Source organism: Rattus norvegicus, chromosome 6, assembly GCF_036323735.1.
Source record: "Rattus norvegicus strain BN/NHsdMcwi chromosome 6, GRCr8, whole genome shotgun sequence".
Lineage (NCBI taxonomy): Eukaryota > Metazoa > Chordata > Mammalia > Rodentia > Muridae > Rattus > Rattus norvegicus.
The window spans coordinates 146995830-147134052 of record NC_086024.1 but is presented as its reverse complement, the minus strand read 5'-3'; the positions used below and the strand labels follow the sequence as shown (position 1 = coordinate 147134052).

Below are 138223 nucleotides of genomic sequence, written 5' to 3'. Positions count from 1 at the left end.
CCCTAACCCTAACCCTAACCCTAACCCTAACCCTAACCCTAACCCTAACCCTAACCCTAACCCTAACCCTAACCCTAACCCTAACCCTAACCCTAACCCTAACCCTAACCCTAACCCTAACCCTAACCCTAACCCTAACCCTAACCCTAACCCTAACCCTAACCCTAACCCTAACCCTAACCCTAACCCTAACCCTAACCCTAACCCTAACCCTAACCCTAACCCTAACCCTAACCCTAACCCTAACCCTAACCCTAACCCTAACCCTAACCCTAACCCTAACCCTAACCCTAACCCAACCCTAACCCTAACCCTAACCCTAACCCTAACCCTAACCCTAACCCTAACCCAACCCTAACCCTAACCCTAACCCTAACCCTAACCCTAACCCAACCCTAACCCTAACCCTAACCCTAACCCTAACCCTAACCCTAACCCTAACCCTAACCCTAACCCTAACCCTAACCCTAACCCTAACCCTAACCCTAACCCCTAACCCTAACCCCTAACCCTAACCCTAACCCTAACCCTAAAACCCTAACCCTAACCCTAACCCTAACCCTAACCCTAACCCTAACCCTAACCCTAAAACCCTAACCCTAACCCTAACCCTAACCCTAACCCTAACCCTAACCCTAACCCTAACCCTAAACCCTAACCCTAACCCTAACCCTAACCCTAACCCTAACCCTAACCCTAACCCTAACCCTAACCCTAACCCTAACCCTAACCCTAACCCTAATCCTAACATCATTCTTCGTAATTTTATCTTCTGAGTTCTACTTGGTCCAGCATTAGTATAGCGACTTCAGAATTCTATTGGTTAAGGTATTCACCATAAATATTCTTGTAGACAGTACAAAGTTTAATATTGCTTTTTAACCAGTTGAATACTCGCTGTCTTTTATTCGGTGTGTTTAAACAATTCATGATTAATATATTTTATGTATTTAATATTAAAATCTGTGGCATTTCTAGTTATAAATTGAACATTTTTATTATTCACTTCATGCCAATGTTGAATTACTACTCATTCCTTTTTATTCTCTTTGAAAAGCATTTGTTAACATTTAATGAATTTCCCTACATTAGACTTCAAGCCACCAAGAACCACTGCCTTAGTTAGGGTTTCATTGCTGTGAAGAGATCCATGACCAAGACGATTCTCATAAAGGTGAACATTTAATTGGAGCTGAATGTTCAGTCCATCATCATCTTAGCAGGAAGCCTGCAGCCTGCAGGCAGACACGGTGCTGGAGGAGCTAAGAGTTCTTGATCTGAAGGCATCCAGGAAGGGACGTCTTCTGCCCTGGGCAGAGCTTAAACATAAGACATCAAAGGCCACCTCTACAGTGACACACGTCTTACAACAAGGCTGTAAGTACGTCCTGAGGCAGCTCTGCTCTGACTTCCCAGGAGACTCCAGTGCTTCCTTGATCTGGAAGGCGTGTTGTATTCAATATGATAGAGCATCACAATTATTTTTCATACTTGTAGTTATCCCGGTGTTTACAGTGTACACTTTTAATGAATCAGAATCTACATTCAAATTACATGCACTGTGAAGACCTCAGCATAATAAATTAATATTTTCCTTCCTAACTTTGTGGTGCTGTTATTAGCATTAGCACATATTTTACCTCTGTGTGTTCTGTAAACACATGGACTATTGATACTATTTTTACCACTGCCAATTTTCCTTCGGTAAATTGGAATGGTAAAATAAAAATTATTTAAACTTTCATTTACTTGATTCTTAGTATTTTTTTGCACAGTGTAGATCCCAGTTTCTCTCTGGTATCATAGTCTTTCCTGCTTGAAAAACATTTTATCATGAAGTAGATCCACTGATAGAATTGAGTACACAGATGATGTGTACTCAGCATTTGTTTGCCTGCAAAGTCTTTATTCTCTTTACTTTACTTTGTATGTACAATTATGGATTAGTAGTCTCTTTCTTCATGTAGGCCATGTTAAAGACACCTTCAAGCTACTACAAGTTCTGATATGACAATGACTATACTTTTTATTTCACTTTCTGCAGTACTGCTGTTATTGTGTCTCTGGTTGCCTTCAAAATCTTTTCTTCTCAGAAATTCAACTATGGCACACCTATGTGTGTAGGTTTTTGACAGGCTTGTTGTTTTGGGTAGAGATGTAGCTGGTTGCATTTCAGATTTATAGGGCTTTATATTTTTAATTTCTAGAACTATTTATCTTTTTAATACCTTATAATTTTTAAGTTATGTAGCTGGTATTAATCTTGATTTTTAAAATCTATCAGCAATTGCTTCTTCAAATATTTCTTTTTATATTAAACACAGGTTTATTATGAAGATGCTTTCTGGTGGGCAGGTTCACTGGCCCCAAGGACCAAGGACAGGGAAGTTGCCATGGGGAAAGGGGATGGGGTAGGGGGGAGAGAGGGGCGTGGGGGCGTGGGCACTGAGAAAGGAGAGGAGAAAAAGAGCTCTTGTTTCCAAATCTTTCTTCTGTTCCTTTCTAGTCATATTGTGACTTGTGTTATTTTAAAACATCTTCATCTAACCCAAGGAGCTTACTGTGTGTTTTCAGGGCCTATGGGATGTTAACAAGTCACCCCAGGTTAGTTCCTATGTCTTTTTAAAGTGTGGCTTTTCCTGTCTCTGTACGTATGTATGTATGTATGTATGTATGTATGTATGTATGTATGTACATACGTATTATTTTTAAGTTTTTATATAACCTATATTCTATAAGAATATAAACTGAAAACACTTTTGATAAATTAATTAACCAATCTCTCTCTCTATTTGAGGAGGCCAAAGAAGGGACAGACTGACATTGGCCTCACCTCTGTACTGCAGATCTATGAGGAAGCAGCTCAACTCTCAAATAGGAGACCCAAGCAACTTGTAATTCACTCTCATCACCATGAACTCCTTATGCCTGATTCTACCTTTATAATATCCCAACATCATCTTTAGTCTTACACACAGCCTTGCATGTAAAACAACTGTTAGATGTAGACCATGTCACCTGTACTTTGGTGATAGGATAAACCATACATTATGCATATTAAGCTGCCTTTAACTCTCAAAAACATTAATTTCATGTGACTCAGTGTAACACTAAACTACTAAAAGATATTATAAATCCCTTCTTGAGAGATTCCCAGGCAAAGGTCCAAGAATACTGAATTAGAAATGAAAATTTTAGTATTTAAGATTGGAAGTTAAGAAATCAGGCTTTCATTATCAGTTTATTCTTCAGAATTTTTTGGGGGGGTCAACATTCATGTTCTGGCTAGTTTTGTGCCAATTTGATACAAACTGGAGTCATTTCAGAGGAGAGAACCACAATTCAAAAATGTTCCATAAGACTGGGCTGCAGGCAAACCTGTAAGGCATTTTCTTCATCAGCCGTTGATGTTTGAGGGCCCAAACCATTTTGGATGGGGCCATAGCTGGGCTGGGGGCCCTTTGTGCTATAGAAAAGCAGCCTGAGCAGGCCACAGTGAACAAGGCAGTAAGCAGCGCCCTTATATTAGCATTTTGGAGACTTGGTCAGCTTCATTTTCTTTACCAATTAAAGAATTAAAAAGCTGGAAAAATCTTGACAGCCTGCTGGTGGAAGAATGCGTTTGTTATGCAAAACCTTTGTTTTAAGTTGCCAGGCTTTTGTCTCAGGTCAACAACTTAGAGGGACAGAAGAGATGGCTCAGTGGTGAAACGATTTTTGTGCAAGCGTGAGGACCCCAGAACCCACCTGAAAACTAGGCACGGTGCCAGTGTGTTTGTAACCTCAGTACTGTGGAGTATGAGGGAGACAGACAGATCTTAGAGCTGGTTGGACACCAGTCTCACAGAATCAAGAAAGTGTATACACTTGTGAGTGTGCATGAGTTTCTGTGAGAGCATATATAAATTAGTTTGTGAGTGTCTGTGTGAGTGTGTATGAGTGTGTGTGAGTACGTGTGTGTGTGTGTGTGTGTGTGTGTGTGTGTGTGTGTTACGTAGAGTGAATTTGGGTATAGAAGCAAATGGGTATGACCTGTCTGGAGTTGATGAGGAAAACAGTAGTCATTCTGCACATTCCAAGTTTTAAACATCTAAGATAAAATCAGAAGCTCTGTGACTTTTACAAGAGCAGGGAGCACAGTTGCCAGGAGCAGAGAGCACAGTGGTCAGAACACCTGCCTGAAAGGCCAAATGAGCTGACAGTAGGGAGCACTAGATTTCTGCGGTGTCTACAAAATGAGAGCTACTAGAAAAGCTTTATGGCTTCTGTGTACCTGCAGCCAGCAATGTGGGACGACTTGTATACACATCTGAGCCACAACATTCAGGACAATGGCATAGTTTGACAACCCAGGCATAGTTTGGACATTTTTATGAGACAGACCTTGAGTTGATTCAAATGTGAGTGCATAGCACCCCCCCCCCCCATTAAGTCATCTGACCCCTACTTAGCCATAGAGGTCATATAGTCTTCCACATCAAACATTCACTTACTATAAAATGCTTCTAGCACAAGTGCTGAAAAGATGACCATGTTTTCTGTCAGTTACGTTCTATTTTTATCTTTTATTTTTTTGAAACAGAAATGAATTTCAAGAAGTTGGTGGGAATCTAATAAAATGAATTACTAAAGCTGCAGTGGACTACGTGCAGAGAGGGGATGGTTAAGTGCCTGACTCAGTAATTCACAAGAAAAGGCTTTGTTATTTTTATTCAAAATAAACAATGCACCAGGGGGTTGCCTTCAGGGCCATTTGCCTTATGTGTTCTTTTGTAACACAGCTCTTGGGGCAGCCTAAAAGCCACGACCCTGAGATAGCTACGTTCACTGTCTAGATGGCCACTCTCCTCTTGTCAAAACCCCAAGTGTGATTGAGACTCAGGTAAACGATGCTTGGATCTCACTAAACTTGACAATCCATTACCAAAAGCTGGAGTAAGCTTGGCCAATGGAGCCTGGAAGGGATGGATATCTGCAGAAGATACTGTAGGGATGGTTTTATTCACTTAGGTGCATTAAAAAGTCCACGACAGAAAACAGCTTGTCTAAGGCCACCCTTGTCAAGCTTGGTCGCTGTCCTCTTGGTGCACAGCCCTGGACAAAACCCATCCAGAGCCAAGCACAGCTAGAAGACTCCTGGTTTATAATAAAATCAGGGAGATCAGGGAGCTGCTGCTGGGCCTTGCCCTTCTCAGGACTCCTAGGGATTTTGACACACATTGTCCTTTACAGTCATTCAATTAGGGTTATTCTCATTTCACCTGATAACAGAACTCCTCACCTATGGCCCTCAGTGTCCTTGGTAATCAAGTGAACAATAGTAATGATGGTAGGAGAACTATTCTATACCAAATGTTAATCCTGAAATTGGCCAGAAAAAAACAGCTGCAACATTTTGAGCCAAATTTAAGGAAATCTTTAAATATTAAATATTGACCAAGGGATAGACATTACTGAGGACTGTCAATGCCCACATCGACACAGCACCGAGAACCAGGCGTAAGCCTGCAGGATTAAAAAACACATACACGAGGTAAAGATGCAGAACGCCCATTCTGTAGCTTTATTTTCCGAATATATATCCCAAGTTGACCAGGTGGAAAAATCTAGGAAGAACAGTAGGAAACCCCGGCTCAAGACTTCAGTAACAAAAGACCGAATACGTGCCCCCAATTTACTGGGGAGAAATCCAGGAAGACCAGTCTAAATCTCAAAAACAAAAGACAGGGAAGACCAAAGACAGGAACGAATGGACCATCGCTCCTTAGTTAGGAACAAAAGGCTTCCACATGCATCAGCAGGGCTCCATAGGGGTCAAACCCTGCGTGGGACCCAGGAGGTTCTGACAGAGGACCATTTCCTGGAATTTTCCAGTTAAGAATGGCCTCGAGCCATGTGTTGCAGTAGTTTATAAGGACAAACCTATAGGACAGGTATTTTCCTATGGGACTTTGTTGTTTTCTAAGAACTACAACTTCCAGCTTTTCAGGAAGTTACCTGGTCCCTGGTCAGGTGAGGCATACAGGTTAATTTTGGGCATTTACACTACCTTGATCTGTTGTCATCATAATCTCTTCACCTCTATTCACTGCTCCTCTAGTAAGCAGTGTGTATTATAAATGAGGTATTGCAAGTTAGACCGCAGGGAAACAAATAACCCTATTAAAAAATGGGGTTCAGAGCTAAACAAAGAATTCACAGCTGAGGAATGCCGAATGGCTGAGAAACACCTAAAGAAATGTTCAACATCTTTAGTCATAAGGGAAATGCAAATCAAAACAACCCTGAGATTTCACCTCACACCAGTGAGAATGGCTAAGATCAAAAACTCAGGTGACAGCAGATGCTGGCGAGGATGTGGAGAAAGAGGAACACTCCTCCATTGTTGGTGGGATTGCAGACTGGTAAAACCATTCTGGAAATCAGTCTGGAGGTTCCTCAGAAAATTGGACATTGAACTGCCTGAGGATCCAGCTATACCTCTCTTGGGCATATACCCAAAAGATGCCTCAACATATAAAAGAGACACGTGCTCCACTATGTTCATCGCAGCCTTATTTATAATAGCCAGAAACTGGAAAGAACCCAGATGCCCTTCAACAGAGGAATGGATACAGAAAATGTGGTACATCTACACAATGGAATATTACTCAGCTATCAAAAACAACGAGTTTATGAAATTCGTAGGCAAATGGTTGGAACTGGAAAATATCATCCTGAGTGAGCTAACCCAATCACAGAAAGACATACATGGTATGCACTCATTGATAAGTGGCTATTAGCCCAAATGCTTGAATTACCCTAGATCCCTAGAACAAACGAAACTCAAGACGGATGATCAAAATGTGAATGCTTCACTCCTTCTTTAAATGAGGAAAAAGAATACCCTTGGCAGGGAAGGGAGAGGCAAAGATTAAAACAGAGACTGAAGGAACACCCATTCAGAGCCTGCCCCACATGTGGCCCATACATATACAGCCACCCAATTAGACAAGATGGATGAAGCAAAGAAGTGCAGACCGACAGGAGCCGGATGTAGATCGCTCCTGAGAGACACAGCCAGAATACAGCAAATACAGAGGCGAATGCCAGCAGCAAACCACTGAACTGAGAATAGGTCCCCTGTTGAAGGAATCAGAGAAAGAACTGGAAGAGCTTGAAGGGGCTCGAGACCCCAAAAGTACAACAATGCCAAGCAACCAGAGCTTCCAGGGACTAAGCCACTACCTAAATACTATACATGGACTGACCCTGGACTCTGACCTCATAGGTAGCAATGAATATCCTAGTAAGAGCACCAGTGGAAGGAGAAGCCCTGGGTCCTGCTAAGACTGAACCCCCAGTGAACTAGTCTATGGGGGGAGGGCGGCAATGGGGGGAGGGTTGGGAGGGGAACACCCATAAGGAAGGGGAGGGGGGAGGGGGATGTTTGCCCGGAAACCGGGAAAGGGAATAACACTCGAAATGTATATAAGAAATACTCAAGTTAATAAAAAATAAAAAAAAAATAAGTGAGGTATTGCATATAAGTAATGGGTATAAACAAAATTTCTACTGCTATGATCCATTACTAGCTTGAGTCCATTCTCAATGTATTTAAATGAAAGCTCTCTCTATCTCTGTCTCTCTCTCCATATATATATATACTATACATATATATTATGCATACATATTGTATATTTTATACATGATCTATATATGGTATTAAGCTCTTATATTAAACTGACAAGATGATTTTATTTGAATAGATAGGCATGTTCTATTTGGAAAACACTGGATTTTCCCATATTTGTAGGATTCTACACTAATAGGCTAGTTCAGGAATACATATGTGAACCATTCTGTTTAGGAAAAAAATGAGATCAGGCTGATTTATTATGGCAGCCTATTTTGGTAGGCTCAACTTCTCATTCTTACAAGGCTCTGTGACCTGAGTTGGGGCCTGGTTCTCTCAACCATAACGCTTGCTCGATCTAGCAAAAATGTTTTAAATATCTATGACTTACACAGCAACAAGGGGGAATGGAAGTAGGGGGCACTGCCTTTTAGGAAGAACCAACAATCCTCTGAGGAAGATAAAAGAAAGGACATCTAGAACTTGAGATGGGCAGTGTTGCTGGAATTTCCAACCCCAATAAGCCCATATAAAAAATACAATCCAATTATTAGAAGCTCTATGTCTAGATTGGGCAAATACAACAGGACACTAACTTACTCCCCAGCTATAAGACCCCTTTCCTACTTGCAGTTTCTCCTGGTTACACAGTTCTGGTCCATTGTGCTTCCTCCTCCGGCGTCCTCTCTCCTTCCCCTCTCGTCTGTGCTCTTTTCCTTCTCTCCTGCCCCCAGTATTGAACCTACAGTCCCACCTTTCCCCTCCACTGCCCAACCACAGACTCTAGCCTTTATTATCCAGTTAAAATGGGGAGAAGGCTCACCTGAGATCACCCGAGTACCTGCAGCCCTCGGGAGGAAGCAGAACTAACATCAGAGTGCAAACAGCTTCAGGCCAACCCACAACAGGACTGAACCAGAGAGTTGGAAAAGAGAGTGCAGTGAATGGGCAATTACTAGATGCAAGAGAGGATGGGAGACTTCACAGGACATCCTGGGGCTGAGAGGACAGAGAGTCCACATGGAGAAGAAAGAAGGAATGAGCCAGTGAAGAATGTCAGCTCCTGAGGGCTCCTTGTGGGCACTCAAGGAGGAAGCCCCGTGTGGGTGGAAAACATAACAGGAAGCAGAAAAGCCCCTTCCAGATGGCTTGAAGGGCCTTGAACGCCACAGCAAACACTTGGGATTTCTATCTGTAAGTCATTCTGAGTCTGGGAGCGCCATGGTTTGTTCTGTCTTTCCTAGGAGAGGTCCTGGGAATAGAAGGAAATTGTAAAAATAGTTAATTAAATTAAAAATTTACAAATAATTGGAGAGGGGAAAAGTTAAGTTTAGCCTATTATATAAAGGAAAAGCCATCACGATTACGTAAAAGAGAATCTATTTGAATGAAAAGGTTGTCACACATGCGTGCGGTATGGCAAGCCTAAATATCTAGAGCTTGGGAGGCTAAGGCAGAAGAGTGGAGAGTTTGAGACCAGCCTGAGCTACATACGGAGGCCTTGTCTCAAAAATAAAAAAGAAAGAGCAGAAAAGAGGAGACAAGAGAGGGAAGAAAAAAGACTGGAGGGAAGGGGGCTGCTTTCAAGTGGGGGTAGCTCGAATGAATTAATGGTTGAAATTAGTTGTAAACAGTGCCAAAGTTGACAGAAAGGGTAACAAGTGAAAGCTAAGTAAAGACTGGGGATTCAAACGTAAAAAAGCAATTTGGCTTGTGTTTGATCTCACATACCTCTTGTAACAGGCTGGTTCTGCTGTATTTTACAAGTACCGGTAACTACTGCTTGTAAAGTACAGAGTATGTTTTGGAAAGCAAATGCTTTTCTTTAATGCTTCCGACTCATAAGCGTAATTCTGGGGAACACATACTTTGACTGTTTTATTAGTTTCTTGTTGGGGGAGATGCTCTTTGTAATAAAAAGGCATTTGTCTCATATCTTAAGTTTATTTTTCTTTTTGAGTTCAGAATATATGGTTTGATTTGAAAATTGAAGATAGAGGACGTGAATGCCCTTTTAATTTAAAGAAAAAATAGCTGATGGAAGATAACAGAAATATAGTTACAGAGAAATAGCACCTTCTACTTTAGCAGGACAGCTGCTAGAAGGAGTAGAGCTAGAAATAAGAAATTGGGGACAAAGGGTATTGCCCCACTTCCACAGGAGCATGTGGGCATTGGTGTCTGCTCTCATAAAGCTGCCACCTACACATCATTACAGACTGCTTTGTAGATGGTGCATGGCACATGCATATTTGCCCCGTCCTATAGGGCAGTTGACCAGAGTCTGGGGTTCACCTAGGAGAAAATGGGGGACAAGAGACGCAAAGAATGGACAGCAAGACAGAAAGTCTGATCAAGCTGACAATTTTTAATTTTTCTCAGGCTGAAGTTATACTGGTAGAAGGATGTGGGGTGGGGTTAGGTAACCACAAAGGAATGCACTTGGTTCAATGACCAGGATATTGACTGGGTAAATTGGTCAGCAGGAGGAATAGTACAGGGAGGGTTGCTAAGTGACCTGACAACAAGATTTATATCTATCTTTTAAGTTCAAGCAGAACTGCAGGTGCAGGCTTAAGTAAGTATGGTTGCTTTGATCTATCATGAGGCTGCTCCCGATACATATTTCCACTTCAGGAACCCAACATACATTGTCTGTCATTATAAAAGGTCACATAAGTTTCCAGCACAGAAAGACTGGAAATACTAAGTCACAATGCCAATGTCTTTCTGTGTTCCCATGGCAGAAAGAGTGCTGGAGCTCTCAGGGTCTCTTTTCTAAGGACAGAACCACACTCATGAGTACTCCATGACGGTGAAAGACCCCCAGAGCGGGGAGGCCCTCACTCAAGTCTCAGGATGATGCGATCCCCCAAGAACTCATGTTAGATCGTCCTTGCTGTAATCAAATGAGTTTTATAGATAGGAACAGTGCACTGGGGTCGAGACCCGTATCCCACGCAGGGGCAGAGGAGTTCGACCACGAACTCAATTTTGGGGTTCATTTCATAGAGAAAATCACTCAGGAGGGAAGCAGTAGGCGCGTAACAATTTCATTGGCTCGTTCAAATCGGCACACTCTGTCTATAACACAAGTTTAGTCAACTTATCTAAGCAAACCATTTCCCTGCTCTTGTCTTTCTCAGAATTATTGAACCAGCCATAATCCGGACCAGATGGACTTGTGGTTAGCCTATTTCTTGGAACAGGAGTTCATGTCCCCAGGCTGGGTAAGAGTAGGTCTCTGACTGTTTGTAGTGGAGTTAACTAAAAATTTTTTATTCTTACAAGGGATACGTACTTGTGACTTGGTAATCTGCCACAGACACAATCACATCACTCTGTGGTCCCAGTTACCATACACATATTTCAGGAGGAACTAAACATTCACTGAACAGCACAGATCCCCTAGTACTTCAGTGGCTCAATCATTGAGAAAGAAATCTGAGTGTCTAGGTCTTTGGAGAAGGCTGGCTTAGGAGTAATGATGACAATGCAGAAGCAGCAGATGGGTCCCTGGTCAAGGCTTAGGCTGTACAGATTGTTCCTTGTTTATTCCTAATAATAAACTTCTAGAAAGCTGTGTGAGGGCTGGCAACATGGCTCAGAGAGGATATAAAAGCTCTTACCACATAAACCTAAAGACCTGAGTGCAAGTCCCAGAGCTCATGCAAAGGTAAACAGAACCAATTCCACAAAGTTATCCTGATCATCACACATGTGCCATACTAAGTATGTGTCCACACATTCACAATACACTATACACACATAAAAATTAATAATTTTGTCAAAAACTTTAAAAATAAATGTGATATGAATTCCATATTCTAGAACATTGGATCTTATACAAATTGTACCAACGATAATTAACATTAGTGTAACAATCTCTTTGCATGTTATGTAGAGTAATGCACAATATGATGTGAGTAATATAATCCCCATTGTTCATATGAGAAAAGTGAAGCTCTCTGACCCTGACCCTAACCCTAAGCCCTAACCACTAACCCCCAACCCTAAATCCTAACCCTAACACCCCTAACCCTAACCCCTAACCCTAACCACCTAAGCCCTAACCCTAACCCCTAACCCCCTAACCCTAAACCCTAACCCTAACCCTCTAATCCTTAACCCTGACCCTGACCCTAACCCTAAACCCTCACCCTCATGCCAGTCAAGGTGGCGACGGCCTCTGAAGGAATGAGGAGGGGCAGGGGTAATGGCTGGTGTCCCGTCTTCTCCTCTGGCATGCAGCAGTGCATGGAGGGTTGGAGTGCAACCCATGGTTGGATGTGATACACAATGGCAGTAACAATGACTGCAGCGATGCCAAAATCTCTGTGATGACACAAGGTGAGGGTGAATCCTCCATCTTCATCCAAGGGCACAGGAATGACTCCAGGGACCCGAACCACAAGAGATGAATCTTCATGCTCCCAGCATCATCATGTCTGATCAGCCACTCTGGCAACTAGCACACTCCTGCAATATCCTGCAGAAAAAACAGAAATATGCCCTCTTCCCCATATGAAATACCTGAACTGGATCATGCCATATGACAATATGTGGATGCTTCCGTTTCCCCTAGGCCTAGTTGGAGGGTGCCATAAACGCTCAGAGAGTTCCTTGGCATCCAAATTATAAAATTTAAAGTAAAAAGAGCATTATTTAAATAATTATATGGCATACAGGGATATAACTCCCTCTTTTTTATTTATTATTATATTATTTTAAAGTTTTATAACACCTGTTTTATAAGGTATAAGTCCTCGAGGATTATGTGATACAGGAAGAAATTGAGGACACTGAGGACTTGTATTTATAATTTGACTTATATACCAAATTATTGTCTCCAGCATTATTGTTCTGGTGATATAAAGAATGAGATTGTTTGGCTAATTGTTGCTATGTAAGGCCTAAAATCTGCCTGGTATCATTGCCTTCCCTGGCTAAGGGGTCCAGGCAATCTAGACTGAGTTCTTAAATGGCCAATAAAGGAACAGTACAGTCTGGAAAAGCAGTTAGTGCTCTTAACGTCTGAACCATCTCTCGAGCCCTACACAAGCTTTATTTACCTAAACATTAAACATTACTTAGAAATGCCAAATCCTGCAAATATTGTCCAAATTCAGCCTTAGGAATCCTGAGCTGGCAGGGTGAGGCCGGGAGTTGAGTGTGAGCAAAGGGAGTCTTCCTCTTTCCTATCAACTCCACTGCCATTTCCAAAGAGCTGGGTGTGAGTCTGTGGTTTTGTTCAATTGCCAGAGCCAGAGCTCAGGAAGGACAGTGAGTAGTCAGACATTCACACTAAATTCGTCACTCACTGATTTCGTGCAGAAAACTTGCCTCCAATCAGTTGTATAACATAAATAATTGTAAAATTTGAGGGTTAGCACTATCTTAAAAGGGAAAAAGTTTGATCATTTGCAAACCATAAGCCACACATTGGCTATCAGTCTATGAATTGAAAGCTTGATTTTTCAACGTTTTAAAAACAGTGGCTACAGCACATAATTCAATAATCTGTGCTGAAGCAAGGGGAAACTCAAGAGAATAAATGTGATCCAATTATATATGTTGCCTGTTCATTAGATGAACCATCTATAAATACAGTAAGCACATTTTCTATGGGCTGCATGCACAAATTTACAGAAAATACAAAAGCATGCATAGAGTAAAATTATCAATTTTGCCTGAAAAATTTGTATATGTAGTCAGCCAAATATCAGTATTTTGTAATAACCAATTTAATTACTGTTTGGAATAAGGTATGTTTCACCAGCTTACTTTTTAAAATACTTTCAAAACTCTATCTTACAATTCTGTATTAACACAACGACAGCTTTATCTTCCCTGAGGATATCAAGCAAAGGCTTAAGTCCTCTGGTGGCAAGCTTAAGGTGAGATACATAGTCAATTAACATATCTTTAGAAGCTTTAAAAATATTTTGAATGTTGAAAAGGAAAATTGCATCTTTTCTGGAGCAACAACTACTTCCCAAAATTTAAAGCTCATTGTGAGAGTAAAGGTTTGTAGTAAAATTCCTTCAGAAGGATCAGCTAATAAAATGTCTATATAATGAATAATATACACTGAAGGATTCAAAGTCCTAACTTCTTGTATTGAAGTGGCAACAAAATTACATAATACAGGGCTATTAGCCATTCTTTTGTAAAATTTTTATTTTTTTTATTTTATTTTTTTTGCTATATATTGAAAAGCACACTCATACAAGCATGTCCCATTGGGAACTCACTGAATTCGCCTAGAAAATTTTTTTTTTTATTAACTTGAGTATTTCTTATATACATTTCGAGTGTTATTCCCTTTCCCAGTTTCCGGGCAAACATCCCCCTCCCCCCTCCCCTTCCTTATGGGTGTTCCCCTCCCAACCCTCCCCCGATTGCCGCCCTCCCCCCCACAGCCTAGTTCACTGGGGGTTCAGTCTTAGCAGGACCCAGGGCTTCCCCTTCCACTGGTGCTCTTACTAGGATATTCATTGCTACCTATGAGGTCAGAGTCCAGGGTCAGTCCATGTATAGTCTTTAGGTAGTGGCTTAGTCCCTGGAAGCTCTGGTTGTTTGGCATTGTTGTACTTTTGGGGTCTCGAGCCCCTTCAAGCTCTTCCAGTTCTTTCTCTGATTCCTTCAACGGGGGACCTATTCTCAGTTCAGTGGTTTGCTGCTGGCATTCACCTCTGTATTTGCTGTATTCTGGCTGTGTCTCTCAGGAGCGATCTACATCCGGCTCCTGTCAGTCTGCACTTCTTTGCTTCATCCATCTTGTCTAATTGGGTGGCTGTATATGTATGGGCCAAATGTGGGGCAGGCTCTGAATGGGTGTTCCTTCAGTCTCTGTTTTAATCTTTGCCTCTCCCTTCCCTGCCAAGGGTATTCTTTTTCCTCATTTAAAGAAGGAGTGAAGCATTTGATCATCCGTCTTGAGTTTCGTTTGTTCTAGGGATCTAGGGTAATTCAAGCATTTGGGCTAATAGCCACTGATCAATGAGTGCATACCATGTATGTCTTTCTGTGATTGGGTTAGCTCACTCAGGATGATATTTTCCAGTTCCAACCATTTGCCTACGAATTTCATAAAGTCATTGTTTTTGATAGCTGAGTAATATTCCATTGTGTAGATGTACCACATTTTCTGTATCCATTCCTCTGTTGAAGGGCATCTGGGTTCTTTCCAGTTTCTGGCTATTATAAATAAGGCTGCCTATGAACATAGTGGAGCACGTGTCTCTTTTATATGTTGAGGCATCTTTTGGGTATATGCCCAAGAGAGGTATAGCTGGATCCTCAGGCAGTTCAATGTCCAATTTTCTGAGGAACCTCCAGACTGATTTCCAGAATGGTTTTACCAGTCTGCAATCCCACCAACAATGGAGGAGTGTTCCTCTTTCTCCACATCCTCGCCAGCATCTGCTGTCACCTGAGTTTTTGATCTTAGCCATTCTCACTGGTGTGAGGTGAAATCTCAGGGTTGTTTTGATTTGCATTTCCCTTATCACTAAAGATGTTGAACATTTCTTTAGGTGTTTCTCAGCCATTCGGCATTCCTCAGCTGTGAATTCTTTGTTTAGCTCTGAACCCCATTTTTTAATAGGGTTATTTGTCTCCCTGCGGTCTAACTTCTTGAGTTTTTTGTATATTTTGGATATAAGGCCTCTATCTGTTGTAGGATTGGTAAAGATCTATTCCCAATCTGTTGGTTGCCGTTTTGTCCTAACCACAGTGTCCTTTGCCTTACAGAACCTTTGCAGTTTTATGAGATTCCATTTGTCGATTCTTGATCTTAGAGCGTAAGCCATTGGTGTTTTGTTCAGGAAATTTTTTCCAGTGCCCATGTGTTCCAGATGCTTCCCTAGTTTTTCTTCTATTAGTTTGAGTGTGTCTGGTTTGATGTGGAGGTCCTTGATCCACTTGGACTTAAGCTTTGTACAGGGTGATAAGCATGGATCAATCTGCAGTCTTCTACATGTTGACCTCCAGTTGAACCAGCACCATTTGCTGAAAATGCTATCTTTTTTCCATTGGATGGTTTTGGCTCCTTTGTCAAAAATCAAGTGACCATAGGTGTGTGGGTTCATTTCTGGGTCTTCAATTCTATTCCATTGGTCTATCTGTCTGTCTCTGTACCAATACCATGCAGTTTTTCTCACTATTGCTCTGTAATACTGCTTGAGTTCAGGGATAGTGATTCCCCATGAAGTCCTTTTATTGTTGAGGATAGCTTTAGCTATCCTGGGTTTTTTGTTATTCCAGATGAATTTGCAAATTGTTCTGTCTAACTCTTTGAAGAATTGGATTGGTATTTTGATGGGGATTGCATTGAATCTGTAGATTGCTTTTGGTAAAATGGCCATTTTTACTATATTAATCCTGCCAATCCATGAGCATGGGAGATCTTTCCATCTTCTGAGGTCTTCTTCAATTTCTTTCCTCAGTGTCTTGAAGTTCTTATTGTACAGATCTTTTACTTGCTTGGTTAAAGTCACACCGAGGTACTTTATATTATTTGGGTCTATTATGAAGGGTGTCGTTTCCCTAATTTCTTTCTCGGCTTGTTTCTCTTTTGTATAGAGGAAGGCAACTGATTTATTTGAGTTAATTTTATACCCAGCCACTTTGCTGAAGTTGTTTATCAGCTTTAGTAGTTCTCTGGTGGAACTTTTGGGATCACTTAAATATACTATCATATCATCTGCAAATAGTGATATTTTGACCTCTTCTTTTCCGATCTGTATCCCCTTGATCTCCTTTTGTTCTCTGATTGCTCTGGCTAGAACTTCAAGAACTATATTGAATAAGTAGGGAGAGAGTGGGCAGCCTTGTCTAGTCCCTGATTTTAGTGGGATTGCTTCGAGTTTCTCTCCATTTAGTTTAATGTTAGCAACTGGTTTGCTGTATATGGCTTTTACTATGTTCAGGTATGGGCCTTGAATTCCTATTCTTTCCAGGACTTTTATCATGAAGGGGTGTTGAATTTTGTCAAATGCTTTCTCAGCATCTAATGAAATGATCATGTGGTTTTGTTCTTTCAGTTTGTTTATATAATGGATCACGTTGATGGTTTTCCGTATATTAAACCATCCCTGCATGCCTGGGATGAAGCCTACTTGATCATGGTGGATGATTGTTTTGATGTGCTCTTGAATTCGGTTTGCCAGAATTTTATTGAGTATTTTTGCGTCGAAATTCATAAGGGAAATTGGTCTGAAGTTCTCTTTCTTTGTTGGGTCTTTGTGTGGTTTAGGTATAAGAGTAATTGTGGCTTCGTAGAAGGTATTCGGTAGTGATCCATCTGTTTCAATTTTGTGGAATAGTTTGGATAATATTGGTATGAGGTCTTCTATGAAGGTTTGATAGAATTCTGCACTAAACCCGTCTGGACCTGGGCTCTTTTTGGTTGGGAGACCTTTAATGACTGCTTCTATTTCCTTAGGAGTTATGGGGTTGTTTAACTGGTTTATCTGTTCCTGATTTAACTTCGGTACCTGGTATCTGTCTAGGAAATTGTCCATTTCCTGAAGATTTTCAAATTTTGTTGAATATAGGTTTTTATAGTAAGATCTGATGATTTTTTGAATTTCCTCTGAATCTGTAGTTATGTCTCCCTTTTCATTTCTGATTTTGTTAATTTGGACGCACTCTCTGTGTCCTCTCGTTAGTCTGGCTAAGGGTTTATCTATCTTGTTGATTTTCTCAAAGAACCAACTTTTGGTTCTGTTGATTCTTTCTATGGTCCTTTTTGTTTCTACTTGGTTGATTTCAGCTCTGAGTTTGATTATTTCCTGCCTTCTACTCCTCCTGGGTGTATTTGCTTCTTTTTGTTCTAGAGCTTTTAGGTGTGCTATCAAGCTGCTGACATATGCTCTTTCCTGTTTCTTTCTGCAGGCACTCAGCGCTATGAGTTTTCCTCTTAGCACAGTTTTCATTGTGTCCCATAAGTTTGAGTATGTTGTATCTTCATTTTCATTAAATTCTAAAAAGTTTTTAATTTCTTTCTTTATTTCTTCCTTGACCAGGTTATCATTGAGTAGAGCATTGTTCAATTTCCACGTATATGTGGGCATTCTTCCCTTATTGTTATTGAAGACCAGTTTTAGGCCGTGGTGGTCTGATAGCAGGCATGGGATTATTTCTATCTTTCTGTACCTGTTGAGGCCCGTTTTTTGACCAATTATATGGTCAATTTTGGAGAAAGTACCATGAGGAGCTGAGAAGAAGGTATATCCTTTTGCTTTAGGATAGAATGTTGTATAAATATCCGTTAAGTCCATTTGGCTCATGACTTCTCTTAGTCTGTCTACATCTCTGTTTAATTTCTGTTTCCATGATCTGTCCATTGATGAGAGTGGGGTGTTGAAATCTCCCACTATTATTGTGTGAGGTGCAATGTGTGTTTTGAGCTTTAGTAAGGTTTCTTTTACGTATGTAGGTGCCCTTGTATTTGGGGCATAGATATTTAGGATTGAGAGTTCATCTTGGTGGATTTTTCCTTTGATGAATATGAAGTGTCCTTCCTTATCTTTTTTGATGACTTTTAGTTGAAAATTGAATTTATTTGATATTAGAATGGCTACTCCAGCTTGCTTCTTCTGACCATTTGCTTGGAAAGTTGTTTTCCAGCCTTTCACTCTGAGGTAGTGTCTGTCTTTGTCTCTGAGGTGTGTTTCCTGTAGGCAGCAGAATGCAGGGTCCTCGTTGCATATCCAGTTTGTTAATCTATTTCTTTTTATTGGGGAGTTGAGGCCATTGATGTTGAGAGATATTAAGGAATAGTGATTATTGCTTCCCGTTATATTCATATTTGGATGTGAGGTTATGTTTGTATGCTTTCATTCTCTTTGTTTTTTTTGCCAAGACGATTAGTTTCTTGCTTCTTCTAGGGTATAGCTTGCCTCCTTATGTTGGGCTTTACCATTTATTATCATTTGTAGTGCTGGATTTGTAGAAAGATATTGTGTAAATTTGGTTTTGTCATGGAATATCTTGGTTTCTCCATCTATGTTAATTGAGAGTTTTGCAGGATACAGTAACCTGGGCTGGCATTTGTGTTCTCTTAGGGTCTGTATGACATCAGTCCAGGATCTTCTGGCCTTCATAGTTTCTGGCGAGAAGTCTGGTGTGATTCTGATAGGTCTGCCTTTATATGTTACTCGACCTTTTTCCCTTACTGCTTTTAATATTCTTTTTTTATTTTGTGCGTTTGGTGTTTTGACAATTATGTGACGGGAGGTGTTTCTTTTCTGGTCCAATCTGTTTGGAGTTCTGTAGGCTTCTTGTATGCTTATGGGTATCTCTTTTTTTAGGTTAGGGAAGTTTTCTTCTATGATTTTGTTGAAGATATTTACTGGTCCTTTGAGCTGGGAGTCTTCACTCTCTTCTATACCTATTATCCTTAGGTTTGATCTTCTCATTGAGTCCTGGATTTCCTGTATGTTTTGGACCAGTAGCTTTTTCTGCTTTACATTATCTTTGACAGTTGAGTCAATGATTTCTATGGAATCTTCTGCTCCTGAGATTCTCTCTTCCATCTCTTGTATTCTGTTGAAGTTTGTATCTACAGCTCCTTGTCTCTTCTTTTGGTTTTCTATATCCAGGGTTGTTTCCATGTGTTCTTTCTTGATTGCTTCCATTTCCATTTTTAATTCCTTCAACTGTTTGATTGTGTTTTCCTGGAATTCTTTCAGGGATTTTTGTGTCTCCTCTCTATGGGCTTCTACTTGTTTATTTATGTTTTCCTGGAATTCTTTCAGGGATTTTTGCGATTCCTTTCTGTAGGCTTCTACTTGTTTATTAATGTTTTCTTGTGTTTCTCTAAGGGAGTTCTTCATGTCTTTCTTGAAGTCCTCCAGCATCATGATCAAATATGATTTTGTAACTAGATCTTGCTTTTCTGGTGTGTTTGGATATTCCATGTTTGTTTTGGTGGGAGAATTGGGCTCCGATGATGCCATGTAGTCTTGGTTTCTGTTGCTTGGGTTCCTGCGCTTGCCTCTTGCCATCAGATTATCTCTAGTGTTACTTTGTTCTGCTATTTCTGACAGTGGCTAGACTGTCCTATAAGCCTGTGTGTCAGGAGTGCTGTAGACCTGTTTTCCTCTCTTTCAGTCAGTTATGGGGACAGAGTGTTCTGCTTTCGGGCGTGTAGTTTTTCCTCTGTACAGGTCTTCAGCTGTTCCTGTGGGCCTGTGTCTTGAGTTCACCAGGTAGGTCACTTGCAGTAGAAAAGTTGGTCTTACCTGTGGTCCTGAGGCTCAAGTTCACTCGTGGGGTGCTGCCCTCGGGCTCTCTGTGGCGGCAGCAACCAGGAAGACCTGCGCCGCCCTTTCAGGGAGCTTCAGTGCATCAGGGTTCCAGATGGCCTTTGGTGTTTTCCTCTGGCGTCCGAGATGTATGTGCAGAGAGCAGTCTCTTCTGGTTTCCCAGGCTTGTCTGCCTCTCTGAAGGTTTAGCTCTCCCTCCCACGGGATTTGGGTGCAGAGAACTGTTTATCCGGTCTGTTTCCTTCTGGTTCTGGTGGTGTCTCAGGCAGGTGTCCTGCCGCTCCTGGGCCCTCCCCCACGGGAGTCCAGAGGCCTTATACAGTTTCCTCTTGGGCCAGGGATGTGGGCAGGGGTGGGCAGTGTTGGTGGTCTCTTCCGCTCTGCAGCCTCAGGAGTGCCCACCTGACCAGGCGGTGAGGTCTCTCTCTCTCACGGGGTCTGGGAGCAGAGAGCTGGTGCAGGCCGGGATCCGTAAAATTTTTTAATGATAACATTTCATGGCCTCTCTGAAATTGTAAGCAAGCTCACTAAATGAAAAGCTTTCACAATCTCCAGGATGTAAAGAAATGGCATAAAAATGGTCCTCTAACTCTGTCTTGAAATGGCAGTCGGAGTAAGCAAGCAGGCTGTAGTGCTCTCACAAGTTCCATAACAATCTCTATGTGTTTGATTTTTTTCTTAATTAAGATAAGTGTGAGTTAGCCATTGTAACACTGGCAATCCTTAACCACAGTCTTTAGTTCTCCTTGTAACACCAGAGCAGAACCTCAACTTTGGAAAGCAAAACTCAACTCCAACAAACAATCTGGTCTCTAAATCCAGTCTCCAAAACACCGCGTCTATCCCTCATGCCATAAAGTTTGACTGCCAGTTCCTGCATATGAACGCACAATGGTGCGGCCTTCCATACTTCATCAAAGAGATTTTGCCCTAAATTCTTTTATGAGCCTGGTTTCTAGGATAAAAATTGCATAAAAATATTATCCCAATTTAGACCTGTTTCCCTGGGTTGGCTCATGCCACATGTTGTCTAGAATGGCTCCATTACCAGTTTTAAGTCAACTTTCTGTTACCAATGTTACAATTTTTTAACCATATTCGATAACTTAAAAGCCAATAATCTATAAGCAAGACATGTAGAGAGTATTTATACATTAAAACCAACCAGAAACAAAAATGAAGTGGCTGCACATCTTTAATATTTAGACCAAACACCATTTTTACTTTTTCTAGCTGTAATTTTAAGAGAAGCACCTTGTCACCGCTAAGTCTAATAGTCAGTCAGGGATTTTTCTAAGAGAAACAGCCATCAGCTCCCGTACCATAGAAGCTGAGGAGCTGCTAGCGCCTTTAAGATTGGCTCCTGCAGACGCTCAGCTGGGGCAGCTTCTCCTGCTGTCCTAGGCTCCTAGCTACAGGTGCAGGGCTCCAAGGGCTGATTGAAACTGCTTTTTTATTTATTTGTTCCATTTTGAAATGAGTTAAAACCAAATCAAGACGTGAACGACTGGCAGATAAAGTTTTTTACCATTTTTTTCTTTTGAACATGAAACATAAAACATTTAAGTAACGAGAAACAAAGACCACAGACATGAACTGACAGACATGGACAGCTTAGTGCACAAAGAACAGACAATAGACATAGAGGGAACAAACTAGATGGTGTCCCACCAAAGGGACTCAGATATCCAACCTATGGAACCCAGGACCAGAAATAAGCATCTCCAATAGGAGCCAGCAGAGAGGTGGGACGTCTCCTGCCTTCCTTCTGTCCCTAGGAGAGCACTGGAAAAGTTTAAGCTCATTTTCCTTCTCTTTCTCCAAAGCATACGGGGAGAGTCCGGGAGGACTGTTTTTCCCAAACCCATTCTCTCTATGGCTAGGTTGTAAATTATCTCTAGTCAGGGTCCAAAGACTAAAACATAACTCTAAAAGAACACATACGCAAAAATACTTTACCATTACCTTGTCTTTTTTTTTTTTTTACAAGTTTTACTCACACTCACCCCAATATGTCCCTCCTTCTGCGCCAACCAGCTTCCCGGGACGACCCATCAGAAAACCTTCTCTTTCCCAATCTAGGTGGGACCTCCATTTGTCAATGCCTGCACCAACAGGGCACCAAGAACTGGACGTAAACCTGAAGGATTAAGAAACACACATATTTGGGTCATTCGTATCATAAGAATGCCAAATCTGTAGCTTTATTCACTGAATATATACCCCAAGTTCACCGGGTGGAAAATCCCAGGAAGCACAGTGGGAAAACCTGACTTAAGGCTTCAGGAGCAAAAGACTAAACACGTGCCCCAAATTTATTGGGGAGAAATCCAGGAAGCCCAGCCTAAGTCCCAGGAACAAAGACTGAGAACAAAAGACAGGAGCGAATGGACCATCGCCCAGGTATACGCCCAGGTCTATGCCCCATGTGTCGCTATCCGGCCAGAGGGTACCTTGGTTAGGAATAAAAGGCTTCTACCTGCATCAGCAGGGCTCAGCAGGGATCAAACGCTGCAGGGGACCCAGGAGGGTCCGACATATTTTAACAAATATTCCAGCTAATTATAACACTTTTGAAGTTAACAAACCTGTGACTTTAAAGAATATGTTACCATCTTTATTCCACTGTAGTGATTGGAATTGTAGAAGTAAATAGTTGATGGTTTCATTCTATTTGCTGTGTAAACCCATTAAAGTTTGCTAAACTGTGAAAACAAAAATCTATGAAACTTACGTAAGTTCAGAAAAGTAGGAGAGCATTATTAAATCATTACATGTTATTAGATAGAACAAGGAACTTTAGTTTATGTTACTCTTGCATTATACAATGGGCATTATGTCCCATTTGTTATTAAAATGTTATTAATGACACAAATCATAGTTAACTGAAAATTTAATCTTTAATTTTTATTTGAATATCCAAAATATACATTTTAACAAAAAATTAGTGTAAACATCAACAAAGGAAAACCCTTATCTCTCTAAAACATGTGCCATTCTTATATTAGCACATGTATATTCCATTTTCACCTATGCAAACCATCCTATAATTTGCTGAGAAATCACACACAGCTCTTCCAATGTACAAAATACATTCAAGCTAATTTTCATTTGTAAATAAAAATTTGTCCAATGTTTTTTATAAATAAAGAGACATAAAGCAAAGACTCAAACTCAAACCAGTTGCATTTTAGTTGATGCTAATCTCATGTAATTCACAAATGTATCAGCAGATGGCAAACACGAACTCTACATTTGTTGTGTTTGGCTTTAGCCTAATGCAGTAATTGGCAAAATTCATGATAATTGTTTATTGATGGCTTGGTTTTGCACAGAGTTCTTCTGAACAAGCAATTTAGTAGTAGTTTAGGACAAGATTATATGTCTAAAACTGGCTTTGACAGTCAGGAAAACCGAGGCGGGCGGGGTGTAGAGTCTGGGGTTGATCACCCAGCAGACTTTTCTCTGAAGGAAGAAAACTTGATTCTCTGGGGCTGGCATTTTCTGAGCCAGAGAGAAACTCTCTGAGGCTGGAGAAAAGGGGTGGAAAATCTCATTCTGTCTCTGTCTCTGTCTCTGTCTCTCTGTCTCTCTCTGTCTCTGTCTGTCTCTGTGTCTCTCTCAAACACAGGCAGTGCATGAAGGAAGCTCCAATAATTTTACATATATACATTTAAACACACACCTCACACACACAAAACATTTGGTGAATGAGGTAAAACTCAAACAATCCCCCCACAGCTTAGCTATAGCAGCAAAATCTTTCAAGTAGTACAAAAATTACAGTTTGATTACATTCTCATGAACGATTACAAAAACCAGTATATTACCCAATACTTTACATGAATAAACATTTTATGTATTATAGGTGAAAAAATTACTTCCAAGAACCCACGTACATTGGTAACTAAGCAACTTGTTATAGGTTAACAAAGTGTGAGCAAGTAAGGCAATTTTCTCAGTCAGTTTTTCTTACTGGCAGGCTGCAATTTGGGCTACAAAGAAAGAATACATTATTTTATTATTTAATCTTAAAAAAATCTCTAAAATCAATTATTTTATTATTTATCTCTAAAAATCTTAAAAGAATCACAAATATAGAAACACCCATTTCTACCTTAAATCCCCAGGGCACATCTACTCATTAACAAATTTTTTATTAAATCATATCAGCAAGCTGAGTGCAAAAATGAGTCTAAGAAATTAACAACCACCTTGGTCACCAGGCCAGCCTTCGCAAGAAAGGCACCCCAGCTCGTGCCAGTCAGGCGGCCACGTTCTTTCTAAGTTGTTCCCCATGATTTTCTACAGCAGAGCCACTAACAAAAATATCTTGACCTAACTTTCCTAACAACCCACATCTCTAAGTTCTTTTCAAGGGTGGTGGTTGAGTCATTGATCTGCTCCAGCAGCGATGTTTGAAAAAGATCATAGTTATTGCCGTAAGTGCCAACGACACTGCCTAGGGAGGGCCTTGGAGCCTGCAGATTAGGAGGGACATGAAGACTTCAAGAGCAACCGGCAGAGCAATGCTCCACAGCAGCATGGAGTCCTCAGGACACAGCCATTGTGACTGTGCTAACCAATGGGCCACGTTCCATCAGTTCCAAAGCTTTTTGCCGTTTCTCTTGCATGGCCTCCAACAATTATATGTCTAAGTGACCATTTTATCCTAAATGCTACTTTACCCTAAATTTCCTTTTATTGTTGTTTTTATTATACGTCTGGGTGTGGATGTGTGAACAAAGTGCAGCTTTCTGAGGAGGTCGGACATAGAATCCCCCTGGAAACAAATTTACAGGAGGTCATGAACCCCACATGTGGGGGCTGAACTCAGGTCCTCTGATTCCTGTTTATGATCTCAGCCTCCGAACGATCTCTCTCCATCAGGCCCCACATTTCTGAACGTCTGATCTTTATACTGTATCCTTGTCTCTAACACACAAATGCAATTTAAGGAATTCTTTAAAATGAACTCTTATGAATCTTATTAGGCCCTTAGGAGAGAGAATAATATGTCTAATAAGAACACAAATGGGGGCAGAGGGAGGGAAGGGGAGGGAGGGAGAGAAGGAAGGAGAGGGGAGGGGAGGAGGGGGAGAGGGGAGAGAGGGGAAGGGAGAGGGGAGAGTAGGAAGGAGACGGGAGGGGAGAGGGGAAAGGGAAGAGGGGAGGAGAGGGGAGGGGGGAGGGGAGGAGAGGGAAGGAGAGGGGTAGTTTAAAGTGACATTAGATTGAAAAGCCAGGACAACATGGAGATCCAGATATTTGCATGATTTGTGAGTAGTTCTGTCAGTCACTATGAGGGAGGCTGGAAAGATGAGAGAGAATAGAAATAAAATAATTGATGTAAACTATATGAATATCAGTGTGCATGAAAGCAACTGTGGCCATTTTCTTTCTTTCTTTCTTTCTTTCTTTCTTTCTTTCTTTCTTTCTTTCTTTCTTTCTTTCTGTTTCTCTCCCCATCCCTTCTTTCTTTTTTATGTTTGGGAAACATTAAAGAAGATGCATCAAAGGGGTGTGGCTACACTGAAAGATCGGATATATCTTGTTAAAATTTGCCATCTTTTAATAAAAATTATGCTTACTTGATATGCCTTCTAAGGCCTCATTTCCTTTGTAATCTACCCTTACTAGAAGTGAGTTGCCAATCCTTTGTTCAGCTTTTAAAATCCAAGTATATGTATATAAAAATGCCCTAGCACTGACACAGGTGCTGTGGAAATCTCATTCTCCTCCATCTGTCTTCAGCTCCCTGCAGAACAAAAATAGGATATCATTTTAACATTTTTTTGAAGATGGCTTTATGGCTACAGTTTAATGAGCTATTTGCTGACTGCAGATTCTGTGTGGGTGTAAATTCAAAGGCCTTTGACATTAAATATTCCAAAGAAGATGAACTGGAAAGTCTTAAGAAGAAAGTAGATAAAAATGGAATTTAGACAGGATGCATTTTATACACAGCTTTTTTCCGATGTTACCAGCAAAGCTCCAAACTAATGGTTTAAAATACCCTTTATACAGGCACAAGATGCTTTCATTCCAGTTGCTCAGTAACCAAAAAGGTGGCCTGCTGAAATTCAAAAGACAGCAAATAACCTAAAGATCACATTTGTTATTACATTATCTTGAATGCTGGGATTCATGGCCTATTTTGAGTTAGGTAGACCAGTGGCTGAAAGAGAGTAGCCGCGCCCCTTTGTATCACTTTTTCTTCATACTTCTCGTGATTCCTCTCACCTTGATCATATAGGCTGTAGTGCTACACTGACGCTTAGTTCTGGTTTGAAGAAAACCTTTCTTTTGGCCGTTAAATAGGCTAAACCAGGGCTCTAAAGGGGCACAGAAATTAATATATCTGATATATAAAAGAATAGTTTTATCATAAAAATGAGTTATTGCTAATAGTTTGTTGTTGTAAAAATATAAAAAATAAAAAAGTATGGTTGTCTTTTATCCCCCACTAGGTCTGGCACCTCAGTGCCCCAAGATATCTGCTGGATCTTAATTCTCAGTCACCAAAGCCTCTCACCTGCTTTGCTCCATTCCATATCGCACTGCCGAAGGCCTCTCTCTGAGCTGTCAGCAATCTCTCTACCTGTTTAGTTCCCAAGGCAGGTTTCCATGCCAGAAACACACATCCCAACTCTGTGGCGGCTCAGACCAGCCCCTCAGCTCCTTCTCCAGCAGATGTATGCATGAACACTGCCACACTTGCAGCCATAATGACCAAGAGGTGCAGCTCACACACGCTGGCGCCGAGACAGCTCAGATCACCTTTATTTATACAACTAATTTTTTCATAGCTTAGGAGGTTTTGCACTTATTTGCTCATGTACAATGTCTTTTAAGAACTACCTAAGTTTAACAGTAAAGTACGTCCTGTACTTTCCTCCTTCCTTATTATCCTCAATCTCTGTGGTTTCCTCATGAACTGTATCAAGAAAGAGGAAACAGCTTCAGCGAGCAGTTAATACCTAACCCAGCACATTGGTACACAACCAAGAGACCATGGTTGGCAGCAATTGCAGTTGCAGTATAGAGAAGTAAGAGACTACATACCTGGGAATTCTAATTTATCTATTGGCACCTAGCATCTCCCCATATCCTAATCAAGAGATCTAATTTCTCGAACACCCAGGGCTCTCAGCACAGTTGATCATCCTTGCTTGTCTCACCACTGAACGTTCCAGTTAAGTCTTGGTATCAATGATACAGCAAGGTTTCTAATCTTTTGATAATTATCTAGCTGTTGTTTGGCACAGGTTTCTGGGCACATTTTTGTCAGAACTAAGTTCCCATCGGAAGAGAACATCCAGACCAGGCCCTTGTGTTGACTTAGCCACATCACCACTGTTAACAGAGGAGTAGTGATTTATTCCACTCCTACGATTCTCAGAGACAAACAAGAATGAACCACAGCCCGAGTTTTCTTTTTCTGGTTCTGGGGAAATGCCTGTCATAGACAAAGTGAAAGTCAAAACTTCCAGTAGCGAAGCCAAGAATGCAAACGCAAGGCAAAAGTGAGCTGAGCATTCTCTCAGGAAAGGCCAGAGATTCTGCACGAGTATCCCCATGTCCTCAGGCTGCTGAGGGCGTCCCCGCCTTACAGAACGGTACTGGGCAGGGTCCAACAGCATTGGGTAAAGGCCAAAGGACTGATAATCTCTGCCCTGTTAACTATCTCTGGACGCTAGAAGCTCATGGCTTCTAGAAATTTAACATTTTCTTGCTTATTCTATGGCAAAAAAACCACTGGCTTCTTTTCTCTTTAACTCTGTGTTTTATTAAACTTTATAACTCTCTGTGCTTTTTTTAATGATGGTTAAATAAGCACTTGGGAAACTTAACTCTTTCTTACTGTTCTGTATTTTATTAATTGCTGGGGAAACTTAACTCTTTATTAACTCTGTATTACTTGTGTTTTAATAAGTGTTAATATCTGGCCATTAACATATGTTGTTTAGCAGCAGGGAATTAAATAAAAGGATTTATTGCTAGTGCTCCCTTCTCTGCTGACTAGGGGGCTTATTGATTCTGTTTGAATCAGAGAGAAAAAGGAAAAGAAAGATGTCACTCACGCAGACACACACACACCAGGTGAAGTGGAAAATGGATGCACCCACACATTTGGATGGATGGATAGATGAAAAGGGCAGAGCCCCCCAAGCTATGACCTTACTTCTTTTCTCTGTCCTTTTTATAGGTACGAGTTATTAGAAAACTATCGCACAGATAAAATGTTACAAAAAGGGGAGTTTACTGAAGGATGTGGATAGTGAATCCAAAGCAGAGTAATTGTGAAAGCTCACATTATTCCTTATCATGCAGCCTTTACTCAATATTTTGTGAGGAGTGGGCACATTCTATTCTTGACTTTAACCTTATTATATCTTTCTGGCAAAACAACTAAAACCATCTCTTAAAACTTTCTTCCTAAAATTTTTTGAGAGAAATCAGGAATTCTATAAAGCCATTCATTCATCTATGCAGTATTAATTCATGAAAGTTCATCTTTATGTTCATCTGCAGAAAATTGGCTCAGTTGGGTGGGTGAATGTCCAGGTATCTGTAGGTTATGTAATAATGACAGGAAAGGCACATCATCTTCAAGAAACAACCCTGAAATGAAGTCTCTTTGGGAACCTTGCTTCTCAGAGCATCATAGGTCATGCAAAATGGTGGGCCACCTCCAGGAAGGCCACCTGCCAGCCTTAACCTTTCCAAGAGGGCTTCTGACATCAGGCCTTGCCAAAAGAAGTGCAGTCTACATTATTCTCATGCACCTTTCCCAGTAATGGCTTAGTTACTTCCAATGAACTAAACTTCTGAAAGTATAAGCCAGCCCCAGTTAAATGTTTTTCTTTATAAGAATTGCCATGGTGATGGTGTTTCTTTACAGCAATAAAACTCAAACTAAGATGGGGTGGAGAGATAACTATCAAAATATCACGTTGGCAAAGGTAAATTCAAAGGTTCAAATGCAGGTACTATAACCAAATATCAAGGCAGTACCACAAAGTCAGAAATTTGGGTGTGAAATAAGAAGAGTAGAACATTAAGGAGAAAGGTTTGCATTGTAAACCTATAATAGATACATACTGCATGATTTGATTGGATTTATTGGTAAAAATTACCTCACCAATGGGTGAAATAACAGTGTCTATTTACTTTTCTTACTTCATGTTAAGTAGATGATGTCATTAGAACACTATGATTTGTATTTATGGATAACACTCATTTGAATGATGCTTAAAGTGGCTAATTTTCACCAGTTGCAGGACCATCCTTTTGCTGTTGGAAAATAGCAGCAAACTAAAATTATTATTACTCACTATATTATGAGTTATAAACTTGACATCACCTCCACTAACTCACTTTATTATAGGACGACATGGAGCCTTAGTTTTATTTTATGAGATTTATGTGAGAGGACCTATTAATGTACTCTGCAAACAGAAAAGATTGGCTGATGAGAACTCTCTGAACAGCAATGTGGGCTCTGGACATCTAGACATCTTTCTAAACAGGGCTTACAGAAGTCCGTGCGTGCGTGTGTGTGTGTGTGTGTGTGTGTGTGTGTGTGTGTGTGTGTGTGCGTTTGTGCGTGTTTGTGTGTGTGTGTGTGCGTTTGTGCGTGTTTGTGTGTGTGTGTGTTGTATTATATTAGGTTTCTATTGATGTGATAAAAACACTATGGCAAAAATAAACATGAGGAGGACAGGGTTAATTTGACTTACAGTTGCAATCCATCATCAGGGTAAGTCCAAGCAGGAATTAAAGGCAGGAACCTGGAGGCAGGAACTGAAACAAAGACTGCCAAAGAGTGCTGCTTCCTGGTTTGCTCCCTGTGTCTTGCTCAGCTTGCGTCTTTAAATACCATTTAAGACCACCTGTGAAGGGGTGATTCCACTCCCAGTTAGGTGGATCTTTTCACGGCAATCATTTATCAAGAAAAATGCCTTGCAGACTTACCTGAAGGCAACTGGATGGAGGCATTTCCTCAATTGCAGTTCCTCCTCCCACAAAGTGTCCAGTGGACAAATTCTAAACAAGGCAGGTGCTTTGTCATTCCCGGACTTATTTACAGTCCAGAGTGAGGGCAAGTGTTTGCCAGTAAAGCTGTGCAAGATGGAGTTGGCTGCTTTCTTTCTTGGACACAATTGGAAAACAAGCTTGAAACCTTTCATTCAACAATTCCTGGGATGGCATGGAGTGGTGTTTGAAAACCAGTTCTTGTATGTTGAAGAGAACCAAGAGCAAGGAGTAGTCATAAGTGCTGATCTCTGGTAGTTATCCAAATATATTGATGATATTTTAGATTTTTCTGTTAAGTTCTAGAGATGTTTTAGAAATTATCAGTAGCAAAATGTTGCTGAATTTGGGTAAAGGCTTGAAATACACTGGGTGAATAGGAAGTGAGTCCTTTAACTACAAATGAAGCACGACTTTAAAATCAGTGATTTTTTTTGTATTTGTTTTTGTTTTTTTTTTCCGGAGCTGAGGACCGAACCCAGGGCCTTGCGCTTGCTAGGTAAGTGCTCTACCACTGAGCTAAATCCCCAACCCCGAAATCAGTGATTTTTAACTGATGTAAAAAAGAATAAAATAGGCCCTTCATCTTTTAAGAATTCCATCTTTTAAGAATTTGGAGGCTTAAAATGAATGTGTCTACTTTTACTATAATAAGCATAATATTAAACTACCATAATCTTGAAACAATTTTCATCTTTTTAACAACACAATGAAAAATAAATTTATAGAACAGACATGTATTCAATGTGTAGTTCTGGCAAAGGGAGTGAAAACGTTCCTCTGTATACTTTCATTAGGCATACAATCTGAATTGCTTTCCTCTGTGATGAGTAAATTGACCACTTGTGGTTTATGGACTTCGAGTAATTTAATTTCTTGGAAGTCATACAAGCAAAAATACTACATATGTTTTCAGGAAGATGATTACTTAAAGAAAAAAAGAGTGAGTGATGCCAAGTTTGGAAATTCTGTTTGAAAACAGTGTTCTAACAAAATGAAACTCAAGATGGTCTCCCTAAGTTTCTAAAATATGTTTGCTAAATAATCTTTGAAAACTAAGGATATAAGGTTTAAAATATGCCATTTTTGAGTTGTTGAGGACACAAGTGAAAAGCAGAGTAGCGTTATTTTCACCTGCCCAAGCACAGAAATGCAGTACCAAGCACAGGAGAAACGGGAAATTTCTTCAGAAACAGGAGCTCAGCCACAGCTCATATTATTGTCAAAGGTTGAATGTTAGTGAGTTAGTATAATCTTTATGCAAGTAGCAAATTAAAAGAAAAAAAATGCATCCTCCAAAGTAAGCTTTACCACAGCAGCTGCACACTACATTTACCAGGTTTTTTTCTCAGTCTGTGAATGAGTTTGTTTCCTGTAGAAGTTCTACTGACTGATTGTTGGTTGACTGTGAAAAGACTGGGGAAGCCACTTATTATCATTTTTCTATACCTTTAATGTCTTCAACTTCTCTGCATTAGAATATTTTCTAGTCTTTCCTATGTCAAATAATCACCTTTCTGAGTTTCATAATTCTCTGCCTCTGACTCCTTTCTTAAACATTGGCAGGAATCTGCCTCTTTGTCAGTGTCAGAATAAGTTTCTTTGCACATTTATTGAAAGAAACCATTTTTCTGTACCATAAAAAGAACAAGACTCAGGCTTCAAAGCATATGGTTTTATTACATAAACATCAAGAGTCATCATACAATGCTCCACTTCAAAACAGATGTGTGTATATAACACATATATACACATACAAATATATTTTAAAATTTCCTAGAAGTGACAGCTTTTCCTTTTTGCACTTAAAGCATACTCCACACCAAGCTTCACATATATTTTCCTAATTTAATATCAGATCAGATTTCTTCAATGGTAGATGTATACAGAAACTATGATGGAGGCACTCATGTTTTTTTTTATTCTTTGTCAGTTTGTTGTCAAAATTAAAATTTTAATTACTTGAATAATGTCTTCTAACTCCCCCCACTTATCTCAGAATACCCTTATACCCTAAGTAAACACTCCAATTTGAGCTAAGAAAGCACAAGTTTGAAATAATCACATTTAAAGATGTGTCTAAAATTGATTACACACACACACTGTGAACTATTTAGATAACCGCAGTGATTGAATCTCTTTTAACTGTTTTCAAAGAAATGATAGCCTACTTTGATTTTTAATATGTGTTTTTATAAATAAATTTAAAAGTCATTAAATGTGTTGATGTACTCTGTATTTTACATGCCTACAGAGAAATGCTAACAAAATTAAAGTTACTGGTTTCTTCCTTAAAGATTAAGCCACCCCCAGCGTAAATTTAGTATAACCATGTATGTGTGAGATTTCTACGAGTTTACAGTTTGCGTATTTAGAGGCAAGTATCATGCTTACGTGTAGCAGGAAATGAGTAGTGATGATCATGATTCATTACTTGAGATCAAATCTATGGAGACGATTTGTAATATACCAGACAATGAAGGATCCAAACGAGTGAGGAAGAGTTCAAAACTATAACCAAAATGAAGCAGAGGCCATTTATTTCTGTTCAGCCAGAATTTTCTAAGGAGTTCATCACAAGGTTTAATGATGACGTTGTCAAAGGCTCATGGAACCTTAGACCCAATTATTGCTGTTTTGTTAGCACAATGAAAACTCATGTTTTGCTTGTGATTATACGGTGTTCTCAAACCAAGCATGAAATGTATCAATTTAACTGTGATTAGTAACTCAGAAAATTGAACTGAAATTTGCTTAGATTTGGGAATTAATAAAAATATACAGTGCAATGTTACTTATTTAAAAATAGTAGGGGGTGATTGGGGAGGGGAACACCCTTACAGAAGGGGAGGTGTATGGGAGGGGGGCTTATGTCTGGAAAACTGAGAAAGGGAATAGCATTTGAAATGTAAATAAAAAAATCCAATGAAAAATAAAATAATATTAATTTGTACGTTGTCAGAGATTAATTTTCATAAATATCTCCAGAGTCCATGATGTTTGATCTTTTATACATATTGTTGGTTGGTATTTTAATATTCCATTGTGGAAGAGAAGAATTGGCTCTAGCCACATGAATGTCAGTTTATCTTTCATATTTATTATACTGAGAACTCCTTCAGACATTTCGAATATATATTTTCCAATACATGACCTTCATGTTAATCACCAAAGGAGATAAAACACCTAAAGTATAACAAAGGGAGTGTTAACTTCCCTTGGGTTACCATTTCTCAATTACAGAGCTTAATTTGGCTGAAAGTTCTATGAAATAAGCATATTAGGAATAATCTTAGAGAAAAAAATGATTGAAGTTATGCTTATAAATCAATTTTAACAATTACTTTTACATAAACATCATAGTCACAGCAAAATACCAACAACTAAGTAGTTTACATTCATGCTTCAACATTCAAGTCACTCAGCTCCATATGTATCAGCTACAATGCTTATCTACCACACAATTGGTTTAAGAAAAAGTAGAAAATGGTCAGATAGAGTAGGAATTAAATATGTGACCTTGCGGGTTTAGAGAGCTTTGAGTGCTGGCCTTCTCAGAGCCAGTGGAATAATCTCATACTGCCACAATTTCTTCCCTATTACCTAGTTACATTCATGTAGCTATAAATATATGCTGTATGTATTTTCTGTATTTACAGTATATATACACCTACGTATACACAATGCTTTATTCTCAGAATTATTCATGAACATGAAGACCAATTTGCACAGCATAATGAAAACATTTATTTTTCTTACATAATATTAACTTGTTCAAAAGTGCAAAAATATCATACAGATTAATATTCTTTCTCTCACTAAAAAATCATCTTTTAAGCTTTAGTTTTTTTATAATTTACAAATAAATTATGAAATACAGTTCATTCACAAATTGAAATTAATTACAATGTTGTTGCAACAAGGCATTGCTGAGGTCTTGATTTTAGCATACTTGAAGTCATTTGTCTTTCAAAACAAAGACATCAATAAGTTATTGTTAGTTCTTGATGTGTTTACTTTTGAATTATTCATAAAATATGCAATTACAATTCTAAAGCTCATGCTAGTCAAATGATGTTTGTGTACAGTATTAATCACTTTGCCACTTTTTTTTGGAATAATCTTCTTCAGAATAATTGGTCATTCTGCTGAGATGACTAAGCTACATTTCTGGAAAGTTTATACCCTCTAGAAAGGGATAAAGGGTGAGTGAGACCAAATTGAGTGGACGCCCAGGAGAAATAACAGCAAATCCAGGAACCATTTCAACTGCTGCTCCCAGGTCTTCAGCCTCTCCTGCCTCACGGTCAACCTGAAAAATGGTCAGTTCTTTAAAACATTGATTGTACTCTTCCATTAAATATCAGTTGTGGTGCTCCATTGCTCATGTTGTCTGTCACTTCCTGTTATCAAAATAACATGAATTAATTAAAACTCACTTTTAGAATAAGACATTGATATGCTTGATAGAAACACAAAAATTACAGGCCATTGAAAACCATTTTTTTGGGGGGGAGGACAAGAATAGATACTGTTGTTGTGATTTAGGAAATGAAATTTCATGGCATCTTGTAGCACATGAAAATGTTTAAGCGACAGTCTAGGTTTATATACACAAATTAGTTCACTTTATCCACATACCCACCCCCACCCCCTTTCTTCGATTCTTTTCTGGAAGGAACTAACCTAGAAAAAATACGCCTAAGTGACCAGGTTTTCCCAATACCCAAGCTCCTCTGACAAGCACATCAACACTGCGCCAGCACATTCTACAGGTGTTCATAGAAAACCAGGGGCCTCTATGTTTGCAGTGAGGAAGATGTTGTTGTGTTTAGACTTTATTATGTTTTAAACAGGTTCTCGAGATGTAGCCCAGTCTGGCATTAAACCTGAGTAGCTCAGAGTTGGTTCAAACTTGAAATCCTTCTGCTTCAGACTCGTGGGTGTTGAGATTCTAGGTGTAAACCATCATGGCTAGCCAGGAAAATAGTTTATAATGACACTGTCACTTGCACAGTGAAAGAGCAACAATGAAAACTTGGGGCACGTTTTTAAAGGATTCAGAGAAATTGCTTGGTAAGACATGTATATACAGATACAAAAAATAACGTAAAATTAAAAGTTCACTTGTAACTATAGAAAATACTGAAATCTTAGTTTATTTGAATTCATAGAGTTTATTGACTGTTTTTTGTTTGTTTGGTTGACTTTGGGAGGTTTTATGCAGCCCAGGCTTGTTAGACACATACTATGTTATCTGGGGATGGCTTTGAATTTCTGATCCCCTTGTTTCCACATTCTGAGTTTTAGAAACCCAGGAATGTGGCACTATGCCTGGTTCACAAGATGCTCAAGATACTAGGCAACAACGCTACCATCTAGGTTACATTCCCAGGTCCTGTATTTGTGCTATTAAGCTTTTCATTACACAGTGAGATGTCTTGAGTTCAGAGGCCAATTCACATTTGTCATAGTACATGCATTATAGTTTATTAGCAAATTTGTCTATTATGCAAGACTGACAATTCTACATTTCAAGAAGCCGACTTTCAAAAGGGTGGCAAAAACATTATAAGTTAAGCTGTTTTCTTAGTCTTTTGCTTGCTACCCATTACTACCTTGTTTCTGTTGGGGAGGCTTCTAAGGATGAACACAGTGAAAACAAGACTGAAAATGTGGAGTAATTGGGTTGTTGTTAAGCTTATATGATAAAAAGCAATTGACAGAAAGTTAACCACTCAATTCCCCAAATTATTAAAAAATTTAACAAAGCACATTTTATTTATCCTGCTAGAAGAGAAAGAAAACTTCTTAGTAAGTACATAGAAATAAGACTCTCAGTTGGCCTTTCCTTTCCCTAAAAATACTTCAAATTATAAAAGCCTAAGACTCATAAAACTAAAGTATCAATCTTTTTTGTAAGATTTTAAGAAAAATAATTTCTAAAATCTTATAAATTCAAAGAATATTCTTAATGAGATTCATTCAATCACAGACAGAGTAAAATTACCATTAGAAAATAATAGTGAAAGTTAGTTTTAAATGGATGAGTCTCATTTGCAAATTGGCATTTCCAATTTAATAAGACTATACTCCTAATTTGGGCAAGAACGTACTTGAATATTTATAAATAAATATATTTCCTTTAAATGGACTGCAAATGTAACTTTCTTCATTTCCAGTTATTTTCTTTGGCTAAACTGAGAGCCTTGAATATTTATTGTTAACAACTGGAAATAGGTGAAATGAATTGGAAATGTATATCAGATAATTTTACCAGAAGAAAAATTCCAGGCAGATATTTTACTATAGTAATGTTGAACTTTGCCTATCTATTCATGCAATTTTGGCATGATAGAAATACAGTTTGTCTTTATCCAGACTCATCTATTATTAAACGCAAAAGTCTCATCTGTGAATGATGATACTGAGTCAGAATTGTGATGAAGCAGAGGGAAGAGTGACTCATCCAAGCAGAACTGTGCTTGGATGTTTAGAGGAAGGCTGAATATTTGAAATACTCAACCAACTTTGAAGCTATAAAATTTTGCCATGTAGGTTTACGTCTGCTCCTCAGAGTAGCCCTTCTAAAACTGATACTTTGAGGAGCACACATCAGTCCAGACTGATCCGTGGACACCATGGCTTTCTAATAGAGGCAGTGCTTCCTGTAGCAACATTACAACATGGTAACTCCCTGGAAGTCAGCGTACCTTGTAGGTAACTCTGGTGTCGGGGGCACCACCGGGCAGCTGGGCAAGTCGGTTATTTCAATAGCCCTCAATCTCTAATGTAAATATAACAATTATACAATAAATATTGAAGAAACATATGCAAAGAAAAGCTAAATAACACCAGCATAAAAACAGAATATAAAGGAGCTACTATCACAATATGCAACAATCTTCTATTTTAATGACCTACTTTAAAACTAGTAAGTCCTTCTATTTATAATGTCAATTGTTTTATTTTGAATGACACAAATATGACCACAATTGCTCCCTTGGAGTAATTAATGAGAATCTCTTCTCTTTATGTATAGATAGTATAAAAAACAAAGACAGATGAACTATAAAACAAGAATTTCTTAACTTTAAAAGATGATAGAGAAATGTATCTCTTGCTACTATTTCTTTTTTGCTATGATTGTATGATTGCTATGATTTCAAGAAATAAATCAAAGTGTAGTTTGCCCATTATCTTAGTGAGTTAGTTTTACAGATGTTTATCTCTTCCTGAGTAGATGAAGTAATAGGAACTGAATTTAAAAATGTGTATCAGATGTTAGTAGGAACATATACAGATCTTTCTATACTGTTTGCTGCTTAATGCAGCTGATATAACTTCCTGTTTTGATAGGTTTCACGAAACAATTATGCAAGCAGCATTTTGTAAAAACCAGGGAAAGCTATCCAAAGATGCATGGAGTTTAGATGAGAATTCAGTGAAGCTTTATATGGGTTGTAATAGCCGCACGGATAGACAAGGCTTTCTATCGTCTTACTAAAGAGTCTCTTTTATACTTGAGGATCCAATTTACATAATCAAATGCATCTACTTATAAGCACAAAGGATGTACTAGAAAAGAGAATTCATGTGATTTCTAAAGCTGGCATTATTGAGTGGAGACTGAATTTAGTTTATGTTTTTCCTCAGTATAATACATAAAAATCCATATTTATAAGGTGCTTAATATTTTATAAAATGCTATTTTAGGAGCTTGGTTTCAAATAGACAGAGGCTACAAAATTCTGTTGAAAATAGCTGTGTTTATGAATTACAGAGAAAACTAATTAAATTTTCCTGTTCTTAATATAATAGGGTCAAAACTACTAAATGTGATCCCACAAATTGCCATGTAAGCTTGCAAATTGATTCACCTAGATTATAGTGTTTATTGTATGGCAACAGTGTGAGGCAAAATGAAAAAAAAAACTCACTTTCTCAGCCATTTCATGAGAGTGATGCAGGGAATGTTCCCTTTCTGAGAACATCCTCCTTTGCTCATAGCTGGCTAGACGACAAGTGAGCCAAGAAGAGACAGTGCAGCCGCCAATGCCGATACATGCCAAAGACATGGAGGCGAGATGCAGTGGGTACAGGGATGAGGTCTTTTTTGTGACTGCCCGAAGAAACTGAAAATTCAGGATGCCTCCGATGAGTCCACAGATGCAGCAGGCTGAAAAGAGGATCATCTGAGAAAAAGAAGAAAAGGGAGTTAAAGTTGATGAGGCTGAGAGGTTCAGAACACAGAGCCTCATGTTGCTGCAGGCCAAGGATGCTGAACCTGCAATGAAAAGATTATGTTTTCTTTCTTTATAAGAACAGGTGTGCCTGTCAGTATGGACTCCATTCAGCCTGACATAGGGTTGATGAAGTACATCATAGAACTCCCAAAATGGAAGCAATGGTATATCTTATGAAACTCTTAAGGAAACCAAATCTAGCTTTTGTCTAGATTCAGATGAAAATAACACCCATGTCCTATATACATGCTTGTTGTTTGAGGAACAGATATCAACTGTGTGATGCCTAATATAACATAATTGTATTATACATTTATGCAATATTTATACAATATATTGTATAATACAACAATAATAATAATATTAGTGCAAGAAGCACTAATAAGATTTGGAAGAATGAATGGTGATCAGGTCAGATTCTCTGACTTAAATTCAATTTCATTCTGTTGTCTTCTCTAAGTATCCCAGTGTCTATAACTTTCTCCCTAGGTGACCTTCAGGAATTTATCTCAATCTTCTTTTTTCCCCTCATTACTCTCATCTTAGGGACTTTCTATTACCTGGTTCAGCATCGTTCAAATATTTTTCTTGCTCTCTGGCACCACTGTGAACTATTACAGTGTTGTTTGATTGACTTTGGTTTTTATTGTTGATCTTACTATTGGCTTAACACGAGTCTCTGTTCATAAAGACAAGAAGTTAACTCAACCTAAGGAGGATCCTTGGCAGCATGTGATTTCTGTTTAGTAAACATTCTTTGAGTACTTAGTACATTTAGTTGACTATTTAAAGAACTTCATAATAACTTTTGAGCATCGGGCAACTCTAAATTACCTTATGGGATTTAATAGATCTTTATAAGGCCATACTAACTTATTACCCATCCGTATTTCTATTTTCTGGAATATAGTAGCCTATTACACTTCTCTCCCTAGTCCTTGAGACAAAACATCAGACCCCTTTTATGGTAGGCATGGACTAACTTGTACAGTTGCACTATCCCCACCCAAGCCTTGTCCATTGGTTCACCATTTTATCTCAAGGACACATTTTCCTGAGAGTAATTTTGCTTTTTCTTTGGACCCCTAACAGAAAAAAGTTGTAACTTTTTCAGAAGGCCTTCCTGGACAGTATTGATCTCACCTGTTGTGTTAATTCTTTAGGGCAAACAGTTTTATAACTTACTTTAGTGTTTATTTTTACATTATAAGATACTGTTTGTTGTCAGTGGCTAGTTGAGTTCAACAATTATTTTTTGAGTATCTAGTACCTACTGGCCTTAAGTGAGACAGCTTCCATATAATGAGGAATTCTGTGTTAATATTCTTTTTTTTATGATTTGTGAAGTGTTTCTTGTGTTTTAAGCCACAGTGAGTTTGTTTTTTTTTTTTTTTTTTTTTTTTTTGGTTCTTTTTTTTGGAGCTGGGGACCGAACCCAGGGCCTTGCGCTTCCCAGGGCAAGCGCTCTACCACTGAGCTAAATCCCCAACCCCCTGTGTTAATATTCTTGAGTGTAGTGAAGTTTAACATACAAGCATGACATGGCCAATGGGGGTGGAGAGGGTGGGGGGAAGGTAGGCTGATTTAGGAGTAGAGAGAGGAATAAATTTATCCAAACAGTGTTGTAAGCAATTTTCTTGAATGAAGTTCCAAGTGAGGGCCAGGCAATGAATGTATGAAGCAGCACTAAATAAAGTTTGGCAGGCACAGTTTTCTATTAGTCCAGTTATTTGTTTTATTTCTCCAACTTAATTCTCCCTTACTTATGGTGGTTCTGCTAGTGTACTGTCAGCAGGGCTGAAGAACTTATGATGGAGAAATAGAATCTTTGTATACCTGATTTAATATAGCATTGAAAATTGATTACCAAATCAAAAATTCATTCAATTTAGTAGCAATATGTATTTCAAAATTTAAGTAGAATCAACCAGTTACATCCTATTTTAAATAATACTCATTTGCCTTGCAGCTTCTTGAGGCATTTACTAATTCACAGACAATACTGAATGATTGTACATTCTAGAATTCAACTAGGGAATGAATGTTATTGTAAAAGCAGATGAAATATTTATTTTAAAATAAACATGTCTCTTGTTAATGTTAGTCTCAATATCTCTAATGACACTGCATTTTATGTGTTGGTAGAATATTGTCACCTATGAATTAAAATGTTAGAATTAGTGTTCAGGTTCTCAATCATATACTGTTTTAAATACCATTAGACAAGAGATTCTGGACTGAAGAGATATAGTAAAGAAGAAATGTAAAACATTTAATGTACAGCATAAAATCCTTGGGGCTACCTATCTAGTGAACTTCATAAAATACAGAAAGATAATGGATGGTCTAATGGTAACTACGTCTACCATTTGCATAGTGATTTCCAATTAGAAGGACAGTGAAGACACAAGTGTCTTAAAACTTAAATCATACCCCTTTCTTCTCCCATCACTTCCATTAATTTTTGCCTTCTTTTAATTTCTCCTTCCAATAAGCTGTTTCAATACAATCATAACAAGTATCGAGAGTTAAAAGGTATAGAAAGAATAAAGGCCCCTCCTAAAGAGTTAGGGAAGAATCATAGATGCCAACTACAAATACAAATATATTTCCCAAAGAATTCCCATTTCATTTAAAAGTTTAACAATTATATTACACATGAATGTCACAGTGGATGCTTTTTCTGTCTTTCCTCAGTAGATATGATCACGAAGAAATTCGAGAAAGATGGAAGATTTGGATGGCTGGGCGGGTCCCATTCTCCTATAAAATGTTAAGATGTCTACTTTTCAGCAGGTAGTTAACAGGGAGTCTGTTGCCTACCCCGGAGTCCTATGGTGGTACAATAAACATCTGAAAAAGGTTAAATGAATACTCACAGTAATTAATGAATTAAATAAATCATGAATTAAAGACATGAATTAAATAAATCTTAAAGAATTAACTGTAACCATAGCATCACATCTGTCTTGGTGCTTTACAAAACTAGCTTCTCAGTTAAAAAAATCCTTAGACCCAGATCTATATTTAACAAGTTTAATTCCCCAGAAAGTAAGGTTTACCTTTATTTGCTTCTGGAAGGACCCAGGTGATTGCCTGCAAGTCTCTAAGTGGAAAACTGCACACAATCCCCTATATGGCCCCTATACGGCAAATATTCAAGTTGGAATATTCATGTACTAAAGGAGCGTACCAGAGATTTTCAGGGACTTTGGTGTTTTTTCTTATCTCTTATACTCTTGGTATTTCTTTAAAATGATATGTCTAGGATTTGATTCACAGTTTTCCTTTAATTCTAAATTAGCTGCACTACTAATAGTCATCATTTTTTTCTTGAATGCTTGAATTTCAACTTCAATGTATTATATAAACAATGCAATAACTTACGACAAGTCCTGACTTTTTCTTGGCGCACAGTATTCCACATATGCCGCAAAGAAGAAACTGCAAAAGAAAGGAAGAATTATTGCATTAACATAGAGAGGAGAACCCTGGAGTTTTATCTTATTATAATCCATTCATGACATTTGCTCCCAGGGAGTTTACATGTTTCAGATTCCCCTCAAAACCAAAAAGTTCCTTGTTGTAGGGTACTAAAGACTAAAAAAGGGCTAAAACATATTTATTGTTCTTAAAAAGGTAATTGTGCAGCAAGCAAAATCAGTTTATCAGCAGGAAAAAATGTAAAGGATAGGAACTAGAATTTTGCTCCTTTTGATTCATTTTACTGTCATTTCCTTTTCTACTCTCTCAGAGACAACCATGTTATACTACGTATATTCATAGTAAGCACTTAGGACTCAATAAGTTATTTTATGGATAGGGAAGATAACCAAGATAAAAAGATCAGTCATCAAACAAAGAGATCATCCTCCATATAGACATTATTTGTACCTTTCACTTTGAGACGACAACTACATCATTTTGAATAAAAGATTGTCTTTGTGGACATTCCAAAGAACCCAAACAGATGAAGGTGTTGATAGCTTACGATTTCATATAAATACAAAATAGTCGCAGAGTTGCTTTGCAGAACTATCGTCCACCCATGTTAAAAATACTTTATAACATAAAATAGTCAAGAGTTTAATCTGGAAAGAAATGTTTATGGATATTTGAATGCAAATTTATTGATACTTAACTTGGTGTAACCGTGTAGCTAAACTAATTAATTCATCAATAAATAAAAAGAAGGGGCTGGAGAGATGGCTCAGAGGTTAAGAGCACTGACTCCTCTTCTAGAGGTCCTGAGTTCAATTCTCAGCAACCACGTGGTGGCTCACAGCCATCTGTAAGGGGATTGGATGCCCACTTCTGGTGTGTCTGAAGACAGCTATTGTGTACACATACATCAAATAAATTAATTAAAAATAAATAATAAGGAAGAGCTGATGGCAGTGCCAATCCCCAGTGCACAGGTTTTTAGAACTTCAGCTATCAAAATGGGCAGAATCTTTCTTTATCATGTCGGTGGTACCCATCTATTTTCTTGTGCAAACTGTGACACAATCCTGACCAACCGCTCAGAACTCATCTCTACTCAGTTCACAGGCACCACTGGTAGAGCATTTCTTTTTCACAAGGTAGTTAACTTGCAGTACAATGAAGTTCAAGATTGGGTCATGCTCACTGGCTGCCACATGGTTCGAGATGTTAGCTACAAAAACTGCAATAGCAAACTGGGACGCATCTATGAGTTCGCCACTGAAGACAGCCAGCATTGTAGGTAAGGCCGTGTGATCTTGGAGCGTGCACTAGTTCGAGAGAGTGAAGACTTTAGGAGCATGAGCCATCTGATAACTCTTGAATAAAAAAGATAAATTCATCTTTTCCCACTGAAAACAAAACGCTCCTTACATACACTGTCACCTTAGCATCAGAATCAGACTCAGGAGCTGAGGAACAAGAGGTTGTGAAAATCTAAGATGGAACCTTTTTTTTTTCCTTTCTTTCTTTTTATTTTAGTTTTGTATTTTCCATCCAACAGCAGTTTGTAGAGAGAATTTAATGCATGTGTCATTATTTTCCCCTGTGTTTACACCTTGAGGCAGAAGAGTTTGCAGTTACTTGGTTGGCTTTGTAAGGAAAAAATTGGGGTCCTTAGAGTGAAAAGGAGTGTTTTGTGTACATTCTGAATGGAGAATATGCCAAGATCATGGTTTTAAAATTTATCTTAGCTTCATTTAAAAATTGTTTTTAACCCAATTACTTCACTTAATTTGTTAGCTGCAAGAAGAGATCCAAAGGCAAATGGAAAGAACTAGAAAATAACATCCTGAGTGAGGTAACCCAATCACAGAAAAACACACTTGGTATGCACTCATTGATGAGTGGATATTAGCCAAAAAGCTCGAATTACCCAAGATACAATCCGCAGACCACAGGAAGCTCAAGAAGAAGAAAGACCAAAATGCAGATGCTCCCGCTACTTCTTAAAAGGGGGGGAAAATACTCATAGGAGGGGATATGGAGGCAAAGTTTAGAGCAGCGACTGAAGGAATGGCCATTGAGAGCCTGCCCTACATGTGGCCCATACATATATACAGCCACCAAAACTAGATAAGATGGATGAAGCTAGAAAATGCATGTGGAAAGGGACCGGATATAGATCTCTCCTGAGAGACACTTCCAGAGCATGTCCAATACAGAGGTCAATGCTAGCAGCAAACCACTGAACTGAGAACACAACCCCGTTTAGGGGAATTAGAGGAAGGATTGAAAGAGCTGAAGGAGCTTGCCAACCCCGTAAGAGCAACAATGCCAACCAACCAGAGCTTCCAGGGACTAAGCCACTACCAATAATTTGATAGAAGGACTGTTTTGTGTTCCTTGGTTTGTCTGGAAAGCTATACATACCACCATTATTTATTTACAATAAAGTTCAAAAGGCCTGAACAGCATAAGCAGCATTCTCTATTACAGGTTGGTACATCTAGATGTGAGAAAATTGCTTATTCCCATTGAATCACTGAAAGGACTTCTGGAGTGAGAATGTGTAGTAGGAGAGATGTTAGGTAGCGTTTTCTATTGCCTTTAGTTGAGTGTTTTTGAAACATTCTCTAAAGGTTATTTATTTAGGGTATATAAAATAACAAAAATCTGAAGTACAATTGTAGAAATCTTGGCTTAAATTTAGCCATGTTAATTTATAGAGAAGAATATTCCCCAACAAAGTAGCAACCCTTTTATTCTATTGTCTGTCTTTATTTATAGCAGGTTGTGGCACTGGAAAGGAAATTCACAGATGATCTAATCTAGTTAGTCTTATTAGTTTACAAATCTTAAAAGGCCTGAAGAACTACAAGCCCAGGAAAGTGTAATAACTAAAGGTTACACGTGGAAATTATCCATCATGTGGATACCAAGTGCATGCAATTTGAAGTCTTTATTGTGTCTGTTAATTTGTTTATAATTCTATAGTGGAGGTGGTTTTCAAAGGGAGTTTTTAGTTTTTAGATTTTAGTGTGAGCATAGTATGCATTACACTAACAAAACACCTGTTCACCTACGAGGACATTCTTTAACCTTATTATTGCTAACATTTGTTGTAATTAAATGAGTAGAAAGTTAGTAATTGCACTTTAATATTCATCATTTTATAAGGGCATTTTCTAATTTGAGGTATTTAAGTACTTCATTCAAGATGCAAAACTCACTATAAAATTTAAATAAAAAATAAATTCACTAATGTAAGCTACTGATGGCTCTTCTCTCTCTCTCTCTCTCTCTCTCTCTCTCTCTCTCTCGCTCTGTGTGTGTGTGTGTGTGCATGTGTGTGTGTGTTTGTAACCAACCCCATTCCTTTCTTAGCCCTTCCCTTTTAAGAAACAATAACCATAAATACTAGAAGGCAGCTAGCAAAGCCTTTCTATTTCCAGGACATGTGTAAGAATATATGCCAAGTCTAACTATAAAAAAACTATAAAAAATGTTGTCACTCACATGGCTCCAGCTGCATATGTAGCAGAGGATGGCCTTGTTGGGCATCAATGGGAAGAGAAGCCCTTTGTCCTGCCAAGGCTCGATGCCCCAGTGTAGGGGGATGTTGGGGCGGGGAGGTGGGAAGGGGTGGGTGGGTGGGGGAACCCTCATAGAAGCAGGGGGAGGAAGGATGGGATGGGGGTTTATGGATGGCAAACTGCGAAAGGGGATAACATTTGAAATGTAAATAAAAAATTCAATAAAAAATGTCACTCACAGAAGGCAGGAATTCAAATTAGATTGAACACACTATGCCTAAACTGAGTGAAGGCCATCAACTATTGGAAAAGAGAAGATTTTACTCTTAACCAGTTGTTTATATGAGGCAGACTTTGGCTGTCACAAGAGGGAGGCTACAGAATCTTGAAAAATTATCAACCCTGAGGCCTATGGGCAGGCACTGTCTAAACCGAGATGGGCCCGTAACAACAAAGAACCCTCAGCATTAGTCACCTGACTGTCACCGTAAGCCTGGACAGTGGGAATAACAAGTAATACAATTCTGAAGAACAGAGGGTGACATAGAAAAAGGAGACGTATGTGGAGGAGGATAGTTCTGAAGCAGAGGATGGCCACCGATGCTGGAGAATAGTCATAGAACTGGGAAACTATTTGGAGTATGAGCCAACCACAGGTCATGAGGAACAGAATTTAAAGACTGGCATCTCAAAGATAATCATAAGAACAAAATGTCATTCCTCAGTAGAATGATTCTCCTCATATTGATAATTTAAATTAGTATATTAAATAAAATAAACAATTCTTAATATGGTCTGGAATTTTGAGACAAAGCATCCAGCCAAATGTGAGATTTTGTGAATACTATGTCACACTTGGCCAGGGCATTGTAGTAGGTCAAATTATAGAGGTGACGGACTACTCTTATCTTAAGAGCCCATTAAAATTATTTTTCATATTACATTAATTGTATCAGATGAAATAATTTGAACCAATGTTTAAAAGATTGCCTGTCCAGAAAGCATTAAAAATGCCCCACTTTTCTTTCCAAAATTTGCTGAACTGAAAACTGAACGAAATACTTTAATAACTGTCATACGATCACACAATTTTATAAGGATTGGTTAATTTAAAGAATCACAGAAAGATTATCATGAAAATCACAAAGGTTAAAAGTAGAAACAGCATCTGAGTGGCACTGTAATGTTTCTTCTGTAGCTGGGTTGTGTAAACCAACCACTGTCGGCTCTTTACATTTTTTTCTTTTTCTTTTTTTTTTTTTTTTTTTTCGGAGCTGGGGACCGAACCCAGGGCCTTGTGCTTGCTAGGCAAGCGCTCTACCACTGAGCTAAATCCCCAACCCCTTCTTTTTCTTTTAATTGGATATTTTCTTTGCTTACATTTCAATGTTATCCCCTTTCCCCATTTCCCCTCTGGAATCTCCCTATCCCTTTCCCCTCCCCCTGCCACCACGAGGGTGTTCCCCACTCACCCACCCACCCACTCCCTCTCTTCTCCCTGCCTTTGCTTTCTCCTCTCGGGGCCATTGAGTCTTCACAGGGTCAAGGCCTCTCCTTTCATTGATGCCAAATAAGGCCCATCCTCTGATACATATGTGGCTGGAGTCATCGGCCCCCTCCATGTGTACTCTTTGCTTGGTGGTTTAGTCTCTGGAAGCTCTGGGTGGGTGGGGTCTGGTTGGTGGTTATTGTTGTTCTTCCTGTGGGGTTGAAAACCTCTTCAGCTCCTTCAGTCCTTTCTCTAACTCTTCCATTGGGGTTCCCGTTCTCAGTTCAGTGGTTGGCTGTGAGCACCTTCCTCTGTATTTGTCAGACTCTGGCTCTCAGGAGACAGCTATATCAGACTCCTGTCAGCAAGCACTTCTTGGCATCCACAATTTTCTGGCTTTGGTGGCTGCATACTGGATGGATCCCTGGGTGGGGCTGTCTCTGGATGACTTTCCCTCAGTCTCTGCTCCACACTTTGTCTCTGTATTTTCTCCTGTGAATATTTTGTTCTCCCATTTAAGAAGGACTGAAGCATCTACTCTTTGGTCTTCCAACTTCTTGAGCTTCATGTGGTCTGTGGACTGCATCTTGGGTAATTTGAGATTTTGGGCTAATAGCCACTTATCAGTGAATGCATACCATGTGTGTTCTTTTGTGATTGGGTTACCTCACTCAGGATGGTATTTCCTAGTTCATTCCATTTGCATATGAATTTCATGAAGTCATTGTTTTTGATAGCTGAGTAATATTCCATTGTGTAGATGTACCACATTTTCTGTATCCATTCCTCTGTTGAAGGGCATCTGGGTTCTTTCCAGCTTCTGAGTACTATAAATAAAGCTGCTATGAACTTAGTGGAGCACGTGTCTTTGTTATATGTTGGAGTATCTTTTGGGTATATGCCCAGGAGAGGTATAGCTGGATCCTCAGGTGGTTCAATGTCCAATTTTCTGAGGAACCTCCAGACTGATTTCCAGAATGGTTGTACCAGTCTGCAATCCCACCAAAAATGGAGGAGTGTTCCTCTTTCTCCACATCCTTGCCAGCATCTGCTGTCACCTGAGTTTTTGATCTTAGCCATTCTGACTGGTGTGAGGTAGAATCTCAGGGTTGTTTTGATTTGCATTTCCCTGATGACTAAGGATGTTGATCATTTCTTTAGGTGCTTTTTGGCCATTCGATATTCCTCAGCTGAGAAAGTTTTGTTTAGCTCCATATCCCATTTTTTTAATAGGGTTATTTGGCTCTCTGGAGTCTAACTTCTTGAGTTCTTTGTATATTTTGCATATAAAGCCCTCTATCAGATGTAGGATTGGTAAAGATCTTTTCCCAATCTGTTGGTCGCCATTTTGTCCTAACCACAGTGTCCTTTGCCTTACAGAAGCTTTGCAGTTTCATGAGGTCCCATTTGTCGATTCTTGATCTTAGAGCATAAGCCATTGGTGTTTTGTTCAGGCAATTTTCTCCAGTGCCCATGTGTTCAAGGCTCTTCCCCACTTTCTCTTCTATTACTTTCAGTGATCGGGTTTTATGTGGAGGTCCTTGATCTACTTAGACTTGAGCTTTGTACAGGGCAATAAGAATGGGTCAATTTTCATTCTTCTACATGCTGACCTCCAGTTGAACCAGCACCATTTGCTGAAAATGCTATCTTTTCCCCCACTGAATGGTTTTAGCTCCATTGTCAAAGATCAAGTGACCATAGGTGTGTGGGTTCATTTCTGGGTCTTCAATTCTATTCCATTGGTCTATCTGTCTGTCTCTGTACCAATACCATACAGTTTTTATCACTATTGCTCTGTAATACTGCTTGATGTCAGGGACAGTGATTCCCCCAGAAGTTCTTTGTTGAGTATAGTTTTCACTATCATGGGTCTTTTGTTATTCCAAATGAATTTGTAAATTCCTCTTTCTAACTCTATGAAGAATTGAGCTGGAATTTTGATGGGGATTGCATTGAATCTGTAGATCACTTTTGGTAAAATGGCCATTTTTACTATATTAATCCTGCCAATCCATGAGCATGGGAGATCTTTCCATCTTCTGAGATCTTCTTCAATTTTTTTCTTCAGAGACTTGAAGTTCTTGTCATACAGATCTTTCACTTGCTTGGTTAAAGTCACACCGAGGTATTTTATATCATTTGTGACTATTGAGAAGGGTGTCATGTTCCTATTTTCTTCCTCAGCCTGTTTATCCTTGAGTAGAGGAAGGTACTGGGCACAAAAGTTGATTTTGTACCCAGTCACTTTGATGAAGTTGTTTGCCAGGTTAAGTAGTTCTCTGGTGGAACTTTTGGGGTCACTTAAGTATACAATCATATCACCTGCAAATTGTGATACTTTGATTTCTTCCTTTCCCATTTGTATCCCTTTGACTTCCTTTTGTTGTCTGATTGCTCTGGCTAGAACTTCAAGAACTATATTGAATAAGTAGGGAGAGAGTGGGCAGCCTTGTCTAGTCCCTGATTTTAGTGGGATTGTTTCAGGTTTCTCTCCATTTAGTTTAATGTTAGCAACTGGTTTGCTGTGTATGACTTTTACTATGTTTAGGTATCGGCCTTGAATTCCTATTCTTTCCAGGACTTTTATCATGAAAGGGTGTTGAATTTTGTCAAATGCTTTCTCAGCATCTAATGAAATGATCATGTGGTTTTTATCTTTGAGGTTGTTTACATAGTGGATTGCATTGATGGATTTCTATATATTGAACCATCCCTGCCTCCCTGGGATGAAGCCTACTTGATCCTACATGATGGATGGTTGTTTTGATGTGTTCTTGGATTCGGTTTGCAAGTATTTTATTTAATATTTTTGTGTCGATATTCATAAGGGAAATTGGTCTTAAGTTCTCTTTCTTTGTTGAGTCGTTGTATGGTTTTGGTATAAGAGTAATTGTGGCTTCATAGAAGGAATTTGGTAGCGCTCCATCTGTTTCAATTTTGTGTAATAGTTTGGACTGTATCAGTATGAGGTCTTCTATGAAGGTCTGATAGAATTCTGCACTAAACTCATCTGGTCCTGGCCCTTTTCTGATTGGGAGACTTTTAATGACTGTTTCTATTTCCTTAGGAGTTATTGGACTGTTTAGATGTTTAACTGATTCTGATTTAACTTAGTTGCCTGGTATTTGGCTAGAAAATTATCCATATTTCCCAGTTTTGTTGAAATAGGCTTTTGTAGCAGGATCTGGTGATTTTCTGAATTTCCTCAGATTCTGTTGTTATGTCTCCCTTTTCATTTCTGATTTTGTTAATTTGGACACACTCTCTGTGTCCTCTAGTTAGTCTTGCTAAGTATTTATCTATCTTGTTGATTTTTCTCAAAGAACTAGCTCCTGTTTGGTGGTTTTCAGCCCGGAATTTAATTATTTCCTGCCTTCTACTCCTCTTGGGTGCATTTGCTTCTTTTTGTTCTAGAACTTTTAGGTGTGCTGTCAAGCTGCTGATATGCTCTCTCCTGTTTCTTTCTGCAGGCACTCAGAGCTATGAGTTTTCCTCTTAGCACAGCTTTCATTGTGACCCATAAGTTTGGGTATGTTGTGCCTTCATTTTCATTAAATTCTAAAAAGTCTTTAATTTCTTTCTTTATTTCTTCCTTGACCAAGTTAGGAAGTAGAGCATTGTTCAGCTTCCATGTGTATGTGGGTTTTCTGTTGTTATTTTTGTTATTGTAGACCACCCTTAGTTCATGGTGATCTGATAGGATGCACAGGATTATTTCAATCTTCTTGTATCTGTTGAGGCCTGTTTTGTGACCGATTGTATATGGTTAGTTCTGGAGAAGGTACCATTAGGTGCTGGGCGGAAGGTATATTCTTTTGTTTTAGGATGAAAAGTTCTATAAATATCTGTTAAATTCATTTGGTTCATAACTTCTGTTAGTTTCTCTATGTCTCTTTTTAGTTTCTGATTCCATGATTTGTCCATTGATGAGAGTGGGGTGTTGAAATCTCCCACTATTATTGTGTGAGGTGCAATGTGTGTTTTGAGTTTTAGTAAGGTTTCTTTTACGTATGTAGGTGCCCTTGCATTTGGAGCATAGATATTCAGGATTGAGACTTTTCCTGGAGCTGCAACGTGCCACGCCTCAAAGATGGCGCTTGTTTCCACTTTCCACTCTCCTGATGGTGAGGGCTCCTTGAGTATACAAGTCCTTATTTGGCTATGCTTGCCTGGCCTGCTAGCTTCCGCATAGTGACAGCCTGTCTGCATGACCCATGTGGCACATTGAGGTTGGTCGGCGTTGGGTATTTAAGCCGATGCAGGGCGTTCCCCGGAGAGAAAGAAGAAGCTTGTACAAGGTTCCTGAATAAACTGCTTGAAGAAGATCTCTGCTAGTTGTGTCTTCCTTGCTGGTCGAGTTTGGGCGTGACACTGGATGAATATGAAGTGTCCTTCCTTATCTTTTTTGGTAACTTTTGGTTGAAAGTTGATTTTATTTGATATTAGAATGGCTACTCCAGCTTGTTTCTTTGGACCATTTGCTTGGAAAGTTGATTTCCAGCTTTTTACTCTGAGGTTGTGTCTGTCTTTGTCTCTGAGGTTTTTTCTTGTATACAGCAAAATGCTGGATCCTCTTTATGTATCCAGTCTATTAGTCTATGTCTTTTTATTGGGGAATTGATGTTAATTATTGAGTCCATTGATGTTAAGAGATATTAAAGAATAGTGATTGTTGTTTCCTGTTATTTTTCTTACTAGAGGTAGAATTATGTTTGTGTGTCTCTCTTCTTTTGGTTTTGTTACAAGGAATTACTTTCTTGCTTTTTTTTAGGGCGTAGTTTCCCTCCTTGTTTTGGAGTTTTAATCTATTATTCTTTGTAGGACTGGATTTGTAGAAAGATATTGTGTAAATTTGGTTTTTGCCATGGAATATGTTGGTTTCTCACTCTATGTTAATTGAGAGTTTTGCTGGATACAGTAACCTGGGCTGGCATTTGTGTTCTCTTAGGGTCTGCATGACATCTGTCCAGGATCTTCTGGCTTTCATAGTCTCTGGTGAGAATTCTGGTGTAATTCTGATAGGTCTGCCTTTATATGTTCCTTGACATTTTCCCTTACTGCTTTTAATATTCTTTCTTTGTTTTGTGCATTTGATGTTTTGACTATTATGTGATGGGAGGAATTTCTTTTCTGATCCAATCTATTTGCAGTCCTGTATGCCTCTTGTATGTTTATGGGCATCTCTTTCTTTAGGTTAGGGAAGTTTTCTCCTATAATTTTGTAAAGATATTTACTGGTTCTTTAAGTTGGGAGTCTTTCCTCTCTTCTATACCTATTATCCTTAGGTTTGATCTTCCCATTGTGTCCTGGATTTCCTGGATGTTTTGGGTTAGGAGTTTTTTGCATTTTGTATTTTCTTTGATTGTTGTGTCAATGTTTTCTATGATATCTTCTGCACCTGAGATTCTCTCTTCTATCTCTTGTATTTTGTTAGTGATGCTTGCGTCTATGACTCCTGATCTCTATCCTTAGTTTTCTATCTCCGGGGTTGTCTCCTTTTGTGATTTCTTTATTGTTTCTATTTCCATTTTTAGGTCCTGCATGGTTGTGTTAATTCCTTTACAAGTTTGGTTGAATTCTCCTGTATTTCTTTAAGGGAGTTATTTATGTCCTTCTTAAAGTCCTCCATCATCATCATGAGATATGATTTTAACTCTGAATCTTGATTTTCAGGTGTGATGGGGTATCCAGGACTTGCTGTAGTGGAAGAACTTTTTTCTGATGATGCCAAGTACCCTTGGTTTCTGTTGCTTATGTTCTTGTGCTTGCCTCTCGCTATGTGGTTATCTTTAGTGCCTGCCCTAGCTGTCTCTGGCTGGAGCCTGTCCTTCTTGTGTTCCTGGACATTAGAACTCCTCAGAGTGCAAGTGTCTTTGTGATCCTATAATCTTGGGATCCTGGGATCCTTAGTGTGTCAGAGCTCCTGGGAGTCAAGCTATCTCTGGGTGTTGCAGGAGTGGGTGGGGGTAGGCCAGGGCCCTGAGTTTGCTTTGAGCACAGATAAAAGTTGAAAGGAACCAGAGCCTCTGGGTTTCTTTATTGTTTCTATTTCCATTTTTAGGTCCTGGATGGTTGTGTTAATTCATTTAGCAGTTAATTCCTCATTCCTATATGGATCCCAGTTATGCTGGGTGTTGGGGAAGAAGTTGTGGCCTCAACTGTGACCTTGAGTGTGTCAGAGCTCCAGTGCTCTTGGTTGTGTCCGATCTCCTGGGAGTTGAGCTTCCTCTGTGGTCCTGTGGTCCTGTGGTCCTGTGATTCTGGGTGTGGTGTGTTGAGGCACCTGGATGAAGGGCTTCCTCTGGGTGTTGTGGGAATAGGTGCGGGACCAGTGCTCAAGGTCTGCTCTGGGCACAAGTTCAGACTGGAAGGTTAATTTTTTTTACTACAGTCCAATCATTTCTTAGTTAAAAGTGATCACTATGAACTTTCTTAAAATTATTACTTTGGAGGTTAACACATAAAATGCACATAAATCCTGCCTAGACCACAGAACAATGAACTTCCTTCCGTTGGGATTGCATTTCCTTAATGATTCCTATAAAAACTGTGTAAAATGTACATCACTTTGAAAAACCTTTCTAAAGTCAGTGGTTCTCAGGATTGGCTGCAGATCAATTAAAATGCCCTAGGAATTTACCACTGGAACGTTGAGTGGAATCAGAAGTCAGCACTTTTTAATCTTCCCAGTGATTCCTGAATACAGTAGGGATCAAAGAATCACATGAACTAAGGTTCGCAGGCATGACTAACTGTACCTTACCTACCATGAAATCACTTGCTTCAGCTTCTATAGTAGCATTGACTCCATGATTACTCTCAGGGAGAGATGGAAAAGCATGAAGGCCAAATTAAGACTGTTCACTGGAGAAGTGTTGTCTAAGTTCATAACAGAAGGTCAAGAAGTCAGGTTATTTAGACTTGAATGGCTCTTAGAAACAGGTAGCTATTTCATTCTCCTGTAATTTTAGTCCATTGTGCCTTTCATCATTGCTAATAGGTTTTTTTTCTCTTTAAACCTCTGATACTTCATAAACTTTCTCCAAATATTTTTATGCTTAAAGTTATCTTGATATATAATTAACCATGATGTGGGATGATCTGGAAAAATCCAAGTAATTGTATATTAAAATTTGAGAAAATAGACACTGGGGAGATATATAAGCAAATATAATTATAGGAAAATATTAACAAGAAGGAAACATAATTAAGTGACTTCAATAATAAAATAGCAACTGAATTAAAATGTGCTCCAAAAGCCTGAATCTCCTGTTTTATTTATAGAATACAGTGGCTCAGTCAGAGTCTCAAACCCAAACTCCAAAAGACAAATGGGAAAGCTGTCAGAATTGAAATGAAGTCATAACTCACTCAGGGCAGACCCATCTTTTTGTTTGTGGGCTCTTTGTTTCATTTTGGTCATTTTTCTGTTATCTTTTTGTTCCTTTCTTTTTGCATAAGAAGGAAAGAATTGTATAATACAACTTACAACTTGTTCGTACATGTGTAAACTATTTCTAGAAAACCACAAAAGAAACAAATAGTCATTACCTGAGCTATGAGCATGATTGCAAAATGATGAAGGAAAAGATTTTTCTTCTTTTGAGTTGATATGTCTTTACATCATAATAATATTTGATTATTCAGAAAGGTTAAAAAGCGCCTCTCATCTCTACTAGGTACAAATATTATGGAGGTAGCCCACTGAGGTATTCATCTGTACTAACGAACCACTCAGTTTCAGGGTCACTGTATTTTTAAAAGTCCATAAATAAGCACGTTCTAATTTCCTTTCTCTTGCTGTGATAAAACACATTGACTAAAGGCATCTAAGGGAGAGCAAATAATGCATTAGGCTTACATTTCCAGATCATAATCCATCATTGCAGGAAGTGAGGCTAGGAACTTGAAGCAGAAATCAAGGAGAATTTACTTACTGCCTCACTGATTTCCAGATGCGTGCTTGACTAGCTTTCTTGTGTAGCTCGGAACCACATGTCCAAAGAATGGTATTACCCACAGTGGGCTGGCCCTTCTACATCAGTTAATTAATGCAGTTTCCATGTAATACATGCCCCATCTGATCCAGGGTGTCTCTTAATTAAGATACCCTTTTCAGCTGACTTTTAGTTAGAGCTAACTGGGATAACTCAGAGAAGTCAACCCATATTTGGAGGTTTAAGAACTCTTCTAGAGTGTCCTTAATCACAACCACAAGATTGCTTCCCATATATATAAGGCTGGTTTTTCATGATAAATTGAATTGAATTGAATTCAGATAATACTAGGATTACACTTTCCTGGCCCAAATCAAAAGTACTGAAGAATAGTTTTTAAGAATTGAGATCAGTCCTTCTTGAAGTAAATGAAACATATCATGGAGATTCATGAAGCTTACCATGAGATAAAATTTGAAATGTAAATAAGAAATACCCAATTTAATAAAAATGGAAGAAAAATGAGGGACATGGCTAAATAAAGAATTCTCAAGCGAAGGATATCAAATGGCCAAGAAGCACCTAAAGAACTAGGGATATTCAACATCCTTAGTCATCAGAGAAATGCAAATCAAAGCAACCCTGAGATTCTACCTCACACCAGTCAGAATGATTAAGATCAAAAACTCAGATAACAACAGAGCTGGTGAGGATGTGGAGAAAGAGTAACACTCCTCCATTGTTGGTGGAATTAAAGCTGGTATAACCACTATGGAAATCAATCTGGAGATTCTTCAGAAAATTGGACATAGTACTACCTGAGGACCCAGCTATACCTCTCCTGAGCATATGCCCAAAAGATGCCCCAACATATTACAAGGACACATGCTCCACTATGTTCATAGTAGCCTTATTTATAATAGCCAGAAGCTGGAAGAACCTAGATGCCATGTGGCACATCTACACATTGGGATCTTACTCAGCTATCAAAAACAATGACCTCATGAAATTCATAGGCAAATGGAATGAACTAGAAAATATCATCCTGAGTGAGGTAACCCAATCACAGAAAAAGACACATGGCATGTACTCACTAATAAGTGGGTATTAGTCCAAAAGCTTGAATTACCCAATATACAATCCACAGACCACATGAAGTTCAGGAAGGATGACCAAAGTGCAGATGCTTCAGTCCTTGAAAGGAGTAACAAAAAAATTCATAGGAGGAGATATGGAGACAAAGTTTGGAGCAGAGACTGAGGGAATGGTTATTCAGACCCTGCCCCACCTGGGGATCCAGCCCATATACATACAGCCACCAAACCCAGTCACTACTGGGGATGCCATAGGTGACAGCAGCCTGATACAGCTGTCTCCTAAGAGGCTCAGCCAGAGCATGACAAATCAGAGGCAAATGTTAGCAGCCAACCATTGAACTTAGAATGGGGTCCCCATTGGAGGAGTTAAAGAAAGGATTGAAAGGGCTGAAGGGGTTTGCAATCCCATAAGAACAATGATATCAACCAACTAGAGCTCCTAGGGACTAAACCACTACCCAAAGAGTACACATGGACAGAACCTGGGCTCCAGCTTCATATGCAGCAGAGGATGGCCTTGTTGTATGCCAATGGGAGGAGAAGCCCTTGGTCCTGCTAAGGCTGGACACCCTAGTGTAGGGGGAATGTCAGGGTAGGGAGTCAGGAAGGGGTGGGTGGTTGGGTGTGGGAAAACCATCATAGAAGAAGGGGGAGGGGGATTGTATAGGGATTTTATGGACAGGAAATGGGGAAAGGAGATAACATTTGAAATGTAAAGAAAAAAATCCAATAAAAGTAAAAGAAAAAACCAACCAAACAAATAAATAAAAGAAATGAAGGGACAAAAAATGAATCAGAGACTGAAGGAATGGTTGACTGGTGACAGGCCTAACTTGGGATGCATTCCATGGGCAGGCACCAGTCCGTGACGCTATTACTGATGCTACATTGTGCTTGCAGACAGGAACCTAGCATGGCTGTCCTCTGAGAGGCTCTACCAGCAGCTGACTGAGACAGATGAGATGATGCAGATGAGAGGGGACAGGAAGAGGGCAACATTTGGGATGTAAAACAATTAAAAAATAAATAATTACATGGAAGCTTTACGTTCTGATTCTTCAGCTTGCTGCGTTTTTGCATGGAACATAATATTGTAATTTTCTTCCTGTATGTATTTATGCAGAATTCATCACTATAAGAAATAGACTAGGGAAATTGGACATTGAACTGGAAAAATAAACATTCTTAGAAAGATACATTTCCAAATTTCATGGAAATTCAATGAGTTACAGTTAATGAAACCTGCTTGGAGACTCCTGAAGAGAAGCCCTTTTCTTTCTATATATTTATCATCTTCATATTAAACTATTTCAAAAGACAACAAAGAGAGGCAAGGATGAGCATCTCAAAGTGGGGAGGGGGCATCCCAAATGGTGTAATAGGGAATTACAAAATTGAAAAGAGATTAAAATTTTCTTTAAGAAATTACAATTTTCTCATAGCTCTAAAATTCTAAAATAGGAACTGACAAGAACATGATTCAAGCTGTTCAAGTTAGCAGATTTTGGGAAATGAATCTGGGGAGTGAGGGCTTAAGAACATGATTCTAGAAGGAATGAGTTTAACTGAGGCTCAGTAAATGCAGATGGTGTTTGAAGTTAAGGACTCAGCAAGGATGCTGAATTTCTGAGCTATTTCAGAATAGCTCTGAATGGTGGTTTCTGAGACTTATTGATTTATGTCATTAACATGATTGCTTTTAGATTCCTCTGGGTGAAGAACAATGCAAAATCATTCTGAACCTCTCCCAGCCTTTCACCAGGGCCTTTCTTCATGACTCAGTATGGTGTTGTCCAGAGACGTTGTAGAGAACTATGCACTTGTCACTCTGCAGTGTTATGAGAGGGTACTACAGTCAGTCAAAAATAGCCCACAACTGCAACAAGCCAGATAATAGGTACTCGCTCACAACCCCCAAAAAGATTTAACCTGACAGGTTTCCTATTTCCTGGAGTTAAGTTGTGCACTTACTGAAAAACCCACAAAGGTTGCAGGAAGAAATAACAATGTGGTCTATTTACACGGGGTTATAATAAAGCATGTGACTTATGCCTTGGGGAAAAAAAACTAAACACTGCCTTTTGCTCTCTATCCTTTTGCTATTACTAGGCTTGAAAAAAGAAAATTTACAAGATGACTCAGAAGATGTCCTTTTACTTTCATAGTCCAGTCCTTTCGTTAATAATCCCTGTGAAAATACTCTAACAGAAAATAATTTTGATACTCAACTGAAATAAATTTTCCAGTTTCCATAGCTTTGGATTTTTAAAGGTTTACAACACTGAATATCTGAGTTCTCCTCCCACTAACTATAGTAAAATTAAAAAGAGCACATTTTACTATTTTTATGTTGTGGGTAGAGAGAGGAAGATGCCAAAAATCACATAGCAACTCAGGTCAGACATTTAATGGGAGCTGAAATTTGGGATTCCAATATTATCTCCCACTTGGCTTCATTTTATGCTACCTCTGAACGATCCAGAGCCATGTTCTTAGATTTTTAGGTGAGGAACTTAATGTGTACTTGGTTGAAAACTTGAAGGGACATCTCTCTTGTGGCAAGGGCTGCCATGTAAGTATGTCTGTCACCTTAATGTTAACTATTTCCTGGAGATGTTTCTCTCTGTTCACATTCAAATCACATTTAGCTTCTAGTTTCTTGCTATATCTTCTTGTTATTTATGAATTAAATAAAAACCTTTCCATTACTCCCTTAATAAACTACTTAAAAAGGAATATGATTAGGAAAAAAAGAGGATACAAAAAAGAAAGAGATTGAAAGATCTATTTCCTTTTTGATATACATTTATCTAAGATCCAGTTCCCATTCTCTATCCTGTCAGAGGTACCTAGTATGGAGAACCCCAAGACGTTATCAAATCTTAGGAGACAAAGAGCAGGAGGTCACTACTGTGCTGTATCCTGTGGTTTATTTTAACACAGTGGTGGCTCTTTTGCAGTCTATTCTGATTTTTATATGCATTTGTCTTTGTGTCAAATGGCTCAGAATATCTGTATTAAAACTGCTAAAGTCCTGGGGAAATTAAACACGTATGAATGGTAGTTTATGTCAAAAACAAACATTTTTTTGTGCCATTAGATAAAGTTAGTTCTACCCAAATTCTATTGTTTGATCTATGTAGAAAATAGAAGTAAACTAGAATGTCACCAGTTGTTTCTGTGTCTAGATGCTGAATCTGACGATGCAGAAGAAAGGTGCATAGGAAGATTTCAACTAATTCCTAATGAATTCTAAAGACTAGATTTGACCACACAGTAGCTTACAGTAAATAATCTTGTTTTTATTGGAAATGTTTGAGGGAGGTATAAATGGTCACTTGTTAGGGTATAGAAGAGCTTGGTGGGATAATTCTGACATGAAGTTGGAATAGAACCCTAGGAGATAGGCTTAGCTGGAGGCTCAACTTTTAAAGCATTGGAGTTCAGCGATCTACATGTGGTACGGTGCAATTTATATTAGATTGAACAGAAGATATATTATGTTCATGCAGTAGAAAAGTTCCTGTTCTAGGACTCTATTGTTATGATCATAATTAGTCAAGAATTTATCAGTGTATAGATGTACTGATGAATTGAGACTTCTGTGTAATGCCAGATTTAACACAACTGAAGATCAAAACATTATTTGTACCTAAGCTTCTTCAGTAAGATTAATTCTTACAGTTCCTATTGTAATGAATGTATAATTTGCACCCACATATAGATTTTATGTTTTAGACCATATCCTATAAATATTAATTGTTCTTTATAATAACACAGTTACAGAAACCAAAAGTAGGCCTAATTGCTTTGATTGGGAACTTCCGGAAAGAAATTTTAGTGACCCAACCTAGACTTAAAACCTTTAGTTCTGTCTGCCCACTGTGCATTTCTTTTTGGGACTAGAAAAGCAATAAAGTATCCTTGCTAAGGTTTATATGAGAAATGTTACTCACAATATCAATTATTCAAATATTTGCTCCCATGTTGGAGATCCTTTTTAGAAGAGATAATAGAGTACATTGCTAGGTGTAGGCTTTCAGAATTTATATAGCCTAACCTTTATGCTTCCGGTGTATGGTTGAGATGTGACTTTTCAGATTCCTCTTCCAGGAGCTTGCTGCCATTAGGAACATTTAGCCCCTGGAACAACAAGCCAAACTAGACCATTCCCTAAGTTGCCATTAGTCACAGCGTTTTATCACAACCGAAGAAAAGTAACTTATACACCTGTCATGGCTGACAGAGTTTGTGTTATGTGAGTTTGCTTGAGCTCTTTATGATTATGGTAGATTGGTATATCAGCAATAATTGTAATGACAATATGTTATTATTCGAATTCAAGAAAGAGAAATGCAGTGAAATAGGCATCGAAATAATAAAAGAGTAGGCTTCCTACTACTGAGCACCTGCCAGGCTTGCTGACCTTATACACTTATTGCTTATTTTCTTCTTCAAAATTTAGCTAAGCAGTGCAATTCTCAGATAATTTTTATGGACATTATCAAACAAGTAAGTGGCAGGGTGACATCTATACACCAGTCATTTGAAGTCTATGACTTCGAAGTACTTTAGAATCAAGTAGTTTAGAATTTTGTTTTTGTACTCTTTACTTTTGTATTAAAGGACCCTCCTGGGACAAACAATGACAGTCTTAAATTTCATTTGTAGCAGGATACAAAGGTGGTTGTAGAAACCAAAGAAACATTGGCATTTTATGAAGGTCAGATCTTGGTTGTCTATGACTTAATGGGATAGGAAGAAATAGCTCCTTCCATTTTCCTCTAAAGCCTGTTGGGTTCATCTCTGAAGAAGCATTTTGCTACCACTTGGTGGCAGTAGCTACCAATAAATTTATAACACCAAGTCTCAATCTATAACCAAAATACTGGCCTTTCTCTCTAATTGGGAATGACTTTCCAAAAAGAGATTTCTTTTTATCAATGCTAGACGTTTTTGAAAATTCAGGTTTTCCATAGACATAGCTCATAACTACCTACAATCTGTTATTATCAGGAGCATCAATGTCCTCCCTGAAATCATCAATGCTCTACCTTTCTTAATATTCTTACATTTACCTTTATAACACAACTACACATGAAATTTTTCACTAGCCATTCTACACTTAGAGATGTTTATCATGTGGTGATGACCAAAGTAAGATAATGATGTGGACTGTAAGGAATGAGGGATTTTGTAACTAGAGTTGGATGGCAACTTTTAATCATCAAACATGAAATTATTACTGTGGGTTTACACCAACCACGGAATATCAAGCAATGTTTCAGTTCATACGGTTAATACACTTTGTAGAGAAAGAAACATACAGAAAGGCTTAAGAAATTCTTGTTTGGAATAAGTTGGGCAATTTATTTAGCGACTACATGTCAGAATCAGGATTTGAATCATGAAATATATGACTTGGAGCATCTGTACTCTGTATCATCTCATGATACATATATGAAAATGGCTATTACTGTGCCAAAACAATGATACATCCAGAAAATCATTCTAATCTTCATGTTTAAGAGGGCTAAAAATGCTAAGAATTTACTGCACAATGTAGAAATAAGTAGAATGAGTGAATTTGTAAAGGATATGGTCATTTTAGCTTTTAAGACAGATGGATAATTGAATTTGTCTAAAACCAACTATGAAAAATCTTTTTAAATGGAGTATAGATCATATTTACCTTAATTAGAACTATCTGATCGGAGACTAAATTACTAAATTACTTTTCTGAGGATATGTTCAACCACAGTAAAATGCCTATGAGACCATTTTTAAAGGCAGAATAACTTGGCATATGAGTGATATTCCATAGTGATAGTATCTTCCTACATTTACAGACTGGAACAGTAGTTTATGCGCGCTACCTTCACAACAGAAAAGGACTGAGATCAGAGTCCACAGCGTCTAGTTTTAGTACAATAGTGAGAAAAGATGCATTGACAAAGGCAGAAGGAAAAAGATGTTCCACCATCTCTTCCTTACTAGACTAACCAATCTGAGTAAAAATAACTGCCATTCACTTGGCAGAGATGAAATTCAGCTCATAGCTCTAGAATTGAAACCCACATCACAGCAAAATCCAGTATTAAGCAGAGTCCCAAACATCCTGCCACAGATATGTAAAGCAGCAAAACACTATAAAAGCACTTAGCTTGGCAGCTAAGTGACTGAAGCTACCAGGCCTCTCCAGCCTCTGGGAGCAGAAGAGGGACAGACATTTCACTGACTGGGAACAGGTCACCAAAGCTAGCACAGACTTTTGGTCTAAAGTTCAGTGTCAGGTCTACTGCACTAATACTCAGCAACAGGACAGAAGTAGTAAAGAAACAAAATATTCCTATGTACAGGCCTAGTCTCATGCATAGAGTCTTCGGACCATCTGCAGATCTAGGCAAACAATTGTCCTGGTAGAATAGATTCATGGTTTTGCAGCTACCATTTCTTCCCCCCCCCCCCCCCGGAGCTGGGGACCAAACCCAGGGCCTTGCGCTCCCTAGGCAAGGGCTTTCCGCTGAGCTAAATCCCCAACCCCGCAGCTACCATTTCTAGTTCCACTGTGTGCAGTCCCTGGGTGCACTGTGAGATTGCACCGGTTGTTAAAACTGCTAGCTTCAAATATCGCCCAGCTTAGTTCAGTCTCAGTAGATAAGGAACTTCTGTCTCCACTAAACCATCCTTGGACAGCAAAATATATATAGCAAGAATCCATTTGTTGGGATGGGGCAGGGTAAAGATGCAGGTGTTGATGTGGAACTCACGAATCGGTAAGCTGTTTAAAAATTTTGAATTTAGTCATTTCTCCAGCCTCTTAAAGCACTTGTTTTAAGGAAACTCAATGATCTTTAGGAAACAAAGAATATGTGTTTGAGAATGATAGGAAAACTTAACAGAGGCAGAAAGATAAAACAAAATTTTGGGTTCCATTTAGTACTTGACAGATCTTATTAACTCCTGTTCCCAGATCAGTGTCCATGAACAAGACCTCAAGACCTGGAGGCATAAACACCCAAGAAATTGTGCTTCTGTCTTGTCAATACCATGGGTATCTGGCTGTACAAACTGTGGGTCACATGCACAAGGCCCTCAGTAGAGGAAGCCCATGGCAGTGTGGACCTGCAAACCTGATATGTGACACAGTACTTCTAACACTGGTCTAACCGAGTGCAGTGTGGAACCTGAGGATTCTCCCCAATGGGGTGACTCATTCCAGAGTCAGGGACATTTCTGTACTATTTAACCAGAGAATGGCATTATGGGTGCAGTCTTTGGGCCATCCCTGCTTCCAGGGACAGAATTATGAGTATGGCCTGACTATTTTAAATACTCCTCCAGATCATGTTGAACAACACACCAATCGTACATCTGGGATAGACGTAAATTTGATTTGTCTTCTAGTATTGGAATAGTAGCAATGCACCAATGAGGACCTAGTGGCAACCATGGACTGAGAGTGCCATCTTGTGCTGGCATACAAGTCACTTCAGGCTGAGGAAGAATCAGGAAGCGGCTCGTAATTTTCGAAAAGCCAAAGTAAAAGTGGACTAAGGCAACTGGAGTATAGGTTTAGTTATTTAATGAAGTATCAAATTCTTTATCAGCAATATGAAGAACTTTTAGAAACATGACCTTACTGAACGGTCAAACTAAATTACTAGACACTGAAAATTAATATGGATAAATCTTAAAGAGTTTAAAAGTTTTAAATTCGCTTTTTAGATTTATTTATTTTGATAGATGTATGAATGTTCTGCTTGCATATATGTATGTCACCGTGTGTGACTCTAGTGCCCATAGAGGTTGGAAGAGAGTCTCAGCTCCTCTGGGAGTGGAGTTACTGTTGGTCGTAAGCCAACACACGTGTCCTGGGAACCAAATTTGGGTCTTTTGCAAGAGCTATACGTACTCTCAACAATTTAGCCATTTTTTCAGCCCTTTAAAACACTTGTTTTAAGGAAGCACAGTGACCTTTTGGAAAGAGAACATGAGACAGAAAAAAAGGAACAATATTTCAATATGATAGGAAAATTTAGCAAAAAGACGGAAGTTATTTAAATGATAAAACAAAATTTTGAATTAAAAACACAGTAATTGAATTCGAAACATGATAGATGACATCCATGGATGAGCAGATCAAATAGAAGGGCTAATTAGAGACCTAGAAGACAGGATTCAGAAAATATTCATTTAGAGGATGTATTATTACTTTTCTTGCTCTCTTGAAAGAAAAATCCTACAAAACTAACGTCTGTCAGGAAGCAAAACTTTATTTCAGCTAACAGTTTAAGAAGAGATACAGTCCATGGTGGTGGTCAGAAGTATGAGACAGCTGAGGTCAGGAAACAGATAGAAGTGACTGCTGGTTTTCATGTTTGTCCCTCCCCATTTTAGTCCACCTGAGACCTTCAGACAGTCCCTTTCCACACCCAGGGTGTGCTTTCCTAGCTGTTAAACCACTCTGATAATAAGCTCACAAACACACTGTAAATTTTATCTAAGAGGTGATTCTAAAATCCACACATTGACAGTACTAATTACCACAAAGAAGAAAACAACAAAATTGGATAGAAATAAAGCAAGCTATGAATTCTTTGAGATGGCATTAAAAACAAAAGGAAATATTTATACTTTTGAGGTCCATGGGAAATGTGTTTGTTAAACAGATAGAAAGGTTATTCAAATAGAATGTAACAGAAGACTTTCCAGACTAGAGAAGGATACAAATGTGTAGATACAAGGTGGACAAAGGCCACCATTCACAATGAACTCAATCAAATATAGGAACCAGAGGAAATCTGAGTGAGTGTGCGTTGTGACATGGAAAATTCATGTTAAGGACTCCAAGGCTTTGGATCCATGGGAAATCGGCAGAGCTGCTGCCCATATGGGCCAGGCTCAAGTGAAATAGCAAATTCTTTTTTGTGGGAATCAGGGTATGAGTGTTTATTAACTAACGATCAGTATATAAAACCCTAAAAATTGCAGCTTTCTTCTTCTGGACGCTTATAGTTTGAGACTGTTCTCCTAGTTGCCTCCCCCCAGCTGTACCTAATGAATACACAGATGGGGGCCTGTAGCAAATTCCATCTGATCCTAGCTTTGATGTATGTGGTGTGTGTTTCTGTCTTTATTTTCTTGCTGCCACCCCTAGACAGGGTTCCAGGACCAAGCTCTTCAGTTCCAGGTAACCAAGCTTACCTCAAGCCATCTTCTAATCTACTTCTCCAAGGAATAAAAACCAAGAGGTTATTAATGTTGAAAGCAAAAGGAAACAAGTAAGATGTAAAGGTGTCCTGATTACTAATACAGAAGACATCGCAGCAGAAACTTTAAAAACCAATAGAAAATGTCACACAATTTTCATCAGTACCAAAGGAGACAAAGTAAATAGATATTAACAAAAATTTATTTAAACCAAGAATATACTCAGCAAAGCTATGCTTGCAAAATGAAAAAAAAATAAAGACACTCACAAGTAGAAACTGAGAGAGAATGCCTTCATCATGTCTGTCTTATAAGAAATGATTCAGCCATAGAGAAGGAAACATGAATGAGTACAAAGAAATTCTTACAAAGCATAAAACATACTGATAAGACTAATGATACAAAGAAAAATCAGAATACTCTAGTATTGCATGTAGTATATGTAAGCCACTAATATTGCTAAAATGAAGAAAGAAAAATTAACTATAACAATAATTAGTAATAACAATTAATTAATGAAAGGGAGACACATAAAAGATGTAAATGGGACATCCAAGATTCAAAATGTGAGAAGCAATGAAGTCCAATTATTAATTTTATAATTATTTATATATATATATATATTTGTTCCTCCTCCAACCTCCTCCCCTTTTCTCCTTTTTCTCTTTCTTTCTTTCTTTTTCTAAAAGGAGATTTATTTATTTTATATATGTAAGTACACTGTTGCTGTCTTCAGACACACTGAAAGAGGGTGCTTGTGAGACACCATGTGGTTGCTGGGAATTGAACTCAGGACCTCTTAATCGCCAAGTCATCCCCAGTCTCTCTCTCTCTCTCTTTCTTTCTTTTTTTCCTTTGAGACAGTGTTTCATGTAGCCCAGGCTGGCCTTGAACTTACTACACAGCTAAAGATGACCTTGAGCCCCTAGATCACAGTATTTATACCTCCCAGATCCCAGGGTTGTAGCATCCTATCCTGTTTTGGATTTTTGGTTGGTTTCTTATTATTATGACCATGATATGTTTTTATCATTTACAAATTCTTATATGAAAAGAACTTAAATCTTTATGGCAATCACAAAGGAAACTTCTATGACAGAAAAAAACAAAAATAATAACTGAGGAATTAAAAATATGCTACTAAATCAAATCATATAGCAGCCTCTGATTGTTCCATCAGTCTATTTGATTGATGTGTAGTCACAGAAAATGAAATGAGTAGATTAAAGAAACATCGGAGTCCCATTCTTTATTGCAATAATATTAACAGAAGCAAGAGATGAAACAATTTAAGTATCAACTGATAAATGGTAAAGGAAGGGTAGTATATACACATATGGAATGTGTATGATGCAGCCATTGTAAGTGAATGAGATCCATTCATTTGCAAAAGCATAGGTGGACCTGGAGATCGTTGTGTTAAGTAAGTTAGGCAGGCATAGGAAGGCAAACATCATACCATATCACCTTTACGTGTAACATAAAATAGGCTCATAGAGCTTGAAAGGCGTTAGCTATAGAGGATGATCATGAACACTAAGTCATGTGAGACATGCATTTAAATATAAGAAATTAAATTACTGCACAGCAAGGAATTGTGTACTATATATCAAACAGCTAGAGGAAGTTATTTAAAATGTTTCTTCAAGAAATGACAGATTTTTGAGGAAATAGCTATATTTGATCTAACTTAAATACTATACAACACACACACACATACACACACAGACACACAGTCACCTGGTAACTAATTATGTATAATTTTTTACAGTTTTATGCATCAGTTAAAATACATTTCAAAAGACTAATTTTTATTTAATAAAATATCAGAATGTAAGAGTTTATTCAGTATTAGTCTTGCATCACAAAAGGTTATTTTCATATTTATCAAGCTAAAATAAGCTAATGCTGTAAGCTTTCAAAAGACAATAAATTAAAATCTGACCTATGACTTGTGTGGGACTTACACACATCCACAAGGAGAAAACTCCATTATCTTACTTTATGGTGCATATCAGCATATGCATATTTATATCAGCAACTCTTGATGAAGGTCCAAAGCTGTGACCAGCATCCAGGGGAGTTCTATCCAATTATTCACTTTTTATAGAATATTTAATATTTCATATTTTAAATATACAAAATGAAACTATAGAATACATATTATCCTAGCTACTTTTTTATTGCTGGGATAAATTACCATGGCTGAAGCAACTTATGAAATAAAATGTTTAATTTGAAGCTTCTGGTTTCATAGCTTTATAGTTCATGACCATCATGGCTGGTAGCATGGCATGGAGCTAGAACAATAGCAGAGAAGTTATATCTGGAGATAACCAGCAGATATCAAGAGAGTCTCAGGTTTTTGAAACTTCAAAGTCAGCTTCCAGTGAAAACCTCCTCAAACAAGGTCATTAAAGTCCTTCCCAAACAGGAGATGAAGCATTCAAATGCATGTCTCCTTTCCAATCGGAGAGGCCCCTCTGTAGGGACCATTTTCATTGAAACCTCTATTTCTGTAGACAATAAAATGATTACTGTAATAAAACAAATTAAGATATTCCTTACTTCTTCTCACAGATAGGAAGGCCAAGCCTGTGTCTGTGTTAATACTCACTCATTAACGGCCTCTCCAAATTTTGTTTTTCCACCTTACCTGCTTTCTCTACTGTGCTCACATGTTATCCCAAATGAGCAACACTGACCAAGAACTACATCCACATGAGCTAAACCTAAACCCTGCTAGAGTGGGAACCGGGTTGCTAGAGAATGGTGGAAGCATTCGTAATTAAACATCACTACTTTATTTGCAAGTCTTGCCTATAAGATTTTTTCCAGTGTATGTTAAATCTTTTCCACTAACAAAAATGGACGTTTTCATCTTTTAGTCAGTCTGATTGTTAAAGTCCTTTCTTTTATAAAGATGAAGCATTTATCTTGGTTGTGTCTATTCACTGTCAAGAAGTTAAGACAAGAACATGCTTAACCCTACCTCTTCTTAGGGTGAAATCTGGCCTAGTTTCCCAGCCAGGCTCATGACCATGCTCTCCTGAATGTTCTTTCTTTTTCTCCTTCTCTAACTTTAAGAAGTTTGTCTTATTGGCAGTGACTTTTGCCTTGTATAATCTTTTCAGTTTCATGAGGTCCCATTTGTCAATTGTTGATCTTAGAGCCTGGACCATTGGTGATCTGTTCAGGAAGTTTTACCGTATGCCAATGTGTTCAAGGTTCTTTCCCATTTTCTCCTCTATAAGATTCAGTGTACCTGGTTTTATGTGGAGGTCTTTGAGCCACTTGGACTTGAGCTTTATACAAGATAATAAATGTGAATAATTTGCATTTTTCTTCATTCAGGCTGCCAGCGAGATCAGCACCATTTGTTGAAAATGCTGTCTTTTTTCCACTGTATTATTTTGGCTTCTTTGTCAAAGATCAAGTGCCCATAGTTGTGTGAGTTTATTTCTGAGTCTTCAGTTCTATTCCATTGATTGACCTGTCTGTCTCTGTACCAACACCATGCAGTTTTTATCACCATTGCTCTGTAGTATAGCTTGAGGTCAGGAAAGGTGATTCCCTCAGAAGTTCTTTATTTGTTGAGGATTGTTTTTGCTATCCTTGGGTTTTTTTTTAATATCATATGAAGTTGCTCTTTCTATCTCTGTGAAGAATTGAGTTGGAATTTTGATGAAGATTACATTGAATCAGTAGATTGCTTTTGGTAAGATGGTCGTTTTTACTATGTTAGTCCTGCCTATCCATGAGCATGGGAGATCTTTTCATCTTCTGAGATCTTCTTTAATTTCTTCAGAGACTTGAAATTCTTGTCATACAGATCTTTCACTTGCTTGGTTAGAGTTACACCAAGATATTTTATATTATTTGTGGCTATTGTGAAGGGTATTGTTTTCCTAATTTCTTTTTTTTTAATTTTTATAGATCTATTTGTTTACTTACATTTCAAAGGTTATTCCCCTTCCCGGCTTCCTGTCCATAAGCCCCCCTTCCCTCCCCTCCCCCTCCCCCATATGGGTATTCCCCCTATACATTCCCCTTATTGCCCCCTATATTCCCCTGCACTGGGGGTCCAACCTTGACAGGACCAAGGGTTTTCCTAATTTCTTTCTCAGTCTGTGTATCCTGAGTAGAGGAAGGCTACTGATTTATTTGAGCTAATTTTGTATCCAGCCACTTTGCTGAAGTTCTTTATCAGTTGTAGGAGTTCTCTGGTAACATTTTTGGGGTCACTTATATCTTATCATCTGCAAACAGTGATTCCTTGCAAAATGGCAACCTACAGATTGGGAAGAGTTCTTCACTAACCCTACATCTGACAGATGGCTAATATCCAAAATAATCAAAGAACTAAAGAAGTTAGAGTCCAGAAAACCAATTAAAAATGGGTTACAGAGCTAAACAAAGAATTCTCAACTAAGGAATCTCGAATGGCTGAGAAGCACCTAAAGAAATGTTCAACATCCTTAGTCATCAGGGAAATACAAATTAAAACAACCCAGAGATTCTATCTTGCATTGATTAATACTCAGGTGGCAGCAGATCCTGGGAGAAAGAGGAACACTCCTCCATTGCTGGTGGGATTGCAAACTGGTACAAACACTCTGGAAATCAATCTGACGGTTCCTCAGAAAATTGGAAATATTTCTACCTGAAGAGCCAGCAACACTGTTCCTGGGCATATACTCAAAAGATGCTTCACCACATCACAAAGACACGTGGTCCACTCTGTTCATAACAGTCTTATTTATAATAGCCAGAAACTGGAAACAACCCATATGTCTGCGAACCAAAGAATGGATGCAGAAAATTTGGCTCATTTATACAATGGAATATCTCTCTGCTATTAAAAACAAGGACAGGTTGGGGATTTAGCTCAGTGGTAGAGCGCTTGCCTAGGAAGCGCAAGGCCCTGGGTTCGGTCCCCAGCTCTGAAAAAAAGAACCAAAAAAAAATTTAAAAAAAAAACAAGGACAACATGAATTTTCCAGGCAAATGGATAGAACTAGGAAATATCATCTTGAGTGAGGTAACCCAGACCCAAAGGACATACATGGTATGCACTCACTGGTTAGTGGATATTAGTCAGAAAGTTCAGAATATCCATGATACAACTCACAGACCATATGATGCTTAACAAGAGGGAAGTTCAATGCTTCAATCCCACTTAGAAGAGGGAACAAAATAATCTAAGGAGGTAGAGGGAGGGAGGGACCTGGGTGGGAGAGGCAAGGGAGAGGGAAAAAGAAGGGCAGGATCAGGTTAGATGGGACAGGAAAGAAGCCCAGAGGGGCAGGAGATTGAATAGAAATGTGCAGCAGTGTGGGGTGGGGGGATGGGTGGAACCACTAGAAAATCACCAGAGATGTGAGAGGCTCCCAGGACCCAATGGGAAATGACATTAACCAAAATACCCAATAGTGGGGATCTGGAACCTGAAGAGGCCACCTCCAGTAGATAGATATGGCCCCTAGATGAGGGATGGGACCACCCACTCATCCCAAAATTTTTGGCTTAGTATTGTTCCTGTCTAAAGGAAATTCGGGGACAAAAATTGGAGCAGAGACTGAAGGGAAGGCCATCAGGAGACCACCCCTACTTGGGATCCACTCCATGCGCAGGCACTAAACCCTGACACTATTGTTGATGGCATGTTGTTTTTGCAGACAGGAGTTTGGCATGGCTCTCCTCTGAGAGGCTCTATCAGCAGCTAACTGAGACAGATGGAAATACTTACAGCCAACCATTGGACTGAGCCTGGGACCCCTATGGAAGAATGAATGGGATTGCAACCCCATAGGAAGAACAACAGTATCAACTCACTGGACCCCTCAGAGCTCCCAGGGACTGAGACACCAACCATACATAGGCTGGTCCATGATCGCTGCTACATATGTGTGGCCCTACATATGTATGCCCTGTGTGGCCTCAGTGGGAGGGGATGTGCTTGGTCCTGTGTAGACTTGATGTCCCAGAGAAGGGAGGTGCTAGAGAGGTGAGGTGGGAGTGGGTTGAGGGAGCGAAGGGAAGGGGGAGGGTGTGGGAGGTCCTGGAGGGAGGACCTGGAAGAAGGACAACATTTGAAATGTAAATAAAACAAACAAACAAACAACAACAACAACAACAACAACAACAAAAGACGTTTGGCACTATCTCCCCTCTGTAAGTGTAGATTTCAATTATTTTCATTCCAAAACAAATGCTAGGCAATACACTTATTTAGCTTGATTTAATCACTCCCCAAATTCGAGTTTATATTAAAACATTGCATTGCATCAATAAATATATACAATACTATTTGCTAGTGAAACATAATCAAATGATTAAGAGTCTCAGTAATGGAATTGCCTAGAAATTACAGACTTCCTTATGTTAGTCCAGAGAGACTTAATTTTTAGAAATTTTCTAGATAGTTGGGGTCTCTAATAATCATTTTTTATAATTCCCATACCTGTGTTAGATATTTGTATTTTAGAATAATTTCTTAATATTTATATTTTCATGAGTAGAACATTGATTTTCAGCTGTGCATAGCTCATATAGTCAGTTTCTGTGTTCTCTGTTTATTCCATATATTTTCTACCATCCAAGAGCCAGCAGATCACAACAAATGATGTTTGCAGTGCTCATAAGTCTATAAGCAGACACTGTCATGTATTAAATTCTACAGTAAAATTACGCCATTCTCCCAGAAACAAAGTGGGTCTTACATAAATTACAGCAAAATATAGATCTTCAGAATTTCAGAAGGCAAGACAATCATTTAATGCCTTTAAATTTTTCCTAAAAGTCTTAATTTATCAGCACTCATTTGCTTCAGTTATACTAATTGAATTAAAAGAAATATTTAAAAATGGAATACGATTCAACTCATTTTCAGAAAAAGGTTACATTATGAAGAACAACAATGGCAGGAAAATATATTATGCTTATTTTTTTAAGGGTTAGAGTATCAAACTAGGAAGAAGTAGATTGGTAGGTTATTTTTCTTTCTGTTCAATCATATGAAGTATGAAGAGGAAACTGAATGGCTAGAAGGTGAAGGTAATCCATTTCCCAGGCATGTAGAGGTTTGATAGTGAGCTGGTAGCCTGTGATGAGCTAACAGGTATTTATGATAGCCTTTCCTGTTGAGATTATGTTTCGTGAGCACCAGAGGAGCCAAATAGATGAGTGACAACACTTGTCACTCTGAGAAAGTCTAAGCTGATGTGTGCTTTCTGGTAAGGTCTGGATTAGAACCAGCAGTGCTCTTTAGAACCAGGGCTTAGAAGAAATGGACAGAGTATAGCACAACAAATACGTTCTTCCACTCAGGTAGGCATGGACATTAACCTTGTTTCACATATGAGTGGCACTAATAACAGCTACTTCAGCTCTATGAATCTCACCTTTCACATCTTTAAAATAAATACATGACCAAGATGCTAATATTTATCAAACGATTCTGTTAAAAGAATGAAATAAAACATGTTTCAGTTAAAATTTTAATATCTAATAAAGCACAAATAAATGGAGATGCTCAATAATAACTATGAAAATTATATGACATTTTGAACATTATGGGCTCAGCCAATATATGAATTCCTGATAGAATTATAGAAAATATTTGGTCTATTTTGGCTTCCCTTTGTCATTTACAAAATTTGCCTATGCCAAAACTAGGTGTATCTTTTCTTCTCTCTTGTTTCATCCTCCATGGAGTTTGTTTTCTAAGCTGAATCAGTATGTATCTGGGATTTGGACACAATTCTGATCTTCAACCCATGACTCCAGTATTCTGTGCTGTAGTGAGCAAGACATTTAAGAAAATAATAAATTCTACAAATTTGCTTTTGATGCATTGATTGTCTAAATATCAATAATTCTTACATTTGAATATAATTTTCAGTGCAAATATTACATCTAAAATGTGTCTGCTTCAAGAGACAGGGAATAGCACAGCATGCTGGTCACTGTGATAGCCTCATCTATTTTTAGTTCAGCCTACAATCATTTTGCAGTTCATTGTGTGCACAGACAGATGTAAAGCAGTCAATGAAAGGGATCCAGCAGGGATATTTTCAACATTAAAATCTCTCAAAATGAGTTTCAATTCAGTTTTTACTCAATCCTTTCTTATGTTCATTACTCTAATGTCTTTCTCAAAAGCTGAAAACACTTTTGGCTTTTCCTCTTCTTCTCAAATAATTTTCATTGAATTAGGCACTGTGTGCCATTCATTCCACATGTACAACCGTCCTCATTTCATTCAGGGTCTTACAAACCCTTATCTAGATTATCTAAGAACCCACAAAAGAATTTCATTTCTTGTGTTTCTCAAATAGTATTCCAACTTCATTTTAGATATGAGTTTCAGCATTTGGCCCCTTCACTCTGCCTTTTTTCAATGGCTTTCTTGACATCCTGGACTGCCAACAGGACTTAGACATATCCACTTAAGTTTGCCAACAAGTCCCCTGATGGTTACCTTCTCTTGTCAGACTGAATTTAAGTAATCTCGTGCATCTTGGATGTAGTATCTTTGCTCACTTGTCTTCTGTAGTTGGAACTTTTATTCACATTCTTAACCTGCTCAGATTGATTTTGTCAACTTGACATAAACCTAGACATATTTTAAAAGAGGAAGTCTTATGTGAGAAAACTCCTCTGTCAGTCTGAAATATTTTCTTGATTAATGATTAATATGAAAAAGCCCAGCCAGGGTAGGCAACAGGTGGTTCTGAGTTTTAAAGAAAGCAGGCTGAGCACATCTAAGAAGCCAACAGGTGAGCAGTACATGCTGATCAGTGATACATAGTACTCAGCTGGGAAAATGAACTCCACCGAGGAGGAAACAGTAGAGAAGCAAAGATACTAAGAAACAATCCATGGTCTCTGCTCCAGTTCCTGCCTCCAGGTTCTTACATTAAGTTCCTGCCAAGACTTCTTTCAGTGATGGTGTTTCACCTGAAGGTTGTAAGATGAAATAAACCTTTTCTTCCCCAAGTTGCTTTTGGTTATGAGCTTTTATCACAGGCATAGAAATCCTAAGACTTATTTACTCTTCAGGGTCCACTTGAAATTATTTCATCAGATTTGATACCATCTAATTTTTTTCTGTTCTCACAGTAACCTTTTGGGGGTGGTATTACATTTGATTCATTTGTTTAGAATCTATGTCAATAGCCCTGGAACTCTGTAAGGAAGAACATGTGTTTTATTCATCTTAAAACTACCACCATCACATTTCTCACATCTGGAGTATTCTGTGTGTTCACTGGATTAGAGCAGGATTTGCTAAAATGTTGAAATGGAGGGGTAAGTCCTTGGTTATATTTATGAGTTATCCTTAGCTTCTCAATACTTATTTGTTATGTAAAGTGGTAGTTTTAATTACCATATTTCACTAAACTTTCACTTTTAAAGATGATGGATGACCTCTTACCTTTTGTCCCTACTCTCCTTGGACTCTGTTACTGTATTCTTTCCTCTGTTCATCCTTCTGGATTTTGTAAAGTCTGAGAATTCTTCTTACTACATGTCTTAGGGTTTCCATTGCTATGACCAAGGCAATTCTTATTAAAGACAACATTTACTTAGGCTGGTTTACAGGTTCAGGGGTTTATACAGTCCATTATCATCAGGGCTGTAAGCATGGCAGTGTCCAGGCAGGCCTGGCATTGGAGGAGCTGAGAGTTCTACTTTTGTTCTGAAGGCAAACAGAAGACTGGCATCCTCAGGCAGCTAAAGGAAGCTCTCAAAGGCCATCCCTACAGCGACACACTTCCTCTAACAAGGCCACACCTACTCCAACAAAGCCACACCCACTCCAACAAAGCCACACCCACTCCAACAAAGCCACACCCACTCCAACAAAGCCACACCTACTCCAACAAAGCCACACCTACTCTTAATGTCACTCTATGGGCCAAGGATTTTAAACCACCACACTACATGTAGTGTCTTCAGCTGTTGCTTCTCTCCCAACAACTTTTTACATTTATGCATCAAGCACTGTCCTCCTTTGAACCCAGAGTTCCAACTGCATCTTCCAACACAAAGCTTACACTTTAATTACACACTTTAAAAATCTTAAATATATACTTTAATGGCATCAACTAGAGTTTAAAGCAGCAGAAGGCTGCTATTTTGATTTTTTTTTTTTATTAACTTGAGTATTTCTTATATACATTTCGAGTGTTATTCCCTTTCCCGGTTTCCGGGCAAACATCCCCCTCCCCCCTCCCCTTCCTTATGGGTGTTCCCCTCCCAACCCTCCCCCCATTGTCGCCCTCCCCCCATAGACTAGTTCACTGGGGGTTCAGTCTTAGCAGGACCCAGGGCTTCCCCTTCCACTGGTGCTCTTACTAGGATATTCATTGCTACCTATGGGGTCAGAGTCCAGGGTCAGTCCATGTATAGTCTTTAGGTAGTGGCTTAGTCCCTGGAAGCTCTGGTTGCTTGGCATTGTTGTACATATGGGGTCTCGAGCCCCTTCAAGCTCTTCAATATCAATTGGTTCTGAGTTCATTGTGTGTACGTTTTGTGGAGTGAAAATTTAGTGATATAAATCTGATAAATTAATTACAAGCCTCTAGAAATTTGATTTTAACAGGTTATGGGGATTTGTGACTGCTAACCACAGGGGGGCAGATGGCTGGGAACACGAGCAGAGTCTGCAGCAGGAGAGCTGAGAGCTGAGTGGTTGACACGTGGGTTTAGCCACAGAAGCAGCGAGACCGCTGGGGCCGAAGAGCAGCCAGGACTACCATGGGATGGCGCCTTTTTATAATAATTTCATGCAACATATTTCCCATGATTTCCAGGAAATTTCCAAAACCTTTGTTCAAGTATCCACTCCATTGCTTCAATGTGATTTCCAGACACTAGCATCTCTCACCAGCGCTACAACAAAGGTTCCAAGTTAGTCTTTCCTTGATTTATCAAGTCAATTGATGTTCGAAATTTTTACCTTCATGTTCGAAAATATTTCAAATATATCCAAAACTTTCATATTGCCCACAAGATACATAATGAGCTATCGTTTTCTCGAGCTTTAACCTTTACTGACTTTTCCTGAGCCTTTCAAACTTAGAAAATTCAGAAAATATGGCTTCATTTTCTTGAAATCTCCTTATTGCCTATTTGGATGGTGCCCATTCATGACTCTGTTTGCTGCTTCAAGGAAGTCTTCATCAACTTTCTTAAGTGAGTTATGCTATCCTCACTTTTCTTATTGCATTGTAACTAAACAGATATTACTTTACTTCCATAGTATAAACACTGGAAAAGGAAAAGGCTTTGCATTATTTGGGGGCCTATTTTTTTCTGATTCTCTACTACAATAAAGAGTAACACAACATTTGGTGCATAATAATGTAGATCCTTCATGAATAGGTGAACCAACGAAGACATTCATTATCCTGCCCCTCTCAAATGGATTTTCATGTTGATTCTCCCGACTCAGAGCACTCAGTGATCTCTGTAACCCAGACAGAGTGCGAGTCTCTATCTCCACGCCCTTTCTTCCGCATTTTCCACAGCCTGAATCCCGGAAGACTCTGCTTCCTCGAGGTTTCTCACTGGAGCAATTTTTACTGCCACCCTCGGTGGTGTTTCCTCTATTCTGATCATTAGTTTTAGTATTAAAGGTATGAAAACCCTCTTTGGTTCTAAGTTTTTACACTTATTTGCATGGTTATTTATAGAAGAGATTAACCATGTGGATTTTATTCTCAGAAACTTTAAAATATTTTAATGACCATTCCTTACTAACACAAATATAACTCTAGTATCATCATATAGGACCACAGTTGTCATTGCTTAGGCTAAGACTGCTCTTGATTTTTTGTGCACTTTGTGCTCGGGCACCAGCATTCGTTTTGCTACTCTCATATTTTCGTGGACCATGCCCCCACCAACCTGACATGACATCTTTCTCATCTTTCCTGCATCCTTCCCTTTTTGTGTTCATTCATGTATCTCCATATTTGCACACCATTCAGCACTAAACTTAGTTTGTGTTCAGTAGGAGATAGTCTAATGTGATTAAAGTGACTTCTCTGGGGGTGGATTAGGAGGATTGAAGCATGGGTTTGTAGCTTTTATAAAGCTACTTAAAGTTTCTTCATTGTTTCCTCCTTAACTAGATTCATGGGTGTATAACTCATACCATTATTTAAAATATTAAATAGAAGAGTAGGCATCAGTCACTTAGATGAGCCCCAGTGTAATACATACAGTTTCTTGCATCACCAATCTGGTTGTAGAACCCGATGTGCTACCTACCTGTCTTCAAATTTTAGCAAAGTTCTCTTGCAGTTGTCAAAACGTTCTTCTGGGGGAATTACAGTTTCCTTCATGCTAAAGCTTTGTGGTTTTTTTTAAATAAAAGTCTACTTTTATAATACCAGTTATATTAAAAGAGCAAGCAGGAATGAGAAGACAGGGGGTGATAAATGATCTGAATTTTAAAATGGGAGATATTATGTGGCAAAAATGGCCAGTCGCCCTTTCCAACTCTTTTAGAACACAGACAGGAATTTTGTGAAATTTGCCATATGTGAAAATTTGCCATAAAATGTATATTGAAGGGCTTTGTTACCAAGGTACAGTTAATCATGCACTATGGGGAGAAAATTCTATAATGGAGACAAGAACCCTGCACTTGCTTAGTTATTTTTAATGTATATATTTATACTAGACAAGTCAATGGGATTTTCTGAGTCTTTGGAAAAAAGAATGGGTTAAAATGAAAATGTGAGCTTCTTACAGTCTTGCAGTCTCTTATCACTAAATTACTTGGTTTTCTTTTTTCTCATTCATTTGAACAGATATTTCTCCACTATCTACCATGATATAAGCCACAGCTTTTTAGCACTATGCATGTAATGTATAAAGTTACAGCTTCTATTATCTTTATAAAATGAACTAGTATTAATATCACATGGTTATGGATTAAAGGGTGAACTCATGTGAGAAGTCTATAAATGTTTATTCTCTTCCCTTTTTTGGAAAATTCCTTAAACACTCAGTTGGTATTTGGAATTCACTTTAAGTAGACCTCATTTTGTGCACTAACGTAAGATGTCACTCTCTCTCTCTCTCTCTCTCTCTCTCTCTCTCTCTCTCTCTCTCATTTCAGTGATTCTTGAAGTATGAGAATGTGAATTTATTTCTGGTTAGTAGAAGTGGGCAGAAGCCTCCCCTTATCACTTTGGCACTCCACAGATGCTACTTGAAATCACTCTGATAAAAATATCACTGATTTTATCATAATTTCCTCAAATCACCAAATGTAGAAAGGACTGTATCAGGAGAGCAGGACATGTAGTGTCCATTCGGTAAAGTATGTTGTGACATTTAGCTGTCTCTAGTCTTGTCCACTAAGTCTGTCTTCTCCTTTTTAGATGTCAAAATGTCTTAAAGTCATTTTAAACTCAAATTGTCTTTGATTACGTATTGTTCATCTCTTAGCAAAACAAAGGAGGAAGAGATTGTTGACAAGCTACATACTCATTTTGATAAAAACAGTGTCTATAAAAGCTGTGTGTAATAGAAAATTTAATGTAAGCTCTAACAAATTTTCTGGCAACCATCTTAAGAGAAAGTTGAAATTAGTTTTAATAGTATCTTTTCTTTGACCTAATGTATAGTGGTTTGTTCATATATTAAGGGATTATTTTTCATTACTTTTTATACCCAGCCTTTGGAACTTAGCATGTATGAAATACTTTTCGCACACCTCAATTCAGGTTATCCACATTTAATGGTCACATGGGGCAAGTAGCTACTATATTCAAGTATGCACATCTCTATATCGTCCACTTTGACGTCTTCAATTTTAGTAATGGCCAAAATTCAGAATAAAATGAGTAAACTTCCTTCCAATGCCTTATCATCCCAGGATGTATTCCTAAATTCACTAATTTTGTGTGTGTGTGTGTGTGTGTGTGTGAGAGAGAGAGAGAGAGAGAGAGAGAGAGAGAGAGAGAGAGAGAGAGATATTTGCTATCCAACGGTTAAATTTCCTAATTACTGACTGTGTAATATCTTTTCTTGTAGCAATGGACTCTTTCCCCCTCTCTTTCTTTTTCTGTGTCTGTCTCTTGTGTGTGTGTGCATGTGTGTGTGTTCATGTATACATATCTGTGCATGTAGAAGTTAGGGGTTGGTGTTGATTATCTTCATTTATTTTTCTTTATCTTATTGTTTTGAGACAGGACCTCCTCCTGAACCTGAAGTTTGTCAATTACACTAGACTGACATCAGACAGCTCCAAAAATCTACCTGTCTCTTCCTCTGCAGAACTTGAGCTACAGACACACACAGTCATGTTCCTCTTTTATATGGGTGCTGAGGGGTCTGAAATCAAGTCCCCATACTTGTTAAGGAAGTACTTTACCTGCTGAGCCATCTCTCTAGATCATCTTCCTTGCAATTTTATCAACCCTCATGTCTTTCTTTGTGCTTTAAAGACTATTGTAGAAATCTATCAGCCTAAGACGGTTGATGATACCAACCATCAGTAGCAAAACCAGTAATATTATATCCCTTTCTCCAAAATAACTGGTTTTTTTGAGAAGAACTTTTAATTATAATTGGCATTAAAAAGGAGATGAATGTTTTTCTCTTATAATGATATTTTAGTGTTTTACCTCTACAGTAGAAAATGAAGTCTATCCTGTCATTAGAAAGTACACAACTATTATCAGCCATGATAAAAAAAATCAATGGATGGAAGAGTACCTATATTTTAATGTGGCACTACTAAAAAGCATTTATCTTCAAAAATATTTTTTTAATTTTTAAGACGGTAAGAGTGAAGGCACAGCATATTCTTCCTAACCAGCTAGGGCAAATCATGTAGTGAATTTATTAATTGTTATTGTTTCTTATTTGAATTAAAAAGAGAATATACAGTAAAATTATTAATCTCAATAGAACTTTGACATCCCCAGTGCAATGTCTTTGAAAGTTCTTAGCTTGAGAAATGATCTCTGGAATTTGTTTTAAATCCTTTCTAAAAGCAGTTCATTTACTAGCTGAACTGATCAATAGTTCTAGTGGGTTTAAAAATAGTATTTAACCACTAAAAATTAGGCTTCTGTTTTCTACTTGGTTTAGAATGACACTCTTGAGGGCATGCCAGAATTTCTGTAGACAGTAGTCTCTGTGGAGCTTCTAGACTTCGAGAGAGCTGGAATCTCCTGAAATCGGTTGAAATACGTATTATACTACATCATACTTTAGCTGTACCAGCAATTTGGAATTATTCCCATTTGGTTTTGGCCAGGAGCCAGCATCTCTCTGTGACTGGGAGCTATTTAAGGATGACTCTATATTGAGACAACTGTGAAAGTAGTGTGAGACCAAGAGTTGCATGATTTGGATTTCTTCCTTAGGTCAATAGGTAGTTGGTTCAGCTAATTTTTTGAGCTTCAGGTTATTTATCTATAAAAAGATGGGCTTAGAAAAATATTTTATGATCGATTTATAATAATTTATTTTAAGATTCTAACCAGGTCATAATTGTGACTTAATTATAGTTATTTTCCATCAGAAAAATAAAAGTTAATGACAATAACTAAGAAATTAGTACTAAGGACTAGCGTATTACTGTGATGATCTGACCGTGTTGTCTGTTGGATAAGAACTTTAGACTAGAAAAGTGGTTAAAAGCTTTAAAGCGGGGGCTTAATGGACCGTGCTAGAATAATGTAGACTGTGAAGGTTCAGCTAAAGAGATTTCAGAGAGGAACAATATTAGCTGGACTAGAAAAAATTCCTGTGATATTTTAGAAAAGATTTGTTTAATTTTTGGCCCTCTATAAAAATCTGCTGAAGGCAAAATTGAAGAGTTTTAGACAGATGTCATTGGTGTAGGAAAATTTCTGTATAACCTAGGATTGACTGTGTCTAATTATTATTAACAATCAGTTTTATACAGTTCTACAATTAAAAGAAGCAAACCAGGAAGCCGCCAATCCTCCATGGCCTCTACATCAGCTCTACCTCCAGGCTTCTGCTCAGTTTGAATTCCTGTCTCAGCTCATTTAAGTGGACTGGCCTTGGGATGTGCAAGAGTCATAGACCCTTTCTCCCCAGGTTGCTTTTTATCATGGTGTTTCATCATAGCAATTCTTATAATACTTGAACTACAAAGACTAATGCATAAGAATCATGAGTTTGAGGATGGCCTGAGTGACACAGAAAGACCCTATTTAAAAACAAAATAAAACAACAATAACAACAAACAGGCCAAAATTTCATTATATATATATATATATATATATATATATATATATATATCTTTAAGAGAGTTTTAGTTCTTTTTGCCTCTTTGATTCACTTCTTGCTCTGTCTTTTTCTCTTCTTCTCTGACTATTGTTTCTGAAGTACAGCAAATGTAGTTCACCTTAAGACATTTACCCACATTGATTTCCAGCATGGAACAGTATTATCTCTCCTTGTTATAGGAACATTTTGGTATTGTTCTTCAAAAATTTCTGTTTATTTATAGATGCGTTCCTCATTTCCTTGCTGATAATAAGGTTTTTTAATATTATTCACAAATCTATATCTTTTGCTGTTCAATAAGGTACAGAATGTCACTTAAATTCAAGCATCATTCATTCATTATCTACATTAGATTTTAAATTAAGTTTTAGAAGATCAGATATGACTACCCTTGTCGTATTCAGTCTAGATCTAACTCAGAACACAAAGTGTGTTAGCTCTGAACTTAATACTGATCAAATCTGATAGGAGAGAAAACTGAAGGCAGTGAGTAACAAGCTCATAGGAATGGACACAGGACTCACCCCTTTGGCTTCCCACACAGTTTTTCATCCCAATCCCCATTGTTGTCCTTTGTTCTCCTCTCACCTCTGCTCGCACAGAGACTAGGCCATCGAATATCATCGCTACCTGCTGCAGCAGTGACTTGCTTTTTCTCTGTGAGCCTACGTTAGTGGACCCAGCCCCGTGCTGTGCTCTTTCATAGTCCAGTCTTCACTGAATCCACTGATCTCCAAAATGTCATTTACTTTATACATTCCAAACTTTTCTGCATATTTGTCAGTGTTCATCTTTAAGAGGAGCCACTTTTCTGCTTTCCTATTTATATTCCCTACTTTTCTTAGTCCATGGAAAAACCTTGCTAATTATGCAGTGTTCTTTTCCCCCAAAGCTTAAACTAATTTCTTATTTTCCACCACAGAACGATGCACTGACAGCTCAGTATAGCATGTTACTTCCACTCCAAAAATTTCACAATCTGTAGAACTGGAAAAAGACTCAATAGATGTCATTATTAACGGAGCAAAGATTTTTATAAGTATATTAATTGTGCTAAAAACCCCCGGAAATACTAAGAAGATGACATGTGCACCAGACACAAGCTGACCTTTGTTAGCATCGGGCCACAGTTTGGTTTAGCTGACTGGGTGAAATAAGTTACCCAAGTATTGTGTGGCAATGAATGAAAGAGCCAAACATTTCTGAATAAAACTACATTTAAAACCATCACTGAAACTTCACATTGCACCAGGAGCCAGGTCTTCTGGTGCAGAGTACAAATGATTCTTGATTCTCAGAATGGAATTTCTTCACTTCTACTGCAGTAGCCATCTAATGTAATATTTCTTGTATTCATAAAATGTGATATTTCTTGTTCTTAACATTTTTCTGTATCCCATTCTGTTCCAATTTTGTTTTGTGTTCATTCTTCTTTTAAAAAATAATCTCTTGAATATTTTGAGCATGTTAAGTAAACAGGCATTTTGTTTCAGGGCTGTTGCTGTTCCAAAAGTGGCTAGGGAAATTATAACTAAACATGAATTTTTCATGAGAAGAACTTTGAATTTGTAATATATTTACATGACAATTATTCAAATAAAGCTTACAGTAACTTTCACATTAGTGTTTGAAAAAACAAAACCTGTTTCATATATACCAGACGCAAAATCAAAAAAGTTCTTATGATTCTCAATTTTTATCATTTTAGCCAAATATGAAAGGTACATTATTTTAAAAATTCAATAAAGTAAACATGTACGATAATTATGACTTATGGGAAAGTGAGAGGGCATGTGATCAATACTGGTTATTAGATATAGGTGTTATCTGTAACATTAAATTGATTACGGCAATTTTGTATTGTATATAACTTCTGTATTATCTAAATCATAACAGCAGTTTAAGTAGTATATTTACACGTAACTCAAGTATTAATGTAGATTATCTTGATTTTCTTGATTTTTGTTTATATTTAATGTTTAAGAGGTCTTTGTCAGAAGTTAGTAACAGCTTAGATACTGGAATATTTTAGAAAGATAGTCAAATATAAGACTCACAATTTGTTATGTGGGAACTCTAAAATATTTTAAACTGTAGATGATGGACTTACTTATGGGAAAAGAAAATAATTATTTCCTTTGGTACACGCTGGTTTGGAGTCTGATTTGTGACTTGCTCTGTTGGAGTTGGAAACAGACAGTGACCTGAGGGAAGTAGGAAGTGGAAATTATGCTCTCTCCATAGATAGCCAACACAACAGATGGATGACCGTCCAGCATGTGCAGCAGTTCCTGGAAGTTAGCCAGTTATGGAAATAGAGTGCAGTTGTGTAGAGGGTCACATCGTGAACTTGTCCCCTGTCAGGGCGTGAGCAACCCAAATGTAGCATATAAGTGACAATTATCATCTCCCTCAAAGATTTACTTATCTGTTACTTGTCCTATGCCAATGTGTGCATACCACACCCATGCGTGTCTCTTTATGTGATTTAAACTTTTATTTCCTCTAATTAGTTATTTGATTATCTGGTCTTAAATCACTGAATTCTAAATATCTTTGATGACCCTATTGCCATCTTTCTATGTGAAGAATTTTGTTGGTGAGATAAATAGTAGAATTAAAGTAGCAATTCATAGGCAATATAGAATATTATGCATATAAATTGCCAGTTATCTTAATATTAATGTTATCATCTTTTAATTCACCATAAAAAGCCATGCAAGAAAATGATTAGCAAGAGACAAGTAGAGAAAAGATCTAATAGTAAAAGTAAAATGATGAAAAAAATCAAACACATATCTCTATTTGGAAGATCAAATAAAAAGTATACTTCTTTATTTCTATATTTACTTAAAATAATTGTTCTTATATCCTGAAACATGCACATTAAATCACAACCATTACTGCTGTCCCACATTGGCCATCAAGGTAACATACTATCTAAAATGGGAATTACAATGGGAAAATCTATAGTCTATGATCAACACTGTCAGTGGAATTATAATAAAATTATCTCTAGAAATATCTATACCATATAAAAATAAAATGCAGAAAATGAGAAAATGGATTTTGTGAACAAAAAGTAAGAGCATGCAGCATTCTTGTGGACCAGACATGATTGCTGAATACTTAATAAGTATATTAATTACTTTTATATGAACATAAATTTAATTTTAAGAGATTAATGTTTGCTATTTTGTAGATGAGTTAGTAATTTTTAAATGAGATAATGTACCTTTTTTATATTTAAGAAATAAAAAGGGGCTGGGGATTTAGCTCAGTGGTAGAGCGCTTGCCTAGCAAGCGCAAAGCCCTGGGTTTGGTCCCCAGCTCCGAAAAAAAGAAAAGAAATAAAAAATGCTAACAAAATAATTTATAACTGGAATTTAATAGCTCCCCAAGCCTGTACTCCTTTCTTTCTTCCTTTTTTATAGGTTAGGACATTTTTTAAAATTTAATCTAATTTTTTTTTTTTTACTTATTCACTTTACATCCCACTCACTGCCCTCTCCTGGTTACTCCCTCACACATCCTCCCCCATCTCCTTCTCCTTCTCCTTTGATAAGCTGAAGGCCCCCTGGGTATGTAATCATTTCTTTGTTACATGGTGATAACTCTAATAAAATATACAAGTTCTTATTTTTCACTTACCAGGAAGCTGTTAGAATAATTGAATACAAGAAATTTATAAGCTTATAAATCCACCATTCACAGGAAGGGCAATCAATAGATATAGTTATATTTGTGGCATACATTCTAGTTCCTTAATTCTCATGACTTCAAGGTTTTCTTCTCATCAATGATGGACATCTTGAGGTCAGAGGCAGTGACTGTATTGAAGTTAAACAGTAATTCTTGTGTCTACGGTCATAGCCTCATCCATCCAGTTCTATCCTAGCACAGTTCTCCAAGTCTGACTGGTTTTGCCATTTTTATAGGACTCTTTTAAAACTCTTCCATTTAACCTAGTATGATGTCTGGAATGAGAATGACCCTTATAGGCTTCTACAGTTGACTGCTTGGTTCACAGTTGGTGGAACTATTAGTAGAAGAATTAGGAGGTGTGTCCCTGGGGATGGGCTTAGAGGTGTCGAAAGCCCACAACAGGTCAGATTCTGCCATTTTCTCTTATTTTGGATCAAACGTGAGCTCTCAGCAATTGCTCCAGTGTCACATTCCCTACTTTGATAATGGTGGACTCACATTTTGAAACTGTAATCAACCCCCTGATTAAATGTTCTCTTTTATGAATTGCCTTGATCATGGTATATGTTTACAACAGTAGAACAGTAACTAAGATACCTAGGTAGATTATTACTTACCAATTTCTACATATACACGTGTCTGTCTTAATAATGCTCCAAACACTCCTTTATCATTGTTCTCACCCTCCATGGCTTTACATGTGCCTTTGTTTGTACTCGATTCTCTTTTCTCTACCTACTGGAAGCTCGTCTGAACTCTGAGCCCAGATAATACTTCATGAAGTTATCTTAGGTCCATCCCCTGTACTTATTTTAAGTACTGTTTAAATTTGCTATTTTCATCTTTATGACTTCTTATAATGTTTAAAAATTATGTTGCATGAATAGTTCATTTTTTGTTTTTAAAGCCTAAGCTTAACCTTTAAAAGTAGAGAAAATTTATGTAGGTTTTAAGTCTATAGATTCTGTTAACATGTAGGTTATGCTTATTATTGGTTGGTTATACAAGTATCTTTGGAAAAGAGGATAAATATATAGTTGAGACCTGGCATTATGCCACCCTGTTTGACTTATATGTATTCAGTGGTGTAGAACAAATAATGAGGTCAAACCTCAATGAATTATTTTTTTTTACAGAAATTTCCAAAGTACCACGCAATGTCATAGAAAAATTATAGACTTTGAAATAAAACTGGTGGGCTTTAGTATTGACTCAGTTGATTAATAACAGAAATAAGTTCTAGATGGGCTCTTTCCCTGTATAAACTTTGTAAAATAATAGTTGTTACAGTTATAAATTCCAGTGTCTATGATAGTATCTCAATGTGAGTAATTCTAAGTAATAAACTGTCACTATATTTCAACAAAGCAAAAAGAACACAGCACTTTACCTTTGAATGTAATCTATTTGACTATTAATACTTCTTTGTACTTTGCTCACACTGTTTTGTTCACTATTTAAAATAGACCATAAAGCAATAGAATATGGTTGTTTCTCAATAGTCCTAGTACTGACTCAAAAGTCATTGCATTAATGAAGGTTGCTGTGGTCCTTATAATGATCTTGACAGACAAACAACACACCTGGGAATGATACAAGATACAATAAGCTACACTGAGAGCTGCTTGGTAGTAAAACCATACGAATTTCTAGAACGTGAAGTGTCTTTAACAGAGAGAGAGAGACATTAGCATGTGGTTTGGTTATGATCTTCTGAGAAGTGTTTGAGTCTTTTAAAATGTTTCCTGAGGATTTTGTGTTATAATACAAATAGTACTTACCATATCCCTAGTTTGGATAAGTGACTAATATATTTGATTACCGAATATATTTATGCTAGTTTTGACTACTTTAGCCTATTCAAAGAGAAAAACAAAGAAAGAGACATATTTTTCAATTAATAATTTTTCAGTAGTCTTTTTCAAGACTATTTTTCTCATTTGCCTTTAGGCTGAATTCTTACATAATTATTTTCATATGGTATTTTGGCATATTCATGTAGTTCATATCCCAATTAAATAAAAACCTAACATCACACAAAGAACACAAAGAATAGTCGAATTATGATAGACTAAGGATGTTGGGGACAAGTTGTATTCCAAGGCACTGCTTGTGAACTTAAAGACCCCAACAGTTTCCATTCACAAGGGCAATGGAGTGATAGTAGGAACTGACATTCACGGGACCTGCTCTGTGCAAGGCTCTGGATAACATTTGATAAGCATTGACTTCTTAGCATCACATCTCCAAAAAGATAGCGACTAGGACTTCCCTCTTTGTGTAAATAAGACTTAGAAAGGAAACACAGCTTATCTAGTATTACCGTTAGATGTCTCAATCCAGTCTATCACTGTTTGAATGAAGTATACACAGAATAGATCTTCACTCATGAGAAGGAATACATGGTTTTGATTCTTGCAGAGGAAGGTAGCCATGTAGCTCATTTCCTATCATTGCTTATAAAAACTTGTTTATTGAGGTGCTCTACTTATAGTCTTCTATGGGGATTGTCATCGAATGCTAAAATATCAGATGATTTCATTAAATTACCCAAGCAATAAAACAAATACTTTGATCAACTTTAGATATAGTTATCTTGTTATACACACATTCTTTATAAGCATGCTCTCTCTCTGCCTCTGTTTCTCTGTCTCTCTGTGTGTATGTGGTACGTATCTACACACAAGATGTACACTCTAATGCTAAGCTATATCACAAGCTCCCTGTTTTGAAATCTGAAATCTGAACTTCTCTAAATATAAAATTGTTGGAGTGCTAACATGACACTATAAGTAGAAAATTACAGAGCTAACCTCATGAAATGCTTCAGAGCCAAAAGGCAGATTCATCAAAATATTGTGTAAAATTGCCTTCAGTTTATGTACATAAAGTACATATGAAGCACAAATGACTTTCATTTAAAAGTGTTCTATGCTCTGAATAACTCACAATATATACACAACTATTCCAAAATATGACATAATACAAAATCTGGAGCATTTCTAGTCCTCTGTGTGTGTGTGTGTGTGTGTGTGTGTGTGTGTGTGTGTATGTGTGTGTGTGTGTTTGTGAGTATGTGTGTGTCTGTCTGTAGATTTCATAATTAGAAAGACATTTCAGATATAATATTAATTAGATATTAAAGTGTCAAAGCATCTCCTACTTTGGTTTCATTTATGCATGCTGTATGTGCATATGTATGTATACATAAAAATACGTGATAGTTCTTATGGAAGAGGAAGATAAACACTTATGATAGAATGGTTGGTCATGCCTCCTATCTGTGAATAGAAGTTTATTATAAAAATAATATTGCAAAATTTTTATTTCCTGGTTATAGTTGAAGTGCATACTGGATAGACTAACATAACTGAGTCCCTATTAAAAAATCAACTCAATTATTTTAGTCAAAAGCATGCAAATTAATAGATGTGATTATGTTTGGATCATGTTTATATTAAGCAAATTAGCAATAAATATTTCATTCCCTAATGTTCCTAAACGAAGACTTTAATGTACATTACACCCTTGGATCAGTCATGGATGGAAACTCTAACAGATACCATTACTCATAAAAAGTATTTAGATTTAAGAACATCCCATAAGATAATGGCCAAACATCATTTCATTCCACCATTCCACTATCAGTTAGTATTAGAAGTGACACATTGTAACTGGACTTTGGCTACTTTGTGGGTTCCTTTTTTCTTCTACCCTTCTTTATCCCTTTCGATGCTTTCAACTCCCTAAAAAGAGAGAGAAAGGGATAGAGGACAAAGAGGGCAACATTATCCTTAGACTACGTCCTGATGATTAGAGGCATTGAGATCCGTGGGGCAAGTTTGACCATTGCTGTCAGGATATCTCATTTCTTCTTGCTGTTATTTCTTCTTTGCCCATGACTACTTATCAAACTATGATCAACGACAACTAACAGCACCCAACAAACAACCAACAATCGCCATGTCTCATGGGGCCCTAGTATTTTCATACCCCCTGAAAAGTTCCCAGAATTCCAAATATCACACAATCACAGATTATCTGCAGCTAGACAAACCACATCCCCACCAAAGCACGAGGCAAATCATAGTCTGCTGCTGTGAACAATCCAAAGCAACCCTATTTCCCATACCTGGAATTCTAAAAATACTTATAATATTTTTGTATTTTTTAAAAGAAACCCAAAAATACCAAGATTGTCACTACAACACATGTTTATGCTAGTTGTGATGCACAATGTCGTTCCTTGAATAATACATCCACTAGAAGTTTAATAATTTAACTTTCATATTTTCTAATATCAGTACATACTCAGTCATACTTGAAAATGAGAATGCAATTCACATAAGAGTCTCTGCTTGGGCTTTAACATAATTCATGAATAGTTACCATTATATCTAGAAACTCTTTCACAACTGGGTTCTATTTCCAAAACACAGCTATTTATTCAAGGAGAAATGTTTCTGAGGTTTTAATTAGATAATGATAATTAATGAGATGTATGGAGAACTTTGGTATTCTTTAAATCAGCATCTTAAAGGCATCTTTTCATAATAACTTATGTAATTAAAATTAATTTAAAAGAACATAGATAAACATTTTTAATTTTGTCTGATGATAGGGAAGGGATTTACATTGCCTGATAAAGAATTTTGGCATTGTAGAAAAATAATTGGATAGACTCAGCTTCAAGTTGTATACACATAAGGTAACTAAGAGGTTTAAAATGTTGCTTTGTTTTTCATTAATCCTAACATATTTAAATATTAAAAATAATATATTGAAGCAATTATCACTTGCATACTGCACCTCTCCTCTGAAATAAAGTGTGAAAGGTCTTATACTTGGCTGAGTTGCTGAAATGGTGAACTAAAAGTCACAGAACAGGTATGTGTGTTAATTACACTATACATCTTATCTCAGAGAGAAATATCAAAGGTATTAATTAGATAAAGTTATAATATAAACCTGAGTATGCTTCGGAATAATAGGAGATTAACTTACTCAAACTTTAAGTGATTTGTGTAAGGAAAATATTAAAAATATAAAAAGATTGCCTTGTAGTTTACCTGTGGGAGAATCAGGCATAGAAGGTTTAAGGAGTCAAATCTCACAATATGAATGTCAGATAAAGATGATTAGACTTATAGCCTAAGGCCAAACAAATACAATTCCAATAGAATTCTAAATGACAGCTTCTGAATCTCTAGACTTCTGAACACCGAGCTAGACCAACAACATAGAGTTAGTGGTTCAGTGACCTCAATGCTACTGAATCCATCCCTGTTGTCAAGGACGCTCAATAGGCTGAAGTTAGTGATTCATAGTCACTTGGAAACACAGCCGTGTTAACTAACTCCATTCAATAAATATTTCAAATTGATTCTGCCTCACATGTCTGATTTTTTTCAATGGTTCATTCATTGTCACCCTGTAGTTATGCATCCATGATTTCTGATTTAACTATGAATGTCTTAGCTATAATGAAGTGTCAAGGAAGAACAAAACAGCCATGGAAAGTTATACCCTTCTTTCCCTGTGAAATGAAATGATCTTTTCAATCTAATTGTCCTTATTTTTAGGATTGACTATAGAATATTCTTTTTCTAATTATGAAATAGTTCCTGAAAATCATCTCTGTAAGCATGTATGTTACATACACAGAGCTCTTTACCTAAATAATATATCATTTTAAGTCATTGAAAAGGCCAAATAATCATATAGCTTCCTAAAATTTCCATGTACTTATCCTAGATAGAAACACATATGATTTTAGTCCCTCTCAATAAAAAATTATCCTCTACAGTGCAGCCTTTATTTCTACTAACTGTAAATTTAATTCAGAAAGCTGTAATAATGATATTAATGTTTTGAAGGAAAACTTCATACACTAATCAAAACAGTCTGATTTAGACTGTGTATTCTGACAGGTTAATTTTTGTATGACTCATTTTTATTCATAAAATACAGACATTAATTGATAAATTGCCAGAGAAATTAAAGATTTTTCTATTGACCTTCTCTGTCTATCTTCTTGGAGTCTCTTTGGGATGTAAGAATTAAGATGATGATTATTGGAAACATGACAACATCTATTACTTAAGCTTGACACAAGCATGTCATGGTCTTGCCGCCATCACTCTGTCTTTATGTTCATACATTCAGACCTTATAAAAACAAGGGAGTTTTTATATTTTGTTCCATTCTAGTTCATTGCCTTCATCCACACTGCCAAAGAGGTTCTCACTTCTTATACCCATCACCGCAATCTTGGATGTCAGGACTAGCTGTTCACAGTTACCTCGTTAATTGATAAATGTCTTAATTCTCTTTTTTACATGGAGGAAATTGTTAGTCCCCCAACTAGCTAATGGTAGGTAGGTCTGGGATTTACAGCCAGTTAATTTGCCTTAGGACCTTATGAGATATTAACACTGTGATATCGACTCCAGGAAACCTTCAAGGTCATTAGTACTTCCATGGGTATTTCACTGTCCACACCAAATATTCTCTTCCCTCTTTATCCCTAACCTCTCTGAGGCCATACTCTTACCTCCACCAATGCTAGTGATCTGCTTTTTTGGGAGGGAGGGGGTTGGGTGATACCTCTCTGGAGACTGCATTCTGACTCATATTTTATAGTTTCTGTAGTAACTAGGAAAATGCCATTCACACGTTGAACATTCTATAAATATTGGTTACATGGATTTACCAGAGAAGAAACGAAAAGATAGTCAAAAATATATCACAAAAGAATTTGAAACCATTTCAATAATTTGCTAGTCACTCTATATTTTGAAAACCATGAAAATTCTAACTGGGAATTTATTTCTTTACAAATGCATTTTTTCTTAATTGTTTAAAAAGTAAACAATTATTTGAACATTTCAGTTTCAAAATAACTCATTCAGTTGACTGAGTCCTTTGATTTTCTTTTCTTTTTCTTTCTTTTTTATTTTTTATGAAACCGTATTGCAGTATTCAAAACTATTCTTCCAAGAATCTTGGTGAATTGTGCTTACTGTAAAGTAGAGATCATTGTTTATAGTAAATAATAGACTATATCAATATGGCCGATCTGATTCAAAAGTTTTCTGCACCTGTGCATACATTAGTTCATTTATATAATACCCTTTTTGGAAGGGAAAAGATTAATTATGTTTAAAAAGGAAGCTAACATAGTTATTTAAAGTATCTTAAGATAGAAGGGTTTTAATGTATTACTTAGAGGCAGTTTACTTTAATTCACTCAATTTCTTACGTTTAATGAATGGGGAGACATGAGGCATTTTTTTCTTTGAGCCATAAGATCACATTTAACCTCTTTTTAAAAGTATGTTTGCATTGTACTTTATTTTGACAGTTGACAAGTAGAAAATTTATTAACAATAGCTACAATTCTCAAAATATTTTTAACTGCACATTAGGTATGGAATTTAAGATGTGCCCCTTTGAATTCAAATTCAAATTCAAAGCTATACTTACATGGGCAACAGTTCCATAATAAAGAATAAGGTAGGTAATGTGGATTGATACAAAATTATAGAATTTAGAAAAAGGATTCTAGGGGCAATTCAATGCTAGATTTATTCTTTTCCTTTTTGTCTTTTAAGTTGTGTAATCTATAAACATGTATCATACCTGGAAAAAAGTATAAAAGCTAATTATCCAATTCCACAGTACTCAGAGGGCTGGAACACCTTTTATGAATGACTCTGGTATAAATGTTCTTAAATTCCTAAATGGTCCTTCTCTAAGTAATTTAGTGATGAAATGATGATTGTTAAATACAGTTTAGATTGTCAACAACAGAATGCCTCCTAGTGAATTACACAAAAAATACAATCAAGTTAGAGACCTAGATGGGCATGGCAGTTATGAGGGGATAAGAGAGAGGGGGCAAGGGGGAAAAGGAGGATCAACACACACACACACACACACGCACGCACACACACACACACAGAGAGAGAGAGAGAGAGAGAGAGAGAGAGAGAGAGAGAGAGAGAGAGAGAGAGAGAGAGAGAGAGGGAGGGAGAGATCTTTTTTTATTATCAGGTAGTTATTGATTCTGGTGGCAGCAAAAGGTCTGCTTCCTTGCAATTCTCTCTATATGACCAAACAAGATGCTTGTTAGATCTGTCCCTGACCTGAAAAAAAAGCACAAAACAACAAACAACCAAAAATCCCCTCAAACCAACACTGTTTTCTGAGTAGGTAAGCACTTTAAGTGAGTTACTCTACAATTACATTCCTTACTGTTGTTTGTTTAACTGGTGGCCTTGAACTTGACAGACTATTGAGAGATGACTGTGAGGCAGGCAGCAAGGCAAATTCACAGCAGTGCTCTCTGGGACAATGCCCACCCCTCCTCAGACCTGTCAGAGGCTCAGCTCACTTTCCGTTTTGGTCATATCACTGTTGCATCGGCGCACCTTCAGCGTACTGCCCTCAGATGAACAGATAACTACCTCCTGCTTGCTCTTGGTACAATAAAATGATGTAACATTTTCAGTAAAAGACATAAAGGACAAGTAAGTTCGCCCTTGTCAGATGTAACCGTAATGAATAACACTGGTCAGTCTTGCAGAATCAGTCAGACGATCCCAACCCTCAAGTTTAAATAAAGCCATTCATTTTGGTTTTAAGCCCAGAAAAGAGGAAAAAAGCTTCCCCAGTACATAAAAAGACAACGTAAATCAGCAGAGCTTGTCATTTGGAACCTACAGGCAGAGGAGTAATATAATATTCTCTCCCCAGGAGACAGTGACTAAGGCACGCACACTGACCATCCCCGAAAAGAGGTAAAGAGAGAGTGAAATGGCTCAACGTACACACACCCCGCTCCATACCGGGGACGAGTCTCCGAGCTGCGGCGTGTGCTCTCGGAGAGCCAGGCTGAAGCTGACCGCCCCCACGGCCACGCTGGACACCCCCAGCCCTATCTCCAGCACAGAGAGCACCAAAAGGCTCCCAATGATCTGGCCGCTGGTGCACATTCTCCTTGGGTCATCATTCCTTCCAGCTCAGAGATGGAAGCTGATCATCTACCTTCTTTCTTTCAAAGTCCTCTTCAGCCCTTTCCGCCCCCTACCACAGTCCAGCTCCTCAAACTTTTCTTTCTTCACCAGCAAAACATTATCCAAAGGGTCTGGATTTCCAGAACCAGAGAACCATTTCCGTGGCGGGGCCAGAGAGGACAGAGCTGATCCAGCCCGTGGCGCGTTCACCCGGGGACCGCGGGCGATGGGTGGGAGTCCAGAAGCTTTTACGGAGGAGCCAGGCTCTGGAGAGCAAACCCTGGATCTGAGCCTTGTCGGTGTCGGAGGCGCAGTCCAGAGTTCTGCCGCGTCTCTGCTCTGCGCTTCCAGGAGCCTTCCGCACCTCTCTGGCTCCCTTCTCCTTCCTGGCGGAGGAACCGAGCTTGGTTTCCTAGCGATAAAGGGGAGCAGCTCGCAACCCCTCTCCGCCCGTCCTCTCGCCTTCCCTCCTTTGTTTTCCTGCCTGCGCAAAGTGCTTCTGTGAATCCCTAGGTCTCCAGGCAGAGCGGGTGGATTGTATTCAGCACCACGTTCCTAGCACTTGCTGTGTCGCCAGAAAAAGCGACCTTGTCTGATGGCCTCTTTCCGTCTGGTTTTTCTCCCCCCTCTGTCGTTTTCGTCCTCCCCCCACCCCCCTTGATCCGATTCTCTCTCATCGCTATGACCTCATTGGGGTTAAGGAGGCTAAAAGAGGAGGGAGAATCCTGATGTATTTGTGGGTCTAGGACCAATAATACTCTTGGCTGACCCCCGGGTCGCCCCGGCCCTGGACCCAACCCCAGGATCCTAAATTCCTTACTTCTGCACCTCCTCTACTCAATTCCTCTTGGGTTTCTGCCTCGGCCAGGAGGGGTGGCTATTCCTGGTTCCTATATCAATATGGGCTCATTCTATGTAAAACTTTCTTCTACATGTACTTGCTCTGCTTGAGGAGCAGAGAGCAAAGGGAAGCCCAGTGCACTGAAATAGAGAGAAGCCAGACCCCTATACAAAGATTATAGGGAACCCTAATTGAAGGACTCGACTATATCAATGAACCCAGCCTGGAGCCTGCTCTTTAAGAGAGAGGGTCCACTCTGCCATCACTACCTTGTATCTTCCTATCCTAGGGGAAGACGCTGTCTGCTGGAGTCATACTTTCCTTGCTAGCCACACACCCATACATCCTGAGAGGCATAGTCAGAAGCAGTGTGGCAGAGACCTTGAGTTCTTATCCCATTTCAGTTGAGATAACACGCACTTGAGTATTACACCAGAACAAGCGTTACTTATACACGGAGAAAAAAGTCTGACCTAGTACATAACTAATTTTTACCATCTTCAACTCAATCTGAATCATCATGGCAGGGGCTCACGCGTGGGTTGTGTAATTTTGTTGTTCTCTCTGGTGAATTTTGGGAGTCTAGATATAGTAGAACTGCTATGCATGCATCAGGGTTATATTTTACTGATTTTCCCTCCAGGAAACATCTCAGGTGTTCTACTGAAAATATTCAGGATAGAGAGGGAAGAGTTCTGAGGTATGGATCCATTAATCATCTTTCTCAAGAACCGATTCTTCAGTTAGAGATGGGTTGAAGGGAAATATAGACAACGGGGATCCACAGTATGAGGGCATCTTGGCCTCGGCCCACATGCAAAGAAGTGCAGAGTAAGCACCTTTGGGATTACACAAGGCATTGTTTTTTGTTTTTGTTTTTTGTTTCTTTTGTTTTGTTTTGTTTTTCAAGATCCAATGTTGAGGAAGCAGAAGCCCTAATTCTGTCCCAGGAGTGTCAGTTTCACCTTTAAATATTTTAATCAGAACATGCTTCATAGCTTAAATCCTACACTCTCATTTCTTTCTTTCTAATATGCTTATTTTATGAGTTTTAAAATTTGAGAACAAAAATCAAAGGATTACAAGTTATTAAATGCTAAGGAATTTTCGGCTATTGTGATAATCAGAGCACAATGTACATACTAATGTTGACTGATAGTGATGTTCCTTTCTACTTCTCAAGACCTTTTCCCTCAGATAACCAGTTTCCAGAATTTCTCAGTTTGTAGATTCAATAAAGCAACATTTATGATATTTACATATTTTATAAATCAAACATAAACAGAAATAATGAGATATCTATGCTGCTTCACTTGTGGTTTGAATTTAGCCACTTTGTTTTGCTTTTCTATTTTTTATTCTTTTTTTTTTTTTTTTTTTTTTTGTTACTCCATAGCTATTTTCTTTTTTTTTTTTTGTTTTTTTTTTTTGTTTTTTTTTTGTTTTTTTTTTTTTATTAACTTGAGTATTTCTTATATACATTTCGAGTGTTATTCCCTTTCCCGGTTTCCGGGCAAACATCCCCCTCCCCCCTCCCCTTCCTTATGGGTGTTCCCCTCCCAACCCTCCCACCATTGCCGCCCTCCCCCCATAGACTAGTTCACTGGGGGTTCAGTCTTAGCAAGACCCAGGGCTTCCCCTTCCACTGGTGCTCTTACTAGGATATTCATTGCTACCTATGGGGTCAGAGTCCAGGGTCAGTCCATGTATAGTCTTTAGGTAGTGGCTTAGTCCCTGGAAGCTCTGGTTGCTTGGCATTGTTGTACTTTTGGGGTCTCGAGCCCCTTCAAGCTCTTCCAGTTCTTTCTCTGATTCCTTCAATAGGGGACCTATTCTCGGTTCAGTGGTTTGCTGCTGGCATTCGCCTCTGTATTTGCTGCATTCTGGCTGTGTCTCTCAGGAGCGATCTACATCCGGCTCCTGTCGGTCTGCACTTCTTTGCTTCATCCATCTAGTCCAATTGGGTGGCTGTATATGTATGGGCCAAATGTGGGACAGGCTCTGAATGGGTGTTCCTTCAGTCTCTGTTTTAATCTTTGCCTCTCCCTTCCCTGCCAAGGGTATTCTTTTTCCTCATTTAAAGAAGGAGTGAAGCATTCACATTTTGATCATCCGTCTTGAGTTTCGTTTGTTCTAGGGATCTAGGGTAATTCAAGCATTTGGGCTAATAGCCACTTCTATTTTTTATTCTTTTGGAGGGGAAAAAACAAGTTGTGATCATCAAAATATACTAGTGCAGTTTTCTGTGGAAAAGAATTACCCCGAGAGAATTATAGTGAACACTTATTTGATGTTAACCGTATAGGAGTTTTAAAGGCACAAAGAAACATGTCATCTATTGAGTTTGATTGTTCATTTCTGACAAAGATGATCATTTGAAACCGGTTACTTCAGTATGTAAAACTCTAGTCATATGCCCAATTATAGCCACCCTTGATTGTTTCTGGATCACTTGTATAAAACACAAAACTTCTGAAAACCACAAACCAGAACTGATTAAATCCATGAGTAACTACAGAAGAGTTAAGATCAAACAAATATTTTAGGAGTAATATATTAAAAACCACTATGTACAGAAGAAATTAATTATCCTCTTTCAACCAGCAACATTACAACTGCAAGACATTTATAACACCTTTTCTTTGCTACAAAGTATATTTTACACATATTTTCAAACAATGTAAAGTTTCCTCAAATGATCCCAAATACTTCTAAAATTTGTTCATACTCACAAAAATCAAGGACAAAAAAGAGTTCAAACTGAGAAAATATTATTTTTATCATTATCTCTCAAAATCATGTCAGAAAAAGAATATAGTATTAAGCTATAAACCAAGAGAATTCATATAAAATCCATTCTATCTAAATTCCAGTGCTTTCACAATCCAGAATTTAACTTTTCTTACATCACAGTACAATGAACAGTATTACTCATGAGATCCATTGAAATGGCTCAATAATTCCTCATATTTAATAAGAGCAAAACGCAAGCTCGTTACCTTATGTGTGATATAAATAAATGTACAGGTAATCTCAAAATAATTCGAAAGCTCCTAAACTAATAATTCTTTATGGCTTTTTCCATTTAAGGGTCTTATAATTGCAAATCAGCATTCAAAAGTGATTAGGTCTTTATATACTTATTTTTACAAATTAGAGTTATAGACATTTTAATATTTTGTTAAAGAAACACCCAGAAATTGGTAAACAAATCATTCCATCTATGTTATGAATGATGACCCCAAAGCCTTGTTGAGTAAAAGTTCACTCCTTAGCCTGTGATTGGAAATGAAGGAACTTAGGTCTTAAGGGGGTCACATCCCTTCTCTTTCTTTTCTTCCCCTTGTCTTGGCTATCACAAGGTGAGCAGGTCACTCAGCATATGATAGCTACTAAAATGTTTTACCTCACCACAGCCTAAAATGCTGTATGACTGATTAACCATGGAACTATGAGATGAAATAAATCCCTTCTTTTTAAAGTTGGATTCACTCAGATAACTTGGTATTATATCAGAAAATTGGCCAATATTCACTCCCACTTAATGTAATGACAAACATTGGCTAAGTGATAATGGTACTTACTAATCAGGGTGTTACTAAAAAGTCCCTAATTAACACAAACCCTGTGGCAACTTAACACAAGCTAGAAACACTAGAGAATTACTCAAAAGAGGAGTTACCTTCATCAGGCTGGCCCGTAGGCATAGATTGTAGGGGAATTTTCTTGATTAGTGCTTCATGTGGACAGGCCTAGCATACTGAGGGCCATACTACTCCTGGGCAGGTGGTCCTAGGCTCTCTAAAAAAGCAGGCCAGACAAATGGGGAACAAGGCAGTAAGTAATGTTTTTCCATGTTCTCTGATTCAGATTCTGTCCCTAGGTTCCTTCCTCGAGTTCTTACATTAGCTACCTTTGTGATGGACTGTAACATGTAAGCCAAACAAACCATTTTATTCCAAGTTGCTTTTGGTCAATGTCTTTATCACAGTGACAGAGAAGAAAACTAGAATAGTTCCTGAAAACTTAAAGGGTCACTTTTGATAATGATAATATTTGTGATGGTACAAGCACTGAACACAGTGGTCAATGTAGCCTAAATAACTAAGGAAAGAAACATCATAAAACTATTTTAAGCCATTTGCCAGTTGTGAAGGAATAAAAGTTGACTTAATATTTTGATAACCATGTTAGTGCAGTTAAAAAAGACTGTAGTTATAATGAATTTGCTTAAATAGACAGAAAAAGTTTGATTTTTTTCTAATTTGACAGTAACAAGCCGATGCAGTGAAATCAGAACTTATTTTTGCCATTTATTGTCCTTTAGTGGCAATGTTACTGGGAGTATCTTCAGTGTTTGTGTTTATTACTTGGAGAGAATACAATATATTACTGTGTTGCTATTATATTTTCATTTATAGCTAAAGTATCACCTGTTTGTTATTGACCTTAAACATATGAATATATTATATAAAATGATTTCTATTTTTTATAAAGAATATGGATTTTCTCACACCTAGTTTTATGATGAATGGAACTGCATTAACTCATTCACTGTGTCCAAAATACATCCACCATTTTGAAAATTTCCAGATACAGCACAGCCATTAGCAAGGGACTATCAGCTATGTAGAAAAGAAACAAGGTTTTTCACCTTGGTTTTATGTCATGGGGATTTAACAATCTTACAGGCAGAGGGTACCAGACAGAAAAATGTGGCCTTACAGAATTTAGCAACTAGATAGCAGAGTTCTTTGGAACAAAGTGTTGCTCCAAGATTCATGTGTTACAACCTTAACCTCCCCAGAGATAGTATTGTTAGTGTTGGCTTTTGGTGGATCATTAGGTTTAGAATGCTCATGTGGGTAGATCCTCTCTGAAGGAATTAATCCCTTTTCAAAGGAAAAAAAAGACTATAGCTCACTTTCAGAATCTGAAGCAGAGAACATTAGGAAACATTACATACTGGCTTGCTCCTCATGTTTTGTTCAGCCTGCTTTCTTATACAGCCAGAGATCACCTTGTAGAGATACAAGAAGAAGACAACTATCTTCAAACCAGCAGGAGAAATTTACCACACATTAAGCTTAGACTTCTTAGACTGAAGAATTTAAGGAGTTGTTTAAGCCATGCAATTTATGGCGCATTGTCAGATGACTAATTGGTGATTATAAGATGACTAATCCATTGAACTGGCCAACATTTTAAGGGCTGAGTCTTGGAGAGCAGGAGTTATTGAGAAAAAGATCTATAAGTCTTCATAAGTAATCCTTGAATTTCTTCCTAAATTCATGTAGTATAACTGAAGGATACAACTCTTCAATGTTACATAAAAATTACGAAGTGGTAATTTGGTGAAGGATATAAGTGTTTATGTAGGAAGGATATAAGTAGGATAGGCAAAGGATAAACACTCCGTGGGATAGGTCAACCAAATTTCTAAAAGCCAACAATAAATATTAAAACATTAAAAGAAACAGAGAAAGGGGGCATATTATATGTAATAGAGGCACAATTCTGATACTAAAACTATTTCATCTAGTACTAAAACTATTATAGAAAGAGCAAATTGAATATATTACATTAATAAAATTTAAAAACAAGCCAAAACTAGGTGTAGATTTCTTTATCTAGAAATAAATAATAAGAAATAAAAGGGAGGCCTCTGCCCAGAGCTGACTCGGTGCCACAGCTCTCTGTACCCACATCCCATTTGGGAAAGCTGGTTTCTCAGAAGTGCTGACAAACCTGAGAGCACAGGGAAGACCACCATTTCTGCTCACATTTCTGACCCAAGTGGAACCCTCACGTTGCCGTCTAGACACAGGAACTGAGGAGCAGTCTGGGACAGGATCTTTCCCGTTTCTGCCTGTGTCCGGAGCTGACCCTGTGGCACAGCTCTCTGTACCCAGATCTAGAGGGAAGACAGCTGGTCTCCCAGGAGTGCTGACACACAGGCTTATAGGAGGGTCAAGCCACTGTCAGAGAAAGCAAGACCAGCTAACACCAGAGATAAGCAGATGGCTAGAGGCAAAGGCAAGAACCTAAGCAACAGAAAGCAAAGCTGCTTGGCATCATCGGAACCCAGTTCCCCCAGCACAGCAAGGCCTGAATACAGGAACACACCAGATAAGCAAGATTTTGATTTAAAAATCACAACTCATGAAGATGTTACAGGATTTTAAGAAAGAGATAAATAACTCCCTTAAAGAAATACAGGACAACACAGGTAAACAGGTAGAAGCCCTTAAAGAGGAAACATAAAAATCTCTAAAAGAAGTATAGGAACGGTTTCTGCTCTAGAACAAAAAGAAGAAAATACACCCAAGAGGAGTAGAAGGCAGGAAATAATCAAACTCAGGGCTGAAATCAACCAAGTAGAAACAAAAAGAACTATACGAAGAATCAACAAAACTAGGATTCTTTGACAAAATCAACAAGATAGATAAACCCTTAGCCAGACTAGCCAGAAAGCACAGGCAGTGTATCCAAATTAACAAAATCAGAAATGAAAATGGAGACATAACAACAGAATCTGAGGAAATTCAAAAAATTCTATATTCAACAAAACTGGAAAATCTGGAGGAAATGGACAAATTTCTAGACAGATACCAGGTAACAAAGTTAAATCAGAAACAGATAAACCATCTGAACAACCCCATAACTCCTAAAGAAATAGAAGCAGTCATTAAAAGTCTCCCAACCAAAAAGAGCCCAGGTCCAGAATGTGTTCGGTGCAGATTTCTATCAGACCTTCATAGAGGACCTCATACCAATACTATCCAAACTATTCCACAAAATAGAAACAGATGGAACACTACTGAATTCCTTCTATGAAGCCACAATTGCTCTTATACCTAAACTACACAAAGACCCAATGAAGAAAGAGAACTTCAGACCAATTTCCCTTATGAATATTGACACAAAAATACTCAATAAAATCCCTGCGAACCAAATCCAAGAACACATCAAAACGATTATCCATCATGATCAAGTAGGTTTCATGCCAAAGATGCAGGGATGGTTCAACATATGGAAATTCATAAACATAATCCACTAAATAAACTCAAAGAAAAATACACATGATCATTTCATTAGATGCTGAGAAAGCATTTGACAAAATTCAATACCCCTTCATGATAAAGTCCTGGAAAGATTAGGAATTCAAGGCCCACACCTAAACATAGTAAAAGCAATATACAGAAAAGCAGTAGTTAACATCAAACTAAATGAAGAGAAACATGAAGCAATCTCACTAAAATCAGGGATTAGACAAGGCTGTCCACTCTCTCCCTACTTATTCAATAGAGTATTTGAAGTCCTATCCAGAGCATCAGACAGCAAAAGGAGGTCAAAGTGATACAAATTAGAAAGGAAGAAGTCAAAAGATCACTATTTGCAGATATGATGATAGTTTACTTAAGTGATCCCAAAGGTTCCACCAGAGAACTACTAAGCCTGATAAACAACTTCAGTAAAGTGGCTGGGTAATAAATTAACTCAAACAATTCAGTAGTCTTTCTCTACTCAAAGGATAAACAGTCTGAGAAAGAAATTAGGGAAATGAGCCTGGGCCTTGCTTCATATACTTCTTGCTTCCTTCACCTTCCCAAGCTAAATCTGGAGTCAGTACTCTTCCTTCCATTGTTGTAGTTTCATCCTAGCCCATGTTGAGAGCTCTTGGTGCTACCTTGTATGAATTTGGCAGGAATTTGACATTGGCCTAGAACAAAGAAGTAGGTTTAATATGAATAGAGCTGATGATGTGTTCTTTGTATCTTAGTGAGTCTTGTTAATACCCTGAATACAGCAATCATGGGACCTTTGTTTATGCCTTGTTTGTTCTTTAACTATGTTATGCCTTAAGCCTGGCTATATTTTTTGTATGTACTTAAAATGATATAAAAGACAACTGGAAGAAAATTAAACCCGTTTCAGCTTTAAAAAAAAAGAAATTAGGGACATGATATCCTTCACAATAGTCCCAAATAATATAAAATACTTTGGTGTGACTCTATCCAAGCAAGTGAAAAATCTGTATGACAAGAAATTCAAGTCTCTGAAGAAAGAAATTGAAGAAAATCTCAGAAGATGGAAATACCTCCATGCTCATGGATTTGCAAGATTAATATGGTAAAAATGGCCATTTTGCCAAAAGAAATCTACAGATTCAATGCAATCCCCATCAAAATTCCAACTCAATTCTTCATATAGTTAGAAAAACAATTATCAAATTCATTTGGAATAACAAAAAACCCAGGATAGCAAAAATTATACTGAACAATAAAAGAACTTCTGGGGGGAATCACCATCCCTGACTTCAAGCAGTATTACAGAGCAATAGTGATAAAAACTGTATGGTATTGGTACAGAGACAGGCAGATAGATCAGTGGAACAGAATTGAAGACCCAGAAATGAACCCACACACCTATGATCACTTGAGATTTGACAAAAGAGCTAAAACCATCCAATGGAAAAAAGATAGCATTCTCAACAAATGGTGGTGGTTCAACTGGAGGTCAACATGTAGAAGAATGCAGATCGATCCATGCTTATCACCCTGTACAAAGCTTAAGTCCAAGTGGATCAAGGACCTCCACATCAAACCAGATACACTCAAACTAATAGAAGAAAAAGTGGGGAAGAGTCTTGATCACATGGGCACTGGAAAAAATTTCCTGAACAAAACACCAATGGCTTATGCTCTAAGATCAAAAAATAACAAATGGGACCTCATAAAACTGCAAAGCTTCTGTAAGGCAAAGGACACTGTGGTTAGGACAAAATGGCAACCAACAGATTGGGAAAAGATCTTTACCAATCCTACAACAGATAGAAGCCTTATATCCAAAATATACAAAGAACTCAAGAAGTTAGACCGCAGGGAGACAACTAACCCTATTAAAAAATGGGGTATACAAGTGAAACAAAGAATTCACAGCTGAGGAATGCTGAATGGCTGAGAAACACCTAGAGAAATGTTCAACATCTTTAGTCATAAGGGAAATGCAAATCAAAACAACCCTGAGATTTCACCTCACACCAGTGAGAATGGCTAAGATCAAAAACTCAGGTGACAGCAAATGCTGGAGAGGATGTGGAGAAAGAGGAACACTCCTCCATTGTTGGTGGGATTGCAGACTGGTACAACCATTCTGGAAATCAGTCTGGAGGTTCCTCAGAAAATTGGACATTGAACTGCCTGAGGATCCAGCTATACCTCTCTTGGCATATACCCAAAAGATGCCCCAACATATAACAAAGACACGTGCTCCACTATGTTCATAGCAGCCTTATTTATAATAACCAGAAACTGGAAAGAACCCAGATGCCCTTCAACAGTGGAATGGAAACAGAAAATGTGGTACATCTACACAATGGAGTACTACTTAGATATCAAAAACAATGGCTTCCTGAAATTCATAGGCAAATGGATTGAACTAGAAAATATCATCTTGAGTGAGGTAATCCAATTACAGAAAAATATACATAGTATGCACTCACATTAGTCCAAAAGCTCAAATTACCCAAGATGCAATCCACAGACCACATGAATCTCATGAAGAAGGAGGACCAATGTGAGGATACTTCACTCCTTCTTAAAAAGGGTGCAAAAATATTCATAGGAGGGGATATGGAGGTAAAATTTGGAGCAGAGACTAAAGGAATGGCCATTCAGAGCCTGCTCCTCATGGGGCCCATATTTGTACAGCCACCAAAACTAGATAAGATTGATGAAGCTACGAAGTGCATTCTGACAGAAGCTGGATATAGATGTCTCTTGAGAGTCACAGCCAGTGCATGTCAAATTCAATGGTGAATGCTAACAGCAAACCATTGAACCAAGAATGGGATCCCCTTGGAAGAATGAGAGAAAGGATTGAAAGAGTTGAAGGACATGCTTTGGATGTGTCTACTACCGAAAGACTATACATGGACTGACCCAGGGCTGCAATTGCATATGTAGCAGAGAATAGCCTTGTTGGGGCACCAGTGGAAGGGGAAGCCCTTGGTCCTGCCAAGGTTGGACTCCCAGTGCAGGGAGATGGGGGCCAACGAGGGGGATGTATAGGGGGAATACCTCTATGGGGGAGGGGAGGGGAGGGGAGGGAATGGGGGCTTATGGACAGGAAGCCAGGAAGGGGAATAACATTTGAAATGTAAGTAAAGAAATATATCTAATAAAAATTAAAAAAATAAAAATATGGAAAAGCTCAAAAAAAAAAAAGAGTAGACATGGACTGACCCATGGCTCCAGGTGCATATGTAGCAGAGGACAGACTTGTTTTGCAGCAATGGAGGGAGAAGCCCTTGGTCCTGCCAAGGCTGGACACCTCAGTGTAGAGGAATGTCGGGGGTGGGGTGGGAAGGGGAGGTGGATGGGGAGGGAAACACCCTTATAGAAGAAGGGGAGGGGTATGGGATAGGGGGCTTATGTCCAGGAAACCGGGAAAGGGAATAACAGTTGAAGTAAATAAAAAAAATCCAATAAAAGAAAAAAAGAAATAAACAGAAAAAATAAACTAGGAATTCATTGCAATAATATTGGTTTGTGACTGATAATTAATAATTTTTTAATTAATTTATTTATTCACTTTACATCCTGATTGTCCCCTACTATGGTCCTTTCTCTTCTCAGTCCTACCCTTATAAATCTCTCTCCCTGTATAGGAGAGGACAGTTTTAGAATGTTGTATTAAATATTTAATCTCAATCAAAGGTCTCTTCAGTGCCTTTGATCATCCAGTTCCCAGATGAAAGACACACGAGTTTTGTATTTATAATAAGCCTTTACAGCACTAGAGTTGGACAGATATCTACCTTCTAAGCTACTAGTATGTACTTCCCTATCAATAACCCGAGTTATAACTTGCCATGTTACATCTGGGCCACTCTTAACTTCAATTGATCAGTCTTCATCATCATGTTTTTATGATTCACCTATCCCATTGGCATTTTCCCCTTTCTCTACCTCATCTCTACTCTCCTGACCCCACCTATCTCTCTATTGCCCAGCTATAGGGTGTCAGCATCTTTATTCAACCAATAGTTTTGAATTAAGGAACAAGGTCACATAGCATCACTTGGTGTGAGTATTCTCTTGTCCTTGCAGTAACCAGATCTTGGGGGCCAGTATTAGCATCACAACACACAGCAAAGGAACAAACCTTAACAATAGGATGACTAAAAAAATGTTAAATAACAAGGGATAGTCTCATAGGGCAGTAGATGCCTAGAGAATTGATTGTTACATTTGATATGTTACATATACATATCTGTTTATTGCGTAATTTGTGAATAAATTGTTTTTCCCATCCAAAAAATATGATATTGAAAATTAAAAAGGATACACCACAAGGACTTCAGAGGTAGGCTAATAAAGGAGAAAAGAAAGTCAACTTGTATGGTGCTGGCACTGTTGTACGGTTTGTTCTTGTGGTGGTGTTGCACAATGCCTGTGTTATGGTGGTGGTATTCGTGTATGTGGTGGTGTGGTAGTAGTTGGGGAAGCATTTGAATGCATGTGAATGTCAGAAGTCAACATGCAGTGTCTTTCTCTAAAGCTCTTCATTTTGTTCTTTGTAACAGGGTTTCTCACTGAAACTGGATCTTGTCATTTCAGCTAGACAGGGTGCCAGTGAGTCCACTTGATCTTTCTGTCTCCACCCATCATGCTAATCCCTGTACTGGTGTCACAGATGTTCACTGACATGCCCAGCCTTGATATATATGCTGGAGATCTGGACTAAAGTCCTTATTCTTGCACAGCAAACACTGTCTCACTGAACCACCTCTGGATTGTAGTCCTGGATATGCACTGATATTAATAACTCCATTAAATTTATTAAAATGATGAAATAAACATTACAAATAACAGAAATTATTAAAAAGAATAATCAAAGGGAAAGGCCCAACTATAGATTTTGTGCAAAATATTATTTTAAATAAAAATGTAATTTTTAAAAGTAAATGGAAAAGAATGATTGTGTTTTCAGTAACTAAAATATAATCCCAAACCTAATTGTTGCCATAGACAGACATTGGTAAAATAAAAGGCAAAGGATTAGCTTATCAAGTGGATGACAGTTGCTTTCTCTTGACCCATTCTTGAAATGATTTCTGCCTCTCAGAATTAAAACCCCGTGTACTAGCCTCCCAATCAGCATCGGCTGGACATGTTGATGAACATTTAACCAATAGAACAGGGAAAAGTGATGGGATTTCCTTTTATGACTGCTTCACTACCCTTCTTTGTTTGCGTGCTTTTAAAAGTAAGCTTTTTGTGTTGGGGAGGTTCACAAGACCAGGAATTGAAGGTTGATTCAAACTATCAGTCCCTGAGACATTAGCACCCTCAACCCAACAAAGAACAAAGGACCAATCTTGCTAATAACTACTTGATTATCCTGGGAACACATTTTGACAAGTCAAGGGTTGCATGCTCACCCACCTAACAGATACACTGATTCTAAAAGAAGACCGACTCGTGCTGCTCCCATGATTCTGATCTTCATATTTCCAGATAATAAATTTTGTTTAACAAGTCTCTTTTGACAGAGGAGTTTATGGACATGAACCAAATTTATAAGACATGAACTAGATGTTTGATGTGAATATTCCTAATAACAGAACTTGAGGCATGTGAGGGAAATTATAGAATTAAAAACAGAAACATAAACCTATATAGTTGCATTTGGTAATTTTTGACAGTCACTAGATGAGCAACTGGGAAAAACAAAGACAAAAGATCTCAACACATTATCAAGCAAATTTTAGAAGTCTGTTTAACAAGCACTGTATTTCTGCATTTTTCATCTTTTTTCTTTTCTTTTTCTCTGTGTACTCTTGGACATCCTGGAACTTGCTCTGTAGTCCAGGCTGGCCACAAAATCATAGAGATAACGCTTTCCTCTGCCCCCTGGATCCTAGGATTAAAGTAATGTACCACCACTGCCCAGCTATGCATTTTCTATCTTAATGAGAATCAAATTTTGTCTATAAAGGCTCATTGAAATGCTGAACTTTGCACAAATCTTATAGCCAAAATTTTTTCACAGCCTTTTAAGACTTCTGATACTCCCACGATCACTCTAAAATTAGTGTTTAAATATTTAGCAATTGTTTCTATTATGTACTTTAGATAACCGAGCAATCATTTACATAATTATCTAAAAGAAAAAGAAATTGATGAGAACAAGCTATTACATTAACCAAAGTGAAAAGTAGACTAACATAAAATACTAAAGCTAAAGGGGCTGGGCATACCTTTTTTCTTAGATTTTGCCCATGTTTAAATTCTTTTTGCTACTATGTGACCTCTTCAACTTTTTGAATGGCTGGGAATACCCTGAACTAATAAAATGCCTAAATATTAAGCTAACATCTTGGTTTATGAATTCAATCCAGTTTTCTAGGTTTTATGTATAATGGAGAACAAGTGTACAAAACTATTTTATTTATAATAACTAGTAAATAATTTAAAATTATATATTTGTTTAGCAATCAAAGATGAAAAAATGCTTGCTGAGAGGAGCCAGACATGGGTGTCCCTTGAGAGGCTCTGCCAGAGTCCTCCTGATACAGATGAGAATGGTTGCAGCCAACCATTGGACTGAGCAAGGGGACCCTAATGGAGGAGTTGCAGAAATGACTGAAGGAGGTAAAGGGGTTTGCTACTCCATAGGAAGAACAACAATATCAACCAATCAGTCCTCACCAGAGCTCCCAGGGACTAAACCACCAACCAGTGAGTACACATGAAGAGACCCATGACTCCAGCCACATATGTCCAGCACCAAGAGGAGGAAAATCCCTTGGTCCTGTGAAGGCTCATTTCCCCAAATGTAGGGTAATGCCTGAGTGTTGAGGTGGAGTGGGTGGGTGGGAGTGGGAGCATCCTCATAGAAGCAGGGGAAGGACTGACGGGGTATGGGAGAGGAAGGAAAGGGGATAACATATGAAATGTAAATACATAAAATATCCAAAAATTTAAAAATTAATGAAAAAGAACTTTGCCATAAACTATACAATAATTTTTATCAGTGCTTTTGGTAATGCATTGGAGTTTTTTTATCTTTATACTTTGTGTATATTTCAATTTTTATGTAATAATACTTAATATTATTAAGTAATGCTTACATCAGCAGTATACATAAAAAGTTGGAATGATATAGGAAAGATTAGCATGGCCCATGCCAAAAGGATGAACTACAAATTCATGAAGCATTCTATGATTTTTTTTTTATTCTGGAGTTTCATTTTTTTTTATTGGATATTTTCTTTACCTACATTTCAAATGTTATTCCCTTTCCTGATTACTCCTCTGGAATCTCCCTATCCCTTCCCTTCTCCCCCTGCCTCCATGAGAGTGTTCCCCACGAACCACCCACTCCCTCCCATCTCCCCACCCTGGCTTTCCCCCACACAGGTGCACTGAGCCTTCGTGGGGCCAAGGGCCTCTCCCCTCACCCATGCTCGATAAGGCCATCCTCTGCTACACATGCAACTGGAGCCATGGGTCCCTCCACGTGCACTCCTTGGTTGGTGGTTTAGTCTCTGGGAGCTCTGGGGGTCTTGTTGGTTTACATTGTTGTTCTTCCTATGGGGTTGAAAACCCCCTTAGCTCCTTCAGTCCTTCCTTTAATTCCTCCACTGGGGGCCCCATTTCCAGACCAATGGTTGGTTGAGAGCATCTGACTCTGTATTTCTCAGGTTCTGGCAGCCTCTCAGGAGACAGCTATATCAGGCTCCTGTCAGCATTTATTTCTTAGCATCCACAATACTGTCTGGGTTTGGTGACAGTATATGAGATTGATCCCTGGGTGGGGCTGTCTCTGGATGACCTTTCCTTCAGTCTCTGCTCCATATTTTGTCTCTATATGTTTTCCTATGATTATTTTGTTCCCCATTCTAAGAAGGACTGAAACACCAACTCTTTTGTCTTCCAAGTTCTTGAGCTTCATGAGGTCTGTAGACTGTATCTTGGATATTCCGAGCTTTGGGGCAAATATCCACTTATCAGTGAATACATATCATGTGTGTTCTTTGGTGATTGGGTTACCTCACTCAGGATGATACTTTCCAGTTCCATCCATTTGCCTAAGAATTTCATGTAGTCATTGTTTTTCATAGCTGAGTAGTATTCCATTGTGTAGATGTACCACATTTTCTGTATCCATTACTCTGTTGAAGGGCATCTTTCAGTTTGCCCTTATGGCAAAGACACAACTTCTTATGTTATAAACTTGGAGAAATAAAGCTGGTATCTAACTAGAAGTTTCATTCTTATTGACAGTTTTCATGGTGCTGAAATGTACTTTGCACACTACCAGATGAGAAAGGTATGCATTCCAGCTATGAACTCTGTTGACCTATAATAGAGACCTGCATATATATTATATGATACACAGGTGAAATAGTGATACAAATGTTATGGCAGCCATCAAACATTCTTGCTTGGACTTAAAGATGGAACCCATACCTGATACTGCTAAAGTGGCCAAGATCATACAACTAGGTAGTACATGTGCCTAGGGGAAAAACTTTATATTATTATTCTGTTAAAGGAACATAGCGATAAAATGACTCATAATGGCATACTGCTATACCCATATATCAGTGTCTGTTCAGACCTCATCAGAGAAGCTTTCTCTTGCAGTAGACTGGAATGGTCACAGAGACCTGCAACTGGACCATGTACCAAAAGTGAAAGACCTTGTACCAGTCATCCCTAAATGGGATGTTTTCACAAAAAACCCCTATTTTCATTACTCAGATATCTATGCAGAAGGAGAGAAGTAAAGACTGTAGGAACCACAGGTGTGGATGACTCCTTGGAAACAGCATCTTCCAGACACAACAGGACCAACACATATATGAACTCATGGAGACTTGTGACAGCATGCACAAGAACTTCACAGGTTCAAACCAGACAAAAATCTCAGCACTGAGAAGGTACAAAGTCCCACACTTTATCAAGAAGGTACTTGCAATCATTGCCTGCAGAGCATGGGAAGAATCAGTTTTTCCAAAGAAATTACCCTGGTGTATCAACCACACTGTAGGACAGGCCACACCCTCAGGAATCATTAAGAAACACAAAATGGACAGCATGTTATTTTGTTTATTTGTTTGTTGAGATGGTGTGTGTGTGTGTGTGTGTGTGTGTGTGTGTGTGTGTGCGCGCGCGCGCATGAAGTTTTTCTTTTGTTTTGGCATTTTTGTCCTATTAGTTTTCTGTCTTTTATCTTTACTTTGTAGTTTTTTTCTCCATCTTTATTAAATTGGGTATTTCTTATTTACATTACAATTATTATTCCCTTTTCCGGTTTCCAGGCCAACATCCCCCAACTCCTTCCCCTCCCCTTCTATATGGGTGTTCCCCTCCCCATCCTCTCCCCATTACTGCCCTCCCCCCAACAATCACATTCACTGGGGGTTCAGTCTTGGCAGGATCAAGGGCTTCCCCTTCCACTGCTACCTATGCAGTTGGAGCCCAGAGTCAGTCCATGTATAATCTTTGGGTAGTGGCTTAGACGCTGGAAGCTATGGTTGCTTGGCATTGTTGTACATATGGGGTCTCAAGCCCCTTCAAGATCTTCCAGTCCTTCCTCTGATTCCTTCAACGGGGGTCCAGTTCTCAGTTCTCTGGTTTGCTGCTGGCATTCGCCTCTGTATTTGCTGTATTCTGGCTGTGTCTCTCAGGAGAGATCTACATCCGGTTCCTGTTAGCCTGCACTTCTTTGCTTCATCCATCTTATCTAGTTTGGTGGCTGTGTATGTATGGGCCACATGTGGGGCAGGCTCTGAATGGGCGATCGTTCCCTCTGCGTCTGTTCTAAACTTTGCCTCCCTATCACCTCCCAAGGGTATTCTTGTTCCCCTTTAAAGAAGGAGTGAAGCATAAACATTTTGGTCATCCTTCTTGAGTTTCATGTGTTCTGTGCATCTAGGGTAATTCCAGCATTTGGGCTAATAGCCACTTATTGATGAGTGCATACCATGTGTGTTTTTCTGTGATTGGGTTACCTCAGTCAGGATGATATTTTCCAGTTCCATCCATTTGCTTATGAATTTCATAAAGTCATTGTTTTTGAGTAATATTCCATTGTGTAGATGTACCACATTTTCTGTATCCATTCCTCTGCTGTAGGGCATCTGGGTTCTTTCCAGCTTCTGGCTATTATAAATAAGGCTGCTATGAACATAGTGGAGCATGTGTCTTTGTTATATGTTGGGGCATCTTTTGGGTATATGTCCAAGAGAGGTATAGCTGGGTCCTCAGGTAGTTCAATGTCCAATTTTCTGAGGAACCTCCAGACTGATTTCCAGAATGGTTGTACCAGTCTGCCCATAAACATATAAGAAGCCTACACAACTCCAAATAGATTGGACCAGAAAAGAAACTCCTCACATCACATAATAGTCACAACATCAAAGGGAAAAAGGTCAAGTAATATATAAAGGCAGACCTATCAGAATTACACCAGACTTCTCACCAGAGACTATGAAAGCCAGCGGATCCTGGGCAGATGTCATACAGACCATAAGAGAACACAAATGCCAGCCCAGGTTACTTTGTAGTTTTTTTGTGTGTTTTTTTATTGTATTTTTGTATTGAAATAGAAAGAATATGAGATTTGATGGGTAGAAAAATTTGGAACACATGGGAAGAGTTGGGGAGTGCAAAATATGATATTCTATAATATACTATATATTATATTAAGAATTAATTAAAAGGGCAAAGAAAATATAAAATAATGGTTACAATTGTAAATAGATAAGACTCTCTGGTCAAGAGACATGGAGATATGAAAGCTTTAGAAATAAGACAAAATAATATCCAATGATATACCACTTACAAAAGGGCTTAACTTCCTGAGGATCCAGCTATACCTCTCTTGGACATATACCCAAAAGATGCCCCAACATATAAAAAAGACACGTGCTCCACTATGTTCATCGCAGCCTTATTTATAATAGCCAGAAGCTGGAAAGAACCCAGATGCCCTACAGCAGAGGAATGGATACAGAAAATGTGGTACATCTACACAATGGAATATTACTCAGCTATCAAAAACAATGACTTTATGAAATTCGTAGGCAAATGGTTGGAACTGGAAAATATCATCCTGAGTGAGCTAACCCAATCACAGAAAGACATACATGGTATGCACTCATTGATAAGTGGCTATTAGCCAAAATGCTTGAATTACCCTAGATGCCTAGAACAAATGAAACTCAAGACGGATGATCAAAATGTGAATGGTTCACTCCTTCTTTAAAAGGGGAACAAGGATACCCTTGGCAGGGAATAGAGAGGCAAAGATTAAAACAGAGACAGAAGGAACACCCATTCAGAGCCTGCCCCACATGTGGCCCATACATATACAGCCACCCAATTAGACAAGATGGATGAAGCAAAGAAGTGCAGACTGACAGGAGCCGGATGTAGATCGCTCCTGAGAGACACAGCCAGAATACAGCAAATACAGAGGCGAATGCCAGCAGCAAACCACTGAACTGAGAATAGGACCCCCGTTGAAGGAATCAGAGAAAGAACTGGAAGAGCTTGAAGGGGCTCGAGACCCCTTATGTACAACAATGTCAAGCAACCAGAGCTTCCAGGGACTAAGCCACTTCCTAAAGACTATACATGGACTGACCCTGGACTCTGACCTCATAGGTAGCAATGAATATCCTAGTAAGAGCTCCAGTGGAAGGGGAAGCCCTGGGTCCTGCTAAGACTGAACCTGCAGTGAACTAACTAGACTGTTGGGGGGAGGGCGGCAATGGGGGGAGGGTGGAGAGGGAAACACCCATAAGGAAGGGGAGGGGGAAGGGGGATGTTTGCCCGGAAACCGGGAAAGGGAATAACACTCGAAATGTATGTAAGAAATACTCAAGTTAATAAAAAAAAAAGGGCTTAACTTTAGTTTTTTAAGCAAGTAGAAATTGAAAGAGAAGTGATAGAAAAACACTCCATGAAAATAGTTCGAAATAAATAAAGCATCATGGTTATACTTATATCAAATGAAATAGTCAAGGTCAAATTGTATGGGGAGACAAAAATAACTTTATATAATGGCATAATGATAAAAGATCAGGTTGACAGAAAAACAACTAAAAATATAAGCGTATATGTGTGTGTGTGTGTGTGTGTGTGTGTGTGTATAGTCAGCACTAAGGCATCTAAGTATATAAAGCAAACATTTCCAGAACTAAAATGAGAAATAAACAGAAATATAATAATATTTGGGTATTTCAATGAGACATACTTAATAATAGATAGATAATCTATACAGAAAATTAGAAAGTAAATAGAAGACTGAAAATCAATAAGGAAACCAATAGACCAAAAGACAGGTACAGAACATTCTACTCATCAGCAAATGAGCGCTCACAGAATGTTCTCCAGGACAGATCACATTTCAGGGTTAAAAAAGTCTTTGTTCAGTAAGATAAAAGTGATTCCATTTATTTTATTTATCACATTAAATTACACACACACACACACACACACACACACACACACACACACGTTCCAAATAGCTACATTTTTTTTTAATTTTAGATTTTATACCTCTCTTATATTTGTGGTTAGTCTTGCTTGACAAAACAAAATTCTACACATGTGCAGCCCATCCTTCTTCTTGTTTATGCTTGCAGGCATGGAACTTTACAAATTACCTTTGTGATGCATCCTTCCTCCTACCACTTAATTCACTGCTGGAGGCTTCTGAGTTTCTTTCTCTATACAGATCCCACCTCCAACAAACTCCCTTCTCCATGCACAATATTAACAGACAGGTTGACAGTGGCGATAATCCTCTCACTAGGGCACACAGACAAAAATAGTATTGGCATTCTTTGTGACCACAGGAGGCTAATTTTATTTTTATCTTATTTCTTTTTATATTCACTTGGTAGTTATGGCATGTGGTGCTTGTTCCATAAAAACATGACCTCTTGGTTGAGTGCACTTAAGATAATTATTCTCTGGATAAGTAATACAAAAAGTAATTATAAAGGGATAATATGTCATTTATTTTCTATACTGGCAATTCTGACGAGATTGAATCTTATCATGTAGGTTTCAAAATTAATACTTATGAACTTGTCATGTTCCATATCTTTTGACCTTACTTCCTCCTCACAGTAGCCCTTGGAATATTAAAATCAATTTGCAAGTTCAGCTTTGAACTTAGGTAGTGTGATCTCTTATAACTAATACAGTATTTTCTCAGGATTTTCTCTTTGAGGTAACTATAAAATGTATTTTAAAAAGTTTACGAAAGTGTACAGATTTAGGGCATTTTGCAAAGTGAGCACATTAATATAACCACCACTCAAACTAAGAGTCTAAGCTCCTAAGTAAATATTTTTCATTCGCTATCTATCCCATCAACCTTCAAGACTGATCAGAATCCTAAATTATAGTAGCATGCATTGTAACCTTTGTATTTTATATCAATGCAACAATAGAGAATTGTAGGGTGATGTCATTATGCGGCAAGGCAGGTCCAGGATAACGTGAAGCCTATCATTGGGTGAGAAGGAAGGGTAGGAGGGAAAAAGTCTAGGAGAGGGAGAGGGGGAGGGGGAAGGGGAAGGGGAGGAGGAGGGAGAGGGGGGAGGAGGAGGAGGAGGAGGAGGAGGAGGAGGAGGGGGAGATCAAGATGAGTCTATAGAGAAGGATGGTTCAGATTTAGGTGAACTAGATCGAGTTTATCTTGTCTAAATGGGTGATTTTTATCTTTATCAATTGGGAGTGAATTTATTGTGTGGATAAATTGTGGATTGAGAATTTAACATGTAAATCTAATTGCTAAATTAAAAGTTTGCGAAACTTTGATTTTAATGGAATAAAGAGGGCAGTGTGTGGAAGAAATGGCTGGGAGGCAGTTGGAGCATGCGGATCTGATTCTGTTTGCCTGCGTGGAGTGAGAACACGCAGGGCCCGCATGTGTGTCAGCCATGGACTGCATGGAGAGGGCGGCTGAAAGGCTGGGAGTGGACGGATTGCGGACTATGTGGCGGAGTAGCAGCTGAAGTGAGTGGATCCGGTTCGTGGGTACTGATGGAAAACGTTCCTTTTTAACTTTTCCCACAACAGAGAATATTGTTTGTCTTCCCTAATTTGACATTATTTGTGAGTTTTTTTTTTTTTTTTTTTTTATTCTTTTTTTTTTTTTTTTTTTATTAACTTGAGTATTTCTTATATACATTTCGAGTGTTATTCCCTTTCCCGGTTTCCAGGCAAACATCCCCCTCCCCCCTCCCCTTCCTTATGGGTGTTCCCCTCCCAACCCTCCCCCCATTGCCGCCCTCCCCCCATAGACTAGTTCACTGTGGGTTCAGTCTTAGCAGGACCCAGGGCTTCCCCTTCCACTGGTGCTCTTACTAGGATATTCATTGCTACCTATGGGGTCAGAGTCCAGGGTCAGTCCATGTATAGTCTTTAGGTAGTGGCTTAGTCCCTGGAAGCTCTGGTTGCTTGGCATTGTTGTACTTTTGGGGTCTCGAGCCCCTTCAAGCTCTTCCAGTTCTTTCCCTGATTCCTTCAATAGGGGACCTATTCTCAGTTCAGTGGTTTGCTGCTGGCATTCGCCTCTATATTTGCTGTATTCTGGCTGTGTCTCTCAGGAGCGATCTACATCCGGCTCCTGTCGGTCTGCACTTCTTTGCTTCATCCATCTTGTCTAATTGGGTGGCTGTATATGTATGGGCCACATGTGGGGCAGGCTCTGAATGGGTGTTCCTTCAGTCTCTGTTTTAATCTTTGCCTCTCCCTTCCCTGCCAAGGGTATTCTTTTTCCTCATTTAAAGAAGGAGTGAAGCATTCACATTTTGATCATCCGTCTTGAGTTTCGTTTGTTCTAGGGATCTAGGATAATTCAAGCATTTGGGCTAATAGCCACTTATCAATGAGTGCATACCATGTATGTCTTTCTGTGATTGGGTTAGCTCACTCAGGATGATATTTTCCAGTTCCAACCATTTGCCTACGAATTTCATAAACTCGTTGTTTTTGATAGCTGAGTAATATTCCATTGTGTAGATGTACCACATTTTCTGTATCCATTCCTCTGTTGAAGGGCATCTGGGTTCTTTCCAGCTTCTGGCTATTATAAATAAGGCTGCGATGAACATAGTGGAGCACGTGTCTCTTTTATATGTTGAGGCATCTTTTGGGTATATGCCCAAGAGAGGTATAGCTGGATCATCAGGCAGTTCAATGTCCAATTTTCTGAGGAACCTCCAGACTGATTTCCAGAATGGTTTTACCAGTCTGCAATCCCACCAACAATGGAGGAGTGTTCCTCTTTCTCCACATCCTCGCCAGCATCTGCTGTCACCTGAGTTTTTGATCTTAGCCAATCGCACTGGTGTGAGGTGAAATCTCAGGGTTGTTTTGATTTGCATTTCCCTTATGACTAAAGATGTTGAACATTTCTTTAGGTGTTTCTCAGCCATTCGGCATTCCTCAGCTGTGAATTCTTTGTTTAGCTCTGAACCCCATTTTTTAATAGGGTTATTTGTTTCCCTGCGGTCTAACTTCTTGAGTTCTTTGTATATTTTGGAAATAAGGCCTCTATCTGTTGTAGGATTGGTAAAGATCTTTTCCCAATCTGTTGCTTGCCGTTTTGTCTTAACCACAGTGTCCTTTGCCTTACAGAAGCTTTGCAGTTTTATGAGATCCCATTTGTCGATTCTTGATCTTAGAGCATAAGCCATTGGTGTTTTGTTCAGGAAATTTTTTCCAGTGCCCATGTGTTCCAGATGCTTCCCTAGTTTTTCTTCTATTAGTTTGAGTGTGTCTGGTTTGATGTGGAGGTCCTTGATCCACTTGGACTTAAGCTTTGTACAGGGTGATAAGGATGGATCGATCTGCATTCTTCTACATGTTGCCCTCCAGTTGAACCAGCACCATTTGCTGAAAATACTATCTTTTTTCCATTGGATGGTTTTGGCTCCTTTGTCAAAAATCAAGTGACCATAGGTGTGTGGGTTCATTTCTGGGTCTTCAATTCTATTCCATTGGTCTATCTGTCTGTCTCTGTACCAATACCATGCAGTTTTTATCACTATTGCTCTGTAATACTGCTTGAGTTCAGGGATAGTGATTCCCCCTGAAGTCCTTTTATTGTTGAGGATAGCTTTAGCTATCCTGGGTTTTTTGTTATTCCAGATGAATTTGCAAATTGTTCTGTCTAACTCTTTGAAGAATTGGATTGGTATTTTGATGGGGATTGCATTGAATCTGTAGATTGCTTTTGGTAAAATGGCCATTTTTACTATATTAATCCTGCCAATCCATGAGCATGGGAGATCTTTCCATCTTCTGAGGTCTTCTTCAATTTCTTTCCTCAGTGTCTTGAAGTTCTTATTGTACAGATCTTTTACTTGCTTGGTTAAAGTCACACCGAGGTACTTTATATTATTTGGGTCTATTATGAAGGGTGTCGTTTCCCTAATTTCTTTCTCGGCTTGTTTCTCTTTTGTATAGAGGAAGGCAACTGATTTATTTGAGTTAATTTTATACCCAGCCACTTTGCTGAAGTTGTTTATCAGCTTTAGTAGTTCTCTGGTGGAACTTTTGGGATCACTTAAATATACTATCATGTCATCTGCAAATAGTGATATTTTGACCTCTTCTTTTCCGATCTGTATCCCTTTGATCTCCTTTTGTTGTCTGATTGCTCTGGCTAGAACTTCAAGAACTATATTGAATAAGTAGGGAGAGAGTGGGCAGCCTTGTCTAGTCCCTGATTTTAGTGGGATTGCTTCAAGTTTCTCTCCATTTAGTTTAATGTTAGCAACTGGTTTGCTGTATATGGCTTTTACTATGTTTAGGTATGGGCCTTGAATTCCTATTCTTTCCAGGACTTTTATCATGAAGGGGTGTTGAATTTTGTCAAATGCTTTCTCAGCATCTAATGAAATGATCATGTGGTTCTGTTCTTTCAGTTTGTTTATATAATGGATCACGTTGATGGTTTTCCGTATATTAAACCATCCCTGCATGCCTGGGATGAAGCCTACTTGATCATGGTGGATGATTGTTTTGATGTGCTCTTGAATTCGGTTTGCCAGAATTTTATTGAGTATTTTTGCGTCGATATTCATAAGGGAAATTGGTCTGAAGTTCTCTTTCTTTGTTGTGTCTTTGTGTGGTTTAGGTATAAGAGTAATTGTGGCTTCATAGAAGGAATTCGGTAGGGCTCCATCTGTTTCAATTTTGTGGAATAGTTTGGATAATATTGGTATGAGGTCTTCTATGAAGGTTTGATAGAATTCTGCACTAAACCCGTCTGGACCTGGGCTCTTTTTGGTTGCGAGACCTTTAATGACTGCTTCTATTTCCTTAGGAGTTATGGGGTTGTTTAACTGGTTTATCTGTTCCTGATTTAACTTCGATACCTGGTATCTGTCTAGGAAATTGTCCATTTCCTGAAGATTTTCAAATTTTGTTGAATATAGGTTTTTATAGTAAGATCTGATGATTTTTTGAGTTTCCTCCGAATCTGTAGTTATGTCTCCCTTTTCATTTCTGATTTTGTTAATTTGGACACACTCTCTGTGTCCTCTCGTTAGTCTGGCTAAGGGTTTATCTATCTTGTTGATTTTCTCAAAGAACCAACTTTTGGTTCTGTTGATTCTTTCTATGGTCCTTTTTGTTTCTACTTGGTTGATTTCAGCTCTGAGTTTGATTATTTCCTGCCTTCTACTCCTCCTGGGTGTATTTGCTTCTTTTTGTTCTAGAGCTTTTAGGTGTGCTGTCAAGCTGCTGACATATGCTCTTTCCTGTTTCTTTCTGCAGGCACTCAGCGCTATGAGTTTTCCTCTTAGCACAGCTTTCATTGTGTCCCATAAGTTTGAGTATGTTGTATCTTCATTTTCATTAAATTCTAAAAAGTTTTTAATTTCTTTCTTTATTTCTTCCTTGACCAGGTTATCATTGAGTAGAGCATTGTTCAATTTCCACGTATATGTGGACATTCTTCCCTTATTGTTATTGAAGACCAGTTTTAGGCCGTGGTGGTCCGATAGCACGCATGGGATTATTTCTATCTTTCTGTACCTGTTGAGGCCCGTTTTTTGACCAATTATATGGTCAATTTTGGAGAAAGTACCATGAGGAGCTGAGAAGAAGGTATATCCTTTTGCTTTAGGATAGAATGTTCTATAAATATCCGTTAAGTCCATTTGGCTCATGACTTCTCTTAGTCTGTCTACATCACTGTTTAATTTCTGTTTCCATGATCTGTCCATTGATGAGAGTGGGGTGTTGAAATCTCCCACTATTATTGTGTGAGGTGCAATGTGTGTTTTGAGCTTTAGTAAGGTTTCTTTTACATATGTAGGTGCCCTTGTATTTGGGGCATAGATATTTAGGATTGAGAGTTCATCTTGGTTGATTTTTCCTTTGATGAATATGAAGTGTCCTTCCTTATCTTTTTTGATGACTTTTAGTTGGAAATTGATTTTATTTGATATTAGAATGGCTACTCCAGCTTGCTTCTTCTGACCATTTGCTTGGAAAGTTGTTTTCCAGCCTTTCACTCTGAGGTAGTTTCTGTCTTTGTCTCTGAGGTGTGTTTCCTGTAGGCAGCAGAATGCAGGGTCCTCGTTGTGTATCCAGTTTGTTAATCTATGTCTTTTTATTGGGGAGTTGAGGCCATTGATATTGAGAGATATTAAGGAATAGTGATTATTGCTTCCCGTTATATTCATATTTGATGTGAGGTTATGTTTGTGTGCTTTCATTCTCTTTGTTTTGTTGCCAAGACGATTAGTTTCTTGCTTCTTCTAGGGTATAGCTTGCCTCCTTATGTTGGGCTTTACCATTTATTATCCTTTGTAGTGCTGGATTTGTAGAAAGATATTGTGTAAATTTGGTTTTGTCATGGAATATCTTGGTTTCTCCATCAATGTTAATTGAGAGTTTTGCTGGATACAGTAATCTGGGCTGGCATTTGTGTTCTCTTAGGGTCTGTATAACATCAGTCCAGGATCTTCTGGCCTTCATAGTTTCTGGCGAGAAGTCTGGTGTGATTCTGATAGGTCTCCCTTTATATGTTACTTGACCTTTTTCCCTTACTGCTTTTAATATTCTTTCTTTATTTTGTGCGTTTGGTGTTTTGACAATTATGTGACGGGAGGTGTTTCTTTTTTGGTCCAATCTATTTGGAGTTCTGTAGGCTTCCTGTATGTCTATGGGTATCTCTTTTTTTAGGTTAGGGAAGTTTTCTTCTATGATTTTGTTGAAGATATTTACTGGTCCTTTGAGCTGGGAGTCTTCACTCTCTTCTATACCTATTATCCTTAGGTTTGATCTTCTCATTGAGTCCTGGATTTCCTGTATGTTTTGGACCAGTAGCTTTTTCCGCTTTACATTATCTTTGACAGTTGAGTCAATGATTTCTATGGAATCTTCTGCTCCTGAGATTCTCTCTTCCATCTCTTGTATTCTGTTGGTGAAGCTTGTATCTACAGCTCCTTGTCTCTTCTTTTGGTTTTCTATATCCAGGGTTGTTTCCATGTGTTCTTTCTTGATTGCTTCTATTTCCATTTTTAATTCCTTCAACTGTTTGATTGTGTTTTCCTGGAATTCTTTCAGGGATTTTTGCGATTCCTCTCTGTAGGCTTTTACTTGTTTATTAATGTTTTCCTGTGCTTCCCTAAGTGTGTTCAGGTCTTTCCTGAAGTCCTCCAGCATCATGATCAAATATGATTTTGAAACTAGATCTTGCTTTTCTGGTGTGTTTGGATATTCCATGTTTGTTTTGGTGGGAGAATTGGGCTCCGATGATGGCATGTAGTCTTGGTTTCTGTTGCTTGGGTTCCTGCGCTTGCCTCTCGCCATCAGATTATCTCTAGTGTTACTTTGTTCTGCTATTTCTGACAGTGGCTAGACTGTCCTATAAGCCCGTGTGTCAGGAGTGCTGTAGACCTGTTTTCCTCTCTTTCAGTCAGTTATGGGGACAGAGTGTTCTGCTTTCGGGCGTGTAGTTTTTCCTCTCTACAGGTCTTCAGCTGTTCCTGTGGGCCTGTGTCTTGAGTTCACCAGGCAGCTTTCTTGCAGCAGAAAATTTGGTCTTACCTGTGGTCCCGAGGCTCAGGTTCGCTCGTGGGGTGCTGCCCAGGGTCTCTCTGCAGCGGCAGCAACCAGGAAGACCTGTGCCGCCCCTTCCGGGAGCTTCAGTGCACCAGGGTTCCAGATGGTCTTTGGCTTTTTCCTCTGGCGTCCGAGATGTGTGTGCAGGGAGCAATCTCTTCTGGTTTCCCAGGCCTGTCTGCCTCTCTGAAGGTTTAGCTCTCCCTCCCACGGGATTTGGGTGCAGAGAACTGTTTATCCGGTCTGTTTCCTTCAGGGTCCGGCGGTGTCTGTGGCAGGGGTCCTGCCGCTCCTGGGCCCTCCCCCACGGGAGCCCAGAGGCCTTATACAGTTTCCTCTTGGGCCAGGGATGTGGGCAGGGGTGAGCAGTGTTGGTGGTCTCTTCCGCTCTGCAGCCTCAGGAGTGCCCACCTGACCAGGCGGTTGGGTCTCTCTCTCACCGGGTCTGGGAGCAGAGAGCTGCTGCGGGCCGGGATCCGCGGGTGTGGGACTTCCGGTAAACACAGAACGTGCCCGGTTCTAGAGAAATTCTGCTTCCGTGTGTCCCAAGCTCACCAGGCAGCTTTCTTGCAGCAGAAAATTTGGTCTTACCTGTGGTCCCGAGGCTCAAGTTCACTCGTGGGGTGCTGCCCAGGGGCTCTCTGCAGCGGCAGCAACCAGGAAGACCTGTGCCGCCCCTTCCGGGAGCTTCAGTGCACCAGGGTTCCAGATGGTCTTTGGCTTTTTCCTCTGGCGTCCGAGATGTGTGTGCAGGGAGCAGTCTCTTCTGGTTTCCCAGGCCTGTCTGCCTCTCTGAAGGTTTAGCTCTCCCTCCCACGGGATTTGGGTGCAGAGAACTGTTTATCCGGTCTGTTTCCTTCAGGGTCCGGCGGTGTCTCCGGCAGGGGTCCTGCCGCTCCTGGGCCCTCCCCCACGGGAGCCCAGAGGCCTTATACAGTTTCCTCTTGGGCCAGGGATGTGGGCATGGGTGAGCAGTGTTGGTGGTCTCTTCCGCTCTGCAGCCTCAGGAGTGCCCACGTGACCAGGCGGTTGGGTCTCTCTCTCACCGGGTCTGGGAGCAGAGAGCTGCTGCGGGCCGGGATCCGCGGGTGTGGGACTTCCGGTAAACACAGAACGTGCCCGGTTCTAGAGAAATTCTGCTTCCGTGTGTCCCAAGCTCACCAGGCAGCTTTCTTGCAGCAGAAAATTTGGTCTTACCTGTGGTCCCGAGGCTCAAGTTCGCTCGTGGGGTGCTGCCCAGGGCTATTTCTGAGTTTTATCCACATTGCTGCATGTATTTATAGATCACTATTCTCATTTTTGTGCAATATCTTATAAAATGCTTCTATATCACAATTATATACTCAGCTGCTGGCGGATACTAAGTATTTATATTTTGGAAATATTAAAATAGTGTGAGAATTCTAATACATGCATACTATTGAAATATGTATATTTTGGTAATAATTTGCTAATGTTTTTTTTTTTTTTTTTTTTTTACAAAAGTTCACTCATTTACTCATCCTTTCACTTTCTATACAAATATCATCTGAAACTCTGGCATTTCATAGAAATCAAAGATCAAAGTTTTACATGGGTTAAGTGTATATTCCACATCAATTGTCCGATTCCCTTCTTTTTTTTTTTTTATTAACTTGAGTATTTCTTATATACATTTCGAGTGTTATTCCCTTTCCCAGTTTCCGGGCAAACATCCCCCTCCCCCCTCCCCTTTCTTATCCGTGTTCCCCTCCCCACCCTCCCCCCATTGTCCCCCTCCCCCCAACAGTCTAGTTCACTGGGGGTTCAGTCTTAGCAGGACCCAGGGCTTCCCCTTCCACTGGTGCTCTTACTAGGATATTCATTGCTACATATGAGGTCAGAGTCCAGGGTCAGTCCATGTATAGTCTTTAGGAAGTGGCTTAGTCCCTGGAAGCTCTGGTTGCTTGGCATTGTTGTTCATATGGGGTCTCGAGCCCCTTCAAGCTCTTCCAGTTCTTTCTCTGATTCCTTCAACGGGGGTCCTATTCTCAGTTCAGTGGTTTGCTGCTGGCATTCGCCTCTGTATTTGCTGTATTCTGGCTGTGTCTCTCAGGAGCGATCTACATCCGGCTCCTGTCAGTCTGCACTTCTTTGCTTCATCCATCTTGTCTAATTGGATGGCTGTATATGTATGGGCCACATGTGGGGCAGACTCTGAATGGGTGTTCCTTCAGTCTCTGTTTTAATCTTTGCCTCTCTCTTCCCTGCCAAGGGTATTCTTGTTCCCCTTTTAAAGAAGGAGTGAACCATTCACATTTTGATCATCTGTCTTGAGTTTCATTTGTTCTAGGCATTTAGGGTAATTCAAGCATTTGGGCTAATAGCCACTTATCAGTGAGTGCATACCATGTATGTCTTTCTGTGTTTGGGTTAGCTCACTCAGGATGATATTTTCCAGTTCCAGCCATTTGCCTACGAATTTCATAAAGTCATTGTTTTTGATAGCTGAGTAATATTCCATTGTGTAGATGTACCACATTTTCTGTATCCATTCCTCTGTTGAAGGGCATCTGGGTTCTTTCCAGCTTCTGGCTATTATAAATAAGGCTGCAATGAACATAGTGGAGCACATGTCTTTTTTATATGTTGGGGCATCTTTTGGGTATATGCCCAAGAGAGGTATAGCTGGATCCTCAGGCAGTTCAATGTCCAATTTTCTGAGGATCCTCCAGACTGATTTCCAGAATGGTTGTACCAGTTTGCAATCCCACCAACAATGGAGGAGTGTTCCTCTTTCTCCACATCCTCGCCAGCATCTGTTGTCCCCTGAGTTTTTGATCTTAGCCATTCTCACTGGTGTGAGGTGAAATCTCAGGGTTGTTTTGATTTGCATTTCCCTTATGACTAAAGGTGTTGAACATTTCTTTAGGTGTTTCTCTGCCATTCGGCATTCCTCAGCTGTGAATTCTTTGTTTAGCTCTGAGCCCCATTTTTAATAGGGTTATTTGTTTCCCTGTGCTCTAACTTCTTGAGTTCTTTGTATATTTTGGATATAAGGCCTCTATCTGTTGTAGGATTGGTAAAGATCTTTTCCCAATCTGTTGGTTGCCGTTTTGTCCTAACCACAGTGTCCTTTGCCTTACAGAAGCTTTGAATTTGCTAATGTTTTACTATGTTTTAATCCATGTTCATAGGAGAATATGGTGTTTGGTTTATGTAATTTTATCATCTTTTTCTGGTTTGGGCACAAGGTTAACATTAGTCTTATGACTCATACTCTTCTGCCTCTGTTTTCTGAAATATTTGTGAAGAATAGGTATCTTTTTTAAAGTTCTTGGTAGAGTTCAGTGAAGATATCTGGGCCTACTGGCTTTTTTGTTGAATGTAGCAAATTATTATTAAATTTATTTAATAGGTATGAATAAACTCAGATGGCTTACTGAATCCTTTGTGAGTTTGTAATAATTTGTCTTCAAAGGGGCTGTTTCATTTCAGATCAGATGGGAAAACTTTTAGTTGCTTGCAAAACTGACGTCTATGAGATTTTTAAAATATTTTGCTATTATTTGAAACTTTCCCCCTCTTCTTTTGACTGGTCTGTCACCAATTTTCTCGATCTCTCCAAAATAACAGGCTTTATTATTTCTTTGCTATGTCTTTTAGTTTCCCTCTTTTAAAGTTTTGCTGATATTTCTTTCAATAGCAATTACTTTAAAGTGCTGCTTTCCTTCTTGCACTCATGGCATGCGAAAAAGCTGGAAACAGGAAGGCCAAAGTAATGTAGAAAATACAAACACATTTTGAGACGTTTTATAGTATAAAAAGCTCAAACCAGAAATTTAAGCCTACAAAACCAGCAATGATTTTCGATTTCAAAATCTCTGAGAAAGGATAGACACAGAGAAATCACTCTCATACTCAAAATTCACTTAGCCCTGGTATGTCTGTCTGCTGACTGATTTCTACAGTCCAAGTGGGAACGAAGCCTTTCTGAGAACATTTAGAAAGTTGAGACAAAGTTTTGGGTGTTTTACAGTGTTTGAGATATGTCAGAATTTACTTGTTTAACTATCAACTTATTTTTATTTTATATATTACTGTTTTACCTGCATGCATGCAAGTGTAGTACTTGCATGTGGTAACCATGGAGATCAGAAGAAGACTGAATCTTCTGGATCTGGAGCCACAGATTTGTCACCATGTGCATGCTAGGACCTGAACCCAAGTCCTTGGGAAGAGTAGTCAGTGCTCTTAAACATTTAATGGTTAGACAGTAAATATACATATTATTTTCATCAAGTATTCAATTAGGCTATTCTTTCTTTTAGAGAATGTGTAAGAACTAATCTGTCCCTCATTAGCAATTACAAATACTATCATAAATGTAGTCAAGGTAGTCTACAAATATCAAAGTAGTATTACTTTGTATTCAGGAAGTAGATACAGATAAACCAGACATACTCTGCTAAATAAATTAGTAAGTTCACTGAGATAAATAAGTACAAATGTTTTCTGAGTGCTGTAGACTCTCTTAAGTATAATCAAAGTCAACAGAGAAGGAAGAACACATTTAAAAATAGTTCTCATAAAATATGAATTAGTGAAAAGAAGTAATATTGCATTATTTGTTGAGTTGAGATTTGCACAGTAAACATCCCATCAGTCATTTTAATCCCTTTACTCTCATTGAGCTTTTCCAGTATCTTTGGCAGTGAGAATACAGTGATCGTGCTATTTTTATAACAATCTAGAAAGCAATAACCAGGTTACAGAATGCTTTAGAAATCAGTATTGCCTCAAAGTGTAGTTCACACAGTTTATTTTCTCTTGCTATTATTTCATATTTTTATTGCAAGTTGTTACTATCTAAGTAACATCCTGTCAGGTACAAAAAGGATAAATCATTCATTTATTCCATTACATATTTCTTCTTAGTGTCAACTATAAGACTTCTTGGGCACATCCTCACTCTGTCCTGTTATGTGCACTGACAAATAGCTTCTTTCTATTGTGTGGGAAGCCTTGCTTCTAGAAGATCAGTGTTATGTTGTTTGTAAAAGCTAAGCATGCTCTCAGTCACCTGATGCTCAAGTTGCTATTTAAGAACAAACCAGATACTTCATAAGGTAGACGGTTCATTAAAAATAAACAAAATAGTAGCATACTCTTCTTTCTCACATTATCCAAACTGCTGGTGACTCAAAGTTTACTTTAGCTCAATGATACTGACTCTTTCTCAGTGAAATATTGAGCCACTGAGTCATTGGTGTGTCTATTCATGGATTCTTATCAATGGAATCGGAAAAATGATTAATAACTTCTAATTACTTTTACAAACCTAAAGTGGGAACTTGATTCATGCTGTATTAGTCAGTAATGGTTCTCTAGAGTCACAGAATTTATAGAATGAATCTATCTCTAACCTATCTATCTATCTATCTATCTATCTATCTATCTATCTATCTATCTATCTATCTATCTCTCTCTCTCTCTCTATCTCTCTCTCTCTATCTATCTATCTATCTATCTATCTATCTATCTATCTATCTATCTATCTATCTATCTACATCTCTATATATGGAGTTTATTGGAATGAAGATGAAGTTGGCTGTTTTAGCTGGCCTTCTGTATAGAAGTTGGAATCCTGAACAAGTGAGATCCAATGGATGTGCTGGCAAAGTGAGTGCAAGCAGGTGAAGTTCTTCAACCAACCCCTTTCACTGTCCTTATGTAGGTCAACAGCAGAAGGAATGGCCCAGATTAAGGTTGTGTCTCAAGATCTGGATTAAAGACATGTTGTCATCCACCTCAAAATCTGGATAAAAAACCTATGTCTTTTTGCCAGATCAAAGGTGTGCCCTCCATTTCTGGATTGTAGTTCATTCCAGATACAGTCAATTTGACAACTGAGATAACCATCACAATTCATCCTTGTCAACTTGAAACACATATCTCCTTATGTCCAAATGAAATAACTATTCCATGTACAACTTCAAACACATAAGCAACAATCAGGTCATATTAATACATAATGTGATTTAACCATCCCTCATATAACCACAAATGCAATGTAAATTTAGAATAGGTGGCAATGTCCTTTGGGAGCATCCTTTTAGCATCTCAAACTTAAATATGATAAAGAAGTTGAAATAAAAGACAAATATCTGGACAAATGTATTCTTAATAAAATACAGCAGAAGCACTCATGTCAATTATAATCGTTGTTTCTGTAACTGGTCACGTAGCCTCAGATGTATTTATATTTCCCTTCTTCTTTTACCAATTCTGTATTTCCTCCACCCTCTGCAAGCACCTCAGCTGGTGTTGGCTTCTTTCCTGGAGGAGTGACCGATACCTTCATTCTTGATTGGTTTGTGTCCTTGGTCATTCTGCTTAGATTAGGTTGTTATAGTTTCCCATTGATTTTAATCACAGGACATGGTAGCACTAAGAGATGTCCTAAATAACATTCTACCCTTCAGCCATAGTCCTTCTTACCTCCATCCAATTTCCTCATGGTAATCTGGATCTATCACTCCTCCTAACACTGTTATTATTTTCTTAGCCTGTTGGTTTAAGGGCATTAGAAGCTCAAAGTGGCCAGGGGTAATTCTAAGCTTCCAGTTCAAATAAATCTTTGTTGTGGCTGCTGGAATGAACTCCCCTGGAACCAAAACTTCTAGGCCAGCAGAACTTAGGGTTACAGGAACGGGAAACAAAAACTTTCCTAGCGGGTCGCTAGGAGTGATAATGAGTGCAACCTTTTCTGTCTCTTGGTTCCTGGACACATGGATCCTGGCTATGGGAGAGAGCCACAGCCCTCTATGCTGCTACCACCTCACTGGCACTGTAACTGTAACTTGAAAAGGCTGCTCCATCTTTCTACCAGCTGCTCAGGATGGTGGGAAACATGGTAGTGATTGTGGGCACACTGTCCCATTTCTCTGGCTGTGAAATGAGTTCCTTGGTGAGAAGCATACTGTGTGGAATACCATGGCAGTGGATTAAGGCATTCTGTAAATCCATGGATGGTGGTTTTGGCAGAGGCTTTATGTGCAGGAAAGACAAATCCATAACCAGAATAAGCATTCTAGTAAGGACAAAATGATGTCCTTTCTACAAAGGAAGTGGCCCAATGCAGTCAATCAGCAATCAGATTGCTGGCTGATCACCCCAGGGAATGATGCTACAACTGGAGCTCAATGTTGGTTGCTGCCATAAAAGTAAATTTTATTTACCAGATATAATTGTTGTCTTGGAGACTTACTGCTAAATAAGCTGAGGTTTTTTTTTTTTTTTTTTTTTTTTTTTTTTTTTTTTTTTTTTTTTGTTCTTTCCGAACTCTGGCTGGCTGGTTCAACTCAGTTCTTCTGGCTCAAAATTCCTTTCCAAGCTGATTGATTCAAACTGGCTTCTTTCAGCTTCTCACTGAATTGCCCTGCTTGAGACATCTGCCTCTGAATTCGACAAACTGAACTGTATTGACTGCACAAACTGAATGGAACTGAAATCCACTACATTTCCTGAACTCAAATGAGCTATACTCACTTAACTGCCCTGCCCTGCCCTGCCACACTCTTTGAAGTAGGCGTCCTTTCCTGTCCTTGTGAGAGTTGAGTGTATTCTATCTCTGACTCATTCTGTAAAATCATTCTCTGATTTTTCACTTTGTCTGTCCCTCAATTAGGCTTCACTTTCAACATGGCTGCATCTTTTTTACAAACTAACTTTACCTTAATTGTTTGGGATTAAAAAATATATACTAGGGGCATATCTGTACTCCAGTCAAAGGAATTAAAGATGTGTGGCATATATGCCTTTCAGCAGGATCACATAGACCTAGGTATTTGTATTTGATCCTTTGCCACAGCAGAAATGTTTCTGAATTAAAATTTCTCTACATCTGCTCTTGGCAGACCTGGCATTCAGCAGCAGCTATATCAAGACTAACCTTGATGAGTGGAAGTTCATTTGTTGAGCCCATGCATAACCCTCATCTCTGCTCCCCAGGACAGTTTTGTTCATGTGACTATGGAGCCATGACAGGAATGGCTTGGAAAAGAGGCTGATTGTTCATAGAATGGGTCATTCTATTTACTTGATTATTGAATTTCTCTTCAGCTGAAGTCACATTTTTTATTGGCTATTTTCTTTATTTACATTTCAAATGTTATTCCCTTTCCCAGTTTCCCCTCCAGAAACCCCCTATCTCATGCCCCCTTCCCCTGTTTCTATGAGGGTGCTCCCCCACCCACCCACCCCCTCACCTCCTGGCCTTGGCATTCTCCTACACTTGACAGGACCAAAGGTCTCTTCTCCCATTGAGCCAGACAAGGTTATCACTTGCTACATATGTGGATGGAGCTGTAGGTCCTCTGTGTACTCTTGGGATAGTGGTTTAGTCCCTGGGAGTTTTTGGGGGTCTGACTGGTTGATATTGTTGTTCTTATGGGGTTGCAAACCCCTTCAGTTACTTCAGTCTTTAACTCCTCCATTGGGAACACATTCTCAGTTCAATGGTTGGCTGCAAGCATCTGCCTCTGTATTTGTCAGACTCTGGCAGAGCTCTGGTATAGCAGCCTGGACCTGTCCAAGACCCTTCTTGTTATATGGGCTGGAATAACACACCCAAATGAGGAATATGCTGTCACCTGAATCCAAATAGGCCCACTAAATGTTTATTTCTTTGTTGGTGGTGGGAGGAGACAGGTTTAATAGCTTATCCTTCACCTTAGAAGGAATATCTCTGTATAACACCCACCACTGGATTCCTATGAATTTCACTGAGGCAGAAGATCCTTGAATTTGATTGGATTTACTTCCCATCCTCTGATGCACAAAATGAGTTGAAAGTGGTTGGTACCTCCTGCTCACTTGGTCTACTCAGCATAATGTTGTCAATATAATGTACCAGTGTGGTATTTGGTGGAAGAGACAGATGTTCAGGATGCCTTCTAACTAAGTTATGACACAGGGCAGGAGAGTTAATATATGCTGAGGCAAAACTGTACAGGTATACTTCTGGCCTTGCTGACTGAAAACAAATTGATTCAGGTAGTCCTTATCCACAAGTCCTAAGAAAAAGGCATTTGATAGAGCATACCATAGAATAAGCATACCACGATATGGGTTAATTCACTCAAATAAGGGCACTATATCTGATACAGCAGCTGCAATAGAAGTTACTACTTGATTCTGTTTTTGAAAGTCAACTCTCATTCTCCATGCATCTGTCTTCTGCCCTGGCCAGACAGGAGAGTTAATCGGAGATGTGGTGGGAACCACCACCCCTGTATCTTTCAAGTCCTTGATGGTGGCACTAATTTCCAGTTTCTCCAGGGGTAAAATACTGTTTTTGATTCACTATTTTCTTTGGCAGAGGCTACTGTAAAGGATTCCATTAAGCTTTTCCAACCCCAATATCCCTCACTCCACAGATCAGGGAACCAATGTGTGAATTCTGCCAACTTCCAAGTATATCCATCCCAGTTATGCATTCTGGAATTGAGGAAATAACCACAGATGAGTTTGGGGACTTACTGGATCTACTCTGAATTGGATATCAGCCAAAACTCCATAAACCTGCTCTCCACAAGCCTCTAATTTAACTGGGGGAGGGGGCACAATGCTTCTTGGGATCTCCTGGAATCAGCATCACTTCAGAACTAGTATCCAATAGACTCTAGAAAGTCTGATTATTTCTTTTCCCCCAGTGTACAGTTACCCTTGTAAAAGACTGCAGGTCCCTCTAGGGAAGAACTAGAAAAAGGCTAACAGTAAATTTTTTCAGGTATCTTATCAAGGTCCTTCCTCAAGGGAAACTTGGTACCTCTTCATTCACGGGGATCTGGGTTTACATACTAGTTTAAGTCAGGAAATTGATTCACTGGCCAAAACAAAAATGTTTTTTGTCATGATTCAATGTAGCCTTTCTTTCATTTATTTGAAAAAAAATTCTGTTCATACAGATAAAACAGAAATGCAGTATGCTTCTTAAATATTACATGCCTGGAAACATCACAATAAGATTAACCAGTAGCAAAAGTTCATACAAGTCATGTCATTATAAAATTGCCTTGCCTGTGGTGAACACTGCAGGTTAGGTCATTATGAATGTTGTTTTTGTCTATGCTGCCTATTGTGATAACTATGATCACCTTGTGTCTGGCAATCCAAAGCTACCACCTGGCCTCTGCTACCTTGGGGTCCAATTAAACCCATTGCATTTAATTCACCCATTCGAGTAGTGGCTGCAGTCGGTAAGGTCTGGTACAACGAAAAGGATGAAAACAAAACTCTTCAAATGTGCTGGTGTCCCTCTTACCATTTTGCATCTTACAGGATTTCTGAAAGGCATGTTTTATGGGCCTTCCCATTGTGGAGGATTAGATTTTACACAGCATTCCCAGCTACTCTAGTATTACCATTTCCCCGAGTCTTAAAATTCCTTCAATAGCACTAAGCCAAGGACTATCAGGCTCTAATTCTATTTCATAGGCCATCTTTGGATAAATGCTTCAGCTAACCATTCAAACAAAGTTTTGAGACCCCTTTATAACTGTGCAAGCTTTTTTAAACCTAGAATCTCCACTGAGAGGGTCCAGATCAGTAAACAGTGTGATCTAGTTTTATGTTCCTTCTCACACCCTTAAAATCAATTCCCACATTGATAATAACAAATTCATTAAGCTCCTTAGTAGTGTAGCACATTTCCTCATGGACTACACCTTCTACTTCCCCTCTAGAAGCCTCCTTTGCATTGAGTTTGCTTACAGATCTAGAGGCAACTATTGGTGGGTTTTAGTGGTATCAGTATTGTATTACCTGGCATTTCCTTCACAGAAAGAAAGATTAATTTCCTCAGGTGAAAAGGGCAATATTTGAAGGGGTGAGGCTAAGGGTACTACTTCTTCAGGTAAGGTGAACTCTTGAAAATATAGGAGCTCAAAATCCTCAGCTTTACTAGTGTTCTTCCATGAATCTCTACCCCAAGTTATAGGATCCCATTCTTTGCCTACTAATGTCCTTATGTTAACTTCTGACACCCTCTATGGCTGAGACTTGAATTTTTGATGTAATTCAGCCAATCTTATACTAAGGGCAACTCGAGCTCTATGGCTGATGGAGAGAAGATTCTTTTCAAGGGCACATTAAGAAATCTTTAGATTGTTTATTTGTATCTTTAGCTAGTTAATTTTCTTATGGAGCTCATTCTTGTCCTTTATTAATTTATTCAGAGATGCTAAGAATAACCACCCAGCAAACATTTTTCTTATTTCCCCCCCAAACTGTCAAAAGTTTCATATAGCAGCTTGCCAAATCTGTTGTCACCCCCAATTGTTGGATCAAAATAATCAAAGGAATTTACCTGTTTTGTTTTAAATATAGTTTCTACTATGGACTTTCAATACTCTCCAAGCTCCCAGGAGAGAGAGAGAGAGAGAGAGAGAGAGAGAGAGAGAGAGAGAGAGAGAGAGAGAGAGACTGGAGAAGTTTCAGTAGCTGAAGGTGCTGGTAAATTTGAAGGTACTGGTAAGTTATAAAGCCTATTCCAGATAATTAAAGGATTTATTCTCATACTTTTGTTCCTCCTGAACCACTTCTGGTTCCAAATATCCATCCATTTTCTGTCTGTCTGTCTGTCTGTCTGTCTGTCTGTCTGTCTGTCTGTCTATGATGTACAGGTTTCAGTCCAACTAATCCAGCAATGGTCAGCTTTGAATGGAAAGTCCAAAAATCTAGTAGATGCTCAGTCCCCGAGGCTAGATATTTCAACTGGTTGTCTGTACAAGCTGGAATCCTGAAGAAGTAGGCTCCAATGGATGTTCTAGTAAAGTAAGTGCAAACAGACAAAGAACAAACAACCTCTTCCTTCTCCCATTGTCCTCATATAGGTCTCCAGTTGAAGATATGGCCAAGATCAATGGTGTGTCTCAAGATCTGGATTAAAGGCATGTCATCCACCTCAAGATCCAGATCAAAAACCTGTGTTTTCCTTCCTCAAGATCCAGATCATAGGTGTTCCTTCATTTTTTGATTCAAGATACAGTCAAGTTGACAACTGAGACACACATAATTACACACATACATATATGTATCAAATATAAAAATATATTTTTAAATATATATTTCTCAAAGGAGATAATTTATCATAATTAGGTATTTTTCACTTCAGCATTCATTTATTTTTTTTTTTACTAATGAGCATCTCTCAATCATAGAAGAGTTGTAAGGCATTTTGTATAGATAGATGACATATGGCCTTTTCACCTATAATATTGAGAAAGAAGATGATAAACATGTATATTATTATAAAAATGGTGTGCCACACAGTTTACAAAATGGTTTCACCTATGTTTCCAGTTCAAACTTCTTAAATTTTCATGTAAGATGAGAATTAAAAAAATCTAGACATCATCCCTAATCTTTTTCTTCATGATAGTAGAAACCAAACGGCCCTTATTTCCCTTGTCATCAGTTAGCAGCTCAGTGACGGTGCTCACTGAGGATCAAATGAATGTATGTAAAATAATTAACTGATTGAAGATTGCAAAACCAGGTCTGGATGTGAGATGGTGAGAGATGGACAAAATTCTACATTGTTGTGGAATTTCAATGGCAGGATTTGGTGCTAATACCCAACTGTGAAAATATGAAACAGGAGAAAAACCAACTTTGTTGGACTATTTTGAATGAGGTCACTAGTAGAGAAAAAATACATCTTTCTTAGAAGTACACATAGTACAGATGAAAAATAGAGAGAAGTCACAGAAGTATATGAATATGAGAAATCTCCTGATACTGACTCCATACAGAGAGACAATTTCAAGAGGAAAGGGATTTTCAATGGGATTCAATGTGGATTAGTTTTAGAATATGCCTGCAATAGGTTCTGTGGTCAACTTGACACAAACCGAGACCTAAAAGAAGGGACCTCAACTGAAGCAGTTCCTTGATCAGACTAATCTATTGCCTTGTCTGTGATTTCTTGATTGCTATTTGACGTAGGAGGGCCCAGATGACTGTGAGTGGTGCTATCCCTAGGCATTCAGGCCCAGACTATGTAAGAAAGTCGAGCAATCCAGAGGTAATAAACCAGTAAGCAATGTTCCTCAATGATTCCTGACTCTGCTTCTGTTTGAATTCCTGCCCTGACTTCCCTCAATGATGGTCTGTGGTCAGAAAGTATAAGCCAGATAAATATTTTTCTAAGTTGGCTCTGGTCATGTTGTTTATCATAGCAACAGAAATAAACTTAGCAAAGTATTGATTATTGAACTATTATCTAAAGATATATCAGCTATGTTTTCTACAGGTTCAGTCATAAGGTCAGGGGTTTCTAAAGATAAGACACTGTAAGCAAGAGACATAAGGTATAGACCACTAAAGTTCCAGTTTTCTACGCTGAAGACCTGTCATGATAAATTTTTACATCAAAACTGAAAGATGAGTCAGTCAAAACTTTTCATGGATGACAGTGATTCCTAGTAGCTTCAGTAGGATACATGCCCAATATTGACCGATATGTGCAAGGCAACCATTGCTTGTGGCTGAGTCTGAATGCTCAGTGGTGTGTTCTGATTTGCTGTTGCCATGACACAATAGTTGTTAAGTATTTTGACTTTGACCACTATGCTCCATTAATATCGAACAAATGATGGAATTTGGAACAATGCATCTTGATAAATGCATAAGAAGTCATGTTTCAGGTAGAGAATAAAGTGAAAATTTGTCTATATCTCTATTAAGAAAACTCAAATAAAATTATTGGCTAAAAAGACAAACTTTTACTAATAGAATTGACAGGATTTTGACACAAGAAAAGTCACAGATGGAATTTATTGTACTTCCAATCAATTTTATGCTAGATTAATTATTCTTACTTGAAATAAAAGTCTTCTTTGTTTGAATTTTATCTATGTTAATATGTTAAATATAATAAAATAAAAAAATAAAAAACAAAATCTACTAGGTCTCATTTTTTTTCATCTTTATTAACTTGGGTATTTCTTATTTACATTTCAATTGTTATTCCCTTTCCCGGTTTCCAGGCCAATAACCCCCTAACACCCTCCCCTTCCTATGGGTGTTCCCCTTCCCATCCTCCCCCCATTACTGCCCTCCCCCCAACAATCATGCTCACTGGGGGTTCAGTCTTGGCAGGACCAAGGGCTTCCCCTTCCGCTGGTGCTCTTACTAGGATATTCATTGCTACCTATGAGGTTGAAGCCCAGGGTCAGTCCATGTATAGTCTTTGGGTAGTGGCTTAGTCCCTGGAAGCTCTGGTTGCTTGGCATTGTTGTTCATATGGGGTCTTGAGCCCCTTCAAGCTCTTCCAGTCCTTTCTCTGATTCCTTCAACGGGGGTCCCGTTCTCAGTTCTCTGGTTTGCTGCTGGCATTCGCCTATGTATTTGCTGTATTCTGGCTGTGTCTCTCAGGAGAGTACTACATCCGGTTCCTGTCCTACTGCACTTCTTTGCTTCATCCATCTTGTCTAATTGGGTGGCTGTATATGTATGGGCCACATGTGGGGCAGGCTCTGAATGGGTGTTCCTTCTGCCTCTGTTCTAATCTTTGACTCCCTATTCCCTCCCAAGGGTATTCTTGTTCCCCTTTTAAAGGAGTGAAGCATTCACATTTTGGTCATCCTTCTTGAGTTTCATGTGTTCTGTGCATCTAGGGTAATTCAAGCATTTGGGCTAATATCCACTTATCAATGAGTGCATACCGTGTATGTTTTTCTGTGATTGGGTTACCTCTCTCAGGATGATATTCTCCAGTTCCATTCATTTGCATATGAATTTCATAAAGTTATTGTTTTTGATAGCTGAGTAGTATTCCATTGTGTAGATGTACCACATTTTCTGTATCCATTCCTCTGTTGAAGGGCATCTGGGTTCTTTCCAGCTTCTGGCTATTATAAATAAGGCTGCGATGAACATAGTGGAGCACGTGTCTTTTTTATATGTTGGGGCATCTTTTGGGTATATGCTCAAGAGAGGTATAGCTGGATCCTCAGGCAGTTCAATGTCCAATTTTCTGAGGAACCTCCAGACTGATTTCCAGAATGGTTGTACCAGTCTGCAATCCCACCAACAATGGAGGAGTGTTCCTCTTTCTCCACATGCTCGCCAGCATCTGCTGTCACCTGAGTTTTTGATCTTAGTCATTCTCACTGGTGTGAGGTGAAATCTCAGGGTTGTTTTGATTTGCATTTCCCTTATGACTAAAGAAGTTGAACATTTCTTTAGGTGTTTCTCAGGCATTCGGCATTCCTCAGCTGTGAATTCTTTGTTTAGCTCTGAACCCCATTTTTTAATAGGGTTATTTGTCTCCCTACGGTCTAACTTCTTGAGTTCTTTGTATATTTTGGATATAAGGCCTCTATCAGTTGTAGGATTGGTAAAGATGTTTTCCAAATCTGTTGGTTGCCATTTTGTCCTAACCACAGTGTCCTTTGCCTTACAGAAGCTTTGCAGTTTTATGAGATCCCATTTGTCGATTCTTGATCTTAGAGCATAAGCCATTGGTGTTTTGTTCAGGAAATTTTTTCCAGTGCCCATGTGTTCCAGATGCTTCCCTAGTTTTTCTTCTATTAGTTTGAGTGTGTCTGGTTTGATGTGGAGGTCCTTGATCCACTTGGACTTAAGCTTTGTACAGGGTGATAAGCATGGATCGATCTGCATTCTTCTACATGTTGCCCTCCAGTTGAACCAGCACCATTTGCTGCAAATGCTATCTTTTTTCCATTTGATGGTTTTGGCTCCTTTGTCAAAAATCAGGTGCCCATAGGTGTGTGGGTTCATTTCTGGGTCTTCAATTCTGTTCCATTGGTCTATCTGTCTGTCTCTGTACCAATACCATGCAGTTTTTATCACTATTGCTCTGTAATACTGCTTGAGTTCAGGGATAGTGATTCACCCTGAAGCCCTTTTATTGTTGAGGATAGTTTTAGCTATCCTGGGTTTTTTGTTATTCCAGATGAATTTGCAAATTGTTCTGTCTAACTCTTTGAAGAATTGGATTGGTATTTTGATGGGGATTGCATTGAATCTGTAGATCGCTTTTGGTAAAATGGCCATTTTTACTATATTAATCCTGCCAATCCATGAGCATGGGAGATCTTTCCATCTTCTGAGGCCTTGACCCAGTTATTATTGAGTAGAGGGTTGTTCGACTTCCATGTACATGTGGGCGTTCTTCCCTTATAGTTGTTGAAGACCAGCTTTAGCCCATGGTGGTCTGATAGGATGCATGGGATTATTTCTATCTGTATCTGTTGAGGCCTGTTTTATGTCGGATTATATGGGCAATTTTAAAGAAAGTACCATGAGGTGGCGAGAAGAATGTATATCCTTTTGTTTTAGGATACAATGTTCTATAAATATCTGTTAAGTCCATTTGGTTCATG

At 38.6% G+C, this 138223-nt stretch overlaps 1 protein-coding gene, 1 non-coding gene and 1 pseudogene across 7 annotated transcripts; 2 read left to right on the top strand and 1 right to left on the bottom strand.

The window, feature by feature from the left end:
* Nucleotides 1–31588: 31588 nt before the first annotated feature.
* On the bottom strand, nt 31589–94738 carry Tmem196 (transmembrane protein 196). Of its 6 annotated transcripts, none has more exons than NM_001399754.2 (5): nt 93702–94212; nt 41562–41618; nt 37869–38123; nt 36642–36715; nt 31589–34331 (listed from the first exon to the last, which is right to left on the bottom strand). In NM_001399754.2, the coding sequence occupies exons 1-5, from the start codon at nt 93864–93866 to the stop codon at nt 34325–34327; spliced, it is 558 nt and encodes a 185-aa protein (NP_001386683.1). In that variant the 5' UTR covers nt 93867–94212; the 3' UTR covers nt 31589–34324. The 6 variants fall into 6 exon arrangements, with proteins under 6 accessions (NP_001386683.1, NP_001401904.1, XP_006240764.1 ...); NM_001414975.1 differs by having other exon boundaries at nt 93720–94212; XM_006240702.5 differs by lacking the exon at nt 36642–36715 and having other exon boundaries at nt 93702–94738.
* On the top strand, nt 42584–43418 carry LOC108351317 (protein yippee-like 5 pseudogene; annotated as a pseudogene).
* A 14122-nt stretch (nt 94739–108860) lies between the features above and the next one.
* Nucleotides 108861–108967, top strand: LOC120093304 (U6 spliceosomal RNA). Its single transcript, XR_005486410.1, has one exon. It is a non-coding gene; the product is annotated as a U6 spliceosomal RNA (small nuclear RNA).
* Nucleotides 108968–138223: the final 29256 nt, after the last annotated feature.

What these genes read in the sequence shown, in the direction of transcription:
- Tmem196 (XM_017594310.3), bottom strand. Translation starts at nt 93,866, where the DNA reads ATGTGCACCAGCGGCCAGATCATTGGGAGCCTTTTGGTGCTCTCTGTG. An exon ending in AGAAAAAGTCAGGACTTGTC is followed by an intron (nt 38,124 to 41,561) that starts GTAAGTTATTGC and finishes TCTTTTTCTCAG; the next exon opens with ATGATCCTCTTTTCAGCCTG. An exon ending in CTCATGAAATGGCTGAGAAA is followed by an intron (nt 34,241 to 37,868) that starts GTGAGTTTTTTT and finishes ACCATTTTTCAG; the next exon opens with GTTGACCGTGAGGCAGGAGA.